Here is a 144179-nt window from a genome sequence, read left to right as displayed (position 1 = left end):
TGGGGGTTTGAAATGATGAGAGAAGGTGGAGAGAAGGAGGTCATGTCAGGCTGCACTAATCAGCTAATTAGGATCAGCTGTGAGTCACAGAAAGAGCCCCAGCTTGTTGGCGCGGCAACGGAGCAAGGTGCACTTAGCTCACAGACAGTTACCGAGAACCCACACCTCAAACAAATGCTTCCTGGAGCAAAACTATTTGGAGTAGCCAAAAAATAATTACATTTTGAGCGACACAAGACTCTACCGAACGTTTGAGTGTAGTTTTTATGTCTTTATGTCTTTTAAAACTGCTCTACCAACAGTTTACAAAACATGGACCCTCTCTTGTCTTCCGACTTTGCCCGCACTCTAGCGCTCACTCTAAATTCGAAAAGGACCCCAAAACTAGTGAAACATAATGAGTGGTTATGAAAAAACTATAATAGATATCAACAAGCTGTTTTTTTTAGGAAATTGTTAAGACTTGTGTCAACATTTTAAAGTTTAAATGGTGTCTCTAGCTGAAAGATTGGAAAAGCTGAAAAAGTTGAAAGTTGAAGAAGTTTTGAAAGGATTTGAAATTTAATACATTAGGAAACCATGTTAAAAAGGTTGAAGATATTAATTTATATTAATTCAATTATAAGAGCTAAAAAGCTGAAAAGTCATAGCACCCCTCCCCTGAATGAGCTGAACATTTTAATATTTGAATGGTCTTAATAGCTGAAAGTGTGAAGGAGTTGAAAGGTGCGGCGGAAGAAATAGAATATGAAGAAGATGAATAAGTCGGAACTAGAAAATGCATTTCCTGCTGAAAATGCGTTGGAATGCAGAAAGCTGAAATTAATTTCATAAAGTTGCTTAAAGTACAGAAATGAAACAAGCTGAAATTATTCTTAACATTGCTGAAAGAATGGAAAAAGCTGAAATACATTTAAAAATGGCTGAAAATACAGAAATGAGAAAAGCTGAAATCAACTTGAAACAATTGCAAAAAAACAAAAATGGGAGAAGCTTCTATGAATTTGAAAACACAGAAATAAAAGCTGAAATTAATTTAAACGTTGCTGAAATAATAGAAATAGGAAAAGCTGAGAATTAAAAAATACATTCTCTGTAGTAATATACGGTTTAGTTATATACTAGTTATAAAACTAAACTCTGTCCTCAAACAGACGTAACCGGTGAACAACATCAGTCTCTGACACCACATTAAAACGTATGAAGACTCGTTATAGTATAGTTATGTAGCAGGTCGAACCAACCATATAGAAAGTTAAATTTCAAAGTATGATTTAATTAGAGAATTTTAGAACAATTATTTCATACTGAAACATTTCCCCTTGTTCATGACCATGCTTTAACAGGGAAACACCAGTCTTACTCAAGGGGGAGTTATTCTAACTGAAGGGGGCTCAGTAACCAGAACAAAACAAATAAATTCCCCGTAACAACGTACATTAATTCCACTGCGTGGTAATGTCATTAGCAACATATAGCCATAGATGCAGTAAACGACAGGCCAAGCTTAACACTGTACTGTAACACTGAATGCAGCAAACAAGTAATCACAGCATTCAAAACTACCCATAACGTAGACGTAAAAAAAGGAGCCACGATCAGCTGATCACGTTGCTGTTCGTGGACAAGGTGGATTCACGTGTGGCAGGATATTACTCACGTCGGGTAGTGGCGTGGGAGAGGGAGGGAGAGAAAGCATGCGTGCTGCTGGCACATCACGGGCTGTAGAGGTGAGGCGGCTGGCCGTCGTTATTCGCTGGCGCGGTGAAGCCTTCAGCGTTGGAGACGAGCTAATAAAGTTCCTAAAGTCAGCTAAACACTTAACTAGCGGCTAACATCCTACCGTTGCGCTTCCTCAATCACAGGTGTACTTCCCTGGCTCCGCCAGCAGCTTAATAACAACACCGAAGGAACGTCACGCCCCCGGTTTAAGTCCAGCATACGGGGAGTAGCCTCGTTAGCAGTTAAGCTAGCTAGCGCTCATCTCTCTCCCATGTTTGAAATACCTAACCGTCCTGCCTCCACATTACTTACGGTCCGCTCGTCCGGGGTCCCCCGTAACTTTCGACGTGCTTATTAACCGACGGACCTTCTTGCGGTCCGCGAAAAGTTTATTAATAGTATCACACCACGTAAGAAAATAAACTCACGTGCCTGCAGCTCAATCACCGAACAACGTCACGCCCCTCCCCCGTAACTTTTGACGTGCTTATTAACCTACGGACCTTCTTGCGGACCGTGAAAAGGTTATTAATAGTATCACTCGCGTAAGAAAATAAACTCACGTGCCTGCAGCTTAATGAAAACACCGAAGGAACAACGTCACACCCCAGCAGAAGGGGAGTAGCCTCGTTAGCAGTATAACTAGCTAGCACGTATCGCTCTCCCATGTCCCAAATATCTAACCGTCCTGCCTCCACATTACTTACGGTCTGCTCATCCCGGGTCACCGTACCCACTCACGACACGCACGTCCATGTCATTCTTCCTCGACACGGACCCTGAACTTAACTTGAAGCTAAACTTGCGATTAGCAGACGCATCTGCCATCGTATCCGCCATTGCTCATCGCTCTTAGTCTCTCCCTCGTCCCGCCCCCTCCGCACTCTCCGTTCGCCTGCACACCAACTTCCTGGTCAATGATTGGCCGGACCTATGGCCAAGTTCAGGGGCGCTATTGGGTGTGGAACTTCAGATTGACATCCCAAAGTAATCTCAGGGGCTGTATATAAAGAAACATGTCCGTATTGTTATTTTTTTCCATGACTGTACGAACCCTGGTTGAAAGAATAGCTGTGTCACGTGACGACACTAATCAGCCGTTATGGTTCAGCTGGGTGAGACCAACTGACAGAGTGGAGTATCCATGGCGACGGAGAAGCTGCTCACAGACAGGCAGTGATTTACAGAAAACCCACACCTCAAACAAATGCTTCCTGGAGCAAAACTATTTGGAGTAGCCAAAAAATAATGACATTTTGAGAGACACAAGACTCTACCGAACGTTTGAGTCTAGTTTTTATGTCTCTATGTGTTTTAAAACTGCTCTACCAGCAGTTTACAAAACATGGACCCTCTCTTGTCTTCCGACTTTGTCTGCACTCTAGCGCACACTGTAAATTCGAAAAGGACCCCAAAACTAGTCAAACATAATTAGTGATTATGAAAAAACTATAATAGATATCAACAAGCTGTTTTTTTAATGAAATTGTTAAGACTTGTGTCAACATTTTAAAGTTTAAATGGTGTCTCTAGCTGAAAGATTGGAAAAGCTGAAAAAGTTGAAAGTTAAACAAGTTTTGAGAGGATTTGAAAATTTAATCCATTGGAAACCATGTTAAAAAGTTTGATGTTTTTAATTTATATTAATTCAATTATAAGAGCTAAAAAGCTGAAAAGTCATAGCACACCTCTCCTGAAGGAGCTGAACATTTTAATATTTGAATGGTCTTAATAGCTGAAAGTGTGAAGGAGTTGAAAGGTGCGGCGGAAGAAATAGAATAATAAAAATAAGGCGGAATAAAGAAAAGAAGAACAATACTTGGAATGCTTGAAGCATTCCAACTAATAAAGATTAGAAGAACAATACTTGGAATGCTTGAAGCATTCCAACTAATTAGAAGAACAATACTTGGAATGCTTGAAGCATTCCAACTAACTAGAAAATGCATTTCCTGCTGAAAATGCGTTGGAATGCAGAAAGCTGAAATTAATTTCAAAAAGTTGCTTAAAGTACAGAAATGAAACAAGCTGAAATTATTATAAACATTGCTGAAAGAATGGAAAAAGCTGAAATACATTTAAAAATGGCTGAAAATACAGAAATGAGAAAATCTCAAATGAACTTGAAACAATTGCAAAAAAACTGAAATGGGAGAAGCGTCTATGAATTTGAAAACACAGAAATAATAAAAGCTGAAATTATTTCTAAACATAGCTGAAATACATTTAAAAATATCTGAAAATACAGAAATGAGAAAAGCTGAAATGAACTTGAAACAATTGCAAAAAAAACTAAATGGGAGAAGCTTCTATGAATTTTTAAAACACAGAAATAATAAAAGCTGAAATTAATTTAAACATTGCTGAAATAGAAATAGGAAAAGCTGAGAATTAAAAAATACATTTTGTAGTAATTTAAGGTTTAGTACTATAGTTGTAATTGTGGTACTAGTGGTACTAGCAGGAGTAGAAGTAGTAAGTACTAGTTTCACTAGTATTTGAAAGCAATTGTGGTGTACCTATTGTTGAGGTACAGATAATCATTGAGGCTTTTATTTTGAAACTAGAAGTACTAGAAATATTAGTAGTGGTTGTAGTACTATTTGAAAGAGCAATACGTATTTAACAAAACAGCTTTATCCTAAGCTTCATGGCTAAATTACAGATAATCATTGCAGCTTTTATTTTGAAATGATGGTATTGGGTGAGTGGGTGGGGGGGTTGAGAGACAGTATATATTATTTAATAGGCCTCATCAAACATTACAGTAAGAATTCCCTCCATGGGGGTTGAAATACTAGTAGTACTAGTAAAAGTCATTTAGTAATAATACCAGTTGAAATACTAGAAGTACTACTAAAAGTACTTACATTTAAAAATTGCTGAAAATACAGAAATGAGAAAAGCTGAAATGAACTTGAAAGAATTGAAAAAAAAGAAATGGGAGAAGCTTCTATGAATTTGAAATCACAGAAATAATAAAAGCTGAAATTAATTTAAACGTTACTGAAAGAACAGAAATAGGAAAAGCTGAGAATTAAAAAAACTACATTTTTTGTAGTAATATAAGGTTTAGTACTATAGTTGTAATTGTGGTACTAGTAGTACTAGCAGCAGTAGAAGAAGTAAGTACTAGTTTCACTAGTATTTGAAAGCAATTGTGGTGTACCTATTGTTGAGGTACAGATAATCATTGAGGCTTTTATTTTGAAATAATGGTACTAGTGGTACTAGCAGCAGTAGAAGAAGTAAGTACTAGTTTCACTAGTATTTGAAAGCAATTGTGGTGTACCTATTGTTGAGGTACAGATAATCATTGAGGCTTTTATTTTGAAATAATGGAATTGGGTGGGGGGGGTTTGGGAGAGAGAATGTTTGTTATTTAAAGCAAATGGACTTGGTAAAATAGAGTTGTACAGCGCTCTTCTAGTCTTCTGACCACTCAAAGCACCTTAACACTACATAACATCATTCACCCATTCACACACCAATGACAGGACCTACCATACACAGTGGCACCTGCCCAACCAGTAACTAACATTCACACACACTGTAGTCACAGCTAGAGGAACAATCCTGGGATTAAGCGTCTTGCCCAAGGACACATTGACATGCAGGTTAGCCGGGCCTGGGATCAGACCGCCAACCCTCTGATTGGAGGACGGCCGCGCTGCCCACTCACCCACAGTCGCACTAAGCTAATAAAACTAAAGTTTATAATTGATGGGCCTCAAACATTACAGGAAGAAATCCCTCCATTGGGGTTGAAATACTAGTACTAGTAATATTAGTAGTAGTAAAAGTCATTTTACTAATAATACCAGTTGAAATACTAGAAGTACTACTAGAAGTACTAGAAATATTAGTAGTGGTTGTAGTACTATTTGAATAAGCAATACGTATTCAACAAAACAGCTTTATCCTAAGCTTCATGTTTAAATAACATAATCATTGCAGCTTTTATTTTGAAATGATGGTATTGGGTGAGTGGGTGGGGGGGTGGGGGGGGTTGAGAGACAGTATATATTATTTAATAGGCCTCACCAAACATTACAGTAAGAATCCCCTTCATGGCGGTTTGAAATGATGAGAGAAGGTGGAGAGAAGGAGGTCATGTCAGGCTGCACTAATCAGCTAATAAGGATCAGCTGTGAGTCACAGAAAGAGCCCCAGCTCGTTGTCGCGGCAACGGAGCAGCTGCACTTAGCTCACAGACAGTTACTGAGAACCCACACCTCAAACAAATGCTTCCTGGAGCAAAACTATTTGGAGTAGCCAAAAAATAATGACATTTTGAGAGACACAAGACTCTACCGAACGTTTGAGTGTAGTTTTTATGTCTCTATGTGTTTTAAAACTGCTCTACCAGCAGTTTACAAAACATGGACCCTCTCTTGTCTTCCGACTTTGTCTGCACTCAAGCGCCCACTCTAAATTCAAAAAGGACCCCAAAACTAATGAAACATAATTAGTGATTATGAAAAAAGTATAATAGATATCAACAAGCTGTTTTTTTAATATAATTGTTAAGACTTGTGTCACCATTTTAAAGTTTAAATGGTGTCTCTAGCTGAAAGATTGGAAGAGCTGAAAAAGTTGAAAGTTGAACAAGTTTTGAGAGGATTTGAAAATTTATTCCATTGGAAACCATGTTAAAAAGGTTGATGTTTTTAATTTATATTAATTCAATTATAAGAGCTAAAAAGCTGAAAAGTCATAGCACCCCTCTCCTGAAGGAGCTGAACATTTTAATATTTGAATGGTCTTAATAGCTGAAAGTGTGAAGGAGTTGAAAGGTGCGGCGGAAGAAATAGAATAACTAGAAAATGCATTTCCTGCAGAAAATGCGTTGGAATGCAGAAAGCTGAAATTAATTTCAAAAAGTTGCTTAAAGTACAGAAATGAAACAAGCTGAAATTATTCCAAACATTGCTGAACGAATAGAAAAAGCTAAAAATACATTTAAAAATTGCTGAAATTACAGAAATGAGAAAAGCTGAAATCAACTTGAAACAATTGCAAAAAAACTGAAATGGGAGAATTTTCTATGAATTCGAAATCACAGAAATAATAAAAGCTGAAATTATTTCTAAACATTGCTGAAAGAATAGAAAAAGCTGAAATACATTTAAAAATTGCTGTGTTGTTCTATGTTAACTTTTTGTAAAATGGATGTATAATCAGTTTAATCAATTCAATCAGTTATGACAAATCCATGTAATCGTGCAGTCTGTGTTCAATGTCCAATCAATACATGTTTTGATCCCTGATTACTGATTCAATTTTCAATCAATAAATGTTTGTCACAATTCTCGACTTTTCTTTTAAAGTCTTCAAAATCCCCGTGTAGCCTCGGATAGTGCTATTATTTGATTACTGTGTGGATGTTAAAAAGCCTTTAATTTTTGCCCACAAATGATAATTTACTCCTCGCGTGTTTCAGCATTAACTCTGATCATTTGTAGCCGGCATCGTGTGACGTCTGCCTTTGTTAGAGCGCTCTGTTTAGGACAGTTCTAATCAGTCTGTCGCTTCCACTCTGCCGCAACTCTCCCCATAGCAACCAGAGCCCCGCACACACAAGCAGCCGCTACGTCACACATAAACAAATGACTCTGTATCCAGTCAGCTGACGCTACCGGCAGCTAGCTTTCGTCGGCTAGCGCTACTATCGCGCTAGCTTTGCGGTGGCTGACAAGTTATGTCAGCAAGCGCAAACAAGTTGTACGAAGCTACTGCTGCTCTTGTATTTAGCCAGCTAGCCTACGTGGATAACCGTCACTCTGTCTGTCTGTCTGTCTGTCTGTCTGTCTGTCTGTCTGTCACTATTAGCTACGGAAATGGACGAGGGTCTCTGTTAGCTGTCCCTTTCCCGAGTACTGAAAGCAGCGCTTTACGCAGTGGCTGTTTAGCACAACAATGTCAAATATATACCTGTGTATGAACATCTATCTATCTATCTATCTATATCTATCTATATAGATATAGATATAGATAAATGCACACGTGTTATCTATCTATCGATTATTATCTATCTGATGGATACAACTCTGTGTATCCGGAACATATATATGTACATAACATCCGACTATTTTTATAATAAATGATAACACCAAATATGAAATGATAATCGTGTCCATAAATATTCAAAATAATAATTACTGAACTATAAAAGAGAGCAAAGAGAACAAAAACTTTGTTTCATGAGCACAAAACTCGCAAACGAGTTTTCCTGGACGAAGGGCTCGCGGACATGACGAGGCGGCGCGTGGACCTTCTAGAACATTGTCGGAGCCGCAGCGGCGCGAAAAATCCACTGCTGTCCATCCTGAACCGAGAAAGGTAGGTCACTTTGGTCCCTTAAAGATTCGATAAAAACGAGAGGCAAAAAAGCCGTGCTCTTTGAACCCCCTGCTTTGTATAACGTCAAACTTGGTCAAATAAATCAAAATAATATTAAAATGATATTAATTGAGAGGCTCGTGTAAAGACGTAACAGGTAGTTTAAATTTGAGAAGGCTGAAATGTTCGCCTTCAAGGGCTAGCATAAAACAGCACTCAGTTAATAGTAGGTAGCCTGTCTACATTCGATAAATACATACACCTGTTTAAAAATGAATGAAGACAGAAAATCTGCAAATGTCCATTTAGAAAAGACTTGCTGTGACTTTGACTATTTGTCTTTATTCATTTCAGAATGGCGTTAAGAAAAGTTCTTTCGTCGAAGCCCCAAACCCCTTACTTTAAGCCCCCGGCAATACACATTTGTGTGGTTGCACTGAAGGACCAGCATAGGGTCACGAGGTGGGACTTCCAGGACGGCAGAGCGGTGGCGGCCGTCACAAAAGCTAATGCCGTCATGGCCATCAGCGACGGGCACTCCGTGGCCAAAGTGACCCTGTATGAAGACCTGAAGGCCCAAGTTCAAGAGGGTGCTTCCTACGTGGTTCGTGGCTATAACCTGAGGGGCAATTCCCCTCCATATGCCTTTAATGTCTCAAGGGAGACAGAATTCTTTCGAAGCAGCGCCCTCGTCATCGACGAGAAATTACAAAACGAGGCCTTGAGGCTGATCAATCCTCGCTCGCCCCTGACCCCCCTCAGCACCTGCAGGGAATCTGCTGGTCTGGTCACGGTGGAAGGGGAGGTGGTCGAGGTAAGTAACTTTCCGTTTAACGGGACTGCGATATATATAGCCAATGTAGGTTGTTGCTGTAAAATTAAGAGTGTAAGTCCGCCGGACTGCAGCTATGAGAACATTAACACCCAAATCCACTGTGTTCAGGTGTCTGAGCTGAAGGAGGTGGTGGTGGCGAGGGACCGCGTGCCACTGCAAAACATCACGTTGAAGCAGGTGGGCTTTTTAATGAATGCCTATAGGTCACTTTGCATATTGTCAGCACAGTAATACACTATGTCATTCACAGGGGGAAACAAAGGTGCCCGTGTCCCTCTGGAGGGAAACCGCCCTCCACTGCTGTGAGATCGGGAACGTCCTGAGAGTGTCCCACCTGAGAGGGTCGGAGTCCAATTATGGATTCCGGCTCCAAACAACGGTGGAGTCAGCAATTGAGGTATGCCTACTAGGCTTTTTTTCTGCTTTTTCTTCATGTGTTAGTTACCTTGTTACGGTTATCCTCATCATCACAATAAATATGATAATGCATCAATTCAACAATGTATTTACGAAGCATGAAGCTGCATCAGATATTTTGTTGCGTATGCTATCAGTTTAATAGAACGTTTGTATGCTTGTGACCAAATACCTGCATGTCTTTCGCCAGGCGGTCAGTTCCACGGCAGCGGAGGAGGTTGGAGTTTACGGGGCAACACCGGCACGCGGGGCTCCCGGAAGCCTAAAAGTGCTCCTGGAGGACGACAGGACGCTGTTCATCGAGGAGAGCAAGTGGCTGCCAATAGCTGCCATAATGGAAGCGCCACCCTTACCGGTCAAAATAACCGTTAAAGGCAACACCATTGTCGCCATTGAAGCCATGCGGAAGGAGGAGTAGCTGTTTGAGTTTCTTTTTGTTGTTGCTGTTTTTGCTGTTGTTTTAATGTGTTCATTAGGAATCGGTTCTCCGTTGTTCAAATTACCTTTCACATTGTATAGGATGTTATTAATCAATTTGCCAAAGTTCATGTGTTCTGTTTTTGTTCTATGTTAACCTTTTGTAAAATGGATGTATAATCAGTTTAATCAATTCAATCAGTTTAATCAATTCAATCAGTTTATTCAATTCAATCAGTTATGACAAATCCATGTAATCGTGCAGTCTGTGTTCAATGTCCAATCAATACATGTTTTAATCTCTGATTACTGATTCAATTTTCAATCAATAAATGTTTGTCACAATTCTCGACTTTTCTTTTAAAGTCTTCAAAATCCCCGTGTAGCCACGGATAGTGCTATTATTTGATTACTGTGTGGATGTTAAAAAGCCTTTAATTTTTGCCCACAAATGATAATTTACTCCTCGCGTGTTTCAGCATTAACTCTGATCATTTGTAGCCGGCATCGTGTGACGTCTGCCTTTGTTAGAGCGCTCTGTTTAGGACAGTTCTAATCAGTCTGTCGCTTCCACTCTGCCGCAACTCTCCCCATAGCAACCAGAGCCCCGCACACACAAGCAGCCGCTACGTCACACATAAACAAATGACTCTGTATCCAGTCAGCTGACGCTACCGGCAGCTAGCTTTCGTCGGCTAGCGCTACTATCGCGCTAGCTTTGCGGTGGCTGACAAGTTATGTCAGCAAGCGCAAACAAGTTGTACGAAGCTACTGCTGCTCTTGTATTTAGCCAGCTAGCCTACGTGGATAACCGTCACTCTGTCTGTCTGTCTGTCTGTCTGTCTCTCACTATTAGCTACGGAAATGGACGAGGGTCTCTGTTAGCTGTCCCCTTCCCGAGTACTGAAAGCAGCGCTTTACGCAGTGGCTGTTTAGCACAACAATGTCAAATATATACCTGTGTATGAACATCTATCTATCTATATAGATAGATAGATAGATATAGATATAGATAAATGCACACGTGTTATCTATCTATCGATTATTATCTATCTGATGGATACAACTCTGTGTATCCGGAACATATATACAGTATGTACATAACATTTGACTATATTTACAATAAATGATAACACAAAATATTCCATTTCCAATGGTTTGCAGTATTCTTTATTTCAAACACAGGCTTTTTACATTGTTACCAGACCTAGGTTAATACTCACAGAAGTTCAAGTCTTTATGTTCCAGTAGCCCGGACTGATACGTCTGGTCCAAATTGTCATTTAAACTATCCCAACGCTAAGCTCAGTTTACTGAGGCTCACCAAAACACTTCCACTTCCTTATTTTGATGGAACATTTGGTTAGAATCACTACTCAAGGTTAGAACATGAGCATGATAGGATTTGCTTCAAATTAAATATTTTTACAAAACTCTTTGAACCAAGTTATTTTCAAGCCAATTTGGAAGATTTAGCTTGGATTACCCATTTTGATAATTTAACACTGGGTTTGAATACTCATCTTTACAGTAGAGTTTAGGTTACCCTAAGGATTGGTATATGCCTGTGAAGAACCTCCTATGTACCTACCAGCTGAAACCCCATAATAATGACTCATTTAATACAAATATGGAATTTCTTAAGGTTAATTTGTTCATATACACGTAGCAATTGCAATAACACATTTCCACTATTCATCTTGCATATATCTGTTAGAATATTGACTGAAGAGGGATGGATGACATAAATGAATAAATACAATCAACAAAAAAAAAGTGATGAAACAAAGAAAACATACATTGTTAGATCAAATGAAACAAACAAAATAGACAGGTGTCCTGTAGTTTTTAGAGATAACCATACTTTTCTTGAATTTGTTTTGTACGCTGTAAAGACCTGTAGTATTGTGACCTTTGACCTGAACCACTACACCAGTTATTATGTCATTGCTTAGTGCAAGGATAGTGTTTCTATAGCAACATGGAGGAGGAGAGGCCTTAAAGACAAAAACAGGAGAAGCTTCATTCATGTAGTTAAAAATGTAAATAGCACATGCAAGTAGTAAGACTACCAGAGATATATTTTAAAAAGGATATATTAACAAATTGTTACCGTTACTGCTGGTTTAGGAAGGAGCTTAATGCTTCACAAAATTGGGGCTGTGACAGTGATGACTGACTGAAGACTCATCTGCAGCTGTTTCATTGCAGTTGCACACATGATCTCTTGCTTAAGAACCAACTGTTAGTCTCTGCTGAACGGACCAGTGGGCACCAATGGATGCACAAATGGAGACAGGGGGGTAGGAGGACAATGCTGGTCCTGAAAAAAGTAAACAGGAAGTTATTGTTATCAACTGAAGATTGAAACTAAACATTAAATAATTACATAGACAAAATACCTTGAACTCGGGCTGCAGGGCAGAACAACTTGTATCGCCAGTGCAACTGAATACGCTGCATGATCTTCATTTGTGTGTTTAGCCCTTTCTGCAGTCCTGAGTGTCTTCATTGTGAAGTGGAGAAATCACAGAGGAGAAGGAGCTGAAGGAAGAGGTGGATATAAATTACAATGTTATTTAAGATGTAAAGTTAGTGTTAATACATGTAGTGTTAGTGTTAATGCATTTATATAGAATGAATACATGAATGAAAACACAATTAAAAGAGAACATTAGGAGGCACATATCAAATAACAAAACAATACCTTATTATCTGTTGTGAAAAAAACTCGAAACTGACAGAGAGAACACGTGTCTCTGTGGTCCAGCCGTGAGGTGTCCACTGACAGTTAAGATAGTGCTCCAACATCTGCTCTGTGGTGGCATGATGTCTTGTTCGGTATGAGCTGATCCAGAATCTCAGAGTCAGAGAAAAAGTGAGGCAAAGACCAGCAGGTGTTTTCTCATCCTGTGCTTTAAAGATGACTCGGACAGCCAGGAAGTAAAATGTGTCTCTATGAGGTCTAATGGTGTTAGACAGTTCAGTTGGTGCTGCAGTCTTTGGCATGTCTTAGATGCTGTAAACTGATCCACCCATTGAGGAAGGAGATGAGGACAAAACTGGAAGGTGTCTTTACAGAGGACACAGGAGGATTGTGTCTCCCATCTATTACAAAGGAAACTTAACATTAGAGGACATGTGAGAACTGTGTCTCCTGTCCATCAAAAAGGAAAATTAACATTATAAAGGACACATAAGAACTATGTCACCTGCCCATCAGAAAGGAAACTTAACATTATGAAGGACACATAAGAACGGTGTCTCCTGTACACCAGAAAGGAAACTTAACATTATGAAGGACACATAAGAACGGTGTCTCCTGTACACCAGAAAGGAAACTTAACATTATGAAGGACACATAAGAACGGTGTCTCCTGTACACCAGAAAGGAAACTTAACATTATGAAGGACACATAAGAACGGTGTCTCCTGTACACCAGAAAGGAAACTTAACACTACGGAAGACACAGAAGGACATTGTCTGATGTCCATTACAAAGGAAACTTAACATTACACAGAACACAGGATAAATAAAATGACATTAATGGGGATAGAAGTGTGGGGATTCAGCTGGTAGGTACATCAGAAAGTATGTGTTACATCTAGAACACATACTTTCTGATGTGCGTCTGCTACACTAAATGTCAGCAGCTGTGTACAATGCCGTGTACAGCATTTTACATTGTACACGGCTGCTGAAAGATTTTTGGCCTGTGCATTTATCAACCCTGATCCAAACCCACCCTGATAAATGCACAGGCCAAAATGTGTTAGAAATATAGATAAAAACAACATGATTACCTGGAAAACTATATGACCCATAATGTTTCCCATATTGTGAACACTTAAAATTACTCATTCTACTAACTAATTAACATGCAACCACATATTTTGACCAGATGATTAAGTTTTCTTTACATTGACAGTTGCATGAACCAAGACTAATAACATTTTATTTAATTTTTTTTAAATCCATGATTCTCAATGGATTTTGGACTTACCTGACAATTTTAAGACCTGTTGGAGGAATGTGGACAGAAAACGTGATTATGACAAGTGATATTTTTTACTGTACAAGAATAAAGGCCCTGCTGTGGCTGAGAAAATAAAAATGGCTGCACAGAGGATGCCCCTCTTCTGAATAATTTTGGAGAATAGTATTAAATCAATGTATATAAATATTAGTTTAAATTAAGTCACAGGGACATTACTTTTTTCTTTAAAACTCAGCTGATACCTTCATGGACCATTAGAGGACATGACACAATAGACAGGGTTGTGATAACTGTAATAAGTTCTCATCACACCAGAGTGGAGACAGTGTTGTGGTTGTGAGATGAAAATGAGGTCCAGCAGTGTGTTCTTATCGGTGGTTGCATTAGTGATGACTTGTGCATATCCTCTGGACTGGAAGAGCTCAAGGATTGGCTTACCAGTGTTGGAGAAGAGATTCTCATTGAAATCCCCACAGACAATGATGGGCTGACAGTCCATGATCTCCAATGAGTCCAGAAGGTTCCCCAGGTTGGACAAGAATGATCTCACACTGTAGTCTGGAGGTCTGTACACAGCTGCAATCAGGGCACTCGCTGGGGCTTCTACCTTCAGAGCCACAAACTCAAGATCGGTTACATTATGTACGTACTGTTTCTCACGCACTTGAATGTGGTTTTTCACATAAACAGCCACTCCACCACCACCTCTGTTGGCTATTTGTGGAACATTTGTGTAAGACAGGTGTCTGTTGCGTTTGAACATGTTGTAGCCCTCTAAATGAAGACTCTCTGCAACAAAGGAGCCTTGAAGGTGAGTTTCTGTGAGACACAAAACATCTGCAAGACACAGTTCATGATGGCTCCTGATGTCATTGATGTGAGATGGCAAACCTTCAGTGTTATGGTGAACAATGGTCAGAGTGTCTCGTCTGCTCAATGTCTGTGTCATACAAAGAAGAGGCATCATGTCGTCCAAGTTGACTTGTCTCATGGTCTCGAGTGCTCCAGTGATTTCTCGGTTGGCATAGATTTTACTCTCATCCAAATCCAGCATGTGCAATCCACTGAGAGAGGTCACTCTACTGATAGCTACATAAGCCATGCCAGGTTCAAAAATATGTTTCAGTGACACTACAGCTGATGTCCTTGTCATACCCTGAACCTTGTGTATGGTACAGGCAAAGGCAAGTCTAACAGGAAACTGTCTGCGTACCACTCCTTTCTGTTTCAGATTATCCTCTGCTCTCTCTATGTACACCACATCATCAGGGCCGCCTGGTGCTCTATTACGGTAATTCGTTCCAGCAGTTTGATCATCCATCTTAAGGCCGAGCATAGTGACATGTGCAACACCACTCTGTTCTGAGGTTATCACCCTGACTAGTGTAGCAAACGACCCATTCACCAATCCCTGAGACACGTCTATGTTTCTGGTGAGCATGACTCGAGCACCTTCAGCTAGGTTTAGTGTATCTGGTAACTCATTTCTGGTTCCTTTGTATGGTTGGGCTTGTCGAGCCATTCTTCCAGTGCGTGGGTCTTTCTTGTAGTCATCTGCATCGATCTTGGTGATATTAGAATGGAGCAGAGCTAATGTTACTGAGTTGTGTGAATCAACCTGTTTATTAGTTGCAAAGATGTGCAGGACATCAGGTGGACAAAGTGATGGTTCAGTGATGGTCTGTGACAACAAGGCTCTGTCTGCTTTAGACAACTCATCTGACTTTCCTTTCACACGGATCCGATTCAACATCTCTGCAAAGGCAACATCATCCTTCTGCCGCATAATCTCAGTAAGGGTGATTGTCTGAAAGTGTTCCTGCCATAGGTCAATCTCACAGGGCTCGTACACACAGAGGGTCTTGGACTGTCGAACTGGTGGCAGCTGATAAAAGTCTCCAACCGCTATTACTGACATTCCTCCAAAGGGTTTGGGACTGCCTTTGATCTGTTTCAGTCTTGCATCCACATAAGCAAACAGGGGCTTTGACACCATGGAAACTTCATCAATGATGAAGATTTCAGCATTTAAAAGTTCTGATCGGACCTCATCCAGTTGGTTACCAAGTCCTTGAAATGGAGGTTTCAGACTTCGTGGAAGCTTGAGCAGAGAGTGCAGTGTTGATCCTGATATATTATAGGCTGCAGTTCCAGTGAAAGCTGTCAGCAGGACCGTAGGGTTTGATATGTCCACCTCCTCAGAATGGCTGGGCACTTTGCACAGTATCTTAGATGCTTCTGAGTAGATGCATTTAATCAGATGTGACTTTCCTGTTCCTGCACCACCATTGATGTAAAAGAAAAACTGCTCAGGGTTTAGGCCACAGACACGCTTTACGCACCAGTCTCTAACTGCATAGAATACACATGCTTGTTTCTGGTTCAGGTTCTGATACATCTGTCGTAGCAGTGCGGGGTCAAAGGCAGGAGGCTCTCTGATGGCTCGAGCTTCTGTTGCAGCATCAGCCTGATTACTGTATTCTGGAACATTTTCTTGAACACTTTCATGATCTGGCTCTCTTGCCTCCAGTTCTTCGATACATTCCAACCTCTCCACTTCAGATTCGGGAGCCAGATTGCACCATTCATCAATAACTCCTCTGTTCTGTTCAAATTCTTCAACTGCATTCTCAATCTCCTCACTATTTTTCTCATATTTGTCTTTGTTTCGTTTCACAATGTGTTGGACATACTCAGCATAGTCAGAACCTGGTAGTTGGACGCAACCATTTTTATAGAAGGACTCATATGTGGGAAAATGGGGTCTTTTGAGTTCCATGTCTGATCGGTGAGGAATGTACAATTTCAGTAATGTGCCATAAAACTTCTCTGGATATTTTTCCTGTGAGCAGCGGTAAAATCTGATGATAGCAGGCTTATCGTTTTTACGCTTTTGCACAAATCCCATCTCATTGAGGAGGGGCAACACATCTTTTCCTTTTTTCTGCTGGCCATAGACAATCCTGCAAGTAGCTGCGAAATCAGCCAAACACATCTGCTCAAACTCTGGTGTTTCTGGTCTGGCTTTGTATTTGTCAGTCAAAGATGTCATCCACACATTTACACTTTCTAATGTTGTGTTCTCCAGGTAAGACATGGGGCGACTCATTTTCAGTGCGTTGTCATCCGTAGGTACGAATATGACACCACGTGAACACTTCTTCATGTTTATTCCACATGCTCGAGTCACACACTCCTGGGCACTGACCTCTCTCTTTTTAGAGTATGCCTGCATGATTTCCCTCATTTCATCACATTCATTGACGTGGTCTCTGGTGGAGTTTTCAATGACTGTTTTAAGGTACTCAGAAAGTCCAGATTCCTTTTTGGTGATGTAGCTGGTGAGATACATGATGCACGAATATGCATTGAGAATATAACTGACATCAATGTTGGCATCCCAGGCTTTAAGTAGATGTGGATTATATCCATTTACCCAGCAGTCTTTTGGCTCACGTTTCAGGATCACCGCACTGGATTTGTTAATCACATTGAGGCATCCTTCATACTCTTGGAGTGTTAAGTTGCATTTAGCGAGGAGCTGCTGCAAACTGAGTGAGGCAGTTTCAGGTTCATTCAGCAACAAGTTCAGTGGTTGGAGCTTGGACTTTGCTATTTGCAGTTGCAGTGGAGCAACGCCCTCACCAGGTCTCGATATCATTGTCTTACTGGAAGGTGGTTTAGGAAAACCAAATCTGCAACCCGAGCTGGGACTTCTGAAACATGTCCTTGAGTGTTTTTTGCTGTGAATTTGCACCTCTGTGACCTTCTTGTGTAGTTCAGGTTGTCTGCGTGGATCAGGTAGCTGAGCTGTGATGTATTTGGAAACAAAAGCTGACACAGTCTGATCATCATCCTCCTCAAACACAGGCGCACCATCTACCCATATGAGACAGTGAATGTGTGGGCTTCCTCTGTGCTGAAACTCAACTCGATAAAAGTAGTCAACAACTTTGCCAAGAGGCTGTGCAGGAGATAAGAGCAGATCTCTGAATAAGGCCTCAACACGCTTATCAAACATGCGCATTGTTGTCACTGGATTGCTTCTCAGAATATCACACTTTGCTGACCAGTCAAGCCCTTCAAAATTCACCTCCTCGCCTTGCTGTCTTTTTATTGCTTCAATCACTTCAGGCCAACGCATCTCAGCAGCAGAAAATGTACAAAAGAATGTAGGAGTTCCCAACTGTCTGATCATGGCAAAAAGGTCTCGTGTGGTTTTCTCCCAGTAGGCTGGTGTTCCTCTCAGTGGCTGCATGAATCTGACTGCATCTTTGTTCCTCACCAGTTTCTCTACCTCTCGTTTATTCTGCAGCATACCAGAAGTTATATTTCGTCCATCTCGAGTCATTGGCTTTCCTTTCCTCAACTGTATTGTCATGCTGGATGTGGCCAAGTGTATTTCAGTCACAAACTGAGCAAAGAACAAATAGTTTGTGTCTCTGGCAAAACGATCATCAATACAGAAAAGCCTTGCTTTGAAATAACTGCTGGGTGTTACTTTCATACGTCTCCCTTCATCCAGTGTGTTTTGACCTGTAGGGAACTGCACAGGAAAAGCCATCGCCTCAAGTTTAGGAGTTTTAAAGAAACCAACTGGACTGTTACTTTCTGCAGGGGCAACCGAGTAGATTCCTTCACTGAAACATAAAATCTCCTCTGAAACATCACATGGCTGAAGACATGATTCTAGAGCAAAACCACCATTAGGCATGTCACCTTCCTGTTCTTCATCATCTCTTTGCTCCTCTGTTTGTTCACCATCACATGACAATATTTCAACATCCTGCTCTCCACCAAGCTCAGTCTCACACAGTGCACTTTTCTCACACATGTCAATTTCCTTTAAATCAGCATCATCATAGTCGTTCTCATCCATGGAGGCATCCTCATCATCATCCTCATCTTGAAGTGTTGGGTCACAAAGCTCAGCCTCATCTCTGATAGTGATGTCCTGATATTGTGGATGAATGCGTTTGAGTTTATGCAGCGCCTGCACTAGTTTAGACCAAGTGACCGTCTGGAACAGCTGATGACCTCTGTAACACAATCGTCTCTTCAGCTTTACTCTCATCACTTGAGACTCACTTCTCAGTCTGGGTAACGCTTCCACTGTTTCCTGCACCTCAGACGGGACACAAACCACATTGCCATGTATCGCTCTCTGTCGTCCTTTGGGAAGAGGAATGATCTTTGCAAACGCTATGCACTTGGCTATGAGATGTCTCTCCAATATGTTGAGGTCACACAGTTCAGGTGGAATGTCAGCGAGCTCCAAGTTGTTGGCTACAGCGAGTGTTGGCATGACTCCATCTTTAAGATGATTGTGGCAGGTGTGACAGATCCACTCTTCCTTTCTCTCATCAGGCACATTGCACTGTTGTTCATCTCTGCACTCATCATCACACACATGGACGTACTTTCCTGTCAGGCATGATGCTACTATGTCTGAATTTCGTACATAGTTTAACCTCTTACAGGGTCTTACTTGGTTTGGAAATGATGCTTTGTGACAGACGGTGCAAACATAAGTGGGACCGAACTTTATTTGTGATCTGAAAACAGATATGGCCTCTTTGATTACACTGTTGTCACTTTCTTCTGTTGGTTTATTTATCCCTCTGTATTTCCTTTTTACTTTCATGGCACATTTCATGTTCTGCATACTCCGATATGTAGGATTGTTTTTATATCTGTCTTTCATCCGTTGTTTCATTAGTTGTTTGTGTCTCAGTCTGAATGCCTGGTCATGGGCATAACGCTGAATAATATGAGATCTCTTCTTTTGTCTAAAATCAAGGCTGTCTCTATAAAAAGCAGTGTAGTACAGTTTTCTTCCCTTTCTAAACTCAGCATTGTCTCTGTAGCGGCCAGTAAAGTGCTGTTTTTGTTTCTCTCTAAATTCTGGATTATTTCTGTAACGAGAGACCAAGATTTGTTTTTGTTTCTCTCTAAATTCTGGATTATTTCTGTAACGAGAGACCAAGATTTGTTTTTGTTTCTCTCTAAATTCTGGATTATTTCTGTAACGAGAGACAAAGATTTCTTTTCGTTTCTCTCTAAATTGAGGATTATTTCTGTAACGAGAGGCAAAGATTTGTTTTTGTTTCTCTCTAAATTGAAGATTATTTCTGTAACGAGAGACCAAGATTTGTTTTTGTTTCTCTCTAAATTCAGGATTATTTCTGTAACGAGAGACAAAGATTTGTTTTTGTTTCTCTCTAAATTCAGGATTATTTCTGTAACGAGAGACAAAGATTTGTTTTTGTTTCTCTCTAAATTCAGGATTATTTCTGTAACGAGAGACAAAGATTTGTTTTTGTTTCTCTCTAAATTCAGGATTATTTCTGTAATGAGAGACAAAGATTTGTTTTTTTTTCTGTCTAAAATCAGCATTTTCTCTGTACCTCTTTGAAATGTACTCTTTCCGTTTTTGCTTGAAGTCAACGTTGTCTCTCGTATTATTACTTTTCTTTTGTCTAAATTCCGGATTATTCTGGTATTGCCTTTTTGCATGAGATATTTTTTCTGCTTTATATGCTTTATTTGAAGCATACCGTTCCCTTTCTTTTCTTTTCTTAATCTCTTTTCTTCGTTGAGTTTTCTCTGAGGTCATTAGTCTGCTCTTCATTTTTCTCCTTTTGTTTTTATTACACTTTGTCAGTTTACATGAGATTCCCTCTAATAGAATATCGGATAAATCACTGACAACAGTCATTTCTACTGAAGAAGAAATATTTGGTTCATTGAGCAAAGCGTCATGTGATGGAAGCAAAGTGGCTTGACTTGACAGTTGTGGTTCATTCGGGGCATCAGGGAATATGACCTCTTGTGGTCTCGCCGATGATGTAAAGATGATGTCACTGGACTCTGCGGTCAATATGTTGTCAGAGAGATCACTGAGAACAGGGTTTATCACTTGAGCAGGTGATTCTGATTCATTGTGAGGAGCATCATGTGCTGTGATGAAGACCTCTGGTTGTTTTACAGCTGGAGTGTGAGGAGTCATTTCAGGTGAACTTGTCTGATCAGTGGCTGTGTTTCTCTTATGAGGAGGTGAGTTTGATTCATCCACAGGGACAGCTGTAGGTCTGCAGTCTGTGTTTGGGAGACCATTGTTCAGGTTGACTGTGTTCATGTTGTAGAACTCCACAGGCTTCAACTCATAGGTACATGAGGACTGTGTTTCCATCATTCTGTGGGACTTCTTGAGCCTGTCAATCATGTCACTGAGACGTGAGAATGTCACCATGATAGCAGTACCTGGTGTGCGTGAACCGGCTGGTAGGGGCAAACCTCTGGCTGTTCTGGAGTGTGGGTCAAAGAAACCATATCTGCCTGACTTGGTTCTGAATACTGCGATACACAAGAGTCTCATCAACAGCAGAGCGTACTTCACATCTGATAACAAGCAGCTGAGTCCTGACTCCAGGTCCAGGAAGCTATCCACAGCTCCAGGTAAAGGTTCTCCTAATGTGCCGTACCTTGAAAGCTGAGTCATGTTGACATAGTGTGTAGCGCTGCGTGCAGGAACTTCATCAGTGAGCTCATCGGTGGTCAGATAGATGTGATTAGTGACTTGTTTCCTGGTCTCTCTATACATGGTGTTACCTTTATCCAAAACATGGTCCAGGTCTGCTCTTGTGATGTTTTCATTCTCATGAAGGAATGAAAGAAAGGTCAGTGAGTTACAGGTGCACTGCCGATTTCTGGATCTGCCGTATCTGATGGAAGCCTGGCTGTGGGATGCACGCACATGTTGTTCAGAAGGCTGATCTCCAGGGTCTACACACTCTGCATTAGAAGGTCCTGCTACACATGGATCATCACAGTTTGTTCCTCTTTCTCCAGCATCTGATACCTGTGGTTCACATGACTCATTACTTTGACCTAGAAGGTTCACCTGCATGACATTAGAAGGTCCTGCTACACATGGATCATCACTGTGCTTTCCTCTTTTCACAACATCTGCATAAGATAGCGGTGGTGGACATGAAGCGTCAGGCTGACCTTCCTGTTCCACACGTTTACACTCTGCAGACATCTTTACCTCTGCACTGCTCTCAGGCCCAACGCATACTGCTCCTTCAGTAGTTGTTGCACAGTGAGTGTCATTGGACCGCTGCCAGCGCAGGCTCTGAGCTTGTGACCTCTTACTTTTCCTTGGCATTGTTGTCGTTTCAAAAACCACAAATGTTGTACAAAACCAAGATATTAAATGAAATTTAGTAAAATATGACCTTTAACGAACCAGGATTTGAAGATGGATTAAACCGGTTTGCTGCGATTAAACAAAAACTAATAATGCTAATATGAATGAAAAATAAACTGTTTGGGGTTACACTTTTCAAAACATGAATAAATAACCTAACACTTAAAGAGATCAATATATTAGTGTTACACAAATGTTTTGAACGTCAAATTCAGTGACAGCAACCTCAAGGATATTCCGGATTCTTTTGAGGTTTTAATCTAAAACCAAATTATCCAATTGTTTGCCTTATTACAATATATGAGGCTCTGGACAAAGCACTTCTAAGATTTAAATACTGCAATCGGGTCTCAGTATGTCTGCCTATGTTAATGAAGTACCATGTACTAAAGTGACCGATTGTATTTAATATGCAATAGATATTGCTTACCGAAACCTTGATTTATCTGTGAAAATAAATATTCAATGTAAAAACTGAAGTTTACCACAAACACACAACTAGGAACTGGTTAATTAAACTGAAAGGCGGGGTCAGATTCAAATGGCTCAATTTACTTGTAGAAATGATCCTAATACTTTACTAAGCTATTGTTTATATTCAGGAGCAGATGTTATAGGAGTGTGAGATGGCTGATGAATGCTTCTGAAGAACGTTGGATCAGCAGGAAACAGCCACACCTGATGAATCCAATTCAGTATTAACAGGTTAAACAACAAAACACTGATATACACAATGTAAGTTTATAAGAAAAATATGTTTAATTAGGTATAATGCATGTAGCAGTATGAGGTTTCCTTGTACGTAGACTAATCAAGTTAACAACAGTGTTAAGTGTGAAAATATATCGGTTCACCAAGAAAACCTCTTAAGTACAAACCAACAGAAGTCCACAGCAACAGAGATCAGGAGCAAATAACGCTTCTCTGTAATATAGATTTGTAATAGTTCTATGTATATTGACCAGAGTGCAGTTGTCTTAAATTATGTTTATTCCTTGCACTTTTGTAAATAGTATACCAGGAAATCTACCAGACTAGATTATAAAGTGTAATTTCTTTTCACAATCCAATTATCCAATTCTTTGTATCAAAGTGTAGTTCAATTACAACAAAAATATTTGTGCTTGTGTTTTTTTAGCTTCTGAATTAACTTTTCAATTCTTTCTTTAGGCCAATTTTGTTAATCTCATTAATAGTAAATTTCAAATGCTTTGTCAAATTAGTAAAAAGAGTAATAGCGTTGTATAAATATATGAGTTGATAGGAGATGGAAAGAGGTGAGAGTGAGAGAAGAGAATCTCTCAGATCATTCAAAAAGGTAGATCAGGTACCAATAACCCGGGTGAGAGTGTTCAGAGGAGAGACAGAGAGCGTGAGAGTGGAGACTCTCAGAGTTCTGTTCAGACAGACAGGTATCAATGACCTTAGGCAACCAAAAATTGGGTTTCAGAGTTCAGGTTTCAAAATTCAAGTTTCAAAATTCAGGTTTCAAAATATCAGTTCAGTATACAGATAGAGTGGGATAGAAGAGGGATACAAAGATAGAGTTTCCAAAATCAAAGACAGAGAGGTAGATTTGACAGGAAAGCTAGAGTAATCATATTGTAGACAGAGTGGATACAAGGTATAGGATAGACAGAGAGCCAATGGGATAGAAGAGAGATGCTGGACAACAGGACACCTGCAAGACACACAAAAAAACATCCGTTAGACAATCTTTATATATATATATATATATATATATATATATATATAAAATAATAAATAATGCTGGCAGGCACTTATTATATTGAGTGTTGATTTAAATCAATAATGGACTATTCTCCTGGTAAATGTTGACAAAGGGACATCAAAACTGTAGCAAGTTAAAGCTGTTGGTTGTACATCGAGAACTGTCAACGATGATTCCTGAGCCGATGGTGGGCTTCCGTGACAGGGGATGCTGTAGGTGCACACATTGTAAACCCCTGAGACAAATTTATGATTTTGGGCTTAAAAGAATTGATTGAAAATATTTTGTTATGCTCTGACTGTGAACCAAGCACAACCTGTAACATAATACAGTGATCTCCCCTACTATTATAACATTATATATGTTAAAAATATGTCACCAGAGTAGCAACAGCCCTCAAATCTCTGGAGAAGACACAGCTGACAAAGCCGGGCTACGCTGCTAACGTACGCGCCGAATATAAAACCAAGAGGTTGAGCAACACACACATGCTGCTCATACAAACAATGCTGCTCGGCCATCTGTGATTCATTACAACTTCACTAAATGTTTTAAGAAAGTACATTCAGTTGTCAGTCATATCTGAAAACTTACTGTAAAATGTGTCCGAGGAGTCACCAACACTAGTAGGCTGCAGTTAGAGACAGGAAAGAGGAGGCAGAAAGAATGAGAACTAAATGAGGGTTTTCAAGACTATTATTATGATGGGATGGTATTCTAAACTGGAAACCAATAAAAGATCAGTTTACTTACAGTAATATCTGAATGAATGTGTGAGCTTACACTTTAGAGTCACCAGCCGCAATAGTCTTCCGTTCTAGATAGAAAAGAGAAGTTGGGAGGAGTAAGAGGAGGGTGACGGATGAAGAGAGGTTGAGAAAAGGTAGATATTTTTAGTTCAGTTTATTTAACATGCAAGTACTTTCAAGTGAAACAATGCATTTCTTTATTGATCATTTCTGTCTCATTGAAAAGTCGCAGTTTTCACCAAAGTTAAAATATATATTGCAGTGTCGCGGTTTTGTGGCAATACTGACTGACGTCAACAAGACAACATTATATATTCTTTCCATATGTGTTAATGCCTCTTAGGGACTGAAATGGCTCTATAGTATGGTACATACAGTCAGAGCCGGGGCAATTAGTTTGGTAGCTGCAAAGTATGAAATTAAAGAAAGAAATGTAAAACTCTAATTCCACCTTCTCAATATTTATATTTATTAATCACTTTATTCCTTAAAAAAATAAAGACATTTGAGGAAATTATCTTGCAATATATCTGGACGATTAAAAACCCATCCCATTTCAAACAAAAATGAACTATTCAAATTATAAAGAAACAATAATATACCAACAACTTCAAAAATGATGTGGCAGCCATCCATAAAATACGATGCAAATGTTGAATAAATTGAAAATATCTACGTCATTTGCAGTATAGTTATGTAGTCTATTAGATATTTCTGTTGCATTATTTTTAACTTACCACACACAATGCAGATAAGGAGGATGCTCTGTTGTCTAAGAGAGGAAACAATATGACAAACTGACATTAAGAAGGTTCTATCTTTCAGCCTTTAAACAAAACACCTTAGAAAATGATATATTACATACATAGAGAAGTAGATAACTGCTGTTCCATATTACCGACATAATGAGGAATGAAGTGTAATTCAATCTCAGTCATATATTAAGGTAATGTTGTTGTGGACAACGTTTTTATGACCTTAAAAGAAATAGACTACATACATACAGCTGGTAAATAAACATATGGCGGAAAAACGCATCAACTAAATTAACTTGTTCTTATAAAGTCAAGCATTAGCTTGAACTGGTCTCCAGCAGTCTACCACAGCCAATAAAGTTGACGTTTTACATAGATTTGCATTTTACATGTCCCAGCTTGGTAATATGTAATGTCAATTTATTGAGTTGACGTGATAAACTAACGTTAGTTAATTATGTTTCTCAAAAGCAACAAACTACTTTAAATGGAATTGACATCGGATTTGTTAATAGAAGAGTGAAACAGTCCCGTGGTTACCACATGCTAACTTCTACGTAATGGTAAAAGTAGCATTACGGTTAGAGCGGACGTGGCAATTTCATCAGTTGGCTGACTAGTTTGGCAGCGAGCAAAGTAACGCTAACCAGCTAACTCATAACTAATGCCTGGCAAACTAGTCAACTCAAACTGATAAAATCATTGCTATTTTAACCAATCTCCAATTAACTTTACTTGAATTATTATATTATAAAACGGGTAGAATAGATTCAGCGTTCTAATTGGTTGAGAGTGAGTCATGGGGTGTACATTATTGAGCTCTGTACAGTTCTTGTTCACATGGACCAGCGTTCCATATCACTGCGCACTCAAAGTAACAGATTACCGTTAGATTTTGCGCGACCGTTAGGTAATATTTCAATTTTTAGCTCGGTGGCGATCGCAGAAAAAAGACCGGAAACAGTACGAATGATTTCGGCCAGTGCGAGCTTTCGCAACCGGTGTGAATGAATAAGAATGTGCGAGATATTGCAAGGAGACCCAATGTTGTTTACATACACCTTCGGGGACTATTTTCTCTAGGCTACTGAAATGCGATACACAACCATTTAGTGCTGAAGCTATTTACTTACTATTTATAATTTCGCTGGTATCTGCATCATAGCATAAGCAATAAGGTTTTGAGCAGTACTTTATCTTCAATAATGTAAAGCCTATCGCACCTTTTTCCTCAATGTTGCAAATGAATTAAAATCGCCTCCTTCCTCGTAATAAACTATGACACAAATAGAAATATTTCCCTTATGGCACACAAACGAACCCGTGACTTTTAAACGTTAAACTACGTGAACATAGAGGCTAACGGAGACTAGCCATATTAACTGAAATGATAGTTAGATAAATAAGTAACCCAACTAACCAGTTGATGCCAGTTCAACACATAGCTTAATCCTGTTAACGTTACATATTTTTTGTCTTCGTCATACTAATGTGTGGCTAACGTAGCGGCTAGGCAAGTGTTAGCCACGAGTTGGCGTTGTCATACGGAGGGAATATTTCACGCTTTTATTAGCGTACAAATAGTGCACGGGTTACAAACGGACCGCAACGCCGTTTCACAACTATATAACTGTCATTACACCATCCAAACTATGAGCCCGGGGCTTAGTGGTACTTACCGGTCAAGACTTCAGAGGAAATTGACGGAGATCCGTTGAATGTGACGTGGAATTTGATAGATGCATTCAGGAACATTCGGAAAGTCATAAATCCGGGTATCGATAGAAAACTGTGCCACACAAACCTCATAGCTTAATTCATCAGCTATCTTAATTCATTTTATTAAATCCATAGATGTCCTTTAAGATCATTTGTATCATCACCAAGATACTGTAAAACAAGCTGATAAATTGACAAAAAGATATGGTCTTGATTAGGTAATGTTTTCCTAATGCATTATATGAATTCACTAATGTTTTTTTTAGTACATAATCCGTGACATGTTTTGTTAATATCACCATCAACACTATTAACCTGCTATCACCCGCTGAACAACTAAATACGCAAAAAAGAAGAATGTTATAGTTGTAATTGTGGTACTTGTGGTACTAGTGGTACTAGCAGTAGAAGAAGTAAGTACTAGTTTCACTAGTATTTGAAAGCAATTGTGGTGTACCTATTGTTGAGGCACAGATAATCATTGAGGCTTTTATTTTGAAATAATGGAATTGGGTGGGGGGGGGGTTTGGGAGACAGAATGTTTGTTATTCAAAGCAAATGGACTTGGTAAAATAGATTTGTACAGCGCTCTTCTAGTCTTCTGACCACTCAAAGCACCTTAACACTACATAACATCATTCATCCATTCACACACCAATGACAGGACCTACCATACACAGTGGCACCTGCCCAACCAGTAACTAACATTCACACACACTCGTCGTCACAGCTAGAGGAACAATGCTGGGATCAAGTGTCTTGCCCAAGGACACATTGACATGCAGGTTAGCCGGGCCTGGGATCAGACCGCCAACCCTCTGACTGGAGGACGGCCGCCCGCGCTCCCCACTCACCCACAGTCGCCCTAAGCTAATAAAACTAAAGTTATTAATTGATGGGCCTCAAACATTACAGTAAGAATTCCCTCCATGGGGGTTGAAATACTAGTAGTACTAGTAATATTAGTAGAAGTAAAAGTCATTTTAGTAATACTACCAGTTGAAATACTAGAAGTACTAGAAATATTAGTAGTGGTTGTAGTACTATTTGAAAGAGCAATACGTATTTAACAAAACAGCTTCATCCTAAGCTTCATGGCTAAATTAGATAATCATTGCAGCTTTTATTTTGAAATGATGGTATTGGGGGAGTGGGTGAGTAGGTGCAGGGGTTGAGAGACAGTATATATTATTTAATAGGCCTCATCAAACATTACAGTAAGAATTCCCTCCATTGGGTTGAAATACTAGTAGTAAAAGTATTTTAGTAATAATACCAGTTGAAATACTAGAAGTACTAGACATTCTAGTAGTGGTTGTAGTACTATTTGAAAGAGCAATACGTATTTAACAAAACAGCTTCATCCTAAGCTTCATGGCTAAATTAGATAATCATTGCAGCTTTTATTTTGAAATGATGGTATTGGGGGAGTGGGTGAGTAGGTGCAGGGGTTGAGAGACAGTATATATTATTTAATAGGCCTCATCAAACATTACAGTAAGAATTCCCTCCATTGGGTTGAAATACTAGTAGTAAAAGTATTTTAGTAATAATACCAGTTGAAATACTAGAAGTACTACTAGAAGTACTAGACATTCTAGTAGTGGTTGTAGTACTATTTGAAAGAGCAATACGTATTTAACAAAACAGCTTCATCCTAAGCTTCATGGCTAAATTAGATAATCATTGCAGCTTTTATTTTGAAATGATGGTATTGGGGGAGTGGGTGAGTAGGTGCAGGGGTTGAGAGACAGTATATATTATTTAATAGGCCTCATCAAACATTACAGTAAGAATTCCCTCCATTGGGTTGAAATACTAGTAGTAAAAGTATTTTAGTAATAATACCAGTTGAAATACTAGAAGTACTACTAGAAGTACTAGACATTCTAGTAGTGGTTGTAGTACTATTTGAAAGCGCAATAAGTATTCAACGAAACAGCTGAATCCTAAGCTTTATGTTTAAATAACATAATCACTGCAGCTTTTTATTTTGAAATGATGGTATTGGGTGAGTGGGTGGCGGGGTGGGGGGTTGAGAGACAGTATATATTATTTAATAGGCCTCATCAAACATTACAGTAAGAATTCCCTCCATTGGGTTGAAATACTAGTAGTAAAAGTATTTTAGTAATAATACCAGTTTAAATACTAGAAGTACTACTAGAAGTACTAGAAATATTAGTAGTGGTTGTAGTACTATTTGAAAGCGCAATAAGTATTCAACGAAACAGCTGTATCATAAGCTTCATGTTTAAATTACAGATAATCATTGCAGCTTTTATTTTGAAATGATGGTATTGGGTGAGTGGGTGGGGGGGTTGAGAGACAGTATATATTATTTAATAGGCCTCATCAAACATTACAGTAAGAACTCCCTCCATGGGGGTTTGAAATGATGAGAGAAGGTGGAGAGAAGGAGGTCATGTCAGGCTGCACTAATCAGCTAATTAGGATCAGCTGTGAGTCACAGAAAGAGCCCCAGCTCGTTGGCGCGGCAACGGAGCAAGGTGCACTTAGCTCACAGACAGTTACCGAGAACCCACACCTCAAACAAATGCTTCCTGGAGCAAAACTATTTGGAGTAGCCAAAAAATAATTACATTTTGAGCGACACAAGACTCTACCGAACGTTTGAGTGTAGTTTTTATGTCTTTATGTCTTTTAAAACTGCTCTACCAACAGTTTACAAAACATGGACCCTCTCTTGTCTTCCGACTTTGCCCGCACTCTAGCGCTCACTCTAAATTCGAAAAGGACCCCAAAACTAGTGAAACATAATGAGTGGTTATGAAAAAACTATAATAGATATCAACAAGCTGTTTTTTTTAGGAAATTGTTAAGACTTGTGTCAACATTTTAAAGTTTAAATGGTGTCTCTAGCTGAAAGATTGGAAAAGCTGAAAAAGTTGAAAGTTGAAGAAGTTTTGAAAGGATTTGAAAATTGAATCCATTAGGAAACCATGTTAAAAAGGTTGAAGATATTAATTTATATTAATTCAATTATAAGAGCTAAAAAGCTGAAAAGTCATAGCACCCCTCCCCTGAATGAGCTGAACATTTTAATATTTGAATGGTCTTAATAGCTGAAAGTGTGAAGGAGTTGAAAGGTGCGGCGGAAGAAATAGAAGAATAATAATATGAAGAAGATGAATAAGGCGGAATAAAGATTAGAAGAACAATACTTGGAATGCTTGAAGCATTCCAACTAATAAAAAAAAAAAAAAAAAGGCGGAATAAAGAAAAGAAGAACAATACTTGGAATGCTTGAAGCATTCCAACTAACTATAAAATGCATTTCCTGCTGAAAATGCGTTGGAATGCAAAAAGCTGAAGTTAATTTCAAAAAGTTGCTTAAAGTACAGAAATGAAACAAGCTGAAATTATTCTAAATATTGCTGAAAGAATAGAAAAAGCTGAAATACATTTTAAAATGGCTGAAAATACAGAAATGAGTAAAGCTGAAATGAACTTGAAACAATTGCAAAAAAACTGAAATGGGAGAAGCTTCTATGAATTTGAAATCACAGAAATAATAAAAGCTGGAATTAATTTCAAAAAGTTGCTTAAAATGCAACAAGCTGAAATTATTCTAAACATTGCTGAAAGAATAGAAAAGGCTGAAATACATAAATGAGAAAAGCTGAAATGAACTTGAAAGAATATCAAAAAAACAGAAATGGGAGAAGCTTCTATGAATTTGATATCACAGAAATAATAAAAGCTGAAATTATTCTAAACATTGCTGAAATAAAAAAGGCTGAAATACATTTAAAAATTGCTGAAAATACAGAAATGAGAAAAGCTGAAACGAACTTGAAAGAATTGGAAAAAACAGAAATGGGGGAAGCTTCTATGAATTTGACAAAATACAGAACTAATAAAAGCTTAAATTACTTCTAAACATTGCTGAATCTTTTTCATTCAAACTTAATGAACTTGTACACCGCTTTGCTAGTCTTCTGACAACTCAAAGCGCTTTAATACTAGATGACATCTCTCACCCATTAATACACTGATGACACAACCTACCATACACAGTGGCACCTGCCCATGTGCACAGAATAACAAGACAGGAGAAGATCCTGGCAACAAGTCAAAATAAACTAGAAAATGCATTTCCTGCTGAAAATGCGTTGGAATGCAAAAAGCTGAAATTAATTTCAAAAAGTTGCTTAAAGTACAGAAATGAAACAAGCTGAAATTATTCTAAATATTGCTGAAAGAATAGAAAAAGCTGAAATACATTTTAAAATGGCTGAAAATACAGAAATGAGTAAAGCTGAAATGAACTTGAAACAATTGCAAAAAAACTGAAATGGGAGAAGCTTCTATGAATTTGAAATCACAGAAATAATAAAAGCTGGAATTAATTTCAAAAAGTTGTTTAAAATGCAACAAGCTGAAATTATTCTAAACATTGCTGAAAGAATAGAAAAAGCTGAAATACATAAATGAGAAAAGCTGAAATGAACTTGAAAGAATATCAAAAAAACAGAAATGGGAGAAGCTTCTATGAATTTGATATCACAGAAATAATAAAAGCTGAAATTATTCTAAACATTGCTGAAATAAAAAAGGCTGAAATACATTTAAAAATTGCTAAAAATACAGAAATGAGAAAAGCTGAAACGAACTTGAAAGAATTGGAAAAAACAGAAATGGGGGAAGCTTCTATGAATTTGACAAAATACAGAACTAATAAAAGCTTAAATTACTTCTAAACATTGCTGAATCTTTTTCATTCAAACTTAATGAACTTGTACACCGCTTTGCTAGTCTTCTGACAACTCAAAGCGCTTTAATACTAGATGACATCTCTCACCCATTAATACACTGATGACACAACCTACCATACAAAGTGGCACCTGCCCATGTGCACAGAATAAACAAGACAGGAGAAGATCCTGGCAACAAGTCAAAATAAAATATAAAAACATTTTGCATGGTTGGTGAGTGCCTCAAAAGTTTGCAAATAGTGTAGAAATTACTGAAAGCTTCGTGGCGGTGCCATCAAAAACGCTCCTGGATACTTCCGGATAAGTTAACCGTCATGTCTTGATGATGTCATAAAGATGCGCGGTTTTGTGAAATAAACATGGACGCATACAGCGCCAATGACTAATACAAGTACTACGTGTTTCACTTGGACAATTAAATGTTAGTGGACACACACAAATACTACAGCCCCCATCTCGATTACAATTGTTCACTCCTCAGTGCGCAGTTTCGCCCACCAGCGGACCCCCTCCTCCCCCCTAACCCCGGCTGGTCCACCGTAACTTTTGACGTGCTTATTAACTGACGGACCTTCTTGCGGTCCGATGAAGGTTATTAATAGTATATTAAGTTGACGCTTTGTTGCGTAAAATAAAGACCAAACGATCTCCTGTCATTCGCGTAAGAAAACAAACTCACGTATCTGCAGTTCAATCACCGAAGGAACAACGTCACGCCACTCCCCGTAACTTTTGCGTGCTTATTAACCTACGGACCTTCTTGCGGTCCGCGAAAAGGTTATTAATAGTATCACTCGCGTAAAAAAATAAACTCACGTGCCTGCAGCTTAATGACAACACCGAAGGAACAACGTCACAACCACGGTTTAAGTCTCCAGCGGGGAGTAGCCTCGTTAGCAGTTTAGCTAGCTAGCAATCTAGTACTTATGGCTCTCACATGTCTCAAATATCTTACGGTCCAGCCTCCACATTACTTACGGTCTGCTCATCCCGGGTCTCCGTCCCAACTCACGACACGCACGTCCACACGTACCGTTATCTAACCACGGTTAAACCTGCACGTCCCTGAGCTACGTCTTTATGGCCATAGATCAACAGCTGATCGCTAATTAGCTCACGGCGAAGAGAGTGAAGAGATTTAGACAAAATCCACACCTCAAACAAATGCTTCCTGGAGCAAAACTATTTGGAGTAGCCAAAAAATAATGACATTTTGAGAGACACAAGACTCTACCGAACGTTTGAGTGTAGTTTGTATGTCTCTATGTGTTTTAAAACTGCTCAAACAGCCGTTTACAAAAAGTGTACCGGCTGTGTTTTTTTTTTTTTAAATGTCGGCAGATTTGTATGGAAGCGTATGGGGCTCGGGGCAGACTTTGTCTCACAATCAGGCTCCTCACGCAAAAAGTAAATAACTCTGACATTCCAAACTTATACGAGTCCAACCAGCACAAGCACGGCTAATGTTTTCTTTTTAAATGAAGGCTGAAAAGTGAATATTGTGGCCGTAAAGATAAAAGTGCCTCTTTTTTTTTTACTGAATCCTCACACGGCGCTCACTCTAAATCGCGGGACAATCCGGAAAACTCCACTCTAAATTCGAAAGAAACCCCAAAACTAATGAAACATAATTAGTGTTTATGAAAAAACTATAATAGATATCAACAAGCTGATTTTTTTATAAAATTGTTAAGACTTGTGTCAACATTTTAAAGTTTAAATGGTGTCTCTAGCTGAAAGATTGGAAAAGCTGAAAAAGTTGAAAGTTGAAGAAGTTTTGAAAGGATTTGAAAATTTAATCCATTAGGAAACCATGTTAAAAAGGTTGAAGATATTAATTTATATTAATTCAATTATAAGAGCTAAAAAGCTGAAAAGTCATAGCACCCCTCCCCTGAATGAGCTGAACATTTTAATATTTGAATGGTCTTAATAGCTGAAAGTGTGAAGGAGTTGAAAGGTGCGGCGGAAGAAATAGAATAATATGAAGAAGATGAATAAGTCGGAATAAAGATTAGAAGAACAATACTTGGAATGCTTGAAGCATTCCAACTAAATATAAAAACATTTTGCATGGTTGGTGAGTGCCTCAAAAGTTTGCAAATAGTGTAGAAATTACTGAAAGCTTCGTGGCGGTCCCATCAAAAACGCCCCTGGATACTTCCGGATAAGTTAACCGTCATGTCTTGATGACGTCATAAAGATGCGCGGTTTTGTGAAATAAACATGGACGCATACAGCGCCAATGACTAATACAAGTACTACGTGTTTCACTTGGACAATTAAATGTTAGTGGACACACACAAATACTACAGCCCCCATCTCGATTACAATTGTTCACTCCTCAGTGCGCAGTTTCGCCCACCAGCGAACCCCCTCCTCCCCCCTAACCCCGGCTGGTCCACCGTAACTTTTGACGTGCTTATTAACTGACGGACCTTCTTGCGGTCCGATGAAGGTTATTAATAGTATATTAAGTTGACGCTCTGTTGCGTAAAATAAAGACCAAACGATCTCCTGTCATTCGCGTAAGAAAACAAACTCACGTATCTGCAGCTCAATCCCCGAAGGAACAACGTCACGCCCCTCCCCCGTAACTTTTGACGTGCTTATTAACCTACGGACCTTCTTGCGGTCCGCGAAAAGGTTATTAATAGTATCACTCGCGTAAGAAAATAAACTCACGTGCCTGCAGCTTAATGACAACACCGAATGAACAACGTCACACCCACGGTTTAAGTCTCCAGAGGGGAGTAGCCTCGTTAGCAGTTTAGCTAGCTAGCACTCTAGTACTTATGGCTCTCACATGTCTCAAATATCTTACGGTCCAGCCTCCACATTACTTACGGTCTGCTCATCCCGGGTCTCCGTCCCAACTCACGACACGCACGTCCATACGTACCGTTATCTAACCACGGTTAAACCTGCACGTCCCTGAGCTGCGTCTTTATGGCCATCGATCAACAGCTGATCGCTAATTAGCTCGCAGTGAAGAGAGTGAAGAGATTTAGACAAAATCCACACCTCAAACAAATGCTTCCTGGAGCAAAACTATATGGGGTAGCCAAAAAATAATGACATTTTGAGAGACACAAGACTCTACCGAACGTTTGAGTGTAGTTTTTATGTCTCTATGTGTTTTAAAACTGCTCAAACAGCCGTTTACAAAAAGTGTACCGGCTGTGTTTTTTTTTTTTAAATGTCGGCAGATTTGTATGGAAGCGTATGGGGCTCGGGGCAGACTTTGTCTCACAACCAGGCTCCTCACGCAAAAAGTAAATAACTCTGACATTCCAAACTTATACGAGTCCAACCAGCACAAGCACGGCTAATGTTTTCTTTTTAAATGAAGGCTGAAAAGTGAATATTGTGGCCGTAAAGAGAAAAGTGCCTCTTTTTTTTTTACTGAATCCTGACACGGCGCTCACTCTAAATCGCGGGACAATCCGGAAAACTCCACTCTAAATTCGAAAGAAACCCCAAAACTAATGAAACATAATTAGTGATTATGAAAAAACTATAATAGATATCAACGAGCTGTTTTTTTAATAAAATTGTTAAGACTTGTGTCAACATTTTAAAGTTTAAATGGTGTCTCTAGCTGAAAGATTGGAAAAGCTGAAAAAGTTGAAAGTTGAAGAAGTTTTGAAAGGATTTGAAAATTTAATCCATTAGGAAACCATGTTAAAAAGGTTGAAGATATTAATTTATATTAATTCAATTATAAGAGCTAAAAAGCTGAAAAGTCATAGCACCCCTCCCCTGAATGAGCTGAACATTTTAATATTTGAATGGTCTTAATAGCTGAAAGTGTGAAGGAGTTGAAAGGTGCGGCGGAAGAAATAGAAGAATAATATGAAGAAGATGAATAAGGCGGAATAAAGATTAGAAGAACAATACTTGGAATGCTTGAAGCATTCCAACTAATAAAGAAAAGAAGAACAATACTTGGAATGCTTGAAGCATTCCAACTAATAAAGAAAAGAAGAACAATACTTGGAATGCTTGAAGCATTCCAACTAATAAAACCAGGCCTAGCTCAACTCTGTGGAAAGAAAAAAAGGAAAACAAAAGACCTGACTCTATTCTACAAATGTCCAAAATAACAGAAATACATCGGTGGCAACAACCCATAACCTAGTGCAATAACAAACAATAACTCTGCGTGTATGCATGTACAGGGTACCCCAGCTTTACCTCAGTCACACTTCCCCCACCACAAACCTCAAGGGACAAAAAGCAAGAGCGAGAGAGCACAGAGAGAGAGGCTTTATAGTTGCCCTCCATATCGGATTGGCCGGAGTGTGGGCCAATACCCGGGTGCTCTGGAGGCAGGGCCAGCCAATACTCCGCCCCTCACCTGCAGGACAAACAAAAAAGGTGATGGCAAGAGAGGCACACAGCTCTACACGTAACACCCCCACACATACAAGTCCAACCAAAGGTTTGGACAATCATTTATTCATAATGCACGAGACAGGGCATCGGCGAGTACATTTTCAGAACCCTTTTTATGCGCAATCTCCAGGTTGTATTTCTGAACAATCAGGGACCAACGCATTAGGCGGTGGTTACTGTTGTACATCCTGGAGAGGAAGACTAGAGGGTTGTGGTCAGTGAAAACCTTTATAGGTTTACCAGTGGAGACAAGATATACTTAAAAATGTTGCAAAGCATACAACAATGCAAGGGTTTCTTTCTCTATTGTGGAGTACTTTAGTTGGTGTTTGTCAAATTTCCTTGAAAAGTAGGCCACAGGATGGTCGATGCCCTGGAAATCCTCCTGTAGGAGTACAGCTCCTGCTCCCACAGCGCTGGCATCAACTTCTAACTTAAATGGCAAGGAAAAGTTTGGCGCAGACAAGACAGGGTTACAACTGAGAAGCCACTTGAGATCCTTAAAAGACTGTTGGCACTCACCAGTCCTTTAAAACCATTTGCTTGGTCTAGTAAGTGCAGTCAATGGGGCGGCCACCGTAGAAAAGTTTTTACAAAACCTGCGGTAGTACCCAGCCATCTCAAGAAACCGCCGCAACTCCCGCCTGGTGGTTGGCTCAGGAAAGGCAGCAATTGCAGTGATCTTTGCATCCGCAGGACACACCTGGCCTCGACCAACCTGCTGACCTAGATACAAAAGAGAACCTCTCCCAAATTCACACTTTGAGAGTGTAACCTTTTTCCTCAGTCTCCTCGAATTTTGTCTGATCAATTAGGTCCAGGTAAGGAGATTGGCAGTAGCACTAAAGCATGAGAGCAATAGATCCCCCAGCCCACATAACACACAACACAGAATGCGGTATAAATGTATCATATATTCAAACATTACATTTCTTCCAACATGAAGTGCTCAGCCTTACACTTATTTAAATGAAATCCCCAGTATGAACCAAAATCAGTTCACCTAGGTAAGTATCATTTTAAGGAAAAGAATAAAAGAAATAAAAACAAATGTGTTCTTTCCCTCCTTTAATGGGTTTAATAGTCCTTATTCTCCCCCCGTTTCCGTTGTCTGTTCCAGTTTATTGACTTCCAGGGGCCAAAAAAAAGAAATGCTGAGATCTCAGAAAAAAAGGAAGGAAAAAATAGTTTTCAAATAAAACGTGTCACTCCTCAGGACTGAACCTGATCCTACCCCACCGATGTCCACACTGCGGTCTCGACGAACCAAAAGCTTCCATGCAGCAAAGTGGGTGGTACAGGTTGCGGTTGGAACTAGAGCCTCCACGTGGCAATGGCGGCGACACAGCTGCAGTCGGAACAGAACTCGCTCCTCAAAAAAACCCAGCCTGCACAATATGCAGCGCAATTATTTATCAGCTTAAACGCTGGTTACCTTTCCAGTTGTACATTAACAATGCAGCTTCATTACATGGAATATGAAACAAGTGAAATACAGGGAATATGAAAAACATATTGTTTTGGTATCTGAGCTACAGCGACAGCTACGTAGCTAGCTTAGCCTCATTACCCGGGCCGCAGCTAAGCTAGCAGCTCTGAGAACTGCTAACCGTTCGTAGCAATAACACACAATAACATCACAAAAACATGTCTCAGTACCATAACCATTTATCAACTATTCTGACTGGCTTTTTTCCGTTCTTACACTAAACCTGAATGATACTGCTAATGAAGCCGACGGTGTAGCTAACTCACCAGAATAGTTCAGGACTCGAGCGACACACCGTCGGAGTAGCTCCCGTGATCAAAATCCCTTCAACTCACTTTTAACGACCGTTATATCAGGGCACGAGGACACTTTGCTCCCGGCCGTACAAGGTTGTGTTTTTTCTTTTCCACCGAGAGCTGCGGGTGATGCCTTCAGGTAAGCTCAGAAGTTCCATTACTAGACGGTGTGACGTCACGGGAGGCCACACCGCTCTCTGCGGAACAGTTCAAGGAGTGCTCGGACACCGGTTAACAGAAAATACTGTTTTATTTTTGTTCGGGGGGGTTCTAACAGAAATGAACGTTCTCCGTGATAAACTTAAGTAGACCCTCTCCTTGAGGTAAACTAAAAACCACCGGTTCCCTCCAGCAGGGAAACACCCTTCTTCTCTCTTACTGTTCTGTTCTCGTGGTCTGGTCCTGTCTTCGGCGCCCAGTCTGCTGCTCCTTTCTTTCAGCTTTCTCCCTCTCCCTACTCCCTCTCTCTGACTCTTAAAAACCCTTCAATTCATCATGTGTTGATCCGTCTCAGGTGTGCGTGACTGGAGGGGTGGGGTTCCCGGGTCCACCAGCAGATGGGGCCATAGCTGTCCCAGGACACAGCCATCTTCTGGGGATGTAGTGTCCCTCCAGGACCCAGCCTCTCGTGACGCCACACATCCCTCCCCTCGAGACAGACGTCCTCGTCGGGGCAAAGGCGGTGTAGAAGGCGTCCCGTCTGGAGAGGGCATCCGCATTGCTGTGGCTCTTGCCTGCTCTGTGGACAACAGAAAAGTTAAATGCTTGTAGGCTTAAAAACCACCGGGTAACTCGACTGTTGGTTTCCCTGTTCCTGGCCATCCACTGCAGAGGGGCATGATCCGACACCACCGTAAAGCGTCTGCCCAGGAGGTAGAATCGCAGGGATTCCAGGGCCCAGGTAACCGCAAGGCATTCCTTCTCCACCGTGGAGTAGTTCTTTTCTCTTGGAAGCAGTTTTCTGCTTATGTAGAGGATGGGATGTTCCTCCCCATCATGTGTCTGTGCGAGTACTGCTCCCAGCCCCACCTCGGAGGCATCTGCCTGGACAATGAATTCTTTCTTGAAGTCAGGCGCCACCAGGACTGGACCGGAACACAGCGCTTGCTTCAGGTTGACGAAGGCCGCCTCCGCCGCCGGGTTCCACCTTACCATTTGTGAGTGTCGTTTGGTTGTCAGCTCTGTTAACGGTGCAGCGATGGTAGCAAAACCCGTGATAAAACGTTGATAGTAGCCAGCTAGGCCTAAAAACGATCTCACCTGTTTCTTGGTGATGGGCTGGGGCCAGTTTTGTATAGCCCGCAACTTTGCTTCCTGAGGCTTGACCAACCCCCTCCCAATGGTGTACCCCAGGTAGTTTGTCTCACTGAAGGCCAGCCTGCACTTCTGGGGGTTTGCTGTGAGGCCTGCATCCCTTAGTGAATCAACCACCGCTTGCACTCGGGGTAGGTGGCTTGCCCAATCCGGACTGTGGATGACCACGTCATCCAAGTATGCCGCTGCGTACCTCTTGTGGGGAGCCAGGACTCGATCCATTAGCCGTTGGAATGTGGCGGGCGCTCCGTGGAGACCAAATGGGAGCCGGGTATACTGGTAGAGCCCCTCCGGTGTGGCGAAGGCAGTCTTCTCCTTGGACGCCGATGTCAGGGGCACCTGCCAGTAGCCTTTTGTGAGATCAAGAGTGGTTAAAAACCGGGCATGCCCTAAAGAGTCTATCAAATCATCAACCCGCGGCATTGGGTAGGCGTCAAATTCAGACACTTCGTTCAACTTCCGAAAGTCATTGCAAAACCGTATCAACCCGTCTGGTTTGGGAACCAGTACAATGGGGCTTGCCCAGGCACTTTGGGACTCTTCGATTACCCCGAGCTCCAGCATCTTCCTTACCTCCTCCTGGATGGCCACCTTACGAGCCTCCGGCACACGGTACGGGCGTTGGTTTACCTTTTTGCCCGGCACGGTGCGGATCTCATGTTGTGTTACTTCCGTGTGCCCGGGGTGGGAGGAGAACACCTCTCGGTTACGATCCACCAGTTCCAGTGCCATCTGCCGCTGATGGGGGGACAGGTTTGGACCCAGCTGCACCTCTTTCCGCGCCGGGTCCTTGGGTTCCGTGGTGGGTAGACCGTTGAATAGCGCCTCCCTGGCGTGCCACTTCTTTAAGAGGTTGACATGGTAAATCTGTTCAGGTTTTCTTTTATCCGGTTGCCTTACCTTATAATTTACCTCTCCCACCCGCTCAATGACCTCATATGGTCCTTGCCAGGTTGCCAGGAATTTACACTCGACGGTAGGTACCAGGACCAGCACTCTGTCCCCGGGCTTGAACTCTCTGGGTTGAGCAGACCTGTTGTAGGTGGCCTGCTGTTGCCGTTGAGCGGTCTCCATGTGCTCCCGCATCATGGGATAGATGGCTTTCATTCTCTCCTTCATGGCCCCGACATGCTCAATTAGTGTTGACATGGCTGCTCCTCCCAGGCCTCCTTGGCAATGTCCAGCAGTCCTCTGGGTCTGTAGGAAAACAAGAGCTCAAAGGGTGAAAACCCAGTAGATGCCTGCGGAACCTCTCTCACCGCAAACAGTAGGTATGGTAGCAGATGATCCCAGTTGCGCCTTTCTTCCCCCACCGCTTTCCGCAGCATGGATTTAAGTGTTTTGTTAAAACGTTCGACTAATCCATCGGTCTTGGGATGGTAGACTGAGGTTCTCAGCTGCTTAATCTTCAGTAAAGCGCAAAATTCTTTCATTACCCTGGACATAAATGGTGTGCCTTGGTCCGTCACTATCTCTTTTGGGATCCCCAGACTAGTTGAGAGGAGGAATAGCTCCTTCGCGATGTGCCTGGATGTAGCCTTCCTCAGCGGGATGGCCTCTGGATAGCGGGAGGCATAGTCTAGGATGACCAGAATATACTGGTGCCCTCTGGCGCTTTTTGGTAGTGGCCCAACTATGTCCAGTCCAATCCTCTCAAACGGAGTTTCGATGATGGGTAAGGGGATGAGCGGGTTTCTATATGTGGGTTTTGGCGCCACCTGCTGACACTCCGGGCAACTCCGACAGTAATTCTCTACCTCTTTGTGTACGCCTGGCCAAAAGAAACGTTGCAGGATTCTGTCCTTAGTCTTCTCTACCCCTAGGTGACCCCCGAGAGGGTGCGTGTGTGCTAGGTTTAGTACGGTGGCTCGATAGGGCTGGGGTACAAGGAGCTGCTCATGCACTTCATCCTTTTTCTTAACTACCTGATAAACTAACCCCCGGCTTATTGCGAAATGGGGGTAACTAGGGCTAGTCCTATCCCCCATTACCACTCCCTCTACTACCTGCACCCTTCCTAAGGCATTGGTAAGAGTGGGATCTTGTAATTGGGCTGTACCATACTGGCCTGTGAGAGGGGGAGGTTCCGTGGGGCCCAGGGCGTCTTCCTCACTGGAGTTGGGAGCGCTGTTCTGGGCCCTGTTCTCGTCGCCTGTATCGGGACCCCCCTCGGTGTCTGTCTGGGCACCTGCAAGAGCATAGGCCGGAACGCGTGATTTGACAGGTGGCATCTGCGTATTCTCATGGATCTTACCTCTCCGCTTCCGAGGTGCTCGGATTGGCCTCTCCTGGGTCTCCCTCCAAAGCGGGTAGAAGGCAGGGAAGTCTCGTCCAATTAGGACAGGGACAGGTAGGGAGTCAACCACCCCCGCCTCTGTGCATATGGTTTCCCGGGTAGTGGTCAGTCGGAGTTCGGTGGTGGGATAATCTCTGGTGTCTCCATGGACACAGGCGACGGGGAGGACCTTTCCTGGGATCAGGCACGCTGGGCCCACCAGGTCCTGACGTACCAGGGTGACCCGGCTACCTGAATCTAGCAGGGCCTCCACGTCATGGTGATTTACCTTCACTGGGCAGGTCGGCGGTCGATCTGGGGTGCCCTCTATGAGCCCCACTAGGGAGGCAGAACGGTGGGCGGGTGGTGAGCTGGATGACTCAGCAGTGGGCATAGGCTCGTCCGCCGGAGTCCCACACTGCCAGGAGAGGTGCCCCACGTCCCCACACCGGTAACACTCTCGAGTTTCCCTTTCTCGGTGCACTTTCGCTGGACCCGGCTGACTTCTGGCTCCCCTTGGCGTCGGGGCAGCTCCTGAAGAGGCTGGGTTGAAGAACTGTGGCCGGGCTCCTCCCGGCCGGGCCAGGGATGCAGTCCTGGGTTCTTTTCTTGCAGCCCGAAGCATCTCTGTGGTGGCCTGGTATTTTTCAACCGCTTCCACGGTTAGATCGGCCGTGGTCAAGGCCTGATGGCTGAGGACCCGTTTCGCCTCATACGGTAGGGCCCGTAGGTAACGATCCACGACAAGGGCCTCCACCACCGCCGGCGCTGTATTCTTCTCCGGTTCTAACCACTTCCGCGTGATCCGGACCAGCTCATGCATCTGCGCACGAGGAGGCTGGTCTGGTTGGAAGGCCCAGTTGTGGAAGCGCTGGGCCCTCCCAAACTTGGTGAGCCCAGTTCTGCTGAGAATCTCAGTCTTCAGGGCGTCATAGTCTGCCACCTGGTCGGGGCCCAGGTCCCGAACAGCGCTTAGGGCCTCTCCTGTTAGGAAGGGGGCTAAAAGACCAACCCACTGTCCCCGGGGCCAGGCTTCCCTAGTGGTCGTGGCCTCAAATGCATGTAGGAATGCTTCAACGTCATCCGTGGCCCCCATTTTGGACATAAAGTCGCTCGCCTTTATGGTGCGGATATTCTGGGCCGCCATCTCTTTCTGCAGCTGCAATTCCTCGGCCTTCAGAAGGTTGGCTTTCTTTTGTTCCTCCACAAGAGCCACATTCGCTTGCATCTGGGCCTGCTGTCCAGCAATAAGGGCTTTCAAGATGTCCTCCATTCTGTGAGGGGGGGGGGGCCTACAGTCAATTTGGAGAAGTGGGAAATCAAACTTTCGGTGTCCTCCTCTGACATGCACTATTATCGCTTGAACCATACCCGCATTCTCCACCATATGTGACGTCACAGGAGGCCACACCGCTCTCTGCGGAACAGTTCAAGGAGTGCTCGGACACCGGTTAACAGAAAATAATGTTTTATTTTTGTTCGGGGGGGTTCTAACAGAAATGAACGTTCTCCGTGATAAACTTAAGTAGACCCTCTCCTTGAGGTAAACTAAAAACGACCGGTTCCCTCCAGCAGGGAAACACCCTTCTTCTCTCTTACTGTTCTGTTCTGTTCTCGTGGTCTGGTCCTGTCTTCGGCGCCCAGTCTGCTGCTCCTTTCTTTCAGCTTTCTCCCTCTCCCTACTCCCTCTCTCTGACTCTTAAAAACCCTTCAATTCATCATGTGTTGATCCGTCTCAGGTGTGCGTGACTGGAGGGGTGGGGTTCCCGGGTCCACCAGCAGATGGGGCCATAGCTGTCCCAGGACACAGCCATCTTCTGGGGATGTAGCGTCCCTCCAGGACCCAGCCTCTCGTGACGCCACAACGGAAACAACGCGCATTCAAAGGTTTCTGTAAATTACAGTACCATAAAACTAACCAGGGTTCCAAGAGGTTGAGAGTCAGAGATGCCTCAGCTAGACGTTTGAAAACGTCCCTTAAGGTAGCCATGTGAGAATTCCAATCATCAGAGTATATAACAATGTCATTCAAGTATGCCTTACAGTGTGGAACATCTCGCAAAACCTTGTTTACAAGTCTCTGAAAAGTAGCAGGCGCATTGCAGAGTCCAAAGGGCATTACTGTGTACTGAAGAAAACTGTCTGGGGTGACAAAAGCTGAGATCTCCGAGGCACGTGGGGTTAACGGAACCTGCCAATAACCCTTTAACATGTCAAGTTTACTGACATACTCTGCTGGACCGACCTCATCGATACAGTCTTCAATAAGAGGTAAGGGATGTGCATCGGGGACAGTCAAGGAATTCACCTTACGAAAGTCAGTACAGAACCTTTGACTGCCGTCGGACTTCGCATCCAGGACACATGGGGAGCTCCATGAACTGGAGCTGGGTACAGCGAATCCATGTTCCACAAGGTAGTCCACCTCCTTCCTCATGCATTCCCTCTTTGCAGGATTAACCCGATAAGCATGCTGTTTGATGGGCTTTGGGTTAGTTAAGACACTGTCATGCATAAGGACAGAAGTTTGAGAGGGTATATCACCAAATAAGCATGGGAAGCCAGATATTAAATTCTCCACATCACCACGATGATCATCAGGCAGGTGGGACAAAAAGTGAGACAAATCCGAAAGTAGCTCAGTGTTTTTCAGTCTTACCCCCTGTGGGGTGGCACTACGCATAACCAGCCCATCCTCCTCAGTGGAGCTCTCTGCTGGGCAAGCAGATACCGCTGACACATTTTGTATTTTAGGAAGTCCAGACGTTCCACTTTCATTTTCTGCTGTAAAATATGGCTTCATCATATTCACATGACATAATCTGTTTCTCCGTCTGCGATCGGGCGTTTGAATGATGAAGTTAGTGTCACTGACTTTCTTCTCCACAAGATAGGGACCGGAAAATTTCGACGACAGGGCAGAACCAGAGATGGGAGAAAGAATCAAAACCTTGTCACCAGGTTGAAACGAATGGGCAGTGGCTTTCTGATCGTAGTATTTCTTCTTCATTTTCACCTGAGCAGAGGATAGAGAATCTCTGGCCAAAGAGCAGGTGCTCTGAAGCCGAGCTCTGAGTTTCGTAACATAATCAGGGATGCTATGGACCTTCCCTTCAGGCAAGAGAAGTTGTTCTTTCAAAAGTTTTAGGGGGCCACGAACCTCATGTCCAAACAACCAGTTCGGCAGGACTATATCCGAGTGACTCCTGTACAGCTTCACGAGCAGCAAACAACACAAATGGCACAGCATCATCCCAGTCCTTTTGACTCTCAAAACAATGTTTTCTGAGCATGGACTTCAAGGTCTGATGAAACCTTTCTAGTGCCCCTTGGCTTTCAGGATGATATGGGCTTGATGCCCAAGGTTTTCAGTACCTGGGCAAACACTCAAACGTGAAGTTGGTACCTTGGTCGGTCTGAACCACCTTAGGAAGGCCAAACTTCGTGAAGAACTTTATAAGTGCTGTACTGACGACTGGAGCCGTGATCCTCCGTAGCGGAACAGCCTCTGGGAACCTAGTGGAAACACACATTATGGTTAAAAGAAACTGGTTGCCAGATTTGGTCTTTGGTAACGGTCCCACACAGTCAACGATTACTTTTTCAAATGGCTCACCCATCACTGGTATGGGACAGAGTGGGGCAGGAGAAACCACTTGGCAGGGCCGGCGCTAGCCATTTGGGTGCCCTAAGCACAAATGCTTGGTGGTGCCCCCCCCAACCAACGAACCAACCAACCACCACCACCACCAAAGGAATAACAACCATTCAGAATGTCTTAGTTAGGTTCTCTTTATTCCCCAAATAACTTCTAAACATAAATAATTTACATAAACAAACATGAAAAGAAATAAATTATATAAAAGATAAAATTATAAATTATAAATACCAAATACCACCACAATTACTAAAAACACAGATTTGGAACTGAACATTGTAAACGCAGAAAGTATTCAAGTATATAACCGTGTAAGTAATAATGTGCACATTTCTTCTGTAAGTACAAATAATAATAATAAAGTGCAAACTGCACAGTAGAATTTACTTTACCATCTCTATAAAAGAGACCATTCTGCTATCCGATAGAACAATATTACAAACATTTTCACTAGCATCAGTTGTCAAAGGCCCTACAGAGGCACACGCCTGCATTTCCTAGCTGCAAAATCAGCTATCAGGTCATATGACAGTTTCTGAGCCCGGTCCCCATTGATGCTGATGACAGCCAGACCACTTAAACGTTCCTGCCCCATTGATGAGCGCAGGTACGTTTTGATTAGTTTGAGCTTTGAAAAGCTTCGCTCAGCAGAGGTAACTGTGACAGGGAGAGTCAGTGCAATACGAAGAGCAATCCACAGATTGGGATATGCCTCTTGAAGCCGATTGTTATGCAAAAACGTAAACGATAAAATGAAAAACAAATGATAACAGAAACGGTAACAGGAACTTCAGGCGGCCCGCGGACGAGTACCGAATACGGCCCACCGGCGGTCCGTGCGGACATTATGAGCGCGAGTACATGTGGGCAGCCGGCCGCCCGGTGACCGCTAGCAACGGTCCTCACGAGACAAAGTTCGGGGACCCCTGATTTAAAACATTGTCTTAGCTGAGAGCGACGCGCGAGCATCATCCCGCTGTCTCTTCTTTTTTCCGCCCCCGACTGTTGATGCCTTTTCAAAGCCATTTCAAAGCTGTCTGCCACATTTGAGATTTGAGGCATAATGGAACAAACCACTGGGAGGTGGGGGGGAGGGGGGGCCGCACAGGAGGTTCCCCTTTTTCTCCACTAATTTGGTCTAGGCCTATTACTTTTTGACTTTGTATTGATTTTGCATATTAGCATGCTTTAGACATATTTTATTTGTTATTTATACTAGTAGCCTACTGTGATGATTTTTCAAGTCCCAGATTTGTTGGTGCCCCCCCAGGCACTTGGTGCCCTACGCGCAGCGCGTGATGTGCGTGTGCGGAGCGCCGGCACTGCCACTTGGTTTGGTTTGCCAGTTACCTGACACACATGACACAATCGGCAATGGCGCACCACGTCGGCCTTGAGTCCTGGCCAAATAAAATGTCGAAGGACTCTATTATAAGTCTTTGTGATACCTAAATGTCCAGCCCACGGGTTGTCATGAGCCAGACACAAAACCTGAGATCGATATGCCGTGGGGACAACAACTTGATAGATGGGGGGGACTGGAATGTAACCTAAGTCATTGCCACTCCAACGGCGAACCAGCAACCCATGATCCATGAGGTAGGCCACTTTCTTTTCCTTAGCATCTTCAACACTGAGAACAGATGAAAAACAGTTTTGTAGTGTCTTATCACTCTGTTGGGCTGCCATAAACTCCTCTCTTGTGGCTGGCAGCTCCACTGCCTCAGTCCTTGAGATACCAGACTGCTGATGGTTTGATTTAAACACTGACAGATCCTCCGACGGAGTATCAGTACCAGACGGCTGATCTACAAAGATGAATGAGTCAGACAGGTCAGCTCCGTATTTCTTGGTCTGAGCCCTTGTGACTGCACAAGCCGGGAAAATATCTGAAGAATCTTGGCCGTCACCAGCAGTGTCTGTTACAACCGGAACGTCCATGACCACAGGAGTTGAACTCACTTTTCCCCCAGCAATATCATTACCTAAGAGGAAATCAACACCAGCAACAGGCAATTCAGGGAGTACTGCAACGTCGAACCACCCACTAAGTAGAGGACACTGAAGATGGATTCTATGTAGTGGGGGTTAGTCCCAACCCCCCGGAGTTTAACACTAGACTGACAGGAGGTAAAAGATGACAATGGTAAGACCCCGTCCCTAATGATTGACTGAGAACCAGTTGAGTCTCTCAGTAAGGTGATCACTTTCTGGTCTTTTGGATTGCCAGTTAACGAGACAAAGCCTTTTGAGATAAACGGTTTGAAACAAGGATCAGGTTTATCCTTAACGTCATCAGACTGTTCAGTAACAAGCATTGGAAATGTTTTAATCAAACACACATCCTTTTGCTGGGAAGCTGGGGAGGATTGCTGTTTCCGTTTCAACGTCAAATAGTCAGCAACAACATGGCCTTTTTTGTGGCAATAGAAACACTCACGGTTCTCTTGTGTGTGCAACCAGAGTCCTTTGGCCTGTTCAGAGGAAGAATGACTAGAACCAGGTCTGGTAGAACGTGAAACAAAAGTTCTGTCAGATCAAGGGGCCGATAAAGACGTTTTTATGTGTTAGCACAAACTCATCTGCAAGGACAGCAGCCTTGGATATTGCCGACACCTTCTGTTCATTCAAGAACATCACCACCTCATCTGGCAAAGAGCCTTTAAATTCTTCCAACAGAACAAGCTGGCGAAGTGACTCAAAGTCGTTTTTGACATCACTGGCGGCACACCACTTATCGAAGAGGGTGCCCTTTTCCCGTGCAAACTCAACAAAAGTCTGATCATTAGATTTTCTGTGCTTCCTAAATTTCTGCCGATAGGCTTCAGGAACAAGTTCATAAGCACGCAAAGTGGCCTCCTTTAATTAATCATACTGCAAACTATCTTGTAAGGAAAGGGCAGAGACTACCTCTTGTGCTTTTCCAATCAGTTTGCATTGGAGGAGGATAGGCCACATGTCCCTCGGCCAGTCGAGTGCGGAGGCTATTCGTTCAAAAGCACTGAAATATGAATCGACTTCGGCCTCCCGAAATGCTGGCACCAGAGAAATATTTTTACTGAGATCAAAACTTTGCTTACCGGCTACCGTTTGAAAAGGTGTCGACCGGTCGGACATGTTCAACGAGTGGCTGGAAGAGATTTTCAGAGCCTCAACCTCAAGTTGCTTTAGTCTTACTTCTTTATCCGCTTCAATTTCTAACTTTTGTACCTGTAGGCAGAGATCATACTCTGCCTTACGGACTCTTTTTCTTGGGCCTCCAGCTGAAGGCGAGTCAAGCGAACCTTCAGCTCGGCACTTGAACTGAACCCCTGAGGGTGTGGAGGAGAGAAAGGATCAAAACGAGGTAACGTAGCAGACTTCCCAGCACGGTCTGCAGGAGGTGTGAATAATGCTGCTGTCTCCTCGGCATTCTGAGACAAAACCCCTGCTGTAGTAGAAGGAACATCATTAGTTGAAACTTCAGCCACGGACTGGGCAGGACTAAGGACATTTAAATCAACTAATTTTTCTAGGACCTGCGTCTTTATTTCTTTCTTAAGTCCATACTTGTGACCAGTAATATCAAAGTGTGCTGCAATACACAATATATCATCCTTGCGACACACAACCTTTTCAAAAGAGGGATTCTCAACAAAATCTTGTAAATTGAAACTCATTTTCAATCACATGCCAAACAAACCCCATGTATAATTTCCCATTGGTTGTCAGAAAAAAAACTGGTATATCCCGGACGAGCCCCGACTTGTTACGTTTCCTTCAGTTAAGAGGGAAACAATAACGCTGACATCCAATGGATAAATAAAAACAGGGGCTGTGTAAGGCAGTTAAAGAAAAGTAGATTTATTTACAAAAAGGAACATAACGGGTAGGTTGGAAAAAGGTGGGGGGGAGAGTGAACTGTGGGGGTTGTGCCAAACAAAAGTATCAAAGTACAATAAAACCAGGCCTAGCTCAACTCTGTGGAAAGAAAAAAAAGGAAAACAAAAGACCTGACTCTATTCTACAAATGTCCAAAATAACAGAAATACATCGGTGGCAACAACCCATAACCTAGTGCAATAACAAACAATAACTCTGCTTGTATGCATGTACAGGGTACCCCAGCCTTACATCAGTCACACTTCCCCCACCACAAACCTCAAGGGACAAAAAGCAAGAGCGAGAGAGAGCACAGAGAGAGAGGCTTCATAGTTGCCCTCCATATCGGATTGGCCGGAGTGTGGGCCAATACCGGGGTGCTCTGGAGGCAGGGCCAGCCAATACTCCGCCCCTCACCTGCAGGACAAACAAAAAAGGTGATGGCAAGAGAGGCACACATCTCTACACGTAACAAGAGTCAATAAAATTATCATCTGCCCCATAATCAACAAAAACCTGTAATGGCAAGGAGTTCTGAGCGTACCGGAAAATGCCTGGGAGTAGAATGCGGTTGGAGGGTGTGGAGGGGGATGTGGTTCGGCTCACCAGCGCCCCTCCGGTGGCTGATGGTCCTGCCCTTTTGGCAGCTGAGGGCAGGTGGCGAGGAAGTGTCCGGGCTGCCCACAGTAGATGCACAGCCTGTTCCGGACTCTGCGCTCCCGCTCTGCCAGGGACAGTTTCATCCTTCCCAACTGCATGGGTTCTTCACGGCTGGGGGCGGAAGAAAAACTGGGACCTGGAGCTGCTGCAGGTGAAGGAACGGCGACCGGAGATGGCTGGGGGAATTCGGCCGGAGAAGGGGAGTTCAGCAAGGAGGGGAGGGGGTTTCCCTGTCTGCCTAGCCTCTCCCTACGTCTCTCTCGTAGCCAATTATCCAGCCGTATAGCTAAGGAAATCAAATCGTCCAGAGACTGGGTCTCATCACGTGGGGCCAATTCGTCCTTAATACTGTCAGCTAAACCTTTGAGAAAAACACTTTGTAGTGCAGCCTCGTCCCAATTACTCTCCGCTGCTAAAATGCAGAAATCAATAGCGTAGTGAGAGACTGGAGCCGAACCCTGGCGGAGGGAAAGGAGCCGGTTACCGGCTTCTTTACCCTGCACCTTGCGCATCTCAGACACAAAAGCCAGGTAGGAGTTTGTTACTGCGGAATCCCTGGTTGAGATTGCTAGCGCCCAAGAAGAGGCCTGCCCAGACAATAAGCTCATAATAAAAGCTATCTTAGATTTATCAGCAGCATAGGTCAGAGATTGTTGATCGAAGACTAGAGAACACTGGTGTAAAAACTGACTGCATGTCCCTAACTCACCCGAATATCTGTCTGGGGTGGGGATGTGAGGTTCACGGACAGGGCTGGGAAGCGGGGCTGAGGGGCTGCTGCTGCCGCGGCCGAAACCAGAGGATCTCCGGTGGGAGCCAACGAGGAGATCTGGGTGACGACTTGATCCAGACGACTACTGAGCTGGGTGACCCCGGAGGAGAGTTTCTGGAGCGTTTCCATGATTTCGTGGATACTTGCTCGTGTTGTCCAACGCAGGTGCCTTGCATGGATAACGCCTGCCGTAGTTTGTCTGTCTCTGCGGGGTCCATGAATGGCCAGAGTATTCTGTCACGGTGCGGTTCTCGGTGGACCCCGAAATGCAGAGACAGGAGGCCAGGATGGTCTTCAAAAAGTTTAATCACCACAGCAGGGCACACACAAAAACACAAGGCGCTGGAAACGGAGGAGACGACGGAGGTTGAGCCGGGAGCCACAAGTAGCAGCGGGTACGAACGGGGATACTCTGGCACTGGAGTGACGAGCAGAGCCTGTCTTTATGGCACACGTGATTAAGTGGGATGGGAACCAGGTGTGTCTCGTTCTGCACCAACCTCGCCCTCCGCCGTCTCCTATTGCCAGGAAAATGGAAGAACACAAAACAAGTACCAAAAATCAAACCACGACACTTCCATCAACCATATTGGTCTTCCCATTTCCTTAAATGCGTAACATTTCCATCATCAACTTTCTGAATTTTCCAACTTCCCTTTTCAAAACCCATCCATCATCCTCTTTTGCTTTCATAATTTCCATCTTTTGCTGCTGGGGAACGACCCCATTCTATATTATATTATCACGTCTATTTTCTATTAGTGCATTTATCTAAACTATTTTCCACGGACTGATTTAGACAAACAAAAGCCGGTTTCTATTCTAACAGGAACTTTAATTCTTATTTGTTTCAGTAGCGCAGAGTAAAGAAAAGTTGGCTTTTAGGGATTTAAACTTAATAAATAATAATAAAAACAGCAGTCCGGGTTTGCTAGTCAAACGGATGTCGTCACTCTACTCCAACTCAAGTGGATCCTGGCCTCACAAAACCAAACTAATCCTGTAACGGACCAGGGCAGAGGACTTTGAGAAGAGTCATAGACTCCCTGTGCACAGTTTCAGGTCCAAACCTTGAGAGAAAAAAAAAGTTCTTGCGATCCGACTCAAAGGACTAATTATGTTAGAGAGAAAACACGTCTGCTACTCAATTTCTGACCTGGAAAATACTTTTTTTGGGTTACAGAATGTGTAGCCCCTGAATCAATTAAAAATGAAAGTTAATTAAAGTTTCTCTTGAACTCTCCCCATAGTGGTGGGCATAATTTCAAATGATTTTCCTGAACTCTTATATGTGTGTTTGAGTGAAAGCTTTTGTTGTACTGGTTTGCTGCTTGAGAGTGAGTGAGAGTGTACGTGCAAATAGTGCAGAAAGCGTTTCTTCATTGCAGGCGGCGGTGTGTGTGTGTTTTACTTCCCTTATCATTTGAGGATCTCAGCATGGATGCCGTCTCCCCCTCACATGCAGTCTCCTTCTCCCTCCACTCACGTCAATCACGTGTTGTGGTTCTTTCTGCGGATCAGCCTTTGGGGCAGGGTGCAGTATTGGCGGACATGTGATGAGAAGAGGGCCTCCAGCATCTGTTAGACTCGGGCAGATAGCAGAAAAGAAACTCATTGGTCATCTTGTCCAGAAACCTTTGTATCTGGTTCGTGAATCACTGGTCTTAACGCACAATAATTCTTCAGTCATACGTTTCTTATTGACTACATTCACATTCATGCCATCCAAACATTTTGATTTATCTTCATATTTCTGTCTCATCACATCCACAATGGGTCCCTCCGGAGGACTCATTTCCTTTTTACTTTTACCCTGTACACGACCCATCTGTCAGGCGTGGTGAAGTATACTTTTTATTCCTTAAAATACAGTCGTCACTATAAGTCTTGATTTTCTTTTACGTAGGAAAAATACAAGTAAATCCCAACCAAAAATATTGGTTAATAAATATAGGTCAAGTGCACATATCTGTTCTCAGATTATTATTATCCGAAACACAATATTATTCCTGTCTTCCTGTTAGGTCAAGGGCTGCAATTATGCGATTTCAGTGTTGGTCTGAATACAATCGTTAGTTCGCAAAATCAATCCTATCTTCCCCCCTCGGTCAAGGGTCACAACTAATATTGTCCCTGTCTTCCTCTTGTTCAAGGGTCACAACGACTATTGTCCCTGTCTTCCTCTTGGTCAAGGGTCACAATTATACGATTTTCGAGTGCTAGTCTGAATACAATCGTCAATCCGCAAATTGCCCGTCTTCATCAGTAAAAAGTTGGATGCTGATGAACCAGAAATACTTTACAATTACTTTTATGATTTCATACACATTTTTCAATAACCGGAAAAAGACAAGTTATCCTCGTTAGAAACCCAATCAATAACCAGAATTTGGATTTTATAAAAAGAGAAAAAAAAAATGTAAAAAAAATCCCAAAGTACCAAATAGCCGTCTTTGTAATCTGTTATCACCCATTACAATTCAGAGCATCCCATTTGAAATCAGAATATCAACTTCTTACCTGATTTGAGTGAAAATCTTCCTTGGTTTGATCGTGTTGAAGTCAATCAGGCCCCTTTTGGTCGCCGGACCCCACTCTCTAAATCTGATGAGGTTTGGGGCAGAATCACTTTTGTTTTGATCCTGAAGAGGCCTTCTTTCCGGACGTCCATAGAGTCCCGACGGAACTTCAGACGACCCCACTTCTGACACCAAATTGTGGTGGAAGATATTGCACAGACAATCGTAAAGTAAGAAACAAAGGCTTTGAGTCAAATATGTCTTTCTCCGTTTATTTTCTTGCAAGGGAAGAAAGGTCACAACAGCTACGTGCTCTGCAGACTGTCAAGAACCTCTTGCTCCCCAACAGAACGAGAGTTCTTATACCTTAGTTCAGTTAACGGTGGTGTTACGTTCCCACCTAGGTTGGAACTCGTTTTACAGGTGGGGAACGTAAAAACCTGTGCTGGCGCCCCCAGAAATAAACAAAAGGTCCCTTTTGTTCTACACCCCTTTCCCTGCCTAACACAATCTATCCCTAACCAGCTCACCTCTCTATTGCAAAAACTACAGGGGTGACCCCACCCAGCTAACTTAGTGTGTGTAACAAAGGTTTACCTACGTGATGGAAAATGTACACCCATGGGCAGAACTACCTACCCCTTCTCCAGAACTGAGGTAGAGTACCATTGGGTCTCACTCGACCAGATCCCAAACAAAACAATCTCAGCCAGGCCATACAACAAAACACAGCCTTCTCCTTTCTCTTTCTCTGCTTTAGAGCTGCATAGAAGTTCCCCAGTAAGTGTGTAGTGCATACATTGAAATACATGCATTTACTTACCAGTTTCCAGTCTGTTGCTCAGCGTTGACTCACAATACATTCGTGAGTCATGAACAGAACCGGGCCACTTGGCCTCCACATTTGTAATGAGATGTGCAGCATCACATATGATCTTGACAATGCAAAGAATGAGACATGTTATAGTATTGTGATGTAGTCTTTGACCATTAGAAACAGTAGGCTTTCAGTGTACCTGCACATTAATACTGTGGATGGAGCTCCTGTTGACATAGTCCGCTTCATTTTCGGAAGGTGCAATGATGGGAATATGTGTGCCATCAATGCATCCAACCACATTCGGAAATCCTAAAAGGAATTCTATTATTAGTTTACTTCCAGGGGTCGCAGCAATATGCTCTTAACTGAACGTCATTTATCAGGTTAGCCTCATTTAAACCGATTTATACATCACTGACCTGCAATCCTGTGAAACTCCTCTTTGATGGCTCTCACGGGTTTGTGCCCAGGAAACAGCACAAAAATTCGGAGAAAGCGCTTAAGAGCGAGGCACACTTTCCTTACAACTCTGCAAACAGTAGCCTTACTGATATGTTCTGCATCCCCAATGTTATACAGAAAACTACCATTTGCAAAGAAACGTAATGCAACGCAAAGCATCTGCTCGGATGTTAGAGCACGGCCGCGATGGCTGATGTTTCTGATGTAAGGATGGATGAGATTATGGATGTATCTTATTGACTGTAAAGAAAAACGGTACCGCTCAAATAAAAATGAATATGGATATGACAAAAAATCCACTCTGGGTCTCAAAATCCTCTCCCGACGTAAATGCAACTCCCTAAGGATTAATGCAGCCTCTTCATCCACAGGATCGTCCATAAAAGGACATGCCATTTCATTCACTTGATTTGATGCGCTCTGCGTGACTGAAATGTGCGCAATGAATGAATACCGAAAGAATGAATGAGGTGATTAAATACCACTTCCTCTTTAAAAAAGGGGAGGAGACGAAATAAACTCTGGGTTTCCCGAAGAAAACCTGCTCCCGACCAGGTTAGATTCACAGAGTAAGTTGCCATGGTAACTGACTCTGAGTATAAGTTACGTCTCTTTCTGAAACAGGCTTGACTTACTCTGCTTTCTCAGGTTTAACATACCTCCCATTCTGAAACAGAAAACTCAGAGTTTCCCTCATTTCAGGGTTAACATACTCAGAGTTTTCACTTAACCTCCTTTCTGAAACAGGCCCCTGTTCTGTGTATAGGTTTGTGTATGTGTTCTGTGTTGTGTGTGTGTGCATACAGGTGGTACTGATCATGCATGATCTCCATTCATCTTGACTCCACCCCCGCTCGTTACCCGGTTCAGCTGTTTCCACTCATCTCCAATCCCATCATGCCCTTCTGTCAGTATATGTACCCCTGTGTTTGTTTCACCTGGGGATGTGGCACTCTGGTTGTGTATACGTGAGTGCTGGTGTATGGTAGAATATTTGTATTTCTGACGATTTGGTATACTGTGTATGCAATTAATAAGTGTTTTGTTTCTTTGTTATTTTTATTACAGGGGGGGGGTGAGGAGTAGTTTAGCCCTGCTCCGGAGTTTACATACCTGCACGTAGTGTTACTCCCCTGTCTAACAACACTAGCTACACCTGGCTGGGCCACCTAATGTAAGTTTTGTTAGGGCGCCTTGGTAGTGTGCCAGTTAGGTTGTGGTTTTCGTTGGGAGATAGGACAGGTAAGGGGGTGGGAAGCATTTTGTTCTTTTCTTTTCTTTGGTACCGCCAGCTCTCCTCATTTCCCCTGTTAACAGTGCTGCAAATAAAAACAAGCCTGTTTACTTTAACTTCAAGCTCATGTCTAATTCTTGCACCTTCAACACCACACCCTGTTTATTGGCCACAGGACGCCGTCAGGCAGTGGCGTGGATCCCACTCCGCTCCTGGGGAGGCAGAACGTAACACAGACATACACACACATGTATACACATACACACACATACACAAACTTATATATATACACACACACACACACACACATACATGAGTACACACACATACATGTACACACAAACAAATACATACATGTATACACAAACACAAACATAAACACACACACAGACACTTGTATACACACACACCTACATACTTGTATACATATACATACATGAATACACACACACATACATACATCTATACACACACACAAACATACATCTATACGCACACACTTCTGGTTGGATGTTAAACTGCATTTCGTTGCCTCAGTACTTGTACCCTGTGCAATAACAATAAAGTTGAATCTAATCTAATGGGGCCCGCACCATGGGAGTGCCTCTTTGGGCAAATCAGACAAACTTAGAACATCATCTTGTCGTCGGGACTGCGCTCGGGTAACCACACTGGCCGAAAACACATTAGACTTCTAACAAGGGCGTCACCTTTCCACCAGCAATGTCATTGCCTAACAGCAAAGTCACACCTTTCACAGGCAGCGTGTCCATGACACCAACACGGAGATGCCCTGAAACCCAGTCAGACGTCAAATGGACCCAACGTAAGGGCACAGGCAGTGTCTCGATCTCAATACCCTGCAGCAAGACGTCTCTGAAGACCAAGGCAGCGCATCTGTAAGAATAACAGATTGTGCAGCTCCAGTGTCTCTCAAAATTTGGATGGGCCTTTGATCAGTTTCCATTCCAGATAAGGAGACCAAACCTGTTAACAAAAATGGGCTGTAAAGTCTGGTTTGCTTCGTGCAGAACTTGCACCGAACTGGAACAGACCAGAACAACACCTTTTGGTTTGCTACCGGAAGTCATCGGCCGCCTGTCTCTGATGCTTAACACAGGACAAGTGGCAATCAGATGCCCCTTTTGATGACAATAAAAAAACTCCCGCACATACTTGGGACTGGGAGAACTGTTTGGTGAAGGACGAGCAGGGTACAGATAGCACAAATGTTCTGTCCCCACAACGAGGTGGCGTGAACGCACTCCTATGTGTCAAGGTATATTCATCTACCAACACTGCGGCCTGAGCCAACGTTGCCACCTTTTGTTCACACAAATGAACCACCTGACACTCAAGTAGAGTGTTTTTAAAATCTTCCAACAAAATTACAGTTTTTTTGGATCGCTTACACACTAAAATTAAAAGTATTACACTATTAGCAAAACATTACACTCAAGATGCAAAACATCAGCCCATATTTGCACAACTATAAGCACATTGTCAACCTCACACCTGTTGGAAAACTCTACACACAGTGATTTGCAAAACACTAAACACACTTAACATACATTACACACAAAAATCTATCATGAAGTCATGTCCTTATTACCAAATATACCAAATACCAAAGCACTGACTGTCAAATGACCACACCGTCCAACCAATTGCTTCAATACAGTCATCAGGTGTGCAAACACCTGTTTGCTTAATTGTAGACACACCAATCAGGTGTATAAGCACTATAAAAAGCAGCAGGTGAGTTCATCGGTCTTCAAGCACAATGGAAAGAGTAAGACGAGGACGAGAAGAACAACCAGGAAGAGGAAGAGGAAGAGGAAGAGGACGAGGACGAGGACGAGAAGAACAACCAGGAAGAGGACGAGGACGAGAAGAACGACCAGGAAGAGGAAGAGGACGAGAAGAACGACCAGGAAGAGGAAAACAAGAATGTGCTCAAAGAGGACCGAATCTGACAAATGAGATCCGCGCAACAATGGTTGACCACGTTGTCAAGCATGGCCTGACGATGAGCGAGGCTGGACTGCAAGTACAGCCAAATCAGAGGAGATCCAGCATGAGTTCATTTACGTAGATGAGGCTGGGTTCTTGACGAGAACACGAAGGAGGGGAAGAAACATCATTGGCCACAGGGCTATAGTCAATGTCCCTGGGCAACGTGGGGGTAATATAACACTCTGTGCAGCCATTACACAAATGGAACTGGTTTCAGCAACATCCACAGTTCACCATCCTATATCTTCTACCATACTCTCCATTCCTCAACCCAATAGAAGAGTTTTTCTCTGCATGGCGGTGGAAGGTATGTGATCTCCGTCTCCAGGCTGACGTACCCCTCATCCAAGCCATGGAGGAGGCATGTGACCAGATGGAGGTAGCAGCAATGCAAGGATGGATTCGTCAATCAAGACGTTTCTTTCCAAGGTGTCTTGCTAATGACAACATTGCTTGCGATGTTGATGAAATTCTCTGGCCAGATCCAGCTAGGCGAAGAGACAATATCTAGTTTTTTTTATATATATTTTTTCATTTACAATACGTAAAGTGACGCTTGGTTACAGTATTATGGATCTCCATGTCAACATTTTGGGCGTGTTGAGAAATAAATGAGTATCTTCAGTCAGCAACATTGGTTTTGTGTAGTGTTTGATGAATTTACATTATATTTGTACTTTGTTGATGTAGTAGCCTACTCTAATCATAGGAAAGTAGAAGTGCTAAAAGTGTTTTAGGTTTATCACAGTAGAGTGTAACTCGTGCAAACAGAGTATAGTAATGTGAAACGTGTGTGCTTCATATGGTAACAAAGTGTGTTTTTTAAAAAGAAGTTTTGCAAAGGATCTTTAGTGTTTTGCTAATTGGGTGTGTGGTTGTGCTAATTGTGTGTAGTGTTTTGGAAACACGGGCCCTGTTTTGAAAATTGTGCTTTAGAAATCCAAAATAACTAACTCTCGGATACCAGCAAAATCCATAACGTCTTTGTTTGATCGCTGGCTGAACACCAGCGATCAAACAAAGACTCTTTGTCTCTGGCAAACTCTACAAAAGTTTGGTTCAAGGCCTTTTATGCTTCGGGAACCAGTCCATACGTGCGAAGAACGGTGGCTTTTACTACGTCTTATTTTAAACTCTCTTCCAGGGAGAGAGCAGCAACAACTTCTTGGGCCTTCCCGGACAGTTTACACTGTAAGAGAAGTGACCAAACCTCGAGTTGCCAGTGCAGCGCTGCTGCCACACGCTCAAAAGCAGAAAAATAACAATCAACTTCTGATTCCCTAAATGGCGGTACTAAAGCAATATGCTTACTCACATCAAAGTGAGCCTGAGGCGGAGCAGAAGACGGACTCACACGGGAGCCAGCCTCTAGCTCCAGTTGTCGAATTCTTATTTCCTTATCTATTTCCAAATTTGTAACTCGAACACGCTTTGTCGAATACTCTCGTTTTCCCTTAGCTCCATCTCCAACCTGGCCAGCCTCATTTTGAGCCTAGCAGCGGCATTAGAATGACCTGAAGGAGGAGAGAAAGGGTCAAACCGTGGCAACGTAACAGGAGTGCGAGCAACCTCTTCCTCTACACCATCCTCTGTTTTTACATCAGAGAATCCATCACTCCCCTCTCCTGAGGCACCCCTCTCATCCTCTTTCAAGGACAAAATTCCCTCTACTAACCCTTCTGTTACTATCGTCAAAAGCTCAGCTTTAAGCTTTTGATTGGGTACAGGGATCTCGTAGTGTTCCGCTATGGCCTGTAACTCTTTCTTATGAAACGCAGACAACACTTCAAAAGTAGGGGCTTCAAAGAAATCGGCCAATGCCGAAGTCGCCAAACTGAAAACAATGTACTACAATGACTCACAAAATGTATAGACTACAGACGGATAACAACGCACCACCACACCAAGTTCCCAATGCGCTCAGAGTAACGGGTATTAGATCCATTATCCCGGACGAGCCCCAATTTGTTACGCACTCCTCTAAAGAAAGGATACCGTAACACGCCGTCACACGTGAGCTGGCCACAAGGTGGGTGAGGTGAAAAAATTGTGTCGGTGCACAAGCAGGACCAACAAAACACAGTACCGTTTAAACAAGGTTTATTTCACCTATAATACGGTAGTGGGGGGAAAAGGGGCTGAGCGGAACCAAAGCAAAGAAATTCACCAATGAAAAAGACCCCTAACCTATCTAGTCTAAACACAATCTGCTAAACTCTCTATGATAAATACAGGGGGTCGTCCGTCCAGATCTTACCTAGTGTATATGGACAGGGGTTTATCTACGGGTAGTATGTAAACCCCAGGGTCTCTTACCTACACACTCCCATGGTGCAGTCCCCTTTTCCCTGGGACAACTGGAGAAACAATAACTGAATAGTACAAACGTGATAACAACAGACAGAATAACAAAAATAACAACCTTCACTAGTTCAAATGACTACACACATACGTAAACAAAACAAAAGAAATGTCACTTGAACACAGCTCCGCTCAAAACAATAGTTCCTTCCAAAAGTTATTTTTCACAACAGTCCTTCCACTCTCTCCAACAGCTCTGCCTCTAGTCTCTCCCTCCCGACCTCCTTTTAAGACACGGGATCCTGCAGTTGATTGGCTGTGGGTGAGGGTGAAATGGGTGGCTGCAGGTGGGAGCGGGCAGTGGAGATTACTGCATGGTGGGTGTGTCAGAACACCTTTGGGAACACAAATCAAAACACACACACACACACACACACCCTCCCCCAAGCAGGCCGAGGCACGTAACACACACACACACATACATACATGAATACACACATACACACACATACATACATGTAGCCTTTAGAACAAGATCATCTGCAAAGAGCAGAAGGGCATATGCCCAATCTAAAGCAAGCTGCTGTTTCCGTAGTGTAGTGGCCATCATGTTCGCCAGCCGTGGATAGTTGGCACTGTTGTGGAAGATTTTCTCATGCAATCGGGAATTAGTTGTAAAGTCTCTTGTGAATCAAAGTTGCATTTCCCGTTCATTTCTTGCAAGGAAGAAGAGGTCTGCAACAGCTATACATGGACAGGCAGTGGCAAGCGTCTTCTTAATGTTTGAGAGCAGCACAGATATATTTATACATTGGCAGGGTTATCACCTTGGTTTTGTTATGCTAAAGAGTTTGAGACAGGCAAGGAGGTCCGAGACCTGAAGGGAAACTCAAGGTGCTTACAACAGATGTTTGATTAGATCTAGGACTACGTCCAAAGAGATTCACACCTTCTCCTTCATCCACGCAGTGGTGTTATGCAAAGACAAATGGGATCAAAGAGGAGAGGTCTCGCCCAGGGATCAATAAAGCATCTTCTCTATCATGGAAAAGTTTTGAAAAATCATTGCTAAAATGTGTGAGAACCCACAATTGTAAAATTGTCTGCATTGGTTGCAGCACATGCTAATTTTTCCCTTTTTTTTTATTAAAGCTGAAGACGACATCCCAGTTACAAAGAGGGAGTATGATGACGTGAACCGGAGACACAGTCAGCTTCAGGAGGACTATGTACACCTGTCTCATAAGTTTGAGGCACTACAAGCTACTACTTTTTCCTACACAATTGTTAAGTGGCCATTAACATTGGACAATTGTTTTTTCTCACCGGACTGACCTCCATGCTCTTTGAGTGGCTAGTTACAAAAATAACAGGCAGCTTAGAAAGAATTATCCAAAAACTTACACTAGAAGACCACCTGTTGGTTATATTGATGAGGTTAAGGTTGGGTCTATGTAATACTGACTTGGCATATACTAGATTTAAAGTATCAAAAACCACGATTTCAAATATTTTGCAGAGCTGGGTCCCTGGTATGGCCTTGATCCTTAAGCCACTCATTAAATGGCCAAGTAAGGGCGCAATACTTAAAAATATGCCAAAAACATTCAAGCGGAACTTTAAAAACGGCCGGTGCATAATTGACTGCACAGAAATTTTCATAGCTAGACCGAGTAATCTGACTGCTAGGGCCCAGACATAGTCAAATTATAAACACAACAACACAATTAAATATTTAATCGGCATCACTCCAGCTGGTGCAATTTCATTTCTATCTCCTGGTTGGGGTGGACAGGTTTCAGACAAGCAGATCACAAAAGAGTCAGGTTTCTTAGAATTTTTGAAGCCTAGGGATGAGGTTTAAGCCGACAGGGCATTTCTCATCAGAGACGAGCTTGCAGCTTATGGTGCAACCCTTCGTATCCCTCATTTCACAAAAGGAAAAAAGCAGCTTTCTGCACAGGAAGTTGACACATCTAGACAACTTTCTCGTGTGAGAATCCATGTGGAGCGAGTTATTGGTCGGTTGAAAAACGTTAAGATTTTGCAAACAGTTATTCCAGTGTCGCAGGTTAACATGCTAGACGATGTTGTGACTGTATGTGTTCCCTTCACAAACCTCTGTAATAGTGTTGTTTCCAAATGAGTAACATTGATATGTATTAGTTTTAACGTGATTTACATTTGTAAAACGTATTTACTTTACATGAAACACAATGCACTATAATAAACCTCCCAACATTGGCTCCCACTGGTGTGTTTAATGTACTTCCCCCAAGATTATTTTCAATTCACACTGCTTTTCAATTTCATTTGTTATTAGTAGTTTAATTGCAATGTATGCAAGCAACATAGTTACTATTAAAGTACTATAGCATTACAAAATACAACTTTAAACAGAAGTACATTAATAGATAGCAATCAATAACAACAACATAAAATGTAAGGAAAAGGATACATGTAGGTCTGGGTGGAGAATAAGAATAAATATAGGAAAGAATGATGGAAAAGAATGAATGTAGGGGAAAAAATTAAGTAAAACAATACATGTAGGTCTGGGTAATATGGACCAGATTTATAACATAGTATAACATTTCCCAGTCCTAAATTTAATCATTCAAACATCAACTCTCAGACATTCCCTACATAACCATGTTGCTGGCTTCCTTTTATGTGTGCACAGGTGTAGTGAATGTGGTTGATGCATTTGAAACAGATGATCATTTTTCCAAAATCTGGCCTTTCACAGTATTTGCAGGCTCTCTGTGATACCAAGACAGGGTCATGTCTTCTTGTCAGTAGTTCAGACAACACACTCGAGATAAAGTTTTGTGCTTTTGTGCAAAAACTTTTAACTCCTCCTTGGACCACAGCAAAAAGTCACAATATTTAACATCACACACAAACATAAGAAGTTGACATTGATAGTAGTATGTGTGTGAATGCTTCAATGCGAATGACTTGTCCTGACAAAACTGCTCATCTTTTGTACATCCTTGAAGGCTTTCGCTGTATTTGTAGGGATGCTTGATCTCTACCACCCCTTTTCCACAGCAGGTACATCTTGCTATCCCTTCTGGTGATGATCCAAGGTGTGGCTCAGAAGGTTTCACTACTAAGCCACATGAGCTGATGCTGAAATCTGGATGGCTTTGGGACATATATGCTGTGTAGGCTTGTCTTGCCGTTTCCTCCATGTTCTTACCAAGACCACAGACGGGACATTTAATTCTGTTCTTTTATACTGCATTATATTGTTTGGGTATGTTTTGCTGATCTTGTCAGTTGTGATCGATTTGTGTAATTTAGTGCTTGTGATTCGACCAGCCCTATAGGTGTACCAGTCCGTTGACTTTGACTGTTGCTGTGTCAGAAATTCAAGTTTCTCACATTGATGAGGAAGTAGTGTAGTTTTAAGTCTGTGAAATGTATCCTCACATTTCACCTGCATTTCATGTGGCGAGAGTTCCCTCAGTGTTGCATCAAATAAAGCAGTCAAAGGCTCTTTTAAGTCAGGATGCTCCTCAGACTCCTTGAAGAATAGGGGGCGCTGTATTTAATAGTTGAATATCTGCCATCTTGCATTTTGCCGGAGGAAGTTCCAAACAATGCAAGTAGGGAGCATTTTCAAAAAACCACCACTCGCCACGAACGTTGAAGTTGTTATAACTCAACCATACTTTATCTAATCTGCTCCATATATCTCATATAGCATGAACTTCTCACCCTTTAAACATCTATATGATCATTTCTGACCTGTCTTATGGTTTTAAGAAGATATTACGGTTAATGAACTTTGCAAGGGTAGTGGCTTAATCTGGCAAGATTTATAACTTCCAAATGGCTTGGCCTGCCCTCCCCAAAATCGCAGGATGAGTAAACATTGAAGCCCTGAACACACACTTTTTTTAGAATTGTTGAAGATTAGGGGGGTGCTGCATTTAATCATTAAAGATGTGCCTTTTTGACAAATTTTGACAAATTTTCACAATATTCTACAGACCGAACTCCTCCCAGGGATTAAACACGATTCTTTTCAAATCCACGCAGTGTGCTCTTGAGACCTTGGCCTCTAAAAGTTGCATTTTGCTGGAAGAAATATTAAACTATGTGCGTAGGGCGCAGATATAAAAAAAAACACCTTTTAAAAGATTTCAAAGGAAGTTGGGTCATGTATTCATTTTGAGAGGCTTTTATTTTGGGATGGAACATCAGAATGTCCTGGTTATCCATATGTGTCACCTTGGGGATGTCTACTATCAAACTGAAGTGGAATGGTCATGAAAGTATTGATCGTTTTCTTTTAAACCTAATCTGAAAATGACCAAATGTAGTCTGTTAATAGATTTTGAAGGAAATTGGCTCATATAAGGTATTTTGAGAGGATTTTATTTTGGACTGGTACATCAGAATGTCCTGGTTATCACAAAGTCCCATCCTGGTGATGTGTACCGTCTGCTTAAAGTGAAATGGTCATGAAAGTATTGATTGTTTCCTTTTAAATCTAATCTAAATATGACAAAATGTAGTCTGGTGATTTAGTTACCTTGTATTTATTACCTGAAATTGACCAAAAGTAGTTTTGTGAATGATTTTGAAGGAAACCATACAGCTCATGAATGGTATTTTGAGAGGCTTTAATTTTGGAATGGTAGATCAGAAGCTCCTGGTTATATGTTGACATAAAAGGCCTAAGACCATGATAATGTCAAAGATAAAGTTTGCAAAGCGGCATTCCTGGCGTTGCTCCATGCGGTTAATGACCACTGACTTGCGAAAGCTTCGTCTTCGGCCACATTTGTAACCGTCCTGCCAGTGCCCCGACGTGCAAGGAGTAGCGAGGACCGTCCAACGCTGCTCGTTTTATCTTATTTCTGCACTCTGTTTAACCGCCAAGTCAAATTCCATGTTTGTCTGACATATTATGGCAATAAACGATTCATTATTCCTGATCCTGATATACTTTTTAATGCTGTCAAATATGGTAGTCTAATGCGCTTGCGCATCTACTGTGGGTTTTACGGAAGTCGATGTTGTGCCTGTAAAGGGAGACACGGTGATCCATTAAACCAGCGCGGCTAACTAAAAACCCTTTAATGCATTTATTTACAAATCCCATTTTAAATTCATCTCATAGCACTTTTTTTTAGCTGTATTTAGATGTTGGTGTATACATTTACTTAACGTGCACTACAATGATGGGAACAATTCAACTAGGCCTATTTCAATCGGTTAGGTAATGTTGTGTGTGTAACCTACATAGGCTAGCATTACGTTGTAGCTACAGTTCCCTCTCAGGGAACTCGAGCTGCGTAAAAACGCTGTGGGAACGCCTCTGCGTGACCGCGTCATGAAGCATCTGTGAAATCTAACCAATGGCGAGCTGGTACGTCATAGGCGGGCGACTCCGGGACCAGGGCGCTATAAAGGGACCCGAAAGGCAGGACCACTCATCTCTGTGCCTTCATCTAGTGCGTGTGAAGTTTTCCTAGTGCTATGGCTGAGCGGTTTGTCCAGTGTGTCCCCCCGTGCACCCGTTTCATTACGGGCAGTGACTCACACGCCTTGTGTGTTGTCTGCCTGGGCGTGGAGCACGCTCAGCTACCCCTTGAGGGGGCTAGCTGTGCAGATTGTGTGTGCCTGTCATGGCACTCCCATCTCTCCCGTCGAGCCCTCTTCACTGAGGACGGATCGATGAGGCGTGCTCCCCGCAGCTCCGGACCAGCTTGTGCTCAGGCAGAGCGCCAGATGTCTTCATGGGGATCACAAATGGATCTCGCGGAGGATTCCGGGACGGCTGAGACCTTTTCCCGGCCCTTCACCGCGGGACCCAGGCGCTCGTTTCCGGCGTCGGAGGAGCTGGACGTGGTGAGCGTAGAGGCAGCGGAGGCTGACGCCGAGGCACCTCATTCCCCCGCTGCCGCCAAAGAACTGCTGGAGGTCCTCACCCGAGCCGCTGACAGGTTTCATATCAGCTGGCCGGCGGGTACTGTTCCGGTAAGCTGCAAGAGCGTTTTTTGCCTTCCCGCAGAGTTCCACCGTGCCGGTGCCTTCCGTTCTTCCCAGACGTCCACACTGAGGTGTCGGCGTCCTGGGGTAGGCCGGTGTCCTCCCGCGTGTACAACCCGCATACGGCATTGTAATCGCCTCTAGCTGAGGCTAGGCGACATGGCTACGTGAGCATGCCGGCCACGGAGGGGGCCCTGACGGGCCATGTTAGGATGCCCCTCTTTCCCCGGGAACGCTCTTCGGATGTGCCATTGGGGCCGTTGCGGATAAACTCCACGCGGAGAGGTGGCAGGCAGAGGCGCTCGATTCCTTCCTTCCCCGACGACGCCACGTCCGCGGGGCTGCTCAAGGGCGGCCCCGGCCGTCGACGAGCTTGCACCACCTGGCGCAGCAGGAGAGCGTCGCACTGCGCGCACCCCCTCGTCCAGCTGCTCAGAGCGGACCGCGACACGGAGCTCTCCGGCAAGACGAAGGGTGGAGGTATCTGTTTCTACTTCAACAACAACTGGTGCAACGACGTAACAGTGATCCAACAACACTGTTCTCCTGCTCTGGAATCTTTTATCATCAATTGCAAACCCTTCTACTCCCCCCATGAGCTTGCTTCATTCATCCTGGTCGGTGTTCACATGCCGCCAGCGGGCAACGTGCACGAGGCACAGCGGACACTCGCCAACCAGATACGGCGTGTGGAGCGGACCAACCCGGACTCTTTGGTTATTGTCCTCGGTGACTTTAACAAAGGAAACCTCAGCCATGAACTTCCGAAGTTCAAACAATTTCAATCAATTAAATGCGCGACCAGAGAGGAGAACGCGCTGGACCACTGCTACACTACAGCAAGCAGGGCTTATCACGCCGTCCCTCGTGCTGCGCTGGGACACTCCGACCACGTCATGGTCCACCTGATTCCTGCGTACAGGCAGAAACTTAAGCTCTGTAAACCTGTGGTGAGGGAATCCAAGAAGTGGACCAGCGAGGCGCTAGAGGATCTTCGGGCGTGTTTTGACTGCACAGACTGGGATGTTTTCAGGACTGCTTCTGACAATCTGGATGAGTTCACAGAGGCTGTAACTTCCTACATTGGCTTCTGTGAGGACAGCTGTGTACCATCATGCACCAGGGTGAGTTATAACAACGACAAACCCTGGTTCACAGCGGAACTCAGGAAACTACGTCTGCAGAAGGATCAGGCATTTAGGAGTGGGGACAAAGACCTGTACACAGAGTCTAAATCCAGGTTTAGTAAGGCGGTGAGAGACGCTAAACGACTGTACTCTGAGAGACTCCAACATCAGTTCTCAGCTAACGACGCTGCTTCGGTTTGGAGAGGCTTTAAACACCTCACAAACTACAAGCCGAAAACCCCCCACTCCATGAATGACCTCCGCCTGGCAGATGAGCTGAACGAGTTCTACTGCAGATTTGAAAGACAATGTCCTGACTCCATCCCCCACAACTCCACCACCTCCCCCGACCCATCAGGTGCTCCCACCTCTGGACTACTCTCCCCTCCCCCACTGCCGTCAAGCTAAAGGAGAGTTAAAGCCCTGTTATTATTGGACATGGCTACAATCCGAAGCCGAAGGTGTTTTGGGTGCTCGCTCCTTTAGCTTGACGCACGCTCCTGATCTTGAATCTAGAATCGATTGCTCTTCCTTAGTGTCCCGGATGTTGGTGTCTCAATGTCTCAAGGTTTTGGGGTTGAATATTGTAACCTCCATTTGTTTTGCGGCTGAATATTTCAACAGTTTTTTTTGGGGTTGAATTTTTTTGCGGTGTTTTAATGTTGAAAAACATTCAGGTACATAATTTCAATGCATAAATATTCAGTGCTAGAAATTCAATCACCTTTTTATTTCAACCCCCGATGGCACAGATTTACTTCCATACAGGACAATCAATAATTAACATAATAATTACTTTTGGACAAATTATCCAGAAGCTCATTAGTGAATGAGGTGAGGGACACAGGGAACTGTATATTATGTATCTTTTCCACTGCAAAATATATTTATTGTCTGTGGAATTAAATGAGTCTACTGCTCATGACAGGTTACTAAATGCTCTAAGGGATGGTGGAACTTCCAGGGGTTATCAAGCAGGTTGTAACACTCATTTTGCTCTTGAATGGAGTTGGAAAAGGGGACATATAGCAAGGAGCAAGAATGAACAGTTTAAAACCACAATTAAGTCTGGACATACAGCCGAACACTGCAGGGAAATAATCTACTGTAAATATTTAAACCGGATCAAATGTGCACATGATAGCAAAAACATACTGCAATATGACAAAGTATATAATAGGGCTCTTAATTGTTCACTGTCCCACATCCATTCAAATTCAGAAGCATAGATCGGAAATGTCCTGGTTTGCAAGAAATGGCGGGTATACAAGAAGATGCTTACTTTTAAGAAGCTGGTCAGGCACTAGGTTAGGCGTTGTCAAGTAATTGCTGGGAAAGATGGCACATTGTTGCCACTTCCATATTAATGAAGAAGTGGGTCTTGCTTTAGATTTTTTTTAATGCTACCCCTCTAAAACCTTGCAGCTTTTAAAATGTAGTGGGGGGAAAAATGATCAACGTGTACCAAACCTCACATGGTTCTTAACAGTTCAGTTTAGTCCTTACAAAGTTCAGGTTGCATTGGAACAGGGCTTCAAGTGCCTCATAAACAATGCTAGCCTGTTCAACTCATTAGTTGTAGCCCTATATTTGCTGCCATCTAGTGGCTAGGTAATACCAATATTAATGCATGATATTTGTCACGGTTTGGGTCTGCTCTGTCTTATTTTGTGGTTTTCATGTCTCTGGTGTTCCTGGGTAACTTCACTTCCTGCCTTGTCCTGTCTTCCCTTGTGATTGTCTGCCGTGCTTGATCGTTTCCACCTGTGTTCAATCACCTGCACCTCCCTTGTGTATTTAAGCCCTGTGAGTTCCTTGTCTGGTGTGGCGTCATTACATGTCAGCGTTCATGTGTCAAGTAAGTCAAGTCAAGTCTGTTTCGTGTTTTCAAGTCTTCAAGTCCAGGTCCCTGTTTTGTTTGTTGGTTTTGTTTTCTCCTCCTTCCTCCCCTTTTTGGTGGGAGTGATTTTGATTTTGAGTTTTGACTATTAAAGCCCTTTTATTTTTCATCAACTCTGCGTTTGAGTCCTCCCTCCTTCCCCTCGACCGCGTCCACCTTGACAGAATGACGCCACCACCTAAGGACTCAGCAGGGTTTGACCCAAGAAACCCGTTTTTGGGAACTCGTCTGGCGTTTGGGGACCCACACGGCACGCAGCTGGCTGCCCGGCGCAACGCCAACCCCGGCTCGAAAGCAGGCTCCAGGCAGCGCCCCGGTCACCGCCCTCGCCGCTCTCCAGACCCAAGTTGGACCTCGCCGATGGAGGCCAGCGTCCAGCCCCCAGTCCTCAGCGCACGCTGGAAACAGGTGCTGGAGCTGGCCGCCCGCCTACAGACCAGGTACGACCCCCACGCCCTGGACCTCCGCATTCGGCGGCAGCGACGGCGCCAACCACGCCCGTCTCCGCCCGAACCGGCTCCAAGACCCACGCCCCCAGCTCCAAGACCCACGCCCCCAGCTCCAAGACCCACGCCCCCAGCTCCAAGACCCACGCCCCCAGCTCCAAGACCCACGCCCCCAGCTCCAAGACCCACGCCCGTTCCGGCCCCCAGACTCCAGTCTCCGCCCGTTCCGGCCCCCAGACTCCAGTCTCCGCCCGTTCCGGCCCCCAGACTCCAGTCTCCGCCCGTTCCGGCCCCCAGACTCCAGTCTCCGCCCGTTCCGGCCCCCAGACTCCAGTCTCCGCCCGTTCCGGCCCCCAGACTCCAGTCTCCGCCCGTTCCGGCCCCCAGACTCCAGTCTCCGCCCGTTCCGGCCCCCAGACTCCAGTCTCCGCCCGTTCCGGCCCCCAGACTCCAGTCTCCGCCCGTTCCGGCCCCCAGACTCCAGTCTCCGCCCGTTCCGGCCCCCAGACTCCAGTCTCCGCCCGTTCCGGCCCCCAGACTCCAGTCTCCGCCCGTTCCGGCCCCAAGACTCCAGTCTCCGCCCGTTCCGGCCCCAAGACTCCAGTCTCCGCCCGTTCCGGCCCCAAGACTCCAGTCTCCGCCCGTTCCGGCCCCAAGACTCCAGTCTCCAGCCCCGTCCCCACGGCCCCCGACCATGACCCCTCCAGCCCCGTCCCCACGGCCCCCGACCATGACCCCTCCAGCCCCGTCCCCACGGCCCCCGACCATGACCCCTCCAGCCCCGTCCCCACGGCCCCCGACCATGACCCCTCCAGCCCCGTCCCCACGGCCCCCGACCATGACCCCTCCCTCCCCGTCCCCACGGCCCCCGACCATGACCCCTCCCTCCCCGTCCCCACGGCCCCCGACCATGACCCCTCCCTCCCACCCTCTTGGGACCGCCTGGAAGTCGGTCCTTGAAGGGGGGGTGGGGTCAGGGGTTGGGTCGGCGCCCCCGGCCACGCCGACGCCGGAGCCGCACAGCTCTGCGCCCCACGCCACGACGACGCCGGAGCCGCACAGCTCTGCGCCCCACGCCACGACGACGCCGGAGCCGCACAGCTCTGCGCCCCACGCCACGAGGACGCCGGAGCCGCACAGCTCTGCGCCCCACGCCACGACGACGCCGGAGCCGCACAGCTCTGCGCCCCACGCCACGACGACGCCGGAGCCGCACAGCTCTGCTCCCCACGCCACGACGAGGCCGGAGCCGCACAGCTCGGCGCCCCACGCCACGACGACGCCGGAGTCGCACAGCTCGGCGCCCCCCGAGACCCTGAGGCCCGGCCGCCGACCCGGCAGACCCCCCGAGACCCTGAGGCCCGGCCGCCGACCCGGCAGACCCCCCGAGACCCTGAGGCCCGGCCGCCGACCCGGCAGACCCCCAGAGCACCCCACGCCCGGCCGCCGCCCCGGCAGGCCGCCGGACCATAGCTGTCGGGTCCCCACCCTCCCGCCCCTTGTCTGATTTTCATGGTTCTGCCCCCCTTTAGGACCGTCTGGAATTCGGTCCTTGAGGGGGGGGTTCTGTCACGGTTTGGGTCTGCTCTGTCTTATTTTGTGGTTTTCATGTCTCTGGTGTTCCTGGGTAACTTCACTTCCTGCCTTGTCCTGTCTTCCCTTGTGATTGTCTGCCGTGCTTGATCGTTTCCACCTGTGTTCAATCACCTGCACCTCCCTTGTGTATTTAAGCCCTGTGAGTTCCTTGTCTGGTGTGGCGTCATTACATGTCAGCGTTCATGTGTCAAGTAAGTCAAGTCAAGTCTGTTTCGTGTTTTCAAGTCTTCAAGTCCAGGTCCCTGTTTTGTTTGTTGGTTTTGTTTTCTCCTCCTTCCTCCCCTTTTTGGTGGGAGTGATTTTGATTTTGAGTTTTGACTATTAAAGCCCTTTTATTTTTCATCAACTCTGCGTTTGAGTCCTCCCTCCTTCCCCTCGACCGCGTCCTCCTTGACAATATTCTTCAGCAAAATCAACACAATGCAGAAACAAGCATAACATAATGCATCATTTTCACGATTATGAAATTAAATGGGATAGAAAAAAGAATATAGGAAAATTGCTGTCAACAATCACGAGAAATATTTTATGCCTGAGTTGCGTGCAGGGCAAGGGTCAAAGGACTGCTGACAACACGGACAAAGGGTACAGCAGGCTTTTAAACTAGGCTATCATTACTGATGATGTGGTCACATGATTTACACATTGCTCGTTATAGTGGTCAGTCTCATAAAGCTTGTTAGATTTCCTTCAGCATGGAACTCTGACATATGTAATTTACACCTGGCGGACATTTGATTATAGTATGAGTTGGACTACCTCCAGGTGAGTTCTGGTCAATCCAAAATCAATCAAATTATTGCAATATGTTTGCAATTACTATCTCTAAGTGGATTCTCGAGACACATTAGTATAGGTGTGAATATAATCAGATCAGATCATATTTGGGTAGTATCAATAATAACATTCTTGAATAATTCATTAAACATTTAAAAAAAAAAGAACACATCTGATCTTTGATATACTTAATATTCAATAAAATGACCCATTATCTATTGCTATTGTTACAAAAATAGAGATTTGATTGGAATTGAATGGTTTGCGCAAACATAAAAAATTCCTCAGAATACTTGTTAAATATTTGGAGGACTTGGTCTGAAGCCTTTCTTTGTTAGGGCTGCATCTGACAATCTTCTTTAATTAGCCAAGTGTGCAGAAGTATATAAAGGTCACTTTTTGATGGATACCACAGATTACGAGAAACTCAAAATACAGTTCTTTGAGATGTGGAGGGAGGCTTTACTAGTTGGCTTTTTAGGCCTCCTTTAAGTGTGGCCATTTGGGATAGGTACAAACACTTTTTTCTGTTAGCAGCTGCTCACAACTTTTTGTGAACAGATTAGTTCAAAGCATATTTAGACTGTAGCTGTCATGTCTTATGCCTTATTGATTGTGGCTCTGTATGTCGCCTTTTGTCGCTCGTCTCCTGTCTGTCTCTTACCGTTTTCGCCCCGACTATGTTAAAGCGTCTTTGAGACTAGCGCTATATAAATCCAATTTATTATTATTATTATTATCACCAATTCCTGTGAATAATGACAGCTATTTCTAAAAATTAACCTCCAAACTGTTATAACCAATTTCTTCTGAGAGCAGCCATGATAATAATTACAATGAAAGTGTAAAAGCAGAGTTGAAAGGAAACAAGTGAACGCGTGTTGTGGGTAAAAAACAGTCAGTGCAGCAACTGGAGGTAAGACCTGGTCTCTGTACTGAGTCACTGTGGTATTATTCAGTGTCCAGCTCTTTGTTCTCTAAGAGAGGACTTTCTCGGGCCGGCAGGAGGTCGTAGTGGCAGGGAATGTTTTTTGGGAGATCGTACACATCTTCACCGAACTGCTCGTCACCATTGCTGTTTTCTGTCGGCTGGATGTTACTTACAGGCTCTGAAATCGAAGACAGGCAGTTGACTGTAGCAGGAATAATGAAGTCAGAGACTTGGACCCCGCCTCCAACACTGTAATCCAGTTCTCTTTAAACTTCCATTATAACCAGATAAAGAATGCATTTGCAACAATCTGTAAATTAATTCTAATTAAACAAAACTAAAACGATGTAAATATAAACTACTCACCAACTTCATAGATATTGCGGTTAGTCGTGGGGCTGCTGTTGCTGATCTCAGCATATGGGGAATCCTGTCTGACCGGTGTCTTCATTTCCACATAGCCACACTCCAAATTATTGGCTGTAAGATGGGGAGGGTCCTTTATTGTCGCATATGGGTTTTCAGAGCTGTTGATGGAGCAGGAGCTTGCATAATAGAGTGTGCCCTTCAGATCTGGATGACATAGGCAGAAGAGCCAGGTGAATTCCAGCAATTCAGGATTTATTTGTGTTAAAGTTTTTCTATTAGGGTCCTCGCTACGACTAGTCGTAGAGGAATCTATTGTATTTCAAGGAATTATTATTATTATTAGGGTCCTCGCTACGACTAGTCGTAGAGGAACCTTTTGTATTTCAAGGAATTATTAGGGTCCTCTCTACGACTAGTCGTAAAGGAACCTATTGTATTTCAAGGAATTATTATTATTATTAGGGTCCTCGCTACGACTAGGCATGGATATCCAGACTGAAGAATTTGATAATTTTTGGGTCTCGCGTTTGGGTATAAAGAAATGTCTCTATAGCGCCCTCTAGAAATTTCAAAAAGACCACACTAGGCAAGTTTCCCCCCCCCCTTATTTTGTAGTTTTCATGTCTCTTGTGTTCCTGGGTAACTTCACTTCCTGCCTTGTCCTGTGAGTGCCTGATTGTTTCCACCTGTGTCCAATCACCTGCACCTCCCTAGGTATTTAAGCCCTGTGTGCCTGTTGTCCCCTGTCGCGTCATTGTCTATGTTGTGTTCAGTCTCAACCGTTGTTGGAGCACGTCTCGGTTTTGAATAAAGAGCACCTGTTTGAGAAGCCTGCGTTTGGGTCCTGCCTCCTTCAGCCTGCACCAGCACCGCTTTGTGACAACTAAAGTATTGAATGTTTCCTTTTAAATCTACCCTGAAAATGACAAAATGTAGTCTGGTGATAGAGATATTGAAGGAAAATGGCTCATGTATGGTATTTTGAGAGGCTTTAATTTTTAATGGTACATCAGAAGCTCCTGGTTATATATGTTGGCATAAAAGGCCTAAGACCATGATAATTTCAAAAATAAAGTTTTCCTGGCGCTGCTCCACGCGGTTAACAACCACTGACTTTCGGCCGCATTTGTAACCGTTCGGCCAGTGCCCCGACGTGCAAGGAGTAACAAGGACCCGTCCAACGCTGCTTGCAGCTTTAATTTCTATTGTGGTAGAAATGTACATTTGTTGTCAGACCTGGGCATATCCTAAACTAGATCATTGAGTTTAACCTTTAAAATGTTGACAAGTCTAAACTATTTATTTTTTAAATACACCGTGTCGATTTTACTTTTTATAATCACTGATTGTTTCATTAGATTTTCGTCTCTCTCTGCCCTTTAAGCAGCTCGTTAATGATCGCAGGTGTGCTGTTACCGTGGCAATTCCAACACACTGCACTCGCTCTGTCTGTGCCTCACAGCTGTTTTGTATTAGCTGATTACTGTAGTCTGAAAGGACCTGATCTTACAGAGGACACTTCGAAACCAGACAGGTAGGTGTACTCCCTCAATGCATGCAACATGAAATGTTTGGGAGTTTTATTTTAAATGTGTTTCTTTTGTTTTAAACATACATTGGGGACTAGTGATGGCAAAGTGAAACTTTCCAGCCAATTGTATCCGAAAAAGGTTCATTCATTCAATGCATTGCAAACTCAAATCAGAAGGATCTAGGCTAACTTGGCAAGACAGCGTTAAAACATATAAGAAGGCTCTCCGTAACGCAAGAGCATCTTATTACTGATCATTAATGGAGAAAAATAAAAACAACTCCAGGTTTCACTTCAGCACTGTAGCCAGACTGACAGAGTCACAGCACTGTCGAGCCGTGTATTCCTGTGGACCTGAGTAGTAACGACTTTATGAACTTCTTCAATAATAAGATTCTGACTATCAAAGAGAAAATGTATGGTCTACTGCCCCCATCCGGAGCCGACCCGTCCTCGGATGTAGGAACCTTGGACGCAGCCGTGGGCCCTGATACCTACCTGAATGGTTTCTCTTCCATCAACCTTGATCAACTGACTTCTACAATTTTGAAATCCAACTCTTCCACTTGTCTCCTGGATCCGATTCCAACTAAGCTGCTTAAGGAAGTTTTTCCGTTAAGTAGCACATCCCTACTGAATATTATGAATCTGTCTTTGTTGACAGGACATGGAATTGCTCTGGTATCCAACAGCACCGTCAGAAAGAAAGTTCTCTTCGACCAGGATATGTCCTTCAACTCTCATATAAAGAAGACTTCAAGGACTGGCTTTTTTCATCTACGTAATATATCGAAAATCAGGAACTTCCTGTCTCAAAGTGATGCAGAAAAACTAGTTCATGCATTTGTTACTTCTAGACTGGATTACTGTAATTCTTTGTTATCAGGCTGCTCTTGTAAATCGCTTAAACCTCTCCAGTTGATTCAGAATGCTGCAGCACGTGTATTAACAAGAAGTAAGAAATGGGATCATATAACTCCTGTATTAACTTCTCTGCACTGGCTTCTTGTTAAATCAAGAATAGAATTTAAGGTACTTCTCACCTACAAGGCACTTGCTGGTGAGGCACCGTCTTATCTTAAAGAGCTTGTTACACCGTATTGCCCTACAAGGCATCTGCGCTCCGTAGATGCTGGGCTACTTGTGGTTCCTAGAGTTTTAAAAAGTAGGATGGGGGCCAGAGCCTTCAGTTATCAAGCTCCTCTTTTATGGAACCAGCTTCCACTTTCAGTCCAGGGGGCAGACTCGGTCAGTTCATTTAAGATAAAGCTTAAAACGTTCCTCTTTGATATTGCTTATGGTTAGAGCTGGCTCAGGTTAGCCTGGACCAGCCCTTAGTTAAGCTGCTCTAGGCTTAGACTGCCGGGGGACTTCTTAGGACACACCGAGCCCCTCTCTCACTCTCACTCTCTCCTTCCACAATCTTCCATGTTTTATTAATATATACCCTTCTGAGGCAAATTAGTAATTTGCGATTTTGGGCTATACAAAATAAAATTGAATTGAAATTGAATTGCTGAAATGACAACTGGCCGCAATAGAGAGAACAGTTTTAAAGTTTGACAGTACAGATGCAATTGGTTTATGGAAACGGTTCCCATGGCTGGTTGGCTAGTTCTAAAGGAACCTGCCCCCAATCAGTTGACAGCGTAACCACAGGGGGAGGCAGGCTGCAACCTGCCAAAGAACATGGACTTGTTCAGCTTGTCTTTCTGACTGAATTTTAACCTAAGCTTCATTTAAATTGATTTGAAATGTAAGAATATAATTAATTACATTTTATTGTAGTGAATGTCTCACCCAGTTCATTGACGCAGTCGTCTTGTTTCCAGTATCTAGGCAGTGTGCTGTTGTACTCATCGAGAGGAGCCCTGTTTCTCTGATTTATGTGGTTCAAGTTCACAGAAAGTTGGTTGCTCTTGGCCTAAAAAGGGAAAAGCATCAGTTAGAAATGATGTGAGTAGTGGCGGGAGCGCATGAAACAGAGTGGGACTCAATCAAATAAAAAAAAGTGTTTAAACTATCATACCACTGTATATGGTAGGTCCTGTCATCGGTGTGTGAATGGGTGAAGGATGTCATGCAGTGTTAAAGCGCTTTGAGTTGTCAGAAGACTAGAAAAGCGCTATACAAGTCCTTTTACCTTTCTTTAAGACATCCAAGACATGCTACAAAAAATGTATTAGTGTCTGTAAACAACATATTCCTAACAACATATTTTTACTAGGGCTGTCAAAAATAGCGCGTTAACGGCGTTAATTAGCTGTTTGTTGTTAATTACGTCAATTTTTTTGACGCATTTCACGCATGCGCAGTGTGACAAATTATTCAGGTCCGGAAAGAACCTCTTCTTCTAGGGAATGCACTTCATCCTATACAACACATTACTGCCACCTGCAGGCATATGTCAGGCCGTCAGGTTCAGCAAGTTGTTTGCGCCAGAGACCCGCTCCCCCCCCCCCCCCCCCGTTCTCGCGCAGCAGAACAGAGAAGAAGAAAAGCTCCGCCCAGCAGAGCAAGAGCAGCGCTGTTCTGAAACATGCGGAGGAAGAGAAACCAATGCGATCTAAATCCTCCCAGGTATGGGAATATTTCACACTGAAATGGGGGTGGTAGCGGATTTCTTTGCAGCGCCAGTCGTTCTAATCGCCGCGCTCGACTTCAAGGTGTAACCTTTATTATTGTTTGGTCTGAAACGGCGCACCCAGTGACGGGTGGTGCAGCAATATTGTTGTTCGGGTGGAAATCGGGAGAAAGGTCGGTCCGGGAGATTTTCGGGGGGGGCTTTGAAACATCGGGAGGGTTGACATGTCTGGTCATGTCTGGTCATCGCAGGAGCACAAACTCACAGCAGAGTGGGATAAACTGCAGAGGCTCGAGACCCTTCTAGAGCCATGCAGGGAAATCAGTCTGTAACTTATCAAATAACATTGATTTGATTATTTTCTGGAATGAATTAAAAAATCAAATATCAATAACATATATTTATGTAAAAAATAATAATTATGATAATAATAATGATAATTATGTATCTGTGTCCTGTTATTTATCTTTAGTATGCATTTCAGAAAGAAAAAATGGTTAGGATTCAGGTGTGATTAATCATGATTAATCCACTGAAAATTCTGATTAATTTGATTAAAATTTTTAATCATTTGACACCCCTAATTTTTACTTTAAATCTCTTCACAATATAAATATTCACTTGTAAGCCCATGGCCCAACAAGCTACATTGCGTAACCGTCCACTCGTTGGGGGTTCTGTATACAGCAGAAAATATGTAAAATATATGTTCTCCTTTTATGAACCCTGACAATGTATTGGCCTCTTGACTCGTTAGTGCAACTCTGCAAGTGTCAATCCCACTCGACTGTCGTGGCATCTTTTTCTCCAACGTGCGCTCACTTAGCACGAACTTCAGCTGCTGGTAAGGAGAGACTTTTCTACATCCTCCGTTTTGTACTTCAGAGACACTGCTGGAGGGCTTCAAGCTGTTCTCCACATCTGGAATATTTTATCATTAACTGTAAACCGTTTAACTCCCTCAGTGAGTTGCCTTCCTTCATCCTGGTCGGTGTTTACATGCAACGTGCAAGAGGCACAGCGGACACTCGACCAGCTACGGTGGGTGGAACGGACCAACCCGAACTCCTTGGTTTGATCTTTGGGGACTTTAACAAAGGAAATCTCCACGAACTTCCTAAGTACAAACAGTTTATTAAATGCCCAACCAGAGAGGAGAATATGCTGGATCACTGTTACACCACACCAGCCCAATACCCACTTAAAAAAAACAAATTATGGGGAAGGGTATTCATTTCGACCCCCCCAATGTCTAAACCATGGTTACGCCCTTGCTGCGACGCAACCTTTGCAGTTCACTCTACCTCCTGGGCTGCCTAATTTGGCTACGACAGTTTTCAGTCGTGGCTTATTCCTATTTTCCGAAATGTCAATTCTGCGTCAATTTTAAATTTGAAAATCTTGCACCGGCAGTTTTACAATTAGCTCATCTAATATCACCTGTCACAGATATTTTCATCTTTCACATTTGCAAATGCACAGGTGTCAGCTACCTCACACAGGCTTCAAATGTATGTACTTTCCAGCATATTGCACAAAGTGTTGTTCTGTTTCAGGTCATCTCCCGATTCGCAAATCACAAAAGATTGAGATAAATGGCTCAATCCTTTTCTGTATGGGAGATTCCCAAGGGTTTTCTTTCTTCAAGCTGCTGTTTGGCAGAAAACCACATGGTGCTGGACCTGCTTAGAGAAAAAAGGGAGGGTCCGAGCTCCAGCAAGAAAGAACACCCTAACCCTGTGTATGATATCACATGACAATTTCCTATAGCCACAAGAACCACTATACAACAAAAAGCTCTCCATCTTGATGTAACTGACTGCAGCTAGTGGCCGTTTTGTTTCCGGTCTCGGAAGTAAACAAACGTATGTACATATATTCTTATAATACTCTTCCATACCTTTTCATTGGGACCATTGTTAATATGTGGAGAGCCGACGCATTGGGTGAGAGTATGGTAGCTGGGGTTGGAAAAGTAGTTGCTTGGGTGGGCCTCACATGCTGGTGGGTGAGCATCTGAAATATTAGATGATGACAAGAACCAACACTATATAGTTCATCACTGCTTTCAGAGCATGAAACACAGTATAAAAGCCTCTCTGTAATCTGAGACTGTATAAAATAAGTGATAAGTGAATGACAGTCTTTGTTCCGTAGTCCTTTGCAAATAATGTTAACTGTTTTAAAGAACATTCAAGGAAAAAATGATTTTACAAAGAACAACTGATGGCCCAATACCAGGAAAGAGCAACCTCACATGGGATAGTAAATGTTCTTGAGCATGTAGCAGTTTGAAGCCGGTCAACCCTTTAGTGTACCTGCAATGGTGTAATCAGCTGTGACCGTCAATGCAGAGGTGTAGGTCACAGCTGCCAAGGAAGGCTCTTTGCCATTTTGGTTCTTCCTGTAGATAACGAAAAGGAGGAGGAGAAATAAAACAAGTAGCACCAGAACAATGATCCCGGCGATGGTTCCAATCTGGTAGGTGTCCACATGCATAGCTGCACTGGTCAAACTGTTGAGGCTGCCCACCACTACACCAGCTGTAGACAGAAGGATAAGGAAATGTAGAACACAAATTAGTTTGTTCAAATGAGTGTAGCCATTACTGTAACCATTTTTCAAAACAAGTTTGAGAACAGGCCGAACAACAGGATTGAAAATAAATGTATCCTCACCTTGGTCACAGCGAGCTCCCTTCCAACCTGGATTGCAATAACATGTACCGGTCATGTGATCACAAGTGGAGTTATTTAGACAGTCACACACTTGACGGCAGCCATAACCATACGACCCAGGAGGACACCCTGGAAATTAAAAAAATGGTAAGAATTAAAATGAACTTTAGTAGACTATTTTACAGTATATGTAAAGCATAATAATACATAATACTTTGTTCACAGTGTCTTCCCATGAAGCCGGTGCGACAGATGCACTGTCCAGAGATGTGTTCACAGTTGGCCCCATTTCTACACTGGCACGTCAGAGAACAGTCTTTCCCATAGAAACCTAATGGACAACCTGTAAGGGCGCAATCATACATCATATGAGATTATTTTGTAAATAAAGTATTATAAAAGTAACAGTCAATTCTGAGGGAAAGAAATGTGTGCCTGAGCAAGACACCAAACCCCTAATTGCTCCACAGGCAAAAATGCAATGTAAGTCGCTTTGGATAAATCTGCGTCCTCCGATTGGCCCGCACAAGGCCGCGGGTACAAATTGAAAGTGTTGTCCTGCTGCCAAAGCATGAATACACTCCATGAAACACAAAGGCACCTGAGACTGAGCGCCTGTATGTAAGTTGGTGTCTAACCAAGACACAACAGGTCAGTCGTAAGAACGGCTGCTGCTTGAAGCAGCGCTGGAAGTGGCGGTCATCCAGACGCACTTTCTGGAGGAGTCAGTAAAGTTCAAGCTGTGTGTGGCAACGGATGATGTCATGAACCCGAACACAAAACTGTTTGCGGTCCCAATTTTGCGTAATTCCCACAACAAATAAAAAGCAGAAATAGTGGTTATTTATTTCCATGGTAGATAGGGGAAATTATTGTCTCTACGGAGACAAGTAACAGTGGTCAGCACCCAGGCGTGCATAGCAGAACACGAATGAAGCGAAATAATTACTAGTCGGGCGAGAAAAGCGTGGCAAAAATTCGCTTGGCTTTTGGTGTGAACGCAGCATAACGGTCTCTAACAAAGCATTGAAGCCGTCATATGAAAATCGAAGATCCAACGCTCGTTAGAAAGCAGGTGGATCTTTTATAAGAAAAATGGGTTACAGATGCAGAAGAAGTCCGTCATCTCACTGACTGGCAACTCTAAATCTGACTTGAAAGCCAGACGTTTGGCACAATGCAAGAAACCTTCCACCATAGCGGAGGAGCTGGTTCTGCCTGCCGCTGTGGATATGTGCGTGAGACAATCATGTGTTGTCGTGAAGAATTTGAAATGTATTTTTTATTTTATTTAGTCGTTGAATACAAATCAAATCTATAATGAGTAAAACACAATAAACCTCAATTAGTTATTCCAAGACAGTGTTAATATTTGAACAGGCCCTAGGCCACTTTGTACTTAAAAAGTTGGGCCCGAGGTCAAAATGGTTAAAAAACCCTGAGCTAAATGACGATCATACAGAAGTAATTTACTCTATGTAATTGAGTATCTGTCACTGACGTTGTGTGCAGTGGAGACCGGTCCATCCTGGGGTGCACTTGCATTCTCCATCATAAGCGCTGCAGTAGGCTCCGTTGTGGCAGTTACATGTGTGGATGCAGTTGGGTCCCCACTGAACAGGAGGACAGGCTATAGGCACATAGAGAGCAAATTGTAAGTGAACAAACTTCATATCAATTACATTACTTATTTTCACCTCAGAATTGTAAAAATAAACTTTACTACTACTTTAAAGGAGCTTTTGCACGATAATCAAATTGTTCGAGTTTCACCTGTATATACAAACAAATGTCATTGTACATATTTGATATCTGTCAATAATAGGAATAGATACCAAAAACAATCCAGTAACTTCCTAGATAATATTTGAGATGTATCTTGGTGATCCTGAAAAAGTAAGATTATCCATGATTTTTTCCTCGCCCTGCGAGGTCATTTTTTCACAACATTATGAAACACCGATACATCTCAAATATTATCTAGGAAGTTATTGGATTGTTTATGGTATCTATTCCTATTATTGACAGATATCAAATATGTACAATGACATTTGTTTGTATATACAGGTGAAACTCGAACAATTTGAATATCGTGCAAAAGCTCATTACTTTCAGTAATTCAGCTTAAAAGGTGATACTAATATATAGAATCATTACATGCCAAGTGAGATAGCCTTTATTTGATATAATTTTGATGATTATGGCTATATAATATATAAATATATATATTGTGACAAGCACTCGGAGGACTCATCAGCGTCGTCCTGGAAACACACAGGGAACACCTGCACGCCCTCGTCACCGGTTGATCAGCCCCGGCTGCAGTTCATCAAAGAACAGCCACATAAGCTGCATGGGTTTGACCAGAGGGGGTGAAAACTCTCCAGGAGACAGAACGCTAACGCCTGTTCTCTACCTTTTCCCCCAGAAAGCAGCAGGTGACCGATCAGCCTCTCGGGAGTACAACCCCTACTCACGGCAGCACCAAGAGAAAGCACGCACTTCAGAAGAGCACCCATCCCAAGCCTTCACTGGGTTTCGCTATCACTTTGTAAATAAACCACCCGTGTGTGTGTGTGTGTGTGTGTGTGTGTTTGTGTTACAAAAACAAGGAAGCCCCTCTAGTTAGGGGAAACTGTTGTATTCAAACAGAAAAATATATCCCAATCAAAACACAAAAGGTACAGCTCTACAAAAGAATCACAGTATTTTAACACTGGAAATCACAGGGACCGTCTTTTTTAGTAAAGTCTCAGGGTAGGGGTCCGGGAAGAGAGAATGTTAAGGTGTGTGTGTGTACTAATATATTGAATTACTGTATACATAACATCCTGCCACAATGTAACGCTAAATTTAGCCTGAGGGAAGAATGCTCAATTTCTTCTTAAGTTTTTGTCTCCTGTCAGGTTGTCCATGAGCAAAGGATGCCTGACAGCCCTGGGAGGTCATTATTTCACAACATTATGAAACACCACAGCTATCATTTCATTGAGTGAACACACGCTGGGAGCAGTCGCTGCCGATCCACCCTGGATAACACTGACAGGAGCCATCGATGGGGCTACAAGTGCCGTTGTTGGTGCAGCTGCAGCTCCAAGCACAGTTCTTCCCAAATTGACCCCTTGGACACACTAAACACAGGAAAAATCATGGATGTTCTTACTTTCATATCACCAAGATACATCTCAAATATTATCTAGGAAGTTACTGGATTGTTTTTGGTATCTATTCCTATTATTGACAGATATCAAATATGAACAATGACATTTGTTTGTATACAGGTGAAACTCGAAAAATTAGAATATCGTGCAAAAGCTTATTACTTTCAGTAATTCAACTTAAAAGGTGAAACTAATATATAGAATCATTATGTAAAGTGAGATATTTCAAGCATTTATTTATAATTTTGATGATTATGGCTATATATATATATACATATATATACATATATATATATATATATATATACATACATACATATATTATATAATGTTGTATTCTGAATAGAAACCTCCACATCATTGCATTCTGGTTTTATTCTCAATTTGTACAGTGTCCCAACTTTTTTAGATGTCGGGTTTGTATGTATTGTATAAGGTGAAACTCGAAAAATTAGAATATAGTAATTGAAATTAAAAGGTGAAACTGATATATTAGTATGTATACACAATATATATATTTTATATATTGTGTATACATACTTATTGTGTGATATATTAGTATGTGTATTGTGTATACATACTAATATATTGTGTGATATATTAGTAATATATATATATATATATATATATATATATATATATATTTTAGGGCTGTCAAAAATAGTGCGTTAACGACGTTAATTAGTTGTTTGTTGTTGTTAATTACGTCAATTTTTAAAACACATTTCACGCATGCGCAGTGTGACAAATTATTCAGGTCAGGAAAGTACCTCTTCCTCTAGGGAATGCACTTCATCTCATACAACACATTACTGCCACCTGCAGGCATATGTCAGGCTGTCAGGTTCAGCAAGTCCTTTGCGCCAGTCCACGCTGAATGTTTGCAGGCCATTAACAAAATCAACCTCAGATAATTTGACCAACACAATAGCAAAATGTTCCAACTAGGGCTGTCAAAAATAGCGCGTCAACGGCGTTAATTAGCTGTTTGTTGTTAATTACGTCAATTTTTTGGACGCATTTCACGCATGCGCAGTGTGACAAATTATTCAGGTCAGGAAAGTACCTCTTCCTCTAGGGAATGCACTTCATCTCATACAACACATTACTGCCACCTGCAGGCATATGTCAGGCCGTCAGGTTCAGCAAGTCGTTTGCGCCAGAGACCCTCGGGTGGAAATCGGGAGAAAGGTCGGTCCGGGAGATTTTCGGGAGGGGGTTTGAAACATCGGGAGGGTTGACATGTCTGGTCATGTCTGGTCATCGCAGCCCTGGACCATCAGGAGCACAAACTCGATTGAGTAGAGTGGGATAAACTGCAGAGGCTCGAGACCCTTCTAGAGCCATGCAGGGAAATCAGTCTGTAACTTATCAAATAACATTGCTTTAATTATTTTCTGGAATGAATTAAAAAATCAAATATCAATAACATGTATTTATGTAAAAAATAATAATGATGATAATAATGATAATTATGTATCTGTGTCCTGTTATTTATCTTTGGTATGCATTTCAGAAAGAAAAAATGGTTAGGATTAAGGTGTAATTGCAAATAGTGATTAATCCTGATTAATCCACTGAAAATTCTGATTAATTTGATTACAATTTTTAATCATTTGACAGCCCTAATATATATATATATATATATATATATATATATATATATAATATCATATAGCCATAATCATCAAAATGATATCAGATAAAGGCTTGAAATATCTCACTTGACATGTAATGATTCTGTATATTAGTTTCACCTTTTAAGTTGAATTACTGAAAGTAATGAGCTTTTGCACGATATTCAAATATTTCGAGTTTCTGTATACAATACATACAAACCCAAAATCTAAAAAAGTTGGTACACTGTACAAATCGAGAATAAAACCAGAATGCAATGATGTGGAGGTTTCTATTCAGAATACAACATTATATAAATACCTTTTGTAACCTACTATAGTAACAGTACTAACAGTGGGCTGCAGGGTACACTCACCCTCATTGCACAGTGCTCCTTTGAAGCCTGGCAAGCAGTCACACTGTCCTGAGACATGGTGACATGGTCCATTACTGTGGGCACACTGTGGACAGGTCTGACTGCAGCGGTGCCCAAAGTAACCTGGAGAGCAGACTGTAAGCAAACCACAAGCTAATGCAACTATTATGACACCTCTAGGTAGAAATATAGGGTTAGCCCATTGTGGGTTGTATGCATTCAGATTCAAATGTATTGTCATTGCATAGAGTACCAGGATTCTGAATTGCAATTCTGACATATAACCAGAAGTGCAAATGGAGCAGTAAAGGTACAGTGCTGTGTGCTTAATGAATAGCAGATTAATAAATACAAATAAAAACATAACAGTATTGATTACTACAGGTAGTGATGACAATATGGATGGTAAAAACAGTGGATATAAAGTGAAAGATATTTAAAGTATATCAGAAGATCACACCTAGGGGTAGAAATTATAATATGTGTGAAAATGATTAGTGCTGGAATTGTAGTTTGCGTGTTATTAGACATTCTATCAAGATAGATTAAATAATTGCAATATTAATTAAACACAATTTATAGGCATTTAAGTAATTGAATTACTGTATACATAACATCCTGCCACAATCTAACGCTAAATTTAGCCTGGGGGAAGAATGCTTAATTTCTTTTTAAGTTTTTGTCTCCTGTCAGGTTGTTCATGAGGAAAGGATGCCTGCCAGCCCTGCGAGGTCATTATTTTGATATATATACAATGTATATATAAACAATGTGATGAACTGTGATGATTCAACCTGTGATATTATTAAAGTGTATTAGTTATTAGATTAAATCAATATTATGCATGCTATGTTATGTTTACATGAAGATGCTTTAGGTCAAAGGTGTGATCATTCCATGTATTGTAATATTAAGTGAAAAGGGAGTGTCAGGTCAGTGAGGGATTTTGGATTCATGTAAAACCAGGGGAGAGAATGTCATGGAATGCCTTGTGGCAGAAAAGCATGTACGAGGACAACGAGCGAGGAGCTGCGTTTGAATGTACAGCCAATTACATATGACTGCAGCACAGGGCGCCCCGCGAGATTAGAAAAGACGAGCTGGAGACGAGGCAGGCAGAAGCCTCCTATGAAGTAATATTGATGGTCATATAAGATTGGTTGAGGTGACTTATCGATTTCTATTATAGAAACAGATAGTATATTATACTATTCATACCGTACTATTCATTTTGTAATTGTATTGCTGTTAGTTAATTTTTAAACTTGAGCCAGTTGACTCTTTTTGAATCCCAACTATCCATATAAAAATGTGTACATACAGTACGTGTATAAAAAGGTTAGTGTTTTAACATTGTGTCAAAAACTGCATTCACTCTTGAAACTTAAATTCTCAGGCGTAGACAACGTATTGGCATGTGAAAAAAGCCCATAACAAATAAACGCCATAATCTTTGAAGTAAAGACTCAGCTGTGTGCGGGGCTTACTCCTTTGACAGGTGGTGCCTCTGTATCCTGGAACACACTCACAGGTCCCTTCGTCTGGAGAACAGGATGCTCCATTTTTGCAGTTACAGGGTAGGGAGCAGTTTGGGCCCCAGCGACCCTGTGCGCACACACTTTCACAGTGGATGCCTATTAACAGACAAATACAAATATGTTTTAGGTTCCGGTCCTAACCTTAAAAACAACCTCAGCCTTCAAACCACATCTGAATCCTTGACAAGGCTTTTGGAGTATTTGTAATTTAATTGCTTTATTGGTTGAAAAATGGTACGGTCCTCATTATAGAGGAACTACAAGAACATACACACAGACATTATTACCAAAGATCAGCACCATGGAGAGCAGGAAGTATTTGTGATATATGGTTCTAATATTAAAAACAGACTATGAGAACACTGATACTGTATTAATCCTTACCAGTGCCTCTGGTGTGAATAAACTATTCTGAGAATTATTCTGCTTAAAATATAATTACATTTCATTCGCATAGTTACCCATATGATATTGTTATATGTTTTTGATATGTTCCCTTTTTCCTCTTCAGCTCACCTTGTTTACAGGAGCAGGATCCGTCCACATGGGAACACTGAGCTCTGTTCTTACAGTTGCAGTGGGAGGAGCAGTCCACTCCACGTGTTCCTGTTGGGCAGGGGACTGTACAGTTGGGACCCTGAGAAGGTGTATACAGTAGATGAATATTTAGAACTGTCAATGATATTACACATCCTTTAAACTTTGTAGCACTGAAGAAATATGACTGAGTCATGCTTTGAGCCATTGCAGTGAAAGTGGACAACACACTTGGTACTGGATGTGCTTGTGCTTTGTGTGTCCGTACAAACATTTACTCAACTCATTTACTACAATCAAATATAATACAATAAATGACATGATAGTTAAAATAAAATTCCAACGTTTTGGAATATAGTTATTTACTCTCTTACCATCTAGTGCAGGGGTGTCAAACTCATTTTACGTTTGGCCCACTTTGATCTGAAGTTGGCCAGACCATTAAAAATCATAGGGGGGGTGGTGTCGCACGGATGGTCTGGCCGCCGCGTGGGGGAAGGGGCGCAGTCATTTTCAAGCAGGCGCTGCTGTCTGAAAAAACGCCGTCGTCGAAAAGGTCTAACGCAGGGGTCCCAACTCGCAAGTTACTTGTCACTCAACTTTTGAATCGAAGTCATGACAAGCAGTACACCAGAATAATAATTAGTTAAACAATAATTAGCTAGCGGTAACCAAACGGAAGAACAGCGCTGCATGCCGGGAGCGCAAGACGAATCAATAAACAAAAAACACAACGGGCCTCTTGTCTGTCAAAAGCAATCTTGCATGCATGGTGAGGTGACGTGATTTTTAATTATTTTCCCAATGGAAGGGATCTACGAACATTGGTGAACAACCGGGTTCCCCTGGTTTAATGCATAACGGAATAGCAGCTTATTTTATAGAAATGCAATTTATGTCTTTCTGTAATTCTCACAATACAAGACATTCAGGGGAGGCGCACTGGACCCCCTAGCGGGTTGGTTCGTTTTTTTGCTTTAGCAATGTATTATTCAACTTTGGACAGACGCAGGGAAAATGTCTGGTCTGGCCTTACGATGTGCCATAACCACATGCTTCATTACACATAAAATATAAGGCTCTTGAACAAACACAATGGGTAACCTAAACCACATTGTGACATGGCAGAAATGTGTTTTTACCGTGAAGCCTGGAGCACAGATGCACGCTCCGGTCACACTGTTGCAGCCGGCACCGTTCTGGCACTGGCACACCTGCTGACAGGACTCTCCGTAAAATCCTGCAGTGCACATTTCGTTGCAGTACAGACCTGACCAACCAGGCTGACATGAGCACTCTCCTGACATTGGGTGACAGCTAGTGAAAACAGATGAACATGTCATTATTACAAGTACTTAACTCTTATTTGGTTATCAGAATCAGTTTTTTCTGCCGTTCTCCACAGTTTCTTTACATACTAGAAAATGCATCGGTCTTTAACAGTTGTGGCAACCCACGGGTGCAGGCCCCTAGTCAGCACCTCAGAAGACTGCTAAGGAGCAGAAATCAGCACCAAGGTCAGGTGACCAAAAGGGGAAACGCCCCCCCCCTGGAGACAACGAGCGGCTCAGCTGCGGCTCATGAGGCTGATGAAGGTTGGCCACACTATAAAGGACCAACCATTCCAACAGCAAAGGCCTGATCCCTCAAAAGCGGAAGAACCTGTTTTTGCCTTTTTCTTTTGTTTGGACGTTAAAAAAAACCGTACCCTTTTTTGTGCATCCAGTCGTGACTCTTTACGAAATTATTTTGCCCATACCCGTTGGTTGCCACACAGCGTAAAACACCACGACACAACAGTTTGAGACAAAATTTCCGACATTCATAAAATTACACCACCGAACTGCATCCTGGGTACAGTTCACCCGCTATCACAACAAGAAGATACTAGCTACATAAAAACACGGAGACCAGAGATGCACCAACTTGTGCCCAAGAGAGGAGCTGTGTCTGTTTGGAGGGTTTTTGGTTTAGAAAAATGTAATGTAAGTTAGATCAGAAAACGATTTATTCCAAAGTTGGTTGAGCCGCTGGTATTGCCTCTGGTGGCAACACCAGCAGCTAACACGCAAACTTTCACGCAAAAGTTCTCCCGAGTCCGCCTCGCAAGAATGCATGTCCATTCTCGCCGCCTTAGGTATTGAGCAAGGGCCTGAAACTCTCCATGCCAGACAAGGAGGGGGTTCTGCTGTGCCAGGCTCTGCTTGTGTTTGACAGCTGGCCCGCCGGACAGAGCTCTCCCATTGAGAGCAGCAGGACAGCTGTTCTCTGCAGACACACCAGATGTGCCAGCCCATCGGCCACTGACTGCTGGCCCATCAACTGGTCAACCATCATAGTGACAAACAGATAAAGACAACTGTAGTAGCGGGCAGGATCTGGTGCAGCAGCAAAAAGAACAGAGTGGGGGGGCAGGGTGCTTCAAACAACAGCGCAGGAAAGAGGCATAGAAGGCCTCAACTGAAAAAACATACCTAATTGTGTTCCTTCCATAAATCACATATGGAATACATGGAGGAATTATATTTGGCCCCCAGCATAATATTGAAATACTATTCCAACTGGCCCACCAATATACATACGTATAACTGTATTATATATTATTAATAGCTGCTATCCCTAATCCGTCCACCAGGAGTTGCACAGTGGGAGTGCGTTACAAGTTAAGTTTATTTTCCAAGATGTATAGTACAACAAATTGATCTCAACTATTATATGCAGAATAAAGTTTGAACACTATTTACTTGCATACCTGCGTGTATTCTGGGCGTAGCACAGACACTTCCTGTCACACTGAAGGCCATAATGTCCTTCCAGACACAGTCGTGTGTTACATGTCTCCCCAGTGTATCCTGGTTCACACAGACACAACCCGTTGGTGTGGTAGCATTTGCTGTAGTTCTCACAGCGACACGTCTTTGCACAGCCTGCCCCGTATGTGCCAACTGGACACTCCGCCTGACACCTGTTTCACAGTAAAGACACAGCGGTATCCATTGTCAGTAATTTTATAAAGTGCAGGCAAACAACAATTTGATTTTCCAGAGTATGAAATTCCGCTCTTTACTCTTTTTTTCACAAGAAAAAAAAACAGTGGCATCTCTGTGTAATAGCTTTTTACTGTTAGGGTCCTCACTACAACTAGTCGTAGAGGAACCTATTGTATTGTATAGAATTATTATTATTACAAAGTAAAGGCCTTTTTGGGGACCTTATCATATTCAAAAAGTGGTTACATTTGGCATGCATATCAGGACTGTTAAAAAATTTGATTTTGAGGTCACGCATTTGAGTTCAAAGAAATGTCTATATAGCGCCCCCCAGAAATTTGAAAAGTACAACTCTAGGGCAGTTTTTTCCCCCGATGCCCGATTGACTTGAAATTTGGAACACATGTGCTCAAGGACATGCGTTACAAAAAAGTTGTAATTTTCCTAAACGCTGGGTTCGATTGTCACAAAGTTGTCTGTGGATCGCTATTCGTTCAATATCCCCCTGATAAGAATGGTGCTGAGATCTCATTGTTTTGAGAAGATTTGGGCTAATGAACTTTGCAAGGGGTGTGGCTTAATCTGACAAGACTCATAACTTAAATCATTTGGCCTGCCCTCACCAATATTATTACACGTGTAAACATTCAAATTTGCGCAGTGTGATCTTGAGACCTTATGCTCTAAAAATTGACGGAAGAAATATTAAACTGTGTGTGTAGGGAGCAATATAAACAAACACCATTTGAAAGATTTCGAGGGAAGTTGGGTCATGTATGGTATTTTGAGAGGCTTTTATTTTGGGAGGGTATATCAGAATGTCCCGATCATCCCTAAGACAAACCTTGGGGATGTGTACTATCAGGTTGAAGTGGATTTATCATGTGACTATGTTTTTTTCCTTTTTAAATCTAAACTGAAATTGACCAGAAGTTGGCTGGTGATTGAGATTATGCTCATGAGTGGTATTTTGAGAGGCTTTTATTTTGGGATGGTATCAGAACGTCCTAGTTATGCCTAAGTGACACCTTGGGGATGTGTACAATCAACCTGAAGTGGAATCATCATTCTATTGATAGTGTCCTTTTAAATCTAATATGAAATTGACCAAATATAGTCTTGTGAAAGATTTTGAAGGAGGTTGCCCTATGTATGGTATATGTCACAATATCGGGCTGGCGCAGGTTGCAGGGAGGACTCAAACGCAGGACTTCTCGACGTGCTCTTTATTCAAAAAGACCAAACTCACCAAACCGAGGACCGTGCACCAAGGACGAGTGACATTAGACAATGACGCGACCAAGGACAACAGGCACACAGGGCTTAAATACACAAGGGAGGTGCAGGTGATTGGACACAGGTGGAAACAATCAAGCAATCACAAGACAAGGCAGGAAGTGAAGTTAACCCAGGACCACAAGGAACATGAAACTTCAAACTAAAACAGGAAGAGGGACCAACCCGTGACAGTATAGGCTTTAAGGTTTGAATGGTAGATCAGAATGTCCTGGTTATCACAGAGCCACACTTTAGGGATGTGTAAAATCAACTTGAAGTGGAATCATCATGTAACTACTGATCTTTTCGTTTTAAATACAATCGGAAATTGACCAAATGTAGGCTTGTGACTTAGCTGGAATATGTGACACAACTAACCTAAAAACATACATGTTTTTTTATTTTATTCCCTGTTCGTCGCAAATTAATCAGATCCCTCTCTAATGTTGTCAGAAAAGACCTAAGACTTTAATAATGTTAAAGATGAAGTTTGCAAAGCGGCATTCCTGGCGTCGCTTCACACACTTAAGGACCACTGACTCGCAAACGCTTCGTCCTCGGCCACATGTGTAACCAAGAAAGGAGTAGCGAGGACTCGTCCAACGCTGCTCGGAGCTTTAATTGGAATTGTTTCATTATTTACAGTAGGTTATGTTACATGTTATGTTCATACGGGACAATCGTGTTGACATACAGTATCTGAAAAATCTTCATTGACAATGAATTTTGAGATGCAGAGAAGGTAAGGTAAGGAGGCCTTTAGGTTTAGAATTCTGTTCACACAAGTGAATTACAACAAACGAAGGACTACGGCTGACTAAACTGTGCAAACAGTGCTCGTCATAATTCAATTTCCAGACTTCAGGATTGTGCATTTGCTTACAGTTCACTACGTTTGAGTGAACTCTAAGATTTCAGTTTAAAAAACAATTCAAATGCATAACACAGTATGTGAAAAATAGTAAATAACAATAGCTGTGCGCAATTGATGTCATCAATAAAAAAACATCTACTGGTGCAGTCATTTAATCAATTTATTGTGAGTAGCTGATGGCCACCATGCAGAGTATGTGTCATAGTATTCTAGTGTTGTGATAATCAAAATTAGATATAGTTTTCCCTGGCCCCCTCCCAAACCTGATCAGTGACAACATGTATAGCAGGTTGTCGAGGTGGTGCGCAGTAAATAATATGGGCTTTGTTGATCATTGGAAGACATTTTGAGGAGAGCCAAGTCTGATTAGAAGCAACGGCATCCATCCCACTTTGGATGGAGCAGATGTAATTTCAATGTGACCCAGTTTCTTAGTGGATCACATCAATGAAAATCAGATCAGAATGCAGAGTTGCAGTTTTGATCAGAGCAGTTACACATCGAACCTAAGCTAAGCTAAGCAGGTAGAGTAGTAGCTATGTCACAAGGCGAGGGTGCAGGTTGAAGGCAGGCAGGCAGGTAGGACTCAAACGCAGGATTCAGGTTTTCCGGAAGGTGCGATTTATTCACCACAAGAGTAGTCGGTAGTCGGGCCCCAGGTCGCTCCAGGAGTCCGCTGGCCAGCCGGTGTTGGTGTTGCACCGGGCAGCCTGCTGCACATTGCGTGGACCCCCACGAGCGAGGCGAGTTCCCCAAAAAGGGCTGTCAGAGCCGAAACCTGCTGAGTCCTTTTGTGGTCGCGTCATTCTGTCACAAGGCGAGGGTGCAGGTTGAAGGCACGCAGGCAGGTGGGACTCAAACGCAGGATTCAGGTTTTCCGGAAGGTGCGATTTATTCACCACAAGAGAATTCAACAGAAGCCAACGGACGTGCACGAACGAGGACTGACAATGAAGCGACAAGGGACAACAGGCACACAGGGCTTAAATACACAAGGGAGGTGCAGGTGATTGGACCCAGGTGGAAGCAATCAGGCAATCACAGGACAGGAAGTGAAGCTCACCCAGAGACACGAGACACAAGAAAACTACAAAATAAGACAAGCAGACCCAAACCGTATCAAGCTATTTATGACCAGCATTCATGAACCTGAACTAGATTATAACTCTTTTGAAAGCCGGATTCTTTTGCACCCAACATGGAAAACCATACAGCCGGTTCTCTTTGTTGTAGTGAACAGGGCCCCAAGTCTATTTTCAGAATTTTAGTAGTAAGTAATTATTGTAGATGACATGTGGCTGTTGATTAAGATTGTTACTGCGTTTGTCACCGTTTCGTTCGATTACGGGAAACAGAAGGACTCAAGCGCAGATCAGTCGAAACAAAAAGTACTTTCACATGGGAAAACACACAAGGGCACATAATGAAGTTAACCCAGGGGACAAGAGAGGCAAAAATAAAACACAAATTGAACCCACACTGTCAATTGATGGACAATAAACAAAATGCACTCTGCGGATACAGACAATACGTTAAAGTTACATTTAAACATGAAGTTATGAATCTAAACTCTGTCCTCAAACAGACGTAACCAGTGAACAACATCAGTCTCTGACACCACATTAAAACTTACGAAGACTCGTAATAGTACAGTTAAATCCCATGTATAACTGCTACGGACGTGAAAACCGGCGGAGCATTTCACAGAAGACTCGCCGAAAATAGGCTGCTCTGTGCGGGCCGTTCTCGGCCAGATGCGGACTTTAGAATTGGAAAAAGGGGAACCTCCTGTTCGGCCCCCCCTCCCCCACCTCCCAGTGGTTTGTTCGATTATGCCTCAAATCTCAAATGTGGCAGGCAGCTTTGAAATGGCTTCGAAAAGGCATCAAGAGTCGGGGCGGAAAAAAGAAAAAAGAGACAGCGGGATGATGCTCGCGCGTCGCTCTCAGCTAAGACAATGTTTTAAATCAGGGGTCCCCAAACTTTTTCTTGTGAGGACCGTTGCTAGCGGTCAGCGGGCGGCCAGATGGCCACATATACTCGCGCTCATGATGTCCGCACGGATCGCCGGTGGGCCGTATTCGGTACTCGTCCGTGGGCCGCCAGAAGTTTCTGTTACCGTTACAGTTTTTGTTATCATTTGTTTTTTATGTTATCATTTATGTTTTTGTTATCATTGATGTTACCGTTATCGTTTCTGTTACCGTTAGCAATAAGACTAGCAATCATTCCTTAGGTTGCTAGCTAGCTAGCAATGGTATTTCTGATTATGCTTAAATTGGGCCTGCTATTTCTTTTAGCCATCAGAGACCCTTTCTCAATATGCGTTCTTGTGTGGACTTTTGTTCTCGTGGACTCGTGAAACGTCATCAGTCGCAACCCGAGTACATTGTGCATTAAAATTAACGATGTTTTAATTAAAGGACATGAGGAGACCGTCATCGAGACTCTAAATCGGCAGCAGAACTTCAGCTTCAAAGAAACTCTGAAGCTCTGAATTATAATAATAATGAATGAAAAAATTCCACATATGAATTATTGTATGGTTCTCTCTAAGATCTTTGATGTGTGGTCAGCAGCTTGCTGTACGAGGACCACTATACTGATTATCAGCCTCTTGATGTTTGAGTCACAAGACAAACAGTAGGTGTGTGTGTGTGTGTGCATTCAAATATTTTAGTATAATAGTTTATTTTTTGTTACTGTATCCAACCTCCTCCTCCTAAAATGATAAAGGTAATTATTTTATGACTGATTGTATATATGGTGCTCAATATCATATATACCATTTCTAATTTTAAATGAAAATGAGACAAAAGCTTGTTAATAGTAAAATATTTAAGTCAAAATTAAATTAAAACGTATTAGCAAGACCAGCTGACGTGGTGACGTCATCGAGTCAGCTGCTGTTCCAATTGCGGAAATAACTGTTCTCTGTTCTCCCGAACCTGCGACACCCGAGTCTGTCTCCCGAGTCTATTCTCGTGGGAACGCAAGTCCGTTCTCGCCGTCTCAGGTATTGAGAAAGGGCCATAGTCAGGTAACGTTAGCCTATTAGCCTAGTTTGCTTTGCACTTCAGGGCACTTTTTTGCGTTGGTTATCAATTATGTTCAAACAATCTTATTGTGTAGTGAAAAAGTAGCCTAGCTACAAGTGACACTTTCACAACGTAATGAAATGATGAGTGGGAAACGGCTCTTGGTAAGGTTAACTTTGGAAAAACCCTTCGACTGAACGTGATGTGATTAGGGAACATTTAAGTGGTCTGGCTGTCATCAGCATCAATGGGGACGTGGCTCAGAAACTGTCATATGACCTGATAGCTGATTTTGCAGCTAGGAAATGCAGGCGTGTGCCTCTGTAGGGCCTTTGACAACTGATGGTAGTGAAAATGTTTGTAATATAGTTCTATCGGATAGCAGAATGGTCTCTTTTTTAGAGTTGGTAAAGTAAATTCTACTGTGCAGTTTCTACTTATGTATGGTTATTTGCAGTTTAAAATTTGCACTTTATTATTATTTGTACTTTGTATATTATTTACTGAAGAAATGTGCACATTATTACCTACACGTTATATACTTGAATACTTTCTGCATTTACAATGTTCAGTTCCAAATCTGTGTTTTTAGTAATTGTGGTGGTATTTGGTATTTATAATTTTATCTTTTATATAATTTATTTCTTTTCATGTTTGTTTATGTAAATTATTTATGTTTAGAAGTTATTGGGGGAATAAAGAGAACCTAACTAAGAGATTCTGAATGGTTGTTATTCCTTTGGACAACAGAGCCGTGTGCAAAAAAAAGGCTGGCTAAGGGATGTGAGAGTGTTGACATAATGGAAGACATCGGTGGGCTCCAATATAGCATGCTAGCATTAGCGGATCAAATCGATCAACATGGGTTATCTGCAGATACTATTTTGACACAGATTGAAGGTTTTTTGGAGATACTAGGGCGGATAAGTGCTCTTCAAGACATATACATAGACAACGAAGTTTTAAACAGTTTAAGACTGATTGAGCACCGCGTGAAAGAGGTCATTGACATTGTACCTTATCTGCTACTATAACCATAGACAGCCCTTTCACTGCCAGCCTTTTTTGCACACGGCTCTGTTGTCTGTTCTGAATGTGAGAGATAGCCACGCCCTCTGATTTGCATATAAGAACGTGAAATGAAATACCGTGTCATTATGCATTACTGTGTCATTATGAAATACAGTGTAATTATGCATTACCGTGTATTTATTCATTTATTTAATTTTGAATAAAACGGCATTCCATAGGTTGGTTTGTTGGTTGGGGGGGGCACCACCAATCATTTGTGCTTGCGGCACCCAAATGGCTAGCGCCGGCCCTGTATAATATACACAGTGTCGGTTCAATTTGTGTTTTATTTTTAAGCTACATTTTTTTTAAGCTAAATTTTGTATATCATTGTTAGATTCAATTGTTTTTTGTGAGAGCGTACAGAAACCTCACGGTTTTAATCACTTTCATGATACTGCTGAGTACAGACCGAAATATTCTCACTGCTGATCCAGTGGCTATTTGAAATGATCCTGATGGCAATAATTGTAATGTAGCGAGGAATTTAACAACTGCTGAAATGGAATGTGAATGCTGAGTGTAGGGCTGCAACAAACGTTTATTTTGATAACCGATAAATCGGTTGATTATTTTTCCAAAACAGAACTGCAAATGGATTTGGTTTAATGGATCACCGTGTGTCTCCCTTTACAGGCATAACATCAACTACCGTATAACCCACAGTTTGTGCGCAAGCGCACTAGACTACCGTACATGACCGCATTAAAAAGTACAACACATACAAATATATTTGTCAACATATATACAAGACAACAGATTTAAAAATGAATGGTCCAAAAAAGGTTAGTAAATAAATACGTGTGACAAAATGCGTCCTTAAGGATGCAGCCTAGCGACCTTTGAGTGTTTGTGCGCTGCCTAAGCCCCGCCTCTGCTTTCCACAAGGAAAAAGCATAGGCAGCTCAATCAACTTAAATGTTAGTGACTTTCATTTATATGTAAAATAAATATTGCAGCACCAAAAATGATTGCACGGGATTTTGCATATTGCGACAGGCCTATGGCCAATGAAACCTTGCAATTTTTATTATTGTTGGTCAGTTTTTGGCACGCAAATTACTGTTCATGAAATTATAACCAGACCCCCGTCCTTAAAAAAAACTCTTTGGATCTGCACAATTCACACAAAAAGTAGGAGGCACCAAAAAGCACGCTCTGTTTGCATCCCTGAGTAAAGAACAAAACTATTTTACATGCATATACAGTATGTGTAACATACTGACACTTATTGAGTGCTTTGAAAACGCAATATGTATAAATAGCACTGTCCAAGTGTAGGTATAAGATTGCTCTTACCGTTCTCCTATGTACCCAGGGCTGCAGAGACACTGTCCAGTGGACAACACACAGAAGCCCTCATTGTGACACTGACATTCTTGAGAACAGTTTTGTCCAAATCTTCCCTTTGAACATGGCTGGCCACACAATGTACCCTGCATAGAGCAAAGACAACAGCAAAATACATCACTGTTGATAATGTGAGCCTTTACAACTTCAAATCTTCAAATACATGTAGTGTAAAGAGCATTAAGAGGATCGAAGACGAGAAAAGAGAAGTACAGTCCATTTACCATGCAGGTTATGTTATATGCATAAACCTCTCTCTAGAGCCAGTGTTTGGTTTGTTATTTCTTGGCTACTGTAAATATAGGCGGTGGAAGACGGCAGACTCCATAAAGAGAATCCACTCTTATTATAAATATGAGGGCTCATTCTAAGGTGATAAAAACGCAACAATTCGTAGTTTGAAGAGATTATATTTTTAAAGGAGCAACTTATAGTTTGACTCAGATGGTTTCTCCGGGTCAATTCAGTCAGTGTGCACTGCTCCATTATTTCATGATCAGTCTGCAGCTACATTCTTCTGATTTATTGAGTAGTTTATTAATAATATTGTTTATTTCATCCTTCTCATGATGTGTCTGTTGTGTCAATGCGCCCTAATAAAAATGATAACTAAGAGTACAAGAGTGAGACTCATTCTTCTAAAAAGCTCAACGTGGGCTTACCATCCATCCTGCAGGACAAGAGCACTCTCCAGTCACATGGTGACACATTCCTCCATTCTGACATGGACATCTCTCCTCACACTGCCGCCCGTGTTTACCTGGAGGACACAAGTCTTCACAGCTTGGGGAGAAACCAAAAGACAATTTGGTTAATATTTGCCACTTATGAAGGTCATATGGAATTTTATTTTTATAATCTGTGTCACTGCTATTATCTCACCACCTTGCAGTGATTCCCTAAAAAATGGGAATCACTGCAAGGATTCTCACACATTCGTTCCTCAAACTTACAAAGCTCCATTGTATCCTAATGAGCACTTGCATTCTCCGGTAACATGATGACAGCCAGCTCCATTCTTGCACTTGCACTTCTCCTGGCATCCATTTCCGTAGGTGCCCACTTCACACTGTGCCTCGCAGCGCCAACCTTGGTACCCAGGAGTGCAGATACAGGCTCCAGTGATGGGATTACACAGTGCACTGTTCTGGCACTGACATCTGTTACTGCAGTGTGGACCCCAGTGGTTACTGTCACAAACTAAGGGAAAAATAAAATAAAAAGATTTAGTTTCATGGAATAGGGAACATGCGAGTGTTGCTAAGCTTTTGAAAGGAATCTTATGTTATTTCAGCCAATCTAAGGGCAATTGGCTTATCTTTTACAATCTGTTGTTTTGTTGTAGCTGCAGTGTTTAGGCAAAAAAAACATACTTTTTGATTGTGGTTTTGGTTAAGACCGTATGTGAAAAGAAATATTCAAATCTTGCCCTTGGTTTTCAATAGATCGAGGTCTAGGCTTTGACTGGGCCATTTTAAAACATAACATGCTTTTATCTAAACCATTCCATTGTAGCTCTGGCTGTAAGTTTGGTGCCATTGTCCTGCTGGAAGATGAACCTCTGCCCCATTATCAAGTATTTTTGTATTATATTTTCTTCAGGGATTGCCCCTGTATTTGGCTCAATCCATCCTTCCCGCTTTTCTGACTAGTTTCCCTTTAGCTGCTGATGAGGAAAATCCCTACAGCATGCTCCCACCACGATGTCTCTCTGTTGGGATGGTTTGCTCAGGGTGATGGGAAATGTTGGGTTTCCAGATTTGAATTTGTAAAACATTTTAAAATCCATGTAAACTTTCCCTCAACTTCCAGATGGGGGACTATTGTGTTGGTTCGTTACATAAAATCTTGATGAAATAAATTTGAATCTGGGGTTATAACATGAAAAAATATAGAAAAGTTGAAGGGGGTGAATATTACTCTGGATGTCCATATTGGCATCCGTTTTCACATAGTGGTCTCCTGGGGTAAAGTCCTTTGTTTTTAAACTCCCCACTATGCGGACCGTGACTTTCCTTATAATGTAGCTTGGCTCGTGATTGCGTCAATTACCTACTGCTTATGAATAATAAAACACAGCTACAAAGAGTTTATGAGAAATAACCTGATCAACGCAAAGAGGGAAGAAACCGTAGGGAGAACGTCAGAGGGGGGATCCCTGTCCTGGGATGGACAGACTGGAATGGATGTTGTGTGTACAGAATAAACAATGTAATTTAAATCATAGATTTAATTGTATTTAACTGTTTATTATTAATTTAGGATATTACTGTTGTATTTTATGCTGTTTATTACATGTGAGGTTTAGGGTTCATTTGCAACCATTGTTGTATAAATCTTACTGTTACTGTCACGGTATGGTTCTGCTCCCTGTTTTATTTTGTAGTCTCATGTCTCTTGTGTCCCTGGGTTAGCTTCACTTCCTGCCTTGTCCTGGGATTGCCTGATTGTTTCCACCTGTGTCCAATCACCTGCACCTCCCTAGCACCTCCTCAGGCCGCCTCGGGCCCCAAGACGCCCGGCCCGTCCTGAGTCCCGATGCTCGTCCCGGCCCGACTCGGCCCCAAGACGCCCGTCTCAGCCCGACTCGGCCCGTCCTCAGTCCCGACGCCCGGGCCCCAAGACGCCCGTTCCCAGTCCCGACGCCCGTCCCGGCCCCAAGAGGCCCGTCCCCAGTCCCGACGCCCGTCCCGGCCCCACAACGCCTGTCTCTGCCCGTCCTGTCTCCAGCCCCACGACCCCCGTCTCTGCCCGTCCCTGCGACCCGCGCCCTGAGGCCCGGCACCTGGAGTTTCCCGGGCGGACCAGGATCGTCGGGTCCCCCACCCTCCCTCCCATTGTCTGATTTCCCCGGTTCTGTCCCCCTTTAGGACCGTCTGGAATTCGGTCCTTGAGGAGGGGGTTCTGTCACGGTTTGGTTCTGCTGTTTTATTTTGTAGTCTCATGTCTCTTGTGTCCCTGGGTTAGCTTCTCTTCCTGCCTTGTCCTGTGATTGCCTGATTAATTCCACCTGTGTCCAATCACCTGCACCTCCCTAGTGTATTTAAGCCCTGTGTGCCGTGTGTCCCCCGTTGCGTCATTGTCTATGCTGAGTTTACCTGTGGTGGTTTGTACACGTCTGCCTTCTGTTAGAATTAAAGAGCACCTTTTTGGAAACCCTGCGTCTGAGTCCTAGCTGCACCCCAGCAACCCACCTACCTGACAGTTACATTTTTTACATTTATGAATCAAATGTACGTCCAAGGAAGGAGGATTACGTATTGATCACAATGTAATAGATAAAGACAATTAAAAAGAGACTTTTGGTTTGTTTGTATTAACTTACATCATTATTTGTCACACTTCAATCCTGAATTGAATGGTTAAACGGAAGAGGACCACGGAATCCACATCGTCGAGATTGCTTGCTTTCTGGTTGGCAAACCGAGCCTGCCTACTCTCCAGGTGTCAGTCCATGGAGACCACGCTGTGAGCCGACCTGCCCTCCTGTGTAGAACCTTGGAATCCACAGTCGAGCTTGCCTTTTGCCCCGCTTGTTCGACTCAGGGACACCACACTGTTGGCCAGCTGGGCCCCTTTTATTCAACTCAGAACGGATTTAATAAAACCTGCTGTTCACATTAAACCCCTCTGTGGTTGCTTTTGGCAACAATCCTGCAAAAAATTACTTCAGTTTAATTGTCAATGTTTTGAAAAAAGTCAGCCTTAATTTATCACAACTTGTGTAATCAGGCTTCATACACATTTTGACCAATGGATGACTTTTTCATGACTTCATACAAAATTTCCATGACCAAAAATCTCTGTATGCATGAAAAAGTGAACAGTGAGAATTCCAAGGCATACAGTGTTTCCCCTACCATTCGATTAGACCCCAGGATAGTCTGTGTTTTTTATGTTTACAATTATCCACTATGAATGAGTATTGTCTTTTTTTTCTGATACCAGTGCTAAACTGGTACCTTTAAAACATACCGGTGCCTAAAGAGTGCTGTAGCAGACCAAAGCTGCTGATTTGTTTCTCCTACCTGACCCAACAAATAAAGAATGTGGGGCCAGGAACAGATTGAAGACACATGGTGGAAAAGGTAAATCAACTTAAAGAGGCTGCATGTTAAGAGGAGTGAGAGAAAAAGCACAGAAACCTTGGAAGACTGCTGGTTGCTGGACCTTGAGGGTCCTAATAGGACTCTACCAAAGATCCTACTTGACACGGACCGAGGAAGGGAACCGTTTGGAGAACTTGTGGACTGCCCTGGACCATGGTGGGCTACAGAGCCGTGGTCGATCAGGACTGAGAAGCCAGGCTGAACTCCTCTCCTGACTGCCCCCAGCTAAGCGCGTACACCCACACATACATACACACACACCCACACACACACACACCAGCTACGCCGGCTACTGGACGTTAACATTCTCTCTTACCAGGCGCCTACCCCGAGACTTTACTAAAAAAGACGGTGCCTGTGATTTCCAGTGATAAAATACTGTGATTCTTTTGTAGAGCTGTACCTTTTGTGTTTTGATTGGGATATATTTTTCTGTTTGAATACAACCATTTCCCCTAACTAGAGGGGCTTCTTTGTTTTTGTATTTGATGAATTTACACTTTTGTAGGGGGGGGGTACAATATTGTGACCAACGTTGGAAATGACGCTGTGCTGATATACATATACAGTAAACACTTGCTGTGGTGTGTCTTAGGACCTTATATGGTAAAACGAGATAATAAAGCAGAATGGAGAAGTACAAAAATACAGCTTGTGTGACAACAGATTTGTTGTTCGATGCGCCAAATTGTCTCCAGATATCTGCAGGAATTGCTCAATGTACATGTTTTCTCTTCTAAATGAATGTAAACTTTTTAACTTCAATTGATTGACGTGTCGGATTCTTCTCCTCAACCAACTCAGGGGATCGGGAACCCCCACAGAACCTTGGTTAATGTTTAGTTCCACCTCAAAGCCAGTGACAAGCCTTTAAAAGTGCTTTGGGTGGGGTATCTCTAAGGTGATTCACCTGAAGCAGAGCCACTGTTAGTTAGTTAAATAGTTCAGAAATCACAATGTATGATTTTTTGATTATTTTTTTTTTGATTATGTCTCTCACAGTGGACATTTTCAGTGTTTTAATGTTGAAAAACATTCAGGTACATAATTTCAATGCATAAATATTCAGTGCTAGAAATTCAATCACCTTTTTATTTAAACCCCCGATGGCACAGATTTACTTCCATAAACGTCAAGGAAGCAGAACTTTTTAATAACAAAGACAGTTTTGTCGGCACAAACGATTCCAAGCTGACAAAGCCCTGACGAGAGCAGAGAAAATGAGCTGTACCAGGGACAAAGAAAGAAAAACAAACATTGATGGGCAGAGACTTTTGAAATACACCAGTTGAAAACTTTGTGTGTGATCACCATGGCAATATGGACAGCGTAGAAGAGAAGGGAGGGCTCACATTGGTGGTGGAGAAGGGGAGGAGCAGCAGGGGGGTAAGGTGGACCCCAGTGACGGATCAACACACACACCACAAACCACACCCCATTGGATGAGTTAACTTTAGATTATGATTTACAAATTAAACAAATAAATGCACACACATCCTTTCAGTAGAATGCTGGAAGCACAGTTCAGCAAATACAATTATTTGGCTTATCACTGTTGATTTTGATCTCAGTGGCTGTATCGCTCCTTGCTGTGTTTGGGTGCCTCTAATACTTGGTATTAGAGGACTACAGCAGCGTCGGGTTGATGCTACCTGGAAGATTGTTAAGTTTTCGTTCTTTATTTTTAACAGATTTGCAAAAATTTGCAAAAAACAGTTTTCACTTTGTCATTATGGGTTGTTGTGTGTAGAATGTTGAGGAAAATAATGAATTTAATCCATTTTGGAATAAGGCTGTCCAATGTGGAAAATGTGAAGCGCCGTGAATACTTTCCGTGTAGTATCACACCTAGCACAGCAGCCAGTGAAACACAGAACATGCAGCAGTCTATTTAATAATCTTTATTTGACTTTACACTTAAAGCTTACAAAACTCTCATTTATTTACACCTAATTCAAATGTTTGAATAATTGTTTACACTACTAATCTTGTTAAAAGAAGAAAAAAATTATTTAGATGCATTTACTGCCTGTCGTATTATGACTCACAAGATCAGTAATAAATCTCAACATATGACCAAGAGCAAAAAATCAGTCATTGTATTGTATCTGTATTAATAGATGTACATCAATTGTATGTATTTGCCTTCAGGCGAAGGAGCAACAGACACCACCCACCCTGATTCTACACTACAGCCTGCAGACACTTTCTCCCCTACAACAAGTTCTGATATCCACGAGTCCGTCAGGGGAGAACCGATTGATCCTGCTGACTGGCCAACCCTGTCTGGTATAGTGGGAACCAGAGGTGTGGACTCGAGTCATGAATTTGATGACTTCAGACTCGACTCGACAAAACGTACAAAGACTTGCAACTCGACTTGGACTTTAACATTGATGACTCGTGACTTCACTTGGACTCGAGCCTTTTGACTCGAGAAGACTTGCTACTTCCCATGAAAACTGGGGGAAAACATTTTCACACGGCCGCGCCGCTCTGTTTATCTGCATCTGTCAAAAAAATGTGCGCCACCTGTATGCAGAGAGCGCTGCCTGCACAACATCCAATCACTGCAGTCCCACCTGGTTCTGATTCGACAGCATCTAAACAGGCACATTGCAAGACAACCAATGAAGCGCAACAACGCGCCAGTTGGAAAAATGATACCGAAGATAGTTTCGTTTGGCTATAAAAATTTCGAGGTAGTCGACAAAAAACGAGTTGCTATTTGCAAAACATGCGGGTCGAAGATTACAGACGGGACTGCCACAACGTCCAACTTTGTTCGACACCTGAAGTTGCACAAAGAAAGGTAAGTTTTGAACGAATGCTGAGCACCTTATCGAATGTACCGTAACTCATTAGCATTTTACCGTATCAACGAGACAGCTCGTTCATGCTTACAAAAATCAGGATTTTTGAACCCGGATTCAGACTCCGGGACATCCTCGCCAACATTATGTCAACGTCCGTTTTAAAGTAACACAGTCACAGTCGATCCACCATTACCCTTCCCTTCCCTACGTAGTCTAGGTCTGTGAGGCAGCGCACCATCACCCAGGGTTCCCCGTCCCCACTTTGCTTTAAAGCATATGACTTCGGTTTCTTGAGGGAAGGGCTTTTGAAGCAGTGAAAATATTCTTAATATTGCATAAACGGAAATGTATTATCGTATACCTTAGTGTACAATAGACAATGAATATTAACACAACATTGATATAAGTAAAGAGTAGTTTCAAATAAAACATGCGGTTATAAGGGATTTTCTGTAATAAGAGGACTTGAAATGACTCGAAACTAAAATGGTAAGACTTTGGACTCTACTTGAGACTTGTTGGCTTTGACTTTTGACTCGACTTGGGACTTGCCTCATCTATGACTCGACTTGACTCGGGACTCGAGGGCAACGACTTGAGACTTACTTGTGACTTGCATAACAATGACTTTGTCCCACCTCTGGTGGGAACTGAGATAGTCAGTAGAGGACCAAATCATAGCAATCCAGATTTCAACTTTACAACTATTTTTACCTATTTTAACTATTTATTTCTAGTTTAGTGTAGTTTATATACATTGTTTATTGCACTTTTGCACTTGTAGCACACGTGTGTCTACATTTTATAGTATTTCAAAGTTTTGATAAAGGTCTGTGCTTTCTAATTTATCTTTTAAATCGTATGTATATTTATTTGGCAGCGACAGCACAGAATGTATAAACGAGGGGCACATGAAGCCATATAGATAATTCACTTGTTGAGTTTGTACAGTTCCAAAGTTACTAAAAATTACAATATTCTGAGACCATTATATTTGCTTGTAGTACATTTATCAAATATAAATGTACAGTATCATACATACAACATAGTGTACCTATAATGTATATCAAAATGATAACATGGAATGGATGTGGTTCAAAGTGGCCGTAGGTGATAGGGCGGGGGGGGGGGGGGGGGGCGCAAATCTTGGTATCGCCTAGGGCATTCAATGGGCTAGAGCCGGCCCTGCACGTAAGACAAGCTCCGTTGCTCAATGTATACTTTTTCTCTTCTAAATAAATGTTGACTTTTTTAACTTTGAATGACTGATCGAATTCTTCAACCAACTCGGGGAGAACAACACACAGGCTTGTAATGCACACCATGCTCATATTTATTCACAAAAATAATATCGCTGGTAAAAACTGGTACAACGGTATTTAACCTATAACGTATTTTATTCAGGTGCATCCCGTGGATCTCCTCTTAATGGCTGGAACAAACACGTTTAAAAGACCTTTTCTCACGACTCTGTATACAGTAGCTTTAACATGCTTTGTTTAAACTGCCGGTCGTTGAATTAACCGAAGTAAAATCACTATTCTGTGACAGAAGTATTGTTTTAAGTTGGTGTTATGTTTATGCACTATGGGGGGATTACCTTACATTTTAAAGGGGAGGTAATGTGGTGTATTTAGTACTATTTAATATGTGAATTAAGGTTGTCCCTGAAGACTTGCCGTTGTTAGCTTGTGGGTATTCTGCGCATGTCGGAAGAACGGAAAAACGAGCAATGTTCCCTCATGCCGAGCCTCGTGTGTTAGATCCTGACATCTCCTATTAAACAGTTAAACGCGTGCCTCGTCTAGTTATTTAGTACACCACAGAAACTGTGCTAAAATACGCCTAATTCATAGTATGAATGAATGAGGAAATTAAATAGTGCTGTCGTATTGGCTTGTCTGGTGTCAGAGGGAGGAGCTAGTGAAAGAAACTCAAGGTTTATTGAAGAAAACCTGCTCCCGACCAGGTTCACACACTCTTTTACCAGAGTGATGACCCTGAGGTTTAGTTACCTCTCTTTCTGAAACAGACAACCCAGAGTTTCCCTAATCTCAGGGTTAACAACCTCTGAGTTTCCACTAAACCTGCTTCTTGAAACAGACCCCTGAAGTAAGTCTCAAAGGGTTTCAAAACAATGGGATTTCTTTACATTGGATTTCGTATGTTCACAGAAAACAACCAAGTTTGGTTGTAATCCTAGAACTGCACTCAGTTTTATTGAGTAGAACAAAACGTTGCAGGTAAAAAGCCAAGTCATAAATGAACGGGGTGATGATGCCGCATGTAGTGTTATGCGCTGGGAGCTGCAAGTTTAGTGGTTTAAACCCCAGCTGCTCCATGTGCAATGTCGAAGTGTCCCTGAGCTTTGGGTAAAAGCGTCAACTAAATGAAGCGTAGGCGAAAATTCAGTCAGGAAGACTGGACAGGCGTTGCCATTCCCGGTAGGCTTCCTCTCTCCATGGGAGCACACGGCCAGCTGATTAGGGGCGGGGTCAGGTAGTACCAGCCAACCAGATGTGGGTGATGTTACCGTAAACCAATTGCATCAGTGCTGGCAAACGTTAAAAGACTGTTCTCTCTCTCTGCTGTCAGTTGTCATTTCAGCGCGCACCAAAGGTGACCCGCCACCACCCCTGACACCTCCAATCTACAGCAGTAACTGGCACATCAGGATATTGGAGCAACTTAGGGTGAATCTCATTTCTCTGTCTTACCCCTTCCCCTTACCCCTCCCCCTCGGTTTTGCGTGTTCATGTGAGGGGAAGTGGTGTCTCAATTCTCATTTTGATTAAGGGCTAGGGCCAAGGCGTAGGGCTACATAGCCCTTGAAACGAAGTTTGCGGAGGACCACACTTGAAACAGAGGGGTAACAGTTAACAACGTAGGAATTTCTCAAAAGTGCCGGCATCAAGTTTTTTTTATGGCTGAACGTCGAACTGTGAAGGAGTCGCACAAATGTAAGTATTTTCAGCAGTTTAATTGATATTATAATTATGACACTCGTGTTTTATGATCCTTTTAATAAAATGTTCAAGTGGTTTTAATTGTAATGTTTTTGTTTTGAATCGGTAGTAAACCGCTAGCTAGCAGCTATGCGCTATTTGTCGAGCTGAGCTATCTATATGACAATTCATATTGTCGTCTGAGAAACAATCGTCTTCTTCTATGTCTTTGACTGATGGCACCCAAGCGTGCAAAGATAAAGAGAGCCCAGGCAATCGATATCACGACCTGAGACGACGGCATCTTCGTTTATGTCAACACTTGTCGCCTCTGTTGACGTAGCAGCCAGCTAGCGGCAAGGGATGATGACGCAACCAGTTATCGAGTGGTGTCTCATTTCTTAGAGGAACGTTCTCACCCCTACCCCCTTTCTCTCGGTATCGAGGGGCAAGGGGAAGACACAGACGAAGGGGTAGGGGAAGGGGAAGGGGTAAGACAGAGAAATGAGACGCAGCCTTATTCTATACCACCATTACCAGTGTCTGGACTCCCGAAGGGGGGGATATAGCTCGGCTCAGCATCCCGGCCCCTGATCTATCCTACGGCATAGGATAGATCAGGGTCCAAGCCCCAAACACATTGAAATATCAATATTAATGCATGTTATAATAAAGCAGTGTTCAAACTTGGAAATCAACCACAACAAGACTGAACTACTTCTCCTCCTGGGAAGGTTCTCCTACCCAGAGCCTGACTGTTAACTTTGGAAAACCCGACTTTGACTGCAAGGAACTTTTGTGTAACACTCGACAGTCAAGTCTCTCTGACTCCTACATAACTGGCGTTAGTAAAGAAAGAAAGTTACCTAGCAAGACTCTACATTGAACACTCTTTGACTTGTTTTCACACAGGACCCTAACAGGAGACACATACATCACAGTTGCGCTCCTGTCCACCCTGTGGACTTTATCTGTAAGTCAGTTGCTCCGACTTTCAAATGATGTCATAGACTAGTGGACACTGGAGTTAGCTCAGAACCTGGTGAGTTTCATATAAACAGTGAAGGAGAGTTTTGAGAAAGAACTGGCAGAAATGTCAGTTGATAAACATGATATTGATCTCATGTCACTCTAAGTTAACAACATGTTGAACAAATCATTGTATATTGTATTTTTGACAAATTTGATCAGATTTGTACACAAGTAGAGTACTTGAGGAAATGTAAAACATAAATATAGCTGTGAGAACAAACATCTCCTGTGACCTTTGGTGGGTGCAATGCAGCAGCACAAATGCCTGTTCTTACTCTTGTGAGTTCAGAGTGATATTACAGAAAACCAGAGTCAAACACAAAAAAATAACTGGTCACAGACAGCAACAGCTGGAGGACTTACCACTGGAGCAGTTGGATCCCCCCCAACCGGGATCACACTGGCAGGTGTTGGGGGCCATACAACGGCCATGGACACAGCCTGTCGCACAATGAGCTGGACACAGAGGAGACCATAAGAGAGGGATCAGTTCAATCACATAAGCTTTAAGAAGATATCTTCATTCAATTCAATAATTGTCATGTAGGGGTGCATCCATTCAAATTTCTTTTCATATACTTTTCTGTGGAATTAGGATGTTGCAAACTTGGCTTGGTTGAGAATTCCAAGTCAGAAAACTTAACTTGACTTAATCTGAAATAGCATTGGACCCCTTTGTTTGGTTATATCACTCATGACATAAATAATTATTGGTTTCAGCAATAAACTATTTTAAGTTGTAAGTTGTTTGAATTCAACTGATTTTCAACCATCTTTCATGTTCCCATGCAAACAAAAGCAAGAATAAACTTATCCAGACCTATAATGATGTCCAAGTTTTAATAATACTTGGGGCTGAGCAAGTTAATGTTATTTTCGCGTTGACACATTAATGAATTCACAGTTTTTATATTATCAATATTTGGAAAGTCCGTTGGTCACTGGATCTGATTTACACATACAGACAAACCGTAGGTCGCATGAAGGGGTGGGATGTTGATCAGTATTGGCTTGGGAGGGGCATAATTCGGGATGGGTAGTTTTGGGGGGGTTTCGATACCGATGCTAAACCAATAACGGTGCACAAAACAATGATTACAATAATGGTAATAATTGAATGAATATGCAAACATGGGGGTGTGTTTTGGAGTGTGTGCGTCTGTGAGTTTAGTATAATTTAGTATAGTTCTCACGTTAAAACCAATCCTGTTCAATTTTCTGATTTGTATTTTTCTTTATAAATGATTATGATGTTCAAGGAGCTACTTGTAGTTTCTGGTATTTGTAGTAGTTTCAAAGTATTTTTGAAATTTGCAGTTACGGGAGGAAGAAACAAGAAGAAGATGAAGATAAACAAGAAGAGAAATCTCTACCAGAAGACTTTTATGGCCTTGTTTTGCAAAAGTCCTGAACATGTCATCAGTTTACCATCTCACTTTCATTGACCTTGCTTTGCATACATTCTGTTTAATTGTAATGTGTAGGATTCAGACCAAATCCATTCAAAGAAACTGTGCTAACTTAGTGAACGCTATATGCAACCTGACTCAAGTATAATGCAGCCTGGAGTATCAAGCAAATCCTCAGTGACTTTCAGAGCAACATGTGATAGCTAAATAGAGAGCCTTTAAGTAAATTCCCCTCGGAACTCCCAAGGCACACATTTTCTCACCCCCCACATGAATCCAACTGTAGTCTCCACATCCATTGAAGCACATAGCTTTTATCACCAACTACAACACCACAAAAAAGTATGTTAGCATAATGATTTATTTTACTGTCACTACTGAACAACAGTTGTTTTTGCCAATTGCCACTGTGACTTCACACCTGTTACTGACAGCTGGCTGTTGACAGGGAGGGGTGAAGGGGTGCACAGGATCTCAAGGGGAAGTGAAGTTACAGTAATGACAAAGGTTTTGATGTTTCTCACTCATGCCATCATTCAGCTGACCCATGTCTCTAAGCTTCCTCAGGCAACTCTTGTTGTAGTTTGGTGTGACTGTCAATGAAGTATCATATGATTCATATCATGTTCATACTCAAACTATAGTGTACTTCATTTGTCTTTAGTTATATTATGTCACTCTTTTTTTTGTCCTGGCAACGGAACGGTGACTTGTTGCTCAATCCATTAAAGATGTCAAGAGCATGAAGAGTTTCCCAGCTCCTGAAACTTCAGAACACTCCTCACCTCAACCACCAGCTAACCAACCCAACCAACTCTTGGAGGATGGAATCAGTTCCCTTAACTTTACCTACCTTCTTACTACAATAGCTTTCATTGACATATAAAAGCCGAGAAAGAATGATAGAGGATCAGAATATCCAGACAAACTTCTCTATCAAGAGGTAGGCCTGCTAGACCACCTATAGGACATACACACGCCATATACCACCTGCAAAACAAATGTTCTATAACCAACTGAATGGAAATGCAACCACGGTGGACAGAAAAAGACAACATCAAAACCTACGTGGGAAATGCTGGTTAAACAACTTCCTCTAGAGACTGACAAAAGAACCAAACCCACCAAAAAGAGGACAACCATACACAATTTTGAGTGATCCCAGATGATCATGGTTAAGAAACTCACGAGCACAGATCTCTCCATTCTCATAGAAGCCTGGACAGCACTGTGACTTTCTCCGGTACATGGTCTTCTCTCCCCGTCGATAGGCTGTCCGATAGCTCACCCTGAACACAGACAGGATCAGACACTCGCTAAAGAAATGCTACTAACTACATGCACAACTGATAGATATGATATGATATGATAGATATTTGATAGATAAACTGTTTAAGTTGTTCCTTGATTAAATAAAGATGTTTACATTGGTACCTTTTCAGAAAATAAAATAAATAGATTTATTAATCATGCCTGTTTTAATATTCGTGGAGGGAAACTTGTTTTGCTATAACAAAATAGATAAAACCTTAATAGGGCATTGGCAAAGCTCTTTGGTTTCAGATTTGATTTGATTAGATTACCTTATTATTTGAATTGAGATTTACAAGAAACGCTTAAACAGCTACTGTGTAAAGGGTATACTGCTTTTAAAAAGCCCTTTATTTGTTTAAAGTGTTTGTAAACCAAATGGTACTGCATTTTTGTGTTCATAGGAGTACTTCTAAAATAAACATTACACTACTTTATTAGTTATTATTGAATTTTGCGCATAACATTGCAAATAGTCTCAATAATTGCAAAAAATCGTATGACTAGTTCAAATGATAAACTGTAATTGTTTCCCAGCACTAATATAAATGTAATTCCATTCAAAGTGAAGGGATCATAATGGTATGGTATTTTTATAGACAACCACTCTCCCCACACTCACACACATCCTAGTCCATATCAGCCGTAGCGACGTAGTTCTCACCTGCGTCTGGTGCACTTAAACCAGTTGAGCATGTCCATGCAGCTGGTGTAATAAATCTGATCAAAGGGATGAGCATATGACTCCTGCACTGTCACTGAGTAACTGAAAGCACAGAAAGAAAAATGAAAGAGATATCAGACATGAGAAGCTGAATCACAGCGCATGCGTGTATGTGCAGGGATATCATGCATGACGCCATACCACCAGGTTTGTCCAACAGGACACCCATTTGCACATTTTTTAGGCTTTTCAGGTTTTAATCGTGTTTTAATCATTACGCTGCATGGGTGCTTGTGTGTATGTGTGTGTGTGTGTGTGTGTGTGTGTGTGTGTGTGTGTGTGTGTGTGTGTGTGTGTGCAGGATTAAACATCTACATGCTCTGTGTACCAATTATTCTCTGTATGACCCTTGACTGGTGGTTTTTGTATAAAGACTTGAATTATAACGTCACAGTTAAAGCAAGGGAACTTTATTGGGGCATTGACAGAGGCTTCCTTGTGACTTCCTTGTGACCTTCTTGGTCGTGCCACAAGCTCTTTAGAGGCAAATCGTTTTCACTTTTGTAATTTGTTTCTCAAAAAACACCAGCAAATAATCTTCAATGATACATTTGAATTCTTTGTTTATACTAATACATATAATAATAATATATATAACCAGTGTGTCTCTTATGCTTAGAAACCGTACCATTACAGTACATTTAGCTGACGTTTGAATCCAAAGAGACTTACAATAAGTGCATTTCAACCACAAATTAAAAGTGTGGATATAAAATCGCATTATGAGGCACAATGAGGAGCTCCACATGAGTAGAAGAATGGCTCTGATGCCCAGGTTTAAAATCCTGGACAAGCAAGAGCTCAACTCTCCCACTGAGAATGGGATGTACACTATAAAACTGTTCAATTTTTATAATGTGTTTAGATCTATTGTTTATAATTTGCTGAGACTATGGAGTCCAAATGCTAAACAGAAAATGCAACTTTTTCTTTCCTTTATTTTATTGTTCTGAAGCACTTTATTCATACACAATTTTAACACTTATTTTGAAAGGCAACCATACTTTTATTTAGTTATTATTTATATTTGTAGTCAAACATATATGTTCAGTTCTTTGGTATGTGACAATAATGATTGTTAAAGAGTTTTCATATTGAATTAATTGATTAGGAAGTTGTGTATTGATTACATGTAGATATTAATACAACTATCCCAATATTTAATCACACTAAAAAGTTACATTGATCGCCTGAGGTCAAAAACATTAAAAGAAACGATCATCATTATGACTGACCTCTCCCAGTGGCTGCAGACATTGGGATCCTCCTGGTTGAGGGAGGAAGTGATGCAAGAAAGGAAAGAGTAGGCCACAGTGAATATAACTGTCCTGTGGTGGAACAGTGACATGGCCATCTCAGTCAGAGCTGCAACTTCAGATAAAGAAGGACAAGGAAACAACACGTTAGCTGTCACTATACACAAAATCAAAATGTAAAGGTATAATATGTAGGAATCTCACTCCAAAAAAACAATAATCGATACATTGATGTAATAATCCCTCTGTGTGTGAGGTCATTTGTAGGATTATGTGTACCGTGGATGTTGGATTTTGCTTTTCTGCTCCTTGAATTTGGCAGAGGCTGAAAATAGGGGGCTTTTTGATGTTTTAGAATAATTCTATGATTCATAATTGGAGTGTTTTCTTCTGCTTTTGTTTGTACAGTCTGGTGTGAATGAGATTTCAAATAGACCTACAATTTGCACCATTAATCAGTCACACACAAAAGCCAACATTTTCAAACATAAATGTTTAGTTTAAACAAGTCTGGGTAATATATATGTCATATCTTTTTTTAATGTCCTGCGTAAAATTGCTCTTACCCTGAAACCATGAACACTGACAGTGTTGCTGTAAGTGTTGGGGAACTAACAGTCACAGATCTACATTTCAGAGCTAATGTGTATTCAGGGAGCAGAAGGACACAGAAAACTTGATCCATTTGTGTGGGTCCCACAGCCCAGCCTCCGTGTGTTTATCAGAGCCATTCAGCAGAGCGTATTTCTCTGACTGCATAGTGAACAGCCTGACAAAACATTCTGAGCATTAGCAGTCCTGTCACACCATCTGTGTGGACTTAATCTGAGAAACAGACTAGAAAGAAAGAAGTAAAATCACCAATAACTGATAAGACGATTACTTCAGATACATCAGTCTGTTTACAGGGAACTTCAATATGAGGTTGTAGAAAGTGTATTTGTGATTTGCAGAGGCAGTGTTTTTTGCAAAAGTAACCTGCCTGCTCTCTTTAATGGATTACTCACTCTCACTCTCTCCTTCTACAATAATCCATGTTTTATGAATGCACATCACTAATTCACCTTCTTATGTGTGGTGTGTTATTGTGCTTTCTGGCCTCACAAGTTTCCATGGATCATGGTTCAACCTGGACCCCTTTCCTGCCTCTTGCTGTGGCCCTGATGATACCTGCTACTGCGATCATCATCATCATTATTATTTTTACTATTTGAAATAGTAATCATATTACTGTCATCATAAACCAACATTACCCTTTCCTGAAGTCTTTGCTCTCCCTCCCCACAGAAGCCTCTGTGGATGGTAGTTCTATCTGATGGAGGTTGTCCCTGCAGTGGTCCTGCCGTATACTTGGCTTACTTCTCGTAATATTTGAATCATTTCTGTTAGAGGAATTGAATGTATTGTACATCTTTTGCATTGTTCATTCTTTACACATGACATCCATTGCATCCAGTCTGTCCATCCTGGGAGAGGGATCCCTCCTCTGACGTTCTCCGTAAGGTTTCTTCCTGTATTTCCCCATGGAAGGGTTTTGTGATGTGAGGGTTTCGGGACAGAGAATGTTACATGTGTACAGACTGTAAAGCCCTCTTAGGCAATTTTGTAATTTCATATTTTTGGCTACACAAAATGAAATCAATTGAATTGTACTGGGACACTTCATGCAAGACTACAGATGTAATTCCGTTGAATTGTCAACCAGGTTTAAGTTAGCGGTATTGGCTTTGAATGACTGTAATCCACCAATACACATAGTAGAATAAATAAAAGGGACCCCCTCCCGTTCACATTGGTTTGGTTTTTACATTGCCATGACTTGGTCAGTTGAAAGTAGCTTGTGAGTCGAAAAAGTGTGGGCAGCCCTGTTTTACGTAAACAAAGACAAATATGTAACATTTTACATTTTTTGTCAGACTTTTTACACTTTAAACTAAATTTTTGCTTGTGAGGATTTGGGTAGTTGCTCGTTGTTGTTTTGTCTCTCCACCTCCCCTTCCCGGTTTCCCCTTGCAGGCACACCTGCACTCTATCACAATCACCCCACTATAAAGATCTGGCCCGCTCTACAAGCCGGCGCCAGAGTATTCCGTTGAGCTCCCTGAGAGCGTGAACCTCCCTGTGCCCTTTCGCTCGGCTGTCATCCTCGCCTCACCGCGGATCCTCCAGCCAGCCTTTACCCGGCCGCTCCAGCCTGCAACTGCCTTTCTGACAATAAACCTACCCTTTGTCACTACCTGCTCCTCCGTGTCTGCTTTGGGGTCCGAACACCACCACATCCCTAACATTGCTCTCACTATAGAACAGAGGAGGCCACAAATAACTCATCCAATATACATGTATTGCACTGAGATGATTAAACACCTCCTCAGTTTAAGTATAATATGAGTACATTTTTATTTAAACAAAACTGGTTTGGTCTTCTATACATAACAGTACCACTTTATCTCCAGATTTGTCAGTCTGCCCACGTTAAGTATAAGTCTGGTCTTCTTCCTTGACTTTATTTATTACTCCAGCTGCTTGATGAGCGAGCTATACTTATGGAGGCCAGCAATGTTAGCCTTCTGTCTTCTGGCAAGTCTGCTTCCCTTTCCAAAACGTTGGAAAGTACAAGATGTCTGCCGTGGCTGCTGACATTGTGTCTGTCTGGGGAGCTGTCTTCTTTGGTTTCACTGGGCAAAAAGAGGCAACAGCTGCAACAACCAATGCTGAAACCCTCCCCTCCACAAGACAACTGCACAAATAAGGGTGACACTGTGTGTGTGTGAAAGAACTCCAGACTTACAACTACTAATGGAATAGATTAGACCTTGCCGCACAATTTTGATACACTGTTTCAGGCGGCACAGTATCGACGCCTCTTTGTCCACGACTGGAAGGAACTAAGACCAGCTTTCTGAAGTCATGCAACAATATTTAATTGCAGATTCGGGCAGTTTTAGTGCAGGTATTATTGAATGCATCCAGATGTAAAATGAAACAAACCTAGTTGTATATTGCTGACTCTATATTTATTTTCTCATAGCGACCAATGATTAGACAGTTGATTGTGCCCTCAACGGGTTGATAGGACTATGGATGTGTGACCCGATGAAAGGACACGACTTTTAATTCAGAACAACAATAGAGAGGTTAATGTAAATGCTGCAATAGCATCTGCTATATCAAAACTGGAGTATATCTTTATCCAAAGAGGAGCACTGAAGGCTTTCATAAATGGAAAATACGTTTTCTCTCTTCTCCCAACTGGCTTTGGAGTCAGATTTGCAAATCAATCATTTTTATCTGTGTCCTTTTCCAATGATGGTTTACCAGATGGCTGTGTGTAACAAACCATCATTTGCATACTGTTTTGAACAAACAAAATAAAATTGAAATTGAATGAAGTTGTGTCACGGTTTGGTCCCTCTTCCTGTTTTAGTTTGAAGTTTCATGTTCCTTGTGAACCTGGGTTAACTTCACTTCCTGCCTTGTGATTGCGTGATTGTCTCCACCTGTGTCCAATCACCTGCACCTCCCTTGTGTATTTAAGCCCTGTGTGCCTGTTGTCCTTTGTCGCGTCATTGTCTAATGTCCCTCGTCGTTGGAGCAAGTCTTTGGTTTGTTTCAAATAAAGAGCACTTGGTTCGAGAAACTCTGCGCTTGAGTCCTCCCTGCAACCTGCCCCAGCCCGATTGTGACAAGTTGACTTCCACCAGATAGGAATTATTGACCTCTTAACACAATAAAAGTTGTATTAACTACTTGGGTCGAGAGAAAAATATGAACAGCAACACAGGCTTCTCGCGTTTATAGCTATATGCTTGAGTATACTGTGATGGGGGAGTGACTAGAAAAATGTAAGGCTGATTAAACACAATCTCTAAACCAGTATACCACTTGGTGATGTGTGAAGCAAAGATTGCTTGCAACAATACAAAAGAAAAACAAAAGAAAAACTCAATGTTCTTAAAAAAATTCATCTTGAACAATTAAATGGGGTTCATTAATTAGCTATACATTTCTACATTCAGAGCCAATGTGCGTTTCAGCATACGTCTGATGTGTGATCCGTTTTTAGTTTGAAGCACTCTTCAAGTAAGAAGGAGGCAAATGTAGCTCTCTCCCACTGGAGCTTTTTGGTTGTGCCTGACAAAACAACAGCTGAAGCTGATGAAGGAAGGCCTACAGCTGACCTAATGGATGGTAAACAAGCCTGACAAAGTAGAGCTTAAGCTGATTAGTGTAAAACTAAGCATAGAGAGTTGACTGACTGAGCAGATCCCATGACCTGCCAAAATGTTTCATGTACTGAGATTGTAAAAGACACATTGGAATAGTGATGATTCAGCTGACCGTAGTAGTTACCACAAATAAACAACACATCACAACATCACAAATAAACATGTGGGAAACACTCCTCAATTCTTAGTGAGCACACATTTGGTGAAAACAGTATAAACTCCATGATGCAAGCAAGAAATATTGAAATATCTAAGACTTTTTCAAGTGAAAAATAAACATCACTTCTGATTGGTTCACTGAAGGCTCTACAAAAAAACACAACTGGTAAAAGTGTGTTTGGATGTTTTTGTTGTGCAATGTTTTTGGCAAGCAGTATTTCTGCTATCACAGTCAGCATTGCCTATCCTCTATTGTGAGCAGACTAGCATCACTTTTGTTGGGGAACCCCTCCTCAGTAATCAGGCTCATTTCCAATAGTTGTCCAATAACTGTGCATTATATAGTACATTTCATCCCTTGTCAACCAATAACATGAATGGGCCCGTTTCAAATGTACTTTTTTGTTGTGTACAAAATCTACACTTGTTGCATCTGTAAGTGCTGCTAGTAAAGTCTGTAAATTGGATAACAAAAGTAAGGTCAACAGAGGCAATATTTACTGAACTTGTTTTTATATAGAACAGAAACTGTGGTAATAAGTTAACATGGTTGCATCTGATAGACACTCATTTTACGATGTTTCATTCACACAACGCTGGAGTTGTTAGCTTGGAAATTAAAATGTACGTCTGATTTTGGCAGGTGCCAGTTATGGACCCAAGTCTCATCCATAAGACCCCCTCACAGGTGTCAACAGGGACTGGTGGTGCATTTTTTTGAAATTTCAAGTTCTGATCATAACAAATAAACTTTTTTAGGAAAACATGTTCTTATAATTGTGGCAATTCTGACTATAAACAAACAAACTTTGCACTTGCCATCTGCAAAAAAACAAAACCCCATTCAATTGTATGTGCACCTCAAGTAATTTCGGCACTTTCCGCGCAGGTTTTGGGGTTCTTTTTTTTCAGCCAATCCTCACTCTCAACCGTAAATTTATGCTTTAGCCATTGTGGCCTTGTTTAGACTAGTTTTAAGTACTCTATCAACATGAAACTTCAATTCCCACTGTCCACGCACTGGGCTAACTCGTATAATAATAATAAATTAAATATAAAAATAATAATAATTCCCCCCCCCCCCCCCCCCTATATCACTAGTATGCCCCTCAGGAACTTGATGTCACTCATCCTACCTTGACGGCCGCACCTATCGGGTAACTTGGAGAGGATCAGTGTCGGAACCTTGTCCTCTTACTACTGCAGTTCCTCAGGGCTCCGTCCTGGGTCTCCTCCTCTTCTGAATCTACACCAACTCTCTTGGCTCCGTCATTCTCTTGCATGATTTTTCCTATCACAGCTATGACGACGACACCCAACTAATTCTCTCCTTCCCCGACTCGGACACTCAGGTGGCGGCACGGATCTCTGCATGTCTGACTGACATCTCCCAGTGGATGTCCGCTCACCACCTGAAGATCAACCCCGACAAGACCGAACTATTTTTCTTCCTCGGAAAAAACTCTCCCACTGTTAACTTCGGCGCCTCCGTGTTAAAGCCCACTCTACGGCGCGGGTACTTATTCAGGCTCTTGTCATCTCCCGCCTTGACTACTGTAACTCTCTCCTGGCAGGTCTCCCTACTACCGCCATTTGACCACTGCAGCTTATCCAGAATGCAGCAGCTTGACTGGTCTTCAACCTTCCGAAATACTCCCACACCACACCACTCCTCCGCTCTCTTCACTGGTTACCAGTGGCTGCCCACATCCAGTTCAAAACATTGGTGTTCACGTACCATGCTGTGAATGGATCGGGTCCAGTCTACACCCAGGACATGGTGAAACCCTACATCCCAACCCGGACACTGCGCTCTGCATCTGCCAAGCTGCTTGTTCCTCCCTTACTGAGAGAAAGGCACTCGGCGAGATCGCGACTCTTTGCTGTCCTGGCTCCCAGATGGTGGAATGAGCTCTCTGATGACATCAGGACTGCAGAGAGCCTCTACATCTTCCGCCGAAAACTCTCACTTTAGACTCTGCCTTCACTAAAACACTACCAACTGTAGCACTAGCAAATTGTAGCACTTAAATTGTACTTATAATGGCACCTTTCCATAACATGTTTTGAAACTGCTTATTTGATGAAAATTGTACTTTCTTGTTATTTGTTCTTCTGAGTTTGTATCTCTATGTGGAAATGCAGTTATTGTAAGTCGCTTTGGATAAAAGCGTCAGCTAAATGACATGTAATGTAATGTAAAGTATAATTTCTCTAACAATAACGACAATTTAGTTAACTTGTCAAAAACATCGCAGCCTTAATGACCTGGTCCAGTTGCCACAGAATGTTTTTGATTCTCACCTGACTGATGTTGCGTGTACAGGAAGAATCAAACGTTCTTAAAGAAAAAAAAAGCAGCGCTTTTTAATCAGACCAGTGAGAGACAGAGAGCAAATCCAGCCTTTGTCACCGTCTAAGGTCCAAAAGAAAAAAGCCACGCACCCATTGACCATGGAAAAATGGAAGATTAGCTTTGGGATGGAGGAAGAAGACAAGAGAACCACACACATTTTTTGCAAGGCTCTTGAGGAACGTTAACAAATGGCCAACGTCATTGTCCACCAGTACCGGAAAATTCCACTGACTTTATTAAGGGGAGCAAAAACATTTATAAATCTGTGTCCTTTTGTCACCAGACGACCGCACGACACAGCATTGTCTATGGTGAGTGATAACTAAGCATTATTTAAAAATTAAGTTAGCTAGCTCTTATTAGTTAATTTAACTAGCTACGAAGACTAACTAGCTAACGTTAGCTAACGTCTGACAGTGCAGTCTGTGAGAGATGTTTCCCCTCTTCATAAGTTACTGACATGTTTTGGTTAACAGCCAATCCTCTATTTGTGTAAGATACAATTAGTTGAAGGAGGGTTTCACGGTTTAAATGTTTTGTTCTTTGTTTTTACAGAATGGTAGAGTAATCACCTCAATAACAGAGAGACAACTGCGGAAGCTGTGAATCGGATTCAGAAGACAGCGTTCGGCAGAGTGGCCAAGCTGTTTCACATTGCTTAAATATTGCTAAACACAAGAAAGAGAGTCTGATTTATCTTGTCTGTTTGTTATGGTTAAAAAAATCTAAGAAAACACTTAAAATGCACGCAATTTCCCTCCAAATGACACCAAAACAACATGTGACTGGCCGCAAAAGTGCCTTGTGACTGACTTCAACAGCAGGCGCTCAGCTGCACAACCGCCTGGAGACAGCTGGAAAGAGATGCCAAGTGCACACATCATTACTTGAGTTAGGGTTTGAGTTGCTTGTTCAATAAAATAGCATGAGTACCTTATTATTAGCTTGTACCTGTAATTGTTGATCATTTTGGTAACATGTTAATAACTACCAATATACCTAGACTATAGATATAACTGTTCAGAATGTATAGGTTTACTAGTCAATAAGAAATAAATGTAATTGTTCAGTAATGTGTAACGGGAATTTTTGAATAATTCACTATGTTGTGTTTAAAATATTGGATCATTTAAAATGTGTTGTTTACTTTACTCATCAAAACATTTAATGATGAACAAACAAATCTACATGAACAAATGTCAAATCATATTCTTTGCCCAGAGATGAGTAAGTATTTTTGTATTGTATGTAATGACACGGTTTCATTCTAGTCGGTATGACTCACATTCAATTTCTTCCCCCAAATACAATAATGGTATCATAGCTTAGTATTTGTTGTGTAGCAATTCTTCCCAAATTACTGAATGCTGCGCTCAAGGTGCAGTTTTTCGATTAACAGTTGTATTATTACCTTTCTTTCGAAAGTTATTAAAGTTATGTTCCATTTGACTTGTTATCCAATAAGAAAAAATATTCTACTGCTTTGGGACAATGTTAAGAGGATGAAATCATCCTACAGCTGTTGAGACATCTCACAAGTCTCACATGCACTCCTGTGACCATGTCAACTATATAAAAGAGTCACAATGGAAATGCTATAGAGCCATGTGGTAATGCATATTAAATAATAGTTTCATACCCTTCTGCTCATTGCTTTGACAATAATAATATAATACATTTATTTAATATTAGTTATTTCACTGCATTACGTATTGTGACATTTTAGATATATATTATATTTATACTTTAAGTTCAATTCCATTTATTTTGTATCGCCCCCAAATCATTTGTTTACAATAAATAAACATACCATAAAAATACCATAAAAAACTTACCGGGATGGAGATATAGAGGTGACGTTTTTTGCAGAGTTTCTCCCGATGGCAGAAAGCTACGTGAGTCATACCAGTATTTAATAAGGAACTCCTTTTAAGGATGGATGTACATTCTCAGCGCGCTGGTGATATGAAAGCATAGCGGTTCGAGCATACAGAGCCACTGACTTTTATAAAGAGAACTTTACCTTATTTGAGAATCAGGGTCTTGTCTTGACTCATGGATTCCTCTTTTGGTCCAGTGGTTCAAAATGAAGAAAAAAGCGCTGTCCTCCTGGAAGCCCGTGAGGGGAAGTCACTGAACGCAGTTTTCTGTGGTGTTCCGAGGAGAGGACTCTCTCCTAGCGTCTCCTCCACATGCATACACTGCGGGAGTCTTCTACAAACACTGTGACGTCACCACTCTACCAATGGACGGGCTGCACCAGTGCTTCGGCAAAATACCACAATTTGCCATGAATTGAAGTTATTTTAACTCGGCCATTGAATATCTAATCGGCTCTGTATTTCTCATACAGTTGTGTTTAAAATAATAACAGTCCCATATCACTACCAAGGTAAATCACTGTTTTTGTTAGAATTTTAACTTTTACCCTGCATGTAAGTTTCTAAAAGGTTTAGGCGGCTGGTCCATTGAGGGCAGCGACGTGGGGTGAGGTTGCTGGCTGGGGAGGCACTGACTCTTTCAAAGTCAGATTTACAAATTCAGCAAAGTAGCATCAATTTACCATTTAACCGGCTGCTTGCATATTGACTACTGGTTATGTTTCGTATTGTATTCTTTTATAATAGGGGTAGATGAAATCAAGCGTTCTGATTGGTTGAGACTGAGTCACGGGGTGTACTGAGTTGAGCCATAATGTAGGCCTACCTGTTTCAGTGCGGTGATCAAAATAAAATAAAAATTACGGTAATGTTAATCTCCTTGCAATCAATTTCTGTAGCCTGCTGAAATGCGATACACAAAGTTTAGTGTCTACAACTGGTGTTGTGCTGAAAGGCAGCTAATGTCACGGACAACGGTATCATAAAAGCAATAAGGTTTGCCAACAACACCCTTATTAACCCATTATTAACGATAAGGTACAGCCTCTTGTACATTATTGCCTAAATCTTTTATATATTTTTTAATATTATTAAAATACGGCTGGTTATTAATTTGTGTCGTGTACAGCAGTGTCTGCATGCTCTAACCTTGTAAAGTCAATTCGCCTTCTAAGGAATCAGGAAACGTTTATTGCCATTATATGTTAGACATACATGGAAATTTACTTGGCGGTTGGTGCATGACGGAAGACAGTACAATAATGACACTGTAGTGCAGCAAAAAGATAAGAATAAAATAATTCTGGACAAACATCTCCATAACTGACGGAACTAAAAGAAGATAAAGAGGACTTTATCTTCTATTAGAAGAATAATGAGACATTATTGCTCGTTTTTGGTCGGTCCAATTCAGACTGTTTCCAGTCTTAAAGGACTGATGCAGTGCACTTGACGTTCGCTAACGTTACTTGACTGTTTTAGCTAGCACATGCTAACTATGCCATCTGTCTGTAATACGTGGAGAAAAACAACAGCAGAACGAGCCTGTGTGCTCAACACGCCCCCTTCAGGGAGACGGAGGTACTGGCTCAGCCTCCAGCAGTGAAAAGCAGGAAGGGAGGCGCACTGTCCAGCTGCCTCCCTTACAGCGTATTCACTGCAGCGTTATGTCAGATTAACAAGACTAAAATACGTGAAATACAGGACCCAGGCTATGGGGTGTGAGAAAATTTGAGAAAACTGTACAAACATTACATTGGAGACATATAGAGACAATAATTACACATTACAATTACACATGCTCAAATTGAGCAAAAACACGAGCCGCTCAACCAGGTTTATGAGGGATTGCGCAATCCGAGTGGAGGCACCGCTCGTCGCTGCCGCCTCCCCGTATATGGAGAGGAAATTCAGCGATATTGCCCATAATAAACATTTGATTGATTGTAATCTAATAATTACCTTTCTACTACAGATCAGTGGAAAAAATATATTTTTTAATCATTATATTTTTTTAATCTTTTTTTTTTTTACATTTCATGATGACATCGGGAGGCACTTTTCTTTTCCTTTTCTAGACTAGCGTCAAAAGCTACGCGAGCTCACGCAGCCCGCAAGGCTGTGATTGGTCTGCCAACTACATCCTTTCCGGAATCTCACCTTTCCGGTTTCATAGCATAATTCCACCATTATTAAAGATTAAAGATTTTTTGGAGAGAGTTAATCAGTTTGAAGAGTTTTTTCCGGAAGAAATCCGTAAAAATGACTACTTACATAACCCGTCATTGGCGAACTATAAGGACGCGCGGATAGCCTCCAATTCATCAATTTCATTTTCTTGTAAAACAATCTTCATTTTTATAATGGCGGAATTATGCTATGAAACCGTAAATTCTAAGTATTGAAAACGTCACCATTTTTATCAGTAAATATATTTCCAAAGGAGCTATTGACATGACATTTTCACCAGATTGGTAACAACCCAAGTAATCCCTGCATACAAGAAAGAAACCAAAACAAATAAGTTCAGATATAAAGTTATGTGTAATAATGTGAAATGACACAGGGAAAAAGTATTGAACACATGAAGAAAGGGATGTGCAAAAAAGAATGGAACGCCAAGGCAACAGCTGAAAACTATCAGTAATTAAAAAGCAATCCAGACCCATGTCAGTACAAATTAATATCAGCTGGTTCAGTCGCAACTCATGGCCTACAAAAAGGATTGCCAAGGTGTCACACAAGAAACATCCCAGGAAGGGTAAAAGCAAAGAGCTGTCGCAAGAGCACTGTAATGGCAAAAATATATCTAACTCTTTTAAATGCTTCATTGTATAACCAGTTTATTAATTGCAAGTGCTGAGATGGAAAGGCCATGGTATGAGAGCTGAAGTGTTCTGCACTGATAAATGTCCTCTATGGAATGCCGTTTTAGTCAAAATTAAATAAATGAATAAATACACGGTAATGCATAATGACACTGCATTTCATAATAAATAAATGAATAAATACACAGTAATGCATAATGACACGGTATTTATGCATTACTGTGTATTTATTCATTTATTTATCATGAAATGCAGTGTCATTATGCATTACTGCCGAGCATTCAGAAGTTGGGCCGACCTGATATACTCAAGGTTTCGGTGAATAGTGAGAACCGTGAATGACTGACGTGCTCCCTCCAGCCAGTGCCTCCACTCCTCAAATGCGGCTTTCATAGCTAACTGTTCGCGATCTCCCACATCATAATTGCGCTCCACTGCGTTGCGCTTGCGCGAGTGGAATGCGCAGGGGAATTTCTTAGCGAGATTACCATGACGTTGGGACAGGACAGCCCCCACTCCAGTGCTAGAGGCATCTACCTCTATGATAATCTCCCTCTCCGGATCCGGGTGGTGGAGAATAGGGGCAGAAGTGAATCTCTCCTTAAGTTGTGCGAAGGCCGAAGTGCACTCCGAGGACCACTTGAAGTGTTTACCTCCTCCCCTAAGGAGGGATGTGAGAGGGGCTGCAATGACACTGAAGTTGCGGATAAATCTGTGGTAGGAATTAGCAAAACCCAGAAAGCGTTGCAGTTCCTTTACCGAAGAGGGTTGAGGCCAGTCTACTACCACTCAGACCTTGCTGTCATCCATCAAAAGTCCATTCGCACTGATGATATATCCCAGAAAGGCGAAATCCGAGTCTGATGGAACTCGCACTTCGACAATTTGGCGTAGAGGTGGTTGTCGATCAGGCGCTGGAGAACGGACATCGAGAACGTCTCCTCTCCCGCTCGGCTGTCAAGAGGCGGGTGAAACCGATCTGCATAGGTTCTGGCTCCGTGCCGGGTGGTGTGCGTCGTGAGCGAATCAGGTTGTCCAGGCAGATAGCAAGCTCCATTATTTGGTTCAGGGTTTTACTGTCGTCGCGGCATGCCAGCTCTCCCTGAAGATCCAAGTCAAGGCCCTTGCGATACAAGAGTTTTAGAGGTTCCTCCCCCCATCCGGTTTGGACTGCCAGGGTCCGAAAGGAGAGCGTGTAGTCCGCTGCCGTAGAACCTCCCTGGCGTAGCGTGAGCAGTAATTCTCCAGGGTCCCTCCCTGCCGCAGTATGCTCGAACACCTCTTTGAACTGGGTTAAAAACTCATCATAGGAGGGAAAAGAGAGCTGACCTCCATACCACAGGGCAGTGGCCCACTCCAGGGCCCGGCCCGTGAGTAGGGAACAGATGAATGAGACGCGGCTCCCGTCAGTGGAGTAGGACAGGCTCTGTTGGTCAAAATATAGGCTGCACTGCAACAAAAATCCCTTACAGGCAGAGGTTAAACCATCAAACTTCTCGGGAAGGGATAATTTGGGCTGGTTAGGGTCGTTACTCCCGGCAGGTGGAGCAGGGGGCGGTGCAGCTGGACTCGGAGCTCGACCCTCAGCCATGTTTGTCGGAGAGAGGGTTTAAACGGATCTCACCAGTTCCTCGGTGAGTGCGGTTAATCTCACCAGCTGTTGCCGATGAGCGGCCAGCTCAGACGCTTGCAAAGTCACTTTGGTGACCAGTCGATGGAAATGTTTATGTCATTGCTCAGCTACATCCTCTTGATACTGGCATGCATTCTGATTTATACACTAATATTTTTTTAAAGAATCTTAGAAATTGATGTCAGAGGGACCTTGATCAGCAATAAAATGTCATCTGTGTCCTTGTGAGAACCCTTTTATATCCGTCTCTGCCCTGATAGCCAGAGGTTCCAAGAATATCATGAAGAGTATCAGACTCAGAGGCTCTCCTTGTGCTGTTCCTCTCATTAGGTTGAATTAAGGCAATGTTTACTGTTTGTTATCACTGATGCTCTGGGATTTGAATAAATTACATTCACTCATTTAATGCTTTGCCAAACCCAAATATTTTTGCATTACATTACATGTTATTTAGCTGACGCTTTTATCAAAAGTGACTTACATTGCATTATAACCCGTGCATAACATTTTTTTTGCCTGGGGAGCAATTAGGGGTTAGGTGTCTTGCTCAGAGAGCAAGTTTTCCTCCTGATTAAATTGGATAATGTGTAACAAACGTCTGATAGTCAGTGCATGACCTTTGTATTGGAACCACTATGTTGTTTGAATTGTATGTTCTATTCTGACGCCTAGTGGCGAATGTTGATTGCTGCACTGACTAGCTAGCGACCGTTTAGAACACATGTGTCAAACTCAAGGCCCGCGGGCCAGATGTGGCCTACACAGCTTTTTCATTAACCATTGATGAAAGCGTGAACTTCATTCGGGCGCGTGCCCTGAATCACCGTCAGTTCCAGCAGTTTTTGCTGGAGATGGGCTCGGAACACGGGGATGTGCTGTACCATACAGAAGTGCGGTGGCTGAGTAGGAGCAAAGTCCTTTTTTTGAGCTCAGGGAAGACACTGCTCTTTTTATGCAGAGTAAAGGAAAACTCATGTCTTAACTATTAGATCCAAAGTGGATGTGTGACTTTGCTGTGTTGTGTGACATAACCGACCATCTCGCCCAGCTGAATCAGAAGCTGCAGGGACGAAAACATGTCATCACGCAGATGTCCGACACTATCACGGCTTTCCAGCGTAAATTGGACTTATGGATGTGGCAAGTGAAACAGGACAAACTTGTCCACTTTCCTGTTTGTCAGAGCATGTCGGCCTCATTTCCCGAGACTTTTTCATGTGCTCAGTTGGCTACCAAACTGAGCAGGTTAAAGACTGAGTTTGATCGGCGCTTCTCTGACTTCAGAGCACAACAGTCTGGCTTTGACATCTTTGCCAATCCTTTCACCACCGATGTCTGCACTGCACCCCAACACCCTCAGATGGAGCTAATTGAGCTTCAAAGCGACAGTGGCCTTAGAGCAAAGTTCCAGGATGCTGCCATCCAGGACTTTTACCGTCTGCTGCCCCCTGGTTTGATGCCACAGCTTCGACTTCATGCTGCCCGTGTTCTGTCCATGTTTGGGAGCACCTATCTGTGCGAACAGTTTTTTTCCATAATGAATCTGAACAACAACAAGCACAGATCACGCCTCACGGATAACAACCTCCATGCTGTTCTACGCATTGCCTCAGCACAGGACCTAAAACCAGACATTGACACACTGGCAACGGGAAAACGGCGTCAGACATCTGGTCAGAAAACACACAGGTAAGCATTTTTTTAAAAACTTAATTAAAATATAATAAAATGTAATTCAACCAAGAAGAAGAACAGTTAAAGTGTGTGCAATTTAATGATTGTGCTTGCATTTTGTTTCCTGTTTATCATTTTCAGAACATGATCAATCGATAGTAGAGAGAGAATCCACTTGGTGTGTTCAAGCACAGGCAGCATCTGCTCATCAAAGACTAACCGAAAAACTTGACCAATATAGTTGTGAACTGAGTCAACCTTTATTTTGGTATTTTTAGTTGATTACATATTATTTATGTGTTGCTGCTGTTGTAATTATTTAATGTTTGCAGGTCTTGTTGTCATCACCATCAGTTGGATGCAGGGCTGTGTGCAGCCTTTTTTTGTAAAATGCTACATGTGTCATACATGTTCTTTGCAGCTCAGTTTTATGTTATTTTTCTTTATTCACTTGGACAGTTTGATCCTTCATTAATGGAGTTATGTGGGTTTTCATAAGCTGACAAAATTTAAAAGGATTTATGTTAGAGCAACAAGCAAACATATGTTTTCTATGCAACTGTAATTATCACTTGATAAGTTATAATAAATAATGAGTTATTTAACATTAAGGAGTAGTTACATTTATTTTACATTACATTCGATTACATTTAGTTACATTTATAAGTTACATCTGGCCCTTTGAGGACAGCCATTATGCTGATGTGGCCCTTGGTGAGAAATGAGTTTGACACCCCTGGTTTAGAATAAAAGGATGTGCGATTCAGGAAGTTTATCATGCCCATGAACTCAGAGTTAGTCTCTTGGCTGACAATCTTCATAATCCTGTGCTTTAAAGTCCACAAAATCTGCTTCATCTTTTTACAAATAAACACATTTCCTGCATTAAATCCTGTCAAACACAACAACCTGTCTTTTCCTTGGAGAATGAGGTGCTGGAAAACATATGTCAAGCTGGCTGTATAGCTGGAAGAAAAAAACGTTTCTTCAAACAACTTTTAGCGAGGAAAGCACAACCTTCCCTTTTTGAATCCTACTTGGTCTGTGTGTAATTAAACGTGGTAGAATAATTTGCAACCTCATAGCCAGGATCTTTGTTAGAGTTTTAGTAGGCTCTTTATCATTGTTTTACAAAGTTGTACGTATTCGGTAGCTCTTCCAGTGAAAATTATTCTTTGTACACCTCTGTCATGATAGGTACCAGTTTATCTACAACATTCTTATAATACTTTGAGGGAAATCCATCTAACCCAGGGTACATTTAACGCCATTTAAACCTCCTCCCCTGTTATGGGGCTTTCCAAATAATTCTTTTGATCCACTGGAATTTTTGGTAATGTAATTTTTGAAAGTATTTTCACATAGCCTATGAGTTATAAACCTTTCCTTTGTGTTAGTTTCCCCTTTCCATCTTTCGCTGGTATAGCAAAGCTAGTCTCTTTTTGTTGTAACTGTCTGGCTAATAATTGGCCATTTTTCCCCCACTCTCATAAAAAATTTTTTATATTTAGGCGATGTGAGGTGGTTTGTATGGTCTCTCATGAACGGACGAGAAAAGGTACACCGCAGCGGTCTTGTATTTTTCCAATTGGACGTAAATGCAGCATTGGTGACGTCACTAAGAGGAGATAAACATGGCGTCCGGACAGCAATGGGTGTTGGTGGAAATGGTTCAAGCGTTTTACGAGGCAAGTTGCTCCTTTGTGCAACTCTGTTGGGTGGACACTGGTGTTCACAAGTACATTTCTCGTATGTTTTGCTATTCGTTGATGATTGTAATTTAGTTTTGAGGTTGTTTATGGCAAACTTCTCCTCCAGGAACTACCCGCGGCTCCGGGAGGACGTTTGGTAACCTCTCAGCCAATTGGGTGACGTGTTTTATCCGCCCCACGCGTTACTGAGCGAGAGGAGGCAAGGGAACAAGGAAGTAGGCAGTCCACGGAAACGCGTTAGCTTCCTCAGTATCAAACATGTACTGAATCGACTAACTGTAGGGTTTAAGCCTAGAACAATAGTAAAGCTTTGTTTGTAGTTGTAGTATTATGAATTTGTACTGTCTAGTGAGCGTGAAGATTGCCAAAATGGTGTGATGTAACGTTAACTGAACACTACTTGTATAACGTTAAGTGTATTAAATCTATTTTAAGGTTCATGTTTTTAAAGGTCGACATAAATATTCTTAAGAAAATGACCAGCTCAGTAGTAATTATGTAGCTTCAGCCCTCCTTAACTATGCTAGAAGATGAACTAGAGAAACCTTCCGGAACACTGTTTCTTTACCGATACTTGATTGCCGTTTCTTTCTTTGGTATGTACCACTTCCTTATAACATAACCGTACTGAACTGGTAATGCATAGGATTATGATCGACCTGGCATTGCCCACATCCTGCCAGAATATTTGTGGTTATATAAATTGCCCAAAGATGAACACGTTCACTGACCTGACAGCAACATATTCCTAATTCCTCTCTCAGGCCCCTGCTTACCACCTGATCCTAGAGGGGATCCTCATCCTGTGGATAATCAGACTTCTTTTCTCCAAGACCTACAAACTTCACGAGACGTATAAACTCACAGAGAAGGTAGGCTGTGTGTACGCGCGCTTGTGCATGCACATGCAAGAGTCTGTCAGTCACCAAACCGCTGTCATGTGTTGCAGGAGAAGGAGGACCTCATTGAGGAGTGGCAGCCGGAGCCACTTGTTCCTCCTGTTTCTAAAGACCATCCGTCCCTCAGTTATGATGTAGTCACAGGGTGAGACGCTTTCCAATGTTGTCTAAAGCCAAGGCCCCCCTATTTATCTAGATCAGGGGTGTCCACAATTTTATTTCCGAGGGCCACATACATAAAAATATACGAAAGAATGGGCCACTCACTAGGTGTGAGGTATACTGCCTTGCTTTGATCTGAAGGACAGCTGGCAGGTCAGGAGTAAGTTTGGTGGTTGAGATGGGAAGGACGTCAGAGATGCTTTTGATCGTTCTGGTTCTCAGTTTTCTTTTGTTCAGCATTAACAGAGAGAATGTCTGTTCACAGACAAGAGACAGAGCTTCATGTGCGCGTACAGCTGTGGTACCAGCTGCTCTTTGCCTTGTAGTCTCTTGTTCAGGGTGTTGTTATGGTAGAGATCTAGATATCAACTAAAAAAGCACATTTGCCGCAACAGGCTCGACATGTCCTTGTCCAGTAGGGCTGCGACTAACGATTATTTTGATATTCAATTAATCGGTTGATTACTGTTTTTGATGAATCGGATAAAAAAACAGCATTAATCAGCAGCTCGAGGTTCCTTCCATTTCTCACGTTAAACAACAGGACAACGTGGTGGTTATGTTGACTTTGCATATTTTGCCATTGACACACTTTTTTAGTTAAATCAATGTGAAATGCTTGCACACGTCTTTGCCTGCGTCATGTGACTCACAACGACTGCCGGCACTGCTGGCTGCTCTTTCCTCTATGTCAGCTCGACTCTTCTTTTTTTCAACTGTGAGTGATGTAATAGTCGCGCGACACAACAAATTGATTTTTTTGAAAAAAAAATTTGAAATTTTAATAATCGATTTTTAGCGATTTCATTGATTCGTTGTTGCAGCAGCCCTATTGTCCACCCAGCACCACAGTCCCTACCCGTCTCAGGTTTGCTCTAGTCGTCGTCTGCTAGATGGTCGTCATTCAAACATACAATTTTACATTAATATTAAGCCTCGCTGTAATGAGCCTCTCTATGTTATTTGAAGTGAAGACCTCAGTGATGGTGTTACTCTGAACTCCACACACTACTGCAGTGTGTTACAGGAAGCTAAACGTTATTTTCCATTACAGACCTCCAAGCCACAAAATCACAATCAATGGAAAAGAGTGCATCAACTTTGCTTCATTTAACTTCCTGGGTCTCCTGGACAATGAGCGGGTTAAGGTCAGTAGTCATTATTTAAGCCATTACTACCTTTATTTCAACAGGCTGCTAGCTTCACTGTGTGACCGCACCGACCAATCAGTTCACATCCTCATTATCCTCATTACAGCAAAAAGCTTTGGCATCACTGAAGAAATATGGTGTAGGCACATGTGGTCCCAGGGGCTTCTATGGAACATTTGGTGAGTGAAACTTGCGTCTATCCCTTAGAGGTTTCTTGCAAATGAACCCAGTTGACAATAAGCTCAGCCCGGTGTTAGAGCTTAACAGGCGACCCTGTTAACTGGCGACTTTCAGCCAGAAGCATCTGTTGTCATTATGAGAGGTATTCAAAATAGGAAGAGAACACGTAGCTGTCCTCGTAAATGCTGCTTATAAAGAAAATTATTTCAGTGTCAAGCCTTCTCATTTATACAAACAGTTCTGGTCCAAGCTTTGGACATACCTTCTCTTCTCTTCTACCTTGTAGATATTAAAGACATCAAACAATAAAGGAACACATGGAACTAGAAAATGCATTTCCTGCTGAAAATGCGTTGGAATGCAGAAAGCTGAAATCAATTTTAAAAAGTTGCTTAAAGTACAGAAATGAACCAAGCTGAAATTTTTCTAAACATTGCTGAAATACTAGAAAAAGCTGAAATACATTTAAAAATAGCTGGAAATACAGAAAAGAGAAAAGCTGAAATGAACTTGAATAAAGATTCGAAGAACAATACTTGGAATGCATCACTGCATTCCAACAATAAGTAGAATAAAGATTAGAAGAACAATACTTGGAATACATCAATGCATTCCAACAATTATACAAAGTACCTTTTGCTTTGATGACAGCTTTGCACACTCTTGTCATTCTTGGAACCAGCTTCACAAGTTGGTCACCTGGAACGCCTTGAAGGAGTTCTCGGAGATGCTAAGCACTTTTTTGCCTTCACTCTGTGGTCCAACTCATCCCAGACTAGCTCAATGGGCTATAAGTGGGGTGTAGTGTAGGTGGAGGCCAGGTCATGTGACACAGTGCTCATCACTCTCCTTCATGATCAAATAGTCCTCACAGAGCCTAGGGGTGGGTTTGGGGTCATTGTCCCGTTGTAATACAAATGCTGGTGCCACTAAGCTCAAACCAGATGGGATTGCGATTGCATATTGCTGCAGAATGCTGGTTAAGAGCAATGTCACCAGCAACACCCCCCACATCTTCTCACCCTTTTCTGCGTCTTAAAAAAGACACTGCGGGTGAAACCATCAATCTCAACTGTGGACTGAGGTCTGATTCACACAGTCTCCTCTGAACAGGTGATGTTGAGATGAGTCTGTTACTTGAACTCCGATGAGTAGGGTTTATGGGCGCTCTAATCTGAGGTTTCTGCGGCTTGTAACTCGAATGAACCGCTCCTTGGCAGAAGAGAGAACTCTTGGTTTTCCTGTTCATCAGAGCATTTGACTTCACTTGAGGATCTGTTCAAAAATCATGAAATGTTCTGGATTGACTGATCTTCCTGCAGGGCCGGCGCTAGCCATTTCGGTGCCCTAAGCACAAATGCTTAGTGGTGCCCCCCCCCCAACAATAACAACCATTCAGAATTTCTTAGTTAGGTTCTCTTTATTCCCCAAATAACTTCTAAACATAAATAATTTACATAAACAAACATGAAAAGAAATAAATTATATAAAAGATGAAATTATAAATACCAAATACCACCACAATTACTAAAAACACAGATTTGAAACTTAACATTGTAAACGCAGAAAGTATTCAAGTATATAACCGTGTAAGTAATAATGTGCACATTTCTTCAGTAAATAATATACATAAGTACAAATAATAAAAATAAAGTGCAAATTTTAAAGTGCAAATAACCATACATAGATACAAACTGCACAGTAGAATTTACTTTACCATCTCTATAAAAAAGACCATTCTGCTATCTGATAGAACTATATTACAAACATGTGTTATTGCTAACACTAACAGAAACGATAACGGTAACATCAATGATAACAAAAACGTAAATGATAACATAAAAAACAAATGATAACAAAAACGGTAACGGTAACAGAAACTTCGGGCGGCCCGCGGACAAGTACCGAATACGGCCCACCGGCGATCCGTGCGGACATTATGAGCGCGAGTATATGTGGCCATCTGGCCGCCCGCTGACCGCTAGCAAAGGTCCTCACAAGAAAAAGTTTGGGGACCCCTGATTTAAAACATTGTCTTAGCTGAGAGCGACGCGCGAGCATCATCCGTCTCTTTTCTGCCCCCGACTCTTGATGCCTTTTCGAAGCCATTTCAAAGCTGTCTGCCACATTTGAGATTTGAGGCATAATCGAACAAACCACTGGGTGGTGGGGGGAGGGGGGGGCGCACAGGAGGTTCCTCCTTGTCTCCACTAATTTGGTCTAGGCCTATTACTTTTGTATTGCTTTTGCATATTAACATGCTTTATACATTTGTTATTTATACTAGTAGCCTACTGTGATGAATTTTCACATCCCAGATTTTTTGATGCCCCCCCAGGCACTTGGTGCCCTACGTGCAGTGCGTGATGTGCGTGTGCGGAGCGCCGGCGCTGCCTTCCTGTTCTAAAGTAATGATGGACTGTTTGTCTTTACTTAGTTGAGTGGTTCTTGCCATAATATGGATTATAATTTAGTGATTTGGGCCTGATTACTGTATAGAACTGTGCACCAACCCTGCAACACAAATGATCTCAAGCACATTAGAAAGGCAGGAAATCTCACAAATTCTTGACAAGACAAACCAGTTTCACATGCTTCTGTGAGGAATATAAGACATTTGTTTGTTGAGCATTTTTTTTATTGTTATACCTCCTACCAAAATGCTATAAACTCACTGTGGTGAAGAGCTACTGCTTGTGGCCTCTGACTGTTTTTAAGAGCAATATAAGTTCAATCCCCAGTTATCAATGTTATTACATTATTTTTTTATATTATCATTTTTTCATGAATGTTTTATTCTTTCACACATGTTATCACAAAACGGGTTCCAAAGAAGATGTTTCATTTTATTTCAAAAGGGCAATTTGCTCCCTTCCTGTTTCAAACATCAGGCAATGATTGGAACTCGGGTGGACTCTTCCTCAAAAGAATCTCCAACGTCAAAAACCGGTATACATGAGAAGGCTTGACGATGAACTGAAACGTTTAAACAAAACTGCATTCACAAGAACAGCTATGTTTTCTCTTCCTGTTTTCAACAGCTTTGGGGTGTTACCAGGTCTGTAAGCCGTAACACCGGCTCAATGGTGCATTCTGAGCTACCATGAAGTGCGCACTGTCAATTAAAATCAGCACATTTCAGCGAGATGCAGACCGCACAATTGACATTATGCTTCTGAAGGATATATTCAGGATTTCTGACTGTTTCATCAGGGCAAATGGGTGTGAAGGTCAGTGCAGGTGTAGTGTGTTGGTTTGAACTACTGTCTTATTTCTGTTATCCAGATGTTCACCTGGAGCTGGAGAGTCGTCTGGCTAAATTCATGAAAACAGAAGAAGCCATTATCTATTCTTACGGCTTTGCGACCATCGCCAGTGCCATCCCTGCCTACTCCAAGAGGGGGGACATCATCTTTGTGTAAGTGCTGTCTCCGCTGACGCATAGAGAGCAATATCTAATTTGTACTTTAGAATTGTTTTCTAGGGAGCGTGAGATGGACATCTGTAATGTGTCCTCTGGGCCTGATAGCATGCTCATGCAGTGTTTCCCATACGTTTATGGCTCTGGCAGGGGGAAATGTATGTATGTTTCTGTCTTTCCCCCTGTGTTCAGGGACGAAGCGGCCTGCTTCTCCATCCAGAAGGGTCTTCAAGCGTCCCGCAGCTTCATCAAATACTTCAAACACAACAACATGGAGGATCTGGAAAGGCTGCTCAGCGAGCAGGAGCTGGAGGACCAGAAGGTTAGTTCAGGGGCTTTAGGTCTCGCAATGTCCCTTTGTTTACTTGCTTGCCACATGTCGCCCGTACTGTTTGAGCTGCAACAAGAATTATGATAATCCTGTTTCCACTCTGTATTCATGTCTTACTGTCTGTCTTATGAAAAAACATAGTTTGTTTCTGTGGCAGAATCCTCGTAAAGCCAGAGTGACCAGGAAGTTTATTCTTGTGGAGGGTCTGTACATCAACACTGCGGACATCTGTCCTTTGCCAGAACTGGTAAATAAAAGGCTGCTTATTATCCACATAAAGCACATGCATACATGAAATATCCCCTTTGAGCAGAGGTCCCCAACCTTTTTTGCCTCAGAGATCGATTTCACGTAAGAAAATATTGTGCAAGACCGGTCTTGAAGGTGTGGAATTTATAATTGAGAAGAAGAATCTGATTATTTTTCTAAATAAAATATTTTATGAAGATCGACATTTACCAATGACAAGGCATTAGCTGATTTTTACATTTAAACATGTTGTGTTTCATGACACATCATATGTCCGCACAGTTACCTCACAGCCTCAGATGCTAGTGAGTGAAGCAAGTCTGGAAATAAGCCAAATGTCGAAAGAAACATTTCAAACAACTTAATAAGACACTTATTTTATGATTTTTTTGACATGCGTACTGCTCAGAGCAATATCAGTGACCTGCACGTCTGCAGACAGGACACAGCTACAGCTGTTTATGGATGCTAAATGAACCTGCATGATCCCTTATCAGCGACGTTTTCAAATGTGGTCTTCTAGACTAGTTTCATAATGAATCCTAAAAACATGGGAGTAGGGGCTGCCCTGCACGCACTCACACCGAGAGGTCACAGTCATATGCACAAGCTCTGGCCAGAAGTGAAATGTGAAAGTATTTTGGCTACATTACATAGCCGTGTATAATTAATGCTTTGTTGGCACTATGTAGATTTCAATAATATCTTGCTGTAGGTTAATACTAATATTACTGACTTAAGTGTTAAAATAGCTGTGCAGAAAGAAGCTAGTAAAAAGGGGAACCATACAGATGTTTTATTTGTTACTATTATAGATAAATATAGCAGTACCGTATTGTATTTATAGTATCTTGCCCTATATTTATTGTATTGTAAGTGTTGGGTATCATGATATTTATGGCAGGTATTGTATCAAAGTCATAATTTTGGTATTGTCACAACCCCAATTCCTACATGGCTCTGCTCTATTGCTCATTGAGTGTTTTGTGGAAACCTGCAGGTGAAGATGAAGTACAAGTACAAGGTGCGGATCTTCCTGGAGGAGAGCATGTCTTTTGGTGTGTTGGGAGAACATGGCCGAGGAGTCACGGAACACTTTGGGGTCAACGTGAGTTCACTCACCTTACATTACCACATGCTTTGTGCCGCACAGTTTTTTATTTCTGACTTTGTTTTGTTGATGCTATAGTTCTCAGACTCACACCGGTAGCTGCTGATCAAATTCATGTAATTCTAAAAATAATTGGAAAGATTCAAGTGGCTCGCCCAAAGTTACATTCAGTGTTCCCCTAGATTTACATCTTTTGGGGGCCGACGGGTGGGGTGGGAGCGTGCTCGCCTATAAGTGAGGGCACGTATCTGCGTGCTTCCACGGGGCAGAACTTCCATGCGCAGCTGGGACTGCACAATTGTCATAGTAAAAAAAAAATCATGCCATAACAGGGATATTTCCATTTTGTATATAGTTATGTGGCCATTGTGGGTAATAATAACATGTTGCTATTTCCATAACATGCAGATCGATGACATTGACCTAATCAGTGCCAACATGGAGAACGCTGTAGCCTCCATCGGAGGCTTCTGCTGTGGACGTTCCTTTGTTATTGACCACCAGGTAAAATCCTCCAAATTGCCGAATTGCTTCCACCAAATGTTGACGTCAACAGGATGAAATTAAACACTCCGTTTCTTCTTTAACCTTAGGTCCATCCGTAGGTATTGTTATTTACCTGGACATGATTCATTAAAACGTCTTTGTCTTCTCTATCAATGGGCAGCGTTTGTCGGGCCAGGGCTACTGTTTCTCTGCCTCCCTGCCTCCCATGCTGGCTGCTGCCGCCATTGAGGCCCTCAACATCATGGAGGAGGATCCAGGTACACAGTCCGCCTTCAATTGCTTTCTCCTCTCTGTGCACCTTTTCCCTTTGTGCAAAGCACTTTGTTCAAGACAAAAAGGAGACAAGAGGAGTCTCATGTATACCGTTTTATTTATTTATAGATGTATTTCCGTACAGTGCTCTGTATTTTAGACTTGCCTAATAATTTTAGACTGAATTATTAGGCAAGTTTTATTTTTGAGGATTATTTTTATTATTAAATAACTGCAGTTCTCACGGTCAATCCAAAATAAAAATAAACCCCAAACCTGGATATTTAAGAGAATAAAAGGGAGGTTTTGGCTTTCTTAGGAGAATATCTATGTGCGCACAATTATTGGTAAACAATTATTATGCATCTAAATGAAAAGCATAATGAGGAGGCTCTAGCAGTGTGGAGTTGCTCTGCATAGCAAGGAGGGTAGTTTCTATGGAATGGTCTGCCTTGAAGCCTAACCGGTGAGGGTTAAGTAGGTTGTTACGGTGGACATAGGAGGAGAGTTGGTTAAAGCTAGTACATTCAAGAGTTTTGGACTAAAATGAAAGAAGAGAAACCGGTCTGTAGTTGTTTTGAAGTTGTTCAGATGGGTTGAGGGTGGGTTTCTTCAGGAGTGGGTTAACTCTTGCCTGCTTCAGAGAGTTGGGAAAACAGACAGATAACAGAGCATTGTTAATGAGACAGGTGAGGAAAGGAAGAAGGTGAGGAGCAATAGATTGTAGGATATGGGATGTAATGGGGTCAAGAGGGCAGGTGGTGGGACGGGCAGAGGTCACTAAGGTAAGAACTTGGTTAGGAGACAGGGGTGTGAAACAGGGAAGCGAGGGCGATAGAGGTAAAGTCGGTGGGATATCGGTGGAAGGAGGTGGGTTAGAGAAAGCGGTGTCAGCTATTTTACCAAAGAAATAGCTGACAAAGTCTCCCGAAAGAAGGGGGGGGGGGAACTGGGGGGTTCAAGGAGGTTGGTGAAGATAGAAAAGTTTTTTGGGCTTAGAAAATGAGGATTCAATTCTGGATTGGTAGAAAGAGCTTTTGGCAGCAGAGATAGAGGCAGAAAAAGAGGAGAGAAGAGACTGAAATGCATCTACTCACCTCTGGCTTTGTCTGTTGCAGACATTTTCACCATCCTCAGGGACAAGAGCCAACACATTTACAATGCTTTACAAGGGTAAGTTCACATCTTCTTGGTTGAAAACAGTCTGTTACTCTAGGTAAAGACTTCTATTTAGGTGTTAAAGAAGAGGTGGAGAATTTTCACCGAAAAACGGAGGAGATTTCACGGGCGGCTTCTGTACATACCTGCAAACATACATAATTAGGCACACTTTACACATCCCCTCCCAGCTCTTTATGGTAACCTCCCACTTTGCCCATGACCATCTCGTGAATGCATATGCATGAGACGGAAAAGCAAAATTTGCCATTTTCAGTTCCTGCGACAGGCCGTCTGCGCGTTCTCCTCAGTGCGGCATGTTTCGTACATACCTCGCCATGCTTTTAAAGGCATGTTGTGAAACAAACACGGCTGAAGTGGCCACAAAAGTGTTAGTACATGAAGACCTCAGAGGTAGCAGGGACATGGACACATGTGAAATGGTCGTCAAAGCTTCAGTCCCCCTGGAAAGATGGCAGTTATGGTCTCTTACCATAATTGATGTGGTTCCTGATTTGTGACAGAATTCCTGGTCTGAAGTTAGTTGGAGTGCAGTTTGCCCCTGCCCTTCACCTCCAGCTGGAGAGAAGCTCCGGCTCCAGAGACTCTGACATGCAGCTGCTGCGCACCATTGTAGATTATGTAAGTCTACTTTTGTTCAATTTAATTCATTTAATACAAGCCAAAATAAAAAATGAGCCTCAAAGGGCTTTACAATGTGTCCCCATACGACATCCTCTGTCCCAGGGCCCTTTCATCGGCACAGGAAAAACTAACCTTGCACGTCTTCAGAATTTATAAACTCAAATGGCAAGATAAAGGAATGTCTGACTTCATTAGTGGTGTTTTGTAGCTTTGAATTACAGATTTACAGTGTTTTGTACCATACTTAAGTCGTCCCACAACTAGTTGTGACATGTCATTCAGAGGGAATTGTCGAGATTATTATTATAGTCGTCTCTATATTGTTTCCCATCAGTGTCTGGAGAGACGTGTGGCCCTGACTCTCGCTCGCTACCTGGAGAAAGAGGAGCGTTTCCTCCCCTCACCAAGGTAATGCTTCTACTTTATTGGGCAGTTGACACAACATATTACAACAATGTGGCGAGTTTCTCAAGTTTTTCTTGCATATGTGTTTTGCTCTTACAAATCGTTTTTTTTAAATTATAATTTATATTGCAAAGGAAGATAATTGGTGGTAATTCTTCAGGAATAATAATAGATGAGGGAAAAATTTGAGCAATTTTTTTTTAATTACCCGATATTCAACTGGGTAATGCATAACGTGTAAAGTACACTGAGGTTTGTTTCTATGGATATGTGAGCCTGGACACAGTCTGACTGCTCCTCCCGTATCTCCTCAGCATCAGGGTGGTGGTCACCATCCAACAGACAGAGGAGGATGTCCAGAAAGCTGTGTCTTGTATTCGTGAGGCGGCTGCAGTACTTCTCAAATGACAAACAAGTATTTACCACAGCCAGAACCTTAAGTAGATGTGACTGGAGCTTTAGCGGGGGTCCACTGAGTGGAGTGAGTAGGACGTCACTGTGGGGGGACAGACACTCCCACGACAGACTAAGCCCTGCAAACTGACGCAGTCGCAAGAGGCTCTCAGCCCAATAAATACACCTCATGCCTGCTAATCTCGCTTGTTTGTTGCTTCTGTTTGTTTCTTAATTATTCCCCTCTCTGCTTGTTCTCATGCTTCCGTGTGTCATAATCATAAGGCTTGTGCCGCTAGTTGTGTATTGTTATAATTGTAAGAGTACCTCCATGAGGATTGTTTAGTGATGTGAAAAACAACCAAATGAATTGTTGCCTATTCTGTACTGATCAAATAGTAAGCCTTTATCTTGTTTTATTTAACATGTTTGTAGTTGACTAATACATAAACTTGACAAGATGATGGGAATTTTATATGCCACTGCTTGTTTTTCCACAATTACACACTGCTCTTAAAGTTTTTTTTTTTGTTTTTTTTGCGGTTATTGCATTCTGGCTACTTTACTTGTATAAAATGTAAATATATCAGATTTAAATTGAGTTCTGGTGTACAATGGTGTTTTGTATGCCTGAATAAGTTGGTGGAATTGTGCATCAGTTTTGGGGAAAAACTCTTTGATTCAGGTTTTGAAGGTTTTGGTCGAGACATATGGAGGACAAAAGTAAAAATTTATGAATAAATAAATAAATAAACGTATAAATAAAATGCTTAAATGAAAGAATAAATACATTATTATTTATAACTTTATATCTGAATATAAAAAGATTTCTACATTTCTGTCTTTCTACGTTTATTAGGGTCCTCGCTACGACTAGTCGTAGAGGAACCTATTATATTTCAAGGAATTATTATTCTCACAAACTAAGGGACTTTTTGGGGCCTTTATATGGAAGTAAATCTGTGTCATCGGGTTTTGAAAGAAAAAAGTGATTGAATTTCTAGCACTGAATATGCATTGAAATTATGTATCTGTTTTTCAATGTTAAAATACTGCATAAAATTCAACCGCAAAAAATTCAACCACAACATCCGTGAACTCAAGGAAGAGCAATCGATTCTAGATTCAAAATCAAGCAAAATGAGCGCGCACCCAATACAACTTGGGCTTGTCGGCAGCATGGTGACCTGATTGTAGTCTCCGGTTACGAATGTAACCTTAGTTCCCTGAAGGCAATGAGACGCTGCGTAAAAACGCTGTGGGAACGCCTCTGCGTGACCGCGTCATGAAGCACGTGTGAAATCTAACCAATGGCGAGCTGGTACATCATAGGCGGACAACGCCAGGACCAGGACGCTATAAAGGGACCCGAAAGGCATGACCATTCATCTCTGAAAAGCCGAATCAAGTGCCACGGGCAAGCCGGGAGTATGGCAAAGTTGGCAGCGTCTCGTTCCCTTCAGGGAACTAAGGTTACATTCGTAACCGGAGACGTTCCCTCTCAGGGAACTCGAGCTGCGTAAAAACGCTGTGGGAACACCAATACCAACTCTGCCATATGAGCAAGTGACCGTGGTGTGAAGTTAGTGCGCACACTCAGACGAGAGCACCTGTGCTCAAGGCGTAGAGTTAAGGTCTAGACGGTAAAATCTCACGAACGTGTGGGGAGAGGATCAGCCTGCCGCCATGCAAACGTCGTGCAGCGATACTTTTCCCAACAAAAGGGCTTTAGAAGCCGCCATACCGCTGGTAGAATGGGCCCGGACAGCCAAAGGTGCGGGCTGGCCGGCCGATTCATAAGCAAGTGTGATGGCCTCAACCAGCCACTTGCTCATGAGCTTCGCCTGGTCCAACGTCAGGAACGGAGGAGGACAGGGTGCCACGAAGGAAGCGGAATACCAGTGGGTTTCTCGCCAGAGAACGCCCATCTAGTGGGGCATGAGTTGCCGACAGCAGGTCAGCCCTGATGGGAATCTCCAACGGAGGACCTGCGAGGAGCGACATATGGTCCGCGAACCATACTCGGGCCGGACAGAACGGGGCTACTAGCAGTAGGCTGACTCCGTCCTGACGAACCCTCTCCAGTACCCCTGGGAGCAGAGCAACCGGGGGGAAAGCGTACAGGCGTACTCTTGGCCACGCCTGCACCATTGCATCCAACCCGAGTGGGGCGTGTTGCGTGAGGGAGAACCACAGAGGACAATGAGACATCTCTCTGGAGGCAAATAGGTCCACTAGGTCCGCTACGGCCAAAGTGTCTCCAAAGGAGCTCCACCACCTCGGGATGGAGTCTCCAGTCCCCGGGCCTCGGCCCCTGCCTCGACAGGGTGTCTGCCCTCTGGTTTAAGTACCCTGGGATATAAACCGCTCTCAGTGAGCGGAGTTTCCCGAAGGACCACAGGAGGATCTAGCGGGCTAGCTTGTAAAGCGGCCGTGAGCGCAGGCCTCCCTGATGGTTGATATACGAGACCACCGATGTGTTGTCTGACCGAACAAGAACATGCTGGCTCGTCAGGGCTGGGCGGAAGTGTTTCAGCGCCTGAAACCCTGTCAACATCTCATCGCCCTGAGCCACCACTGCAACGGTCTCAAGTGTAACAGGCCGGAAGGGATCACATTGGATGCCGCTGCCAGGAGACCCAACAGTCTCTGAAACTGCTTCACAGTGAGTGGCTGGCCTAGTCTGGCCTGCTTGACTGCAGAGAGGATCGAAACTACTCGAGCGGGAGACAGATGTGCCCGCATCGTGGTCGAATCCCAAATAACGCCCAGGAAGGTGGTCCTCTGCACTGGGGACCGCACGCTGATCTGTGCCGCGATCTGGACCCATTGAGATACATTGGGGAGGGCTTGACACTCTCCCCAAAAGACACAGCGCACTGTAACAGCGCACTGGCAGCGAAGCGATGTTCTAGTAGAGCCGGAACCCTCCTTGGAGGGGGCCAACGGCCCTCGGGCTCGCTGAAACCGGCCGTGCCCTCGAGCAGCCCCGCAGACGTGGCGTCGTCGGGGAAGAAAGGAGTCGAGCGCCTCTGCCTGCCGCCTCTCCGCGTGGAGTTTATCCGCGATGGCCCCAATGGCGCCCCCGAAGAGGGTTGCTGGGGATGTACACACGGGCGGACACCGGCCTTCCCCAGGACGCCGACACCTCAGTGTGGACGTCTGGGAAGAACGGAAAGAGGAAGAGGAACTCTGCGGGAAGGCAGAAACCGTTCTTGCAGCTTACCGGTTGTAGTAGGCTCCTGCCTATCCGCCGGCCAGCTGTTGGGAAGCCTGTAAGCGGCTCGGGTGAGGACCTCCAGCAGTTCTTGGGCGGAAGCGGGGGAATGAGGCGCCTCAACGTCAGCCTCCGCTGCCTCCACGCTCACCACGTCCAGCTCCTCGGAGCTGGAGGATCATGAGAGCAGGTGTCTTGTCCGGGGTGGAGGAAGGCGCCGAGCGTGCCTCCGACGTCGGAAACGAGCGCCTGGGTCCCGCGGTGAAGGGCCGGGAAAAGGCCTCAGCCTCGAGGGCTAGCTAAGCGTGCCTGCCCGTAATGAAACGGGTGAAAGGGGGGGCACACTGTACAAACCGCTCAGCCATTACTCACTAGTCAAACTTCACACCGCACTAGATGAAGGCACAGAGATAAAGGCACAGAGATGAATGGTCCTGCCTTTCGGGTCCCTTTATAGCGTCCTGGTCCTGGCGTCCGTATGGCCACGTATGAAGAAATACAAAAAGAACATATAATGTTCACCCTGAACCAAAACGTT

The 144179-nt window shown here is 42.5% G+C and overlaps 4 protein-coding genes and 1 long non-coding RNA gene across 11 annotated transcripts; 2 read left to right on the top strand and 3 right to left on the bottom strand.

Annotated features, from left to right (window-relative positions):
• Positions 1 to 6783: 6783 nt before the first annotated feature.
• LOC119203348 (uncharacterized) lies at positions 6784 to 10770 on the top strand. 2 transcript variants are annotated; one of them, XM_062558970.1, is made up of 5 exons: positions 6785 to 8064; positions 8419 to 8878; positions 9008 to 9076; positions 9150 to 9296; positions 9507 to 10761. In XM_062558970.1, the coding sequence occupies exons 1-5, from the start codon at positions 7976 to 7978 to the stop codon at positions 9732 to 9734; spliced, it is 993 nt and encodes a 330-aa protein (XP_062414954.1). In that variant the 5' UTR covers positions 6785 to 7975; the 3' UTR covers positions 9735 to 10761. The 2 variants fall into 2 exon arrangements, with proteins under 2 accessions (XP_062414953.1, XP_062414954.1); XM_062558969.1 differs by having other exon boundaries at positions 6784 to 8064; positions 8419 to 9076; positions 9507 to 10770.
• A 1001-nt stretch (positions 10771 to 11771) lies between these two features.
• Positions 11772 to 19826, bottom strand: LOC134107225 (uncharacterized). The gene is made up of 3 exons (XM_062558968.1): positions 12441 to 19826; positions 12136 to 12277; positions 11772 to 12056 (listed from the first exon to the last, which is right to left on the bottom strand). Exon 1 carries the CDS (start codon positions 19445 to 19447, stop codon positions 13976 to 13978), a length of 5472 nt encoding a protein of 1823 aa, XP_062414952.1. The 5' UTR covers positions 19448 to 19826; the 3' UTR covers positions 11772 to 12056; positions 12136 to 12277; positions 12441 to 13975.
• Positions 19827 to 22678: 2852 nt separating this feature from the next.
• LOC119229379 (uncharacterized) lies at positions 22679 to 27393 on the bottom strand. 2 transcript variants are annotated; one of them, XR_009942726.1, is made up of 5 exons: positions 26859 to 27393; positions 25162 to 25196; positions 24429 to 24492; positions 24270 to 24306; positions 22679 to 23624 (listed from the first exon to the last, which is right to left on the bottom strand). It is a non-coding gene; the product is annotated as an uncharacterized LOC119229379 (long non-coding RNA). The 2 variants fall into 2 exon arrangements; XR_009942725.1 differs by having other exon boundaries at positions 22681 to 23624; positions 24459 to 24492; positions 26859 to 27387.
• Positions 27394 to 70698: 43305 nt separating this feature from the next.
• Positions 70699 to 122093, bottom strand: LOC119226625 (multiple epidermal growth factor-like domains protein 10). 4 transcript variants are annotated; one of them, XM_037484772.2, is made up of 22 exons: positions 121857 to 122091; positions 113072 to 113207; positions 111777 to 111878; positions 110990 to 111090; positions 108756 to 108848; positions 98444 to 98690; positions 98153 to 98273; positions 97440 to 97576; positions 89642 to 89854; positions 88032 to 88206; positions 86869 to 86989; positions 86302 to 86448; positions 84815 to 84949; positions 82663 to 82791; positions 81162 to 81290; positions 79875 to 80003; positions 79661 to 79789; positions 79301 to 79525; positions 78883 to 78998; positions 76199 to 76322; positions 72865 to 73071; positions 70699 to 72676 (listed from the first exon to the last, which is right to left on the bottom strand). In XM_037484772.2, exons 2-22 carry the CDS (start codon positions 113188 to 113190, stop codon positions 72519 to 72521), a joined length of 3057 nt encoding a protein of 1018 aa, XP_037340669.2. In that variant the 5' UTR covers positions 113191 to 113207; positions 121857 to 122091; the 3' UTR covers positions 70699 to 72518. The 4 variants fall into 4 exon arrangements, with proteins under 4 accessions (XP_037340669.2, XP_037340670.2, XP_062414815.1 ...); XM_037484773.2 differs by lacking the exon at positions 82663 to 82791 and having other exon boundaries at positions 121857 to 122093; XM_062558831.1 differs by lacking the exons at positions 82663 to 82791; positions 84815 to 84949 and having other exon boundaries at positions 121857 to 122093.
• A 7313-nt stretch (positions 122094 to 129406) lies between these two features.
• sptlc1 (serine palmitoyltransferase, long chain base subunit 1) lies at positions 129407 to 141259 on the top strand. Of its 2 annotated transcripts, XM_062558805.1 has the most exons (15): positions 129407 to 129536; positions 130325 to 130432; positions 130510 to 130604; positions 131676 to 131769; positions 131879 to 131951; positions 135238 to 135370; positions 135566 to 135695; positions 135862 to 135951; positions 136954 to 137061; positions 137473 to 137568; positions 137732 to 137828; positions 138942 to 138996; positions 139506 to 139623; positions 139961 to 140034; positions 140346 to 141259. In XM_062558805.1, the coding sequence occupies exons 1-15, from the start codon at positions 129483 to 129485 to the stop codon at positions 140437 to 140439; spliced, it is 1419 nt and encodes a 472-aa protein (XP_062414789.1). In that variant the 5' UTR covers positions 129407 to 129482; the 3' UTR covers positions 140440 to 141259. The 2 variants fall into 2 exon arrangements, 1 of the variants encoding a protein (XP_062414789.1); XR_009942701.1 differs by lacking the exons at positions 137473 to 137568; positions 137732 to 137828; positions 138942 to 138996; ... (1 more) ...; positions 139961 to 140034; positions 140346 to 141259 and having other exon boundaries at positions 129461 to 129536; positions 135846 to 135951; positions 136954 to 137011.
• Positions 141260 to 144179: the final 2920 nt, after the last annotated feature.

This window comes from Pungitius pungitius, chromosome 18, assembly GCF_949316345.1.
Source record: "Pungitius pungitius chromosome 18, fPunPun2.1, whole genome shotgun sequence".
NCBI classification, from domain to species: Eukaryota; Metazoa; Chordata; class Actinopteri; order Perciformes; family Gasterosteidae; genus Pungitius; species Pungitius pungitius.
The sequence above is the reverse complement of the archived record's forward strand: the minus strand, read 5'-3'. Positions and strand labels throughout refer to the sequence as shown.

Excerpts from the sequence above, each read along its gene's own strand:
- LOC119226625 (XM_037484772.2), bottom strand. The coding sequence starts at position 113,190 with ATGGCCATGTCACTGTTCCACCACAGGACAGTTATATTCACTGTGGCC. Across the intron at positions 86,990-88,031 it reads TCTGTGCTCCAGGCTTCACG|GGTCCCAACTGTACAGTCCC; the intron begins GTAAAAACACAT and ends ACACCTTCTCAG. Across the intron at positions 72,677-72,864 it reads CCGCAATATCTATGAAGTTG|AGCCTGTAAGTAACATCCAG; the intron begins GTGAGTAGTTTA and ends CTTCGATTTCAG.
- sptlc1 (XM_062558805.1), top strand. The coding sequence starts at position 129,483 with ATGGCGTCCGGACAGCAATGGGTGTTGGTGGAAATGGTTCAAGCGTTT. Across the intron at positions 130,433-130,509 it reads CGTATAAACTCACAGAGAAG|GAGAAGGAGGACCTCATTGA; the intron begins GTAGGCTGTGTG and ends CATGTGTTGCAG. Across the intron at positions 135,696-135,861 it reads AGGAGCTGGAGGACCAGAAG|AATCCTCGTAAAGCCAGAGT; the intron begins GTTAGTTCAGGG and ends TTTCTGTGGCAG.
- LOC134107225 (XM_062558968.1), bottom strand. The coding sequence starts at position 19,447 with ATGAAACAACGGATGAAAGACAGATATAAAAACAATCCTACATATCGG.
- LOC119203348 (XM_062558969.1), top strand. The coding sequence starts at position 7,976 with ATGACGAGGCGGCGCGTGGACCTTCTAGAACATTGTCGGAGCCGCAGC. Across the intron at positions 8,065-8,418 it reads TCCATCCTGAACCGAGAAAG|AATGGCGTTAAGAAAAGTTC; the intron begins GTAGGTCACTTT and ends TATTCATTTCAG. Across the intron at positions 9,077-9,149 it reads AAAACATCACGTTGAAGCAG|GGGGAAACAAAGGTGCCCGT; the intron begins GTGGGCTTTTTA and ends TGTCATTCACAG.